Source organism: Callospermophilus lateralis, unplaced genomic scaffold (assembly GCF_048772815.1).
Source record: "Callospermophilus lateralis isolate mCalLat2 unplaced genomic scaffold, mCalLat2.hap1 Scaffold_525, whole genome shotgun sequence".
Classification (NCBI taxonomy): domain Eukaryota; kingdom Metazoa; phylum Chordata; class Mammalia; order Rodentia; family Sciuridae; genus Callospermophilus; species Callospermophilus lateralis.
Window position 1 is genome coordinate 598,758 of NW_027514457.1, and position 144,179 is coordinate 742,936.

The window sequence follows — 144,179 nt, forward strand, 5'->3', positions numbered from 1 at the left end:
GCTTATTTATATTCTATTACAATGGCATAACTTCTTTTCTATATGTAAAGGAAAATTTTAATCATTTTCCAAGTTGTACTTATGATTCTTGTGTTGAGTTTAATTCAGATTTATTTGTTTTCAGTTAATTTTTCTCCCTTAATTTTATCATTGATTTTTATGTTTGAGGTAAAAAAGCTTTTATGTGTTTCAAATAATTTTATTTATATTTTCATAAAATATGTAACCTGGACATACCCTATTGCAAAATTTGACCAGTGAGATTACATCAAACTAAAAAGTTTCTGTACAACAAAGGAAATAATCAACAGAGTGAAGATACAACATACTCAACCAACTTCATGAAAGCATTCTCACTGAAGGTTTCAGTAGGGAAATGCTATTTTTCACTACCATGACTTTGATTAGGACTTTGACTGGAGTAATGGCCAAAAAGTAGTGCATTATAAAACTTGGGAAAGGTACTCCTAGGATTAAGGTATAGTAATGAGATAATTAATAAACTGTTATATTACTGGGATGAGTAAATAGACATATAAAATCATGCTATGATATAATGTAGAAAATCTCTACTATTATAATACCATGGCTGACTTTGATCTGAAAATAATTAAGATATAGAAGGAATGTAGAAAACAGTAAGTAATGATGCCATGGACCATTTTGTTCTGCTTAGTGTCTTGAGGCTGAATGTATTTATTTGTATCTCTGCCTGTTTGTCAGCAGTGCTTGGCTGATGTTGAAACTCTGAGAGGGCTGTAGTCTGGGAAAGACTTTCACATTGGACAGGACTCTAGAGAGAACACGCTTCAATAAAAGATCAGTGTTTTTAAGATGGAGAGGGGAGTTGGGCACAGTTTTGTGCACCTATAATCACAGTTACTCAGAAGTTTCAGTTGGGAGGATTACTTGAGCCTAGGAATTAAAGTCCAGCCTGGAAACATAGCAAGTCACTACCTCTTGGGACACGGGGGTGTTCAAAAAAGTGTTAGACCTCATGAATGAATTCACTAAAGTCACAGGATTTAAATAGTAGTTTTTTTTAATATATACCAATAACAAAATTGCTGATAAAGAAATAAAGAAAGCAGTCCCATTCATAAGTGCTCACACATATGCACAGGAGTAAATTTTATCATGGACGTTAATGATCTCTATAATGAAAATTACAGAACACTTTAGAAAGAAATTTTGAGAACACCAAAAACTGGAAAAACATCCCATGTTCATATTATATACTTAATATTGTTAAAATGTCCATACTGTTCAAAGTGATGAACAGATTCAGTGTAATACCTAGTAAAATACCAAGGGCATTCTTCACAGAGCTAGGGAAAAAGAGTGGGGAGTCACAAAATTCATATGGAATCACAAAAGACCTTAAATACCCACAGCAACTACAAATAAAAAATAAATATTAAAAAAAAAGAACCTAGAAATTCACATACTTACTGATCAGCCAACTCATTTTTGACAAAGGTAGCAAGCATATATATTGGAAAAAAGAGTCTCTGCAATGCTGCTGGAAAAAACATAAATGGTACTGGGGAAACTGAATAGCCACTTACAGAAGAAAGAAATTAAATCCCTATTCCTTATCGTGTATGAAAATTAACTCAAATTGGATCAAAGACTTATATTTAAGACCTGAAACTTTAAAACTATTAGAAGAAAATATAGGGAAAACATTTCAGAACATTGGTGTGGACAAAGATTTTTTGGATATGACCCCCAAAAGCACAGTCAACAAAAGCAAAATTTGACCGGTGAGATTACATCAAACTAAAAAGTTTCTGTGCAACAAAGGAAATAATCAACAGAGTAAAGATACAACATATAGAATGGGAGAAAATATTTGCAAACTATCTGTCTAACAAGGGATTAATTTTCAGGATATATAAGGAGCTCCACAGCAAAGAAGGACAAATATTCCCTTTTTAAAATGGGCAAATCACCTAAACATACATTTTTCAAAAGAGGATATACAAATGGCCAACAAACGTCACCCTTTTCATAGGTGGGCTTCTAGAATGGTGGAGTGAGGACCTTGGGGTATGCATGTAGGGTTCGGTTGGCACATGTCTGTAATTCCAGCATCTTGGGAGGCTGAGGCAGGAGGATCATGAGTTCAAAGCCAGCAGCAAAAGCGAGGAACTAATAAGCAACTCAGTGACACCGTGTATCTAAATAAAATACAAAATAGGACTAGATATGTGACTCAGTGGTCCAGTGCCTCTGAGTTCAATCCCTGGTAACCCCCACCCCCTAGAAAAACAATATTGAATGTATTTGATAATTGATGCATCTGGGTGATAGGTATGTAGGAATTCATAATACTCTCCTGTCTACTTTTTAAAATTTTTAGTAATAACTTCATTGAGATATAATTCACATACCAAGCTGAATTATTCAGTGATTATTAAATAATTAGCTATATTACCTAAAACATCTTGAAGAAACAGTAGAAGAAATAATTCTTTCCTCTGGAGAAGTTAGGAGGAAATCTATACCATAGTCATCCTCATCCAACTAAATATGTGAGATTTCTCAAGTGAGTATTCAGTTTCTAAATTTTTCTTCTCACTACCATGGAAATTAAAACAGTTAATAAACATTGTTATTTATTTTTGGAAGTTGATACTAATGTATACATTTAAAGGGTACAGTGATATTTGGATAAATATATACAGTGTACAATGATCAAACAGAGTAATTATAATTAGCATGTCCATCACCTTGAACATTTATCATTTCTTCGTAAACATTGGTTATTTTAATAATTAATGAGTAAAATGAAATTTTTGTAAAACTTCATATTCCCATTAATGTCATCTAGTATTGTTTAATTCTTTTTCCTAAGATATATGGCATAAAAATAAAAGTAGATCTCTGGTAAAGATAGAGTGGGAAGAGCGAGGGTTTAACTCAATTTTAGAGTACTTGCCTAGGCCCTGGGGAAGGAAAGAAGTGAGGGAGGGAAAGAAAGAAGAGAAAAATAAGAGTGGGAAAAAGGGTTATAACTATCAGTTAAAATTAAAATGTCTTCCTATGCATAGATTACAACCCTTCCTTCCTTCCTCTCTTTCTTTCATCTGGGGTTTAAACCCTGGGTGCTTTACCACAGAGCCACATCTCTAGCCTTTTTAATTTTTTTTTTTACGAGAGAGTGAGAGAGGAGAGAGAGAGAGAGAGAGAGAGAGAGAATTTTTTTTAATATTTATTTTTTAGTTATTGGCGAACACAACATCTTTGTTTGTACATGGTGCTGAGAATCGAACCCGGGCCGCACGCATGCCAGGCAAGCACGATACCACTTGAGCCACATCCCCAGCCCCTAATTTTTTATTTTGAGACAGGGTCTCACTGAGTTGCTTAGGGCCTTGCTAAGTTGCTGAGGTTGGCCTCGACCTTGTGATCCTCCTGCCTCAGAGGGATATAGGTATGCACCAGAACACCCAGCTAGGTGCCTTGAGCTGTACATTATCTTGGGAAATAATAGCTCAGTACCACTACAGTTTGTTACACAAGAATGGAAATGTGCTTGTAGGAGTATTTTTTCAGGTTGAAACCAGATGATTATAAAGCAAGTATCTTGCTGGTAAACTCATTGGTGGTGGTGTTTTGATATCTAGTGTGCTTATTTTAGTGTGTATGGAGGAAAAGAGGGGAAAATAGGTCATTTTTTTTCAAGTTGATTAAAGATTATATATTTCAAGTGTCACCAAATGTAAATATCAAAACATTGTTGACCAAAAAAAAAAAGTCATTACTCTGGGTATAGGTGGAACAATGCCTTTTTGAATCAAGGCATTCCTCTTGATAAATATCATGATTAATGTAAAATTCCTAACTTCACTGACATTTTTTCCCCCTCACCATTTAGGATCATGGCTGCTGTCCCTCTAAATAATCTACAGGAGCAACTAGAGCGTCACTCAGCTAGAAAACTTAATAGTAAATTAAGTCTTTCAAAACCCAAGTCTTCATAAGTATTTTGGTTATTTTTCTGTCATAGGCACTAATTCATCATGTCTTTTTTTTTTTTTAATTGGTTACACATGACAGTACAATGATCTTGACAATTCATACATTTGAATCAAATGGGATATAATTTTTCATTTTTCTGATTGTACAGGTTGCAGAATCACATTGGTCGTACAGTCACCTATATACATACAGCAATAATAATATCTATTTTATTCTGCTGTCCTTCCTATCCCCCTTCACTCATCGAGTCTTACCAAGTAAGATCTCGTTTTTCAATTTTTTTTAAGAATTCTTTTTTTAGTTATAGATGGACACAATACCTTTATTTTGTTTATTTATTTATTTATTTTATATTTGGTGTTGAGGATCAAATCCAGTGCCTAACACATGCGAGGCTAGTGCTCTACCACTAAGCTACAACCCTAGCACTTCAATTTCTTTTTTCTTTCTTTTTGTTTTTAATATTTATTTTTTAGCTTTAGGTGGACAAAATATCTTTATTTAATACTTATGTGGTACTGAGAATCGAACCCAGTGCCTCGTGCATGTTAGGGGAGCACTTTACCACTGAGCCACAACCCCAGCCTCAATTTCTTAATTGTGCATATGAGGAAATTAAGCTGAGAGGTTCAATGATTTTTCCATTTTGCAAGTTCATGTTAGCATTTATTTACCAGCATCAAGTAATAATTGTGCAGCACCTTTACAGAGTTCCTGGCACATTATACTTTTTCAGTAAAGAAATAATGAATTTTTTATGTGAATTTGTGATAGGTATATATAATATTTTAACATAATTTCTTTTCCTTTCCAAAAGAATGTATAATGAAACTACATCTCTTCAGTTTTGTAAGCTATAATCTACACTCCTAATGATAACTAACAATAATTTGTATTATGTATATACTGTGCCTTTACCATTTTCAGACACTGTTCTGGGTGCTTGGCTTTAAAGCCAAGACTTTCATGCCATTAAACCTAGTAGATATTCAGGATTCCTGCCTCCTTTATTTCTTCTTCAGATCTCATCAGAGCTAGTAATTTATAATTCTTTTTCCCTCAAAATTTTTATCAGAGTAGCAAAAGGTAGCTACATTTGGTTCTCTTTACACAAATGTTATTCCTTCCTTTTGGAGGTGCTAGGGCTAGTAGCCCAAGAATAGAGTGTGGAAATGGCCTGGGGACTCTCAAAACCAAATAATTAGCCCCTGAATGAGAAGAATCAAAGCATACGAATTATAACTTGTTGTCTAATAAATTTTAAAATTACAGAGGGAAATAAATTTTTTGCCTACTTGTAATGCAATTAATATTACTTGTCATGAATTAGTAAAAAAAAAAAGACTATTGTTGTGTGAGTGGGGTTTGTTAAAATGAATTCATCTGGGGGTTGGGCGTGTAGCTTAGTTGTAGAAAGCCTGCTAGCATATAAGAAGCCCTGGTTCAGTCCCCAGCACCACCAACCAATGAATTTATCTAATCCGTTTTTTTTCCATTATTTTTCAGGGGTTTTACTTTTAAGAAGAAATTGTCTTCAGATAATGATGCATCTGTAGCTTCTGTAACTAGTGTGTCCGTAGCAAAAACACCTGTGTTAAGTCATAAAGACGTGAATGTGTCAGAGGCCTTTTCCTTTAATGAATCTCTGTCCCACAACCTAAATCAGCAGACCATGATCAATGACTTCTTTAAAAATGTTCCAGCAGGACAGCAAACCAAGGCTACTAATTCAAAATCATTATTGCCTAATATGTTGCAGATTCCACAGGAAGTTTTATATACTACCCAAAACACACCAGCAATAAAGACCCCCTGCAATGCTGTTTTCAAGAAATTAGAATTTAGTTCTTCACCAGATTCTTTCAGCGTTATGAATGATTGGGATGATATGGATGACTTTGATACTTCAAAAACATTTTCTACACCACCCAAAAATCACTTTGTTAGAGTAAGCACTGCTCAGAAATCAAAAAAGGCTAAGAGAAACTTTATAAAACCATAGCCTCATAAAACAAATACAGTAAAAACTGATTTGACTCCCTCATCCTCTGAAAGCCAGCAAATTGATTCGGCTAAGGACCAGAAGGATGACTCGGAATGGTTAAGTAGTGGTGTGATCTGCATCGATGATGACCCTGTTTCTGAAACGCTTATAAATGACAATACTCAGGAAAGTTACTCTTTGAAAACTCATTTGGGAGATGAAAGAGGTAAAAGTTATTTTATCAATTTATACTTACGTTGACTTTTTTTTTTTTAATTTAAAGCTAAGCATTGGGGAGGGATTGGGTTGTGGCCCAGCTGTAAAGTGCTCACCTAACACATGCAAGGCCCTGGGTTTGGTCCTCAGCACCATATAAAAATAAATAAATAAAATAAAAGTATTGTGTTCAACTACAACTAAAAAATAAACATTTTAAAAAAAAAGCTAAGCATTGGGAATAGTAGTAAGAATAGATAGAGCTTTTATCCTTAAGGACTTTAGGACCTAGTGAGATGCTTGTTGAATAATCTGTTGGCTACATTCTTGAGGTAGGACATACTGATGAATTGGAAAGTTTTATTCTGCTAATATGATTTTCATATTAATACTGTCGACAGGTCTGTGATTTTATATATGAAGAAAATAAGGTCCACCAAGGTTAAAATGGCTAGTTACTGATAGAACTGGAAAGTGAGATTAAGCCTTCCTACTATATAATTCCTTAAGGGCTTGTTACCATAAATTATACACCAAATATTGATGTATAATATGATCTAATCATGCTACTGAAGTATAGCCAGGCCCACTTAATGACAATATATTCTAAGAAATGTGATATTAGACCATTTCATTGTTATGCAAACACCACAGAGGATACTTCCATAAACCCAAGGTACAGCCTTATACACACCTAGGTGTAACCTGTGGCTCCTAGGCACAAATCTGTACAGCATGCTACTGGACTGACTACTATAGATAATTGTAACTACAGTGCTAAATATCTATGTATCTAAAAATTTATAAAATATAGAAAACGTTATAAAATATGATCTAGAAGATTTAAAGAAAAAAAAGCAGGTATTATATAGAACACTTAACATGAATGGAGCTTATAAGCCTGACAATGCTCTGGGTGAGTCACTAAGTGGCTAGTGATTATAAAGGCTTGGGACATTATAGTATCATTGACTTTATAAATTCTATACTCTTGGGTTTCACTAAATTTATTTAATTTTTTTTTCTTCAATAATAAGTTAATCTTAGCACACTAATATTTTACTTTATTAACTTAATTTCTTAACTTTTTGACTCTTGTAGTCACACTTAAAACATAAGCACATAGTATAGCTGTACATAAATGTTTTCTTTGCTTTATCCTTACTCTGTAAGCTTTCTTTTTACTTTTTAAACATTTGTTGATAACTGAGGTGCAAATACATAGTAACTTACGTCTTCTACTTGCGTTTCTTGTCTCACTGGAAGGTGTTCAGGGACAGTAACACAAATGGAATAAGTAGAGAGCATACACTCTAAAATAACAATACAAAGTATAGTATAGTAGGCTGGGCACAGTGATGCACACCTGAAATCCCAGCTACTGAGGAGACTAAGGCAGGAGGATTATAAGTTTGAGTCCAGTATTTAGTGAAAACTTGTCTCAAAAAAAAAAAAGTATAACATAGTAAACACATTAACCAGTAACAGATGTTTGTTTACTATCATTACATCAAATATACTGCATAGTATTCATCGTCATAAACATATGAGTAATAAGTTGCACCATTACACAATATATCCCATTTTAATCTTACAGGACCACTATCCTGTGTGTGGTCTGTTGTTGAACAAAACATCATGTGATATGTGGCTATATTATAAATTACGTTCAAAGTATTTTCTGGATAGGTCTTAGTTATTTGATGTCCAAAATGTCCTAAGATTAACCATGGAAGTAAGCCACCTTATGATATGGTTATAAATATTAGACTTTAAAAAATAACTTTTTAAAGAGAAAGGTCCTGCTATGTTGCCCAGACTGACCCCAAAACTCCTAGACTTAACTCTTCTGTCTTAACCTCCCTAGTAGCTAGAGCTACTGGTATACCATTCACCAAGAGTAAAATTTCTTTTATATCAATCTCATCAAGGTTGCTGTAGGGTAAGCGAGAACTGAAAAGTAATAATAAGTAAAACAAAAGAGAATAAGTATCTTTTAGATTCAAATGCATATCACATTAGTGCTCTCTAATTTACCTATCAGAAAGGATCCCTACCATTTGAGTCAAAGGGGGCTCATATTGTGGTCAGGACAAACATGACTTTCAGCCAACTTGCAATGTGCTTGATTTATCTCAAGCTAAGATCAAAAAAGTGGGCATAGGGCTGGGTAGGTCAGTGGTAGAGTGCTTGCCTACCACGTGAGTCACTGGTTTCGATCCTCAGCACCACATAAAAAATAAATGTATTGTGTCCATCTACAACTGAAAAATATTTAAAAAAGAGGAGGTTGGGCACATTCCTGACACTGATGGTACCAGCATCCTGTGGTAAAGCTATACATATCACTCTGGTGGTTTTGTTGATTTATACTGTGCTGGAAAAGTACATGGGGAGATAGATCAGGATTACTAAGCTACACATATCACTCTGGTGGTTTTGGTGATTTATAGTGTGCTGGAAAAGTACATGGGGAGATAGGGTTACTAAGGAGCACTCATGGACAACAGGACTCAGAAGGCTAAAGCCATGTCAAACTAAATCTACATCTTCCTTCCCTCCCCTCCAGCCAGAGACATATGCTATTATCTGGAGATATATTGGAGAGGTGGTGCTACTGCTATCTAGTGGGTAGAGACCAGGGTACCTAGCATTTTGTGACTCACTGGGTTCAGTTCTCAGAACCACATATAAATAAATAAAATAAAGGTCCATTGACATTAAAAAAATATTTTTTAAAAAAGGTAGGCACAGTGCCACACATCTGTAATCCCAGCAACTAAAGAGGCTGAGGCAGGAGGATCACAAGTTTGAGGCCAGACTCAGCAACTTAACAAGACCCTGTTTCCAAAAAAATAAATAAATAAATAAAGGGATATAACTCAGTGGTAAAGCACCACTGAATTTATTACTATACCTCAAGAAAATGAAAAAAAATAAAAAGTAGAGCTGAAAGGATTTGGGTTTGGACATGAAGAACAAGAGAAAGTAAGACCAAATGTGATTTTAAGAACTGGGTGCCTTGGCACATACTGGTAATCCCACCTACCCAGGAGGATCATAAATACAAGGCCAAAGCATCAGAAAATCTCCAGGTAAGTTATTAGTAGTCTTTTTCGGTGGGAAGTGGGTACTGAGGATTGAATCCAGAGGGCATGCTACCATTGAGCTGTATCCCCAGTCCTTTCTTTTTTTCAGAATTTTTCTTCAAAGCACCTTTATTCTATTTCTTTATTTTTATGTGGTGCTGAGAATTGAATCCAGAGCCTTACACGTGCTAGGCAAGTACTCTACCACTGAGCTACAACCCCAGCTTCCCAGTCCTTTTTATTTTTTTATTTTGAGGCAGGCTATCACTAAGTGGCCAGGGCAGGCCTTAATTTTTTTTTCTTTTTAAGGTGTAGGTGGACACAACACAATGCCTTTATTTTTATGTGGTGCTGAAGATTTAACCCAGGTCTCGGCCGTGCTTTACCGCTGAGCCACAATCCCAGCCCCCTGGCCTTAAATTTGTGATCCTCCTGTCTTAGCCTCATCACTGGGATTTTAGGTGTATAGCACCTTACCCAGCAATTAGTAGTGTTCTTAAATGTCAAGTCTCATTCTCACTAATTATATGGAACCTCCAAAAATATTTTATGTAGTTTGTTTGCTTTTAATTTTGTGTCAGGGCCTTGATAAATTGCTGAGGCTGGCCTGGAACTTGTAATCCTCCTGCCTCAGCCTCCTAAGAGGCTGGGATTACAGGTATATGTTTGTATGTATGTAATCTGGCTATGCAGTTGATTTTGACATGAGAACTATATTCAAAAAAAATATATTTATGAACTCTTGGACTGAAATGACACTAAGTTAATGCATTATTTGAGAATGAGTCAGCATATAATATATTACTTTCTTTATCCTATAAGAGAGAATTGACCATTGTATTTGTCATTCACTGAATTTTAACAAATTAGTGACACAATTGCTCAGTAGCATAAATTACTAATTAACATTATTACCAACTTGCTCCAATTGAAATCTCAGTCCATTTGAGTAGTGGAGTATATACCATATTATTTAATCAATATTTTGGTGAGAAACAGATCCCTGTAGTATATCATCTTAGTTAGGGAAGGAATGAGATGTTTTATGTATGACCTAGGTTAGTTCTCTTGGTTTGTCTTTAACAGATGTGTTGGGATGTTTGAAGAAGAGGGAGAAATTTGTATGGTTACCATTTGATGACAAAACTAAAGAATCCTAAGAACTTCCCTCCTCTTTTCCTTTCTGATAAAAATTCATACAGAAGTATAGAAAGTTACAAAACTGAGCAAAAGTTCACATCGTATTAAAACTCAATAAAGTCATTAAATGGACTAAAAATATGTAGCAATATGGAATATGCTTTAAAATAATCTTTTTACAACTTTTTAAAGTTTAAAAAACTTTTTTAAACTTTATTTTTAATTAAAATTAAAATTTTGATTATTTTATTTAATTTTAATTAAAAATTAAAATAAAATTTATAAAACAAAAGATTATTTTAAAAGCATATTCCATATTGCTACATATTTTAGTCCTTTTAATGACTTTGTAATTTATTGAATTGTAATGCTATAAATAGCTTCACCAAGACTTTTAACAATTGGAAAATGAGTATTTGCAAGGTTGATTGTCTCTACATTTTCCATTGTAACCTAGTATACATATTTGTATATTTTGTAAAACTGAAATAGAATTTCCTCAAATGATACTTTAGGTACAGTATACATTTAAATTTTATGTGCATTCTTTTTTTTCCCTCTTTTATTTTTTAATGCTGATTATAACCTGAATTTTGAGGTTGAAAGGACAGTGTGTAACAGTACAGAGGATCATGTATTATCTCCTCTATTTCAAAACCTGTTTAGCTGGCCCTCAAAATTCCTTATCTTCTGACCTCAAATTACCTTTTCTCAGCTATGTTTTTTTTGTTTGTTTGTTTTCTTTTTTAAAACAAAATTTTTTTAGTTATTTATATGTGGTACTGAGGATCAAACCCAGGGCCCCACACTTGCTAGTTGAACACTCTACCACTAAGCCACAACTCCAGTTCTGTTTGTTTTCTTTTAAAGAGATAAGGTCTTACTATGTTGCCCAGGCTGACCTTTAATTCCTGAACTCAAGTAATCCTCTTGCCCAGACTAATCTTAGAGTGTCTGGGACTGCAGGCATGAGACCACTCCCTTCAGTTTTATCTCCAATTATGCTGTTGTAATAACCCAGAGTTCCATTGAGACTAATGAGTCAGGCCAATAAGAAAGAACTGCTAAAAATACGACCTTTTTAATTATATATTGTTATTTGAAAAGCAATATAAAAAGTTATTCATCACTGTTTTGATTTCGTTAGAAAATTGCATTTTGAAATCCTGCTTTAGGAAAACACAGTTGATTCCTGGATATCAAGTGAACAGATACTCTTTTTTTTAATCTTTCCTTCATAGTCTGAAGTTTTGCTCAGATCCCATCTCCTCAACAAAAACTTCTCAAACTCCAAAAAATGTTAACTTTCCTTGGGTTTCCACAGTATCCTCTTCTTAACACTCAGTTCTAATTTATTTTGTTATTTTTCTATCCCATTAGACTGACCATGCTTATAGTTGATATATTTTTGGATATTCTATGTGAAATAATTATATATACAAAAACAGATACATACATACATATTGGCATTATATAAGAAGTCGAGATAAAGTGCTTTGGAATCTCAGAAGAAAGAAATGTTAGTAACCACTTGCTGGAGAAAACAGAAGTAACACTTGGGCTGGACCTATGAGAATAGATATTACTTGGTATAAAGAGTTCACTGGGCTGAGGTTGTGGCTCATTGGTAGCGCGCTTGCCTAGCATGCGTGAGGCACTGGGTTCAATTCTCAGCACCACATACAAACAAATAAAAAAAATAAAGGTCCATCAACAATTAAAAAATATTAAAAAGAAAAACTGTTTACCATGGCAGGTTTTTTTTTTTTTAAATTGAGAGAAGAACAGAGGCAAAAACCTTAAAATAGACAATGCAGCATTTGTAAGGAATATAAATGGTGCAGTGTGATTGGAGCCTGGTGGTGTTACTGAAAGGGCATAATTGGAGATAAAAGTTGAAAAGTATCCTGGAACCAGATAAGAAAGACTTTGAGGAACATCTAAAGAGGCTTTAGAATAGAGGAGATATAAAATAATTTTTCTTATCTGTTGTATACTGTCTAACCAGTTGTAGAAAAATGTTAGGATAGCTGGGTGTGGTGGTACACACCTGTAATCCCAGTGGCTTGGGAAGCTGAGGCAGAAGGATCACAAGTTCAAAGCCAGCCTCAGCAATTTAGCGAGACCTTTAGCAACTTAGCAAGACCTTGTCTCAAAATAAAAACTAAAAAGGTCTGGGGATGTGGTTCAGTGGTTAAATGCCCCTAGGTTCAATTTTCAGTATCAAAAAAGAAAAAGGAAAACTGTTAGGGAAAAAATAATACATTTATTTGGTCAAGTCTACAGTATGATTGGTTTAATTTTTTTTTTAAGTATGTTAAAGGATCTTGATGCCTCTGACAGAGAGAAGGATGTTCTCAGTACATCAAAAGATGTTTTATCAAAACCAGAGAAGATGCCTACTCAGGAGCCCAATCCAGAAACTAATAAAGACTGCAATGGTACAAAAAGCATTAGAGACATATCACATATTTCAGCTACTTACTTTTGTTTATAAAGTTAAGATTTATATTTTCATCCTGTATAGTTAAAATGGCAAATTTTTCTGTGCCTTTTGTTCTAATATCATAGAATTCTTCTTCTTCATTGGTTAACTAGCATTTTCTTGAACATGCATAAGGTCATAGTTTCACAAGATTCATCTCTACCTTGAAAATACTGCTTGTTAAAAAAATCATCTCACATTTCCAGAATTCACATTCCTATAACTTTAATCCTAGTGAGGTAAATACAGAGGGAATCTTAGAAGTCCCTCTCCCCAATCAAAATACTGTTGAATCTTTTTAACTCTTACACATATTGATTTCTAGACCTTTCATTCTCCTGGTTCTCCCTTGTTTGTATGTGCTCTGAGCCTGGTCTTGATGAAAATGTAGTACTTTTTGCGTGTTTGCTTCAATTATTTCTGAGGGGTTCTGTTTGTTTCTCTTTTTTGGGGAGCCATGTGGTAGGGTCTGAGGATTTTTTTAACCCAGAACCTTACATATACTAAGGAAATATTATACTACTGAGCTACATCCCCAACTTTTTAAAAATATTATTTTGTGACAGAGTCTGGCTAAATTGCTGAGAATGGCCTTGAACTTGGAATCCTCCTGCCTCAGCCTCCCAAATGCTGGGATTATAACTGTACACTTCCACATCTGCCTTACTTTTTAAAATTTTTCTATTAAATATCTAGTATAAATAATCCAGTTGTTCATAAGTTGAAAAACAGCAGTCCCCTTTTCCACCCTTAATTTCTTCCCAAAGGCACTTTCTTTTTCTTTTCTTTTATTATTTTTATATTTTAACTTTTTGGGGGGTGGGGGATGGGTACTGGGGATTGAACTCAGGGGCACTTGACCCCTGAGCCACATCCCCAGCCCTGTTTTGTATTTTATTTAGAGACAGGGTCTCACCAAGTTGCTTAGTGACTTGCTTTTGCTAAGATTGGCTTTGAACTCACAATCCTGTCTCAGCCTCCTGTTCCACTAACCCACCTATTTTTTAGCTTTTTATAGGATAAAAGATGGAGAAAAGATCTTTTTTTCTCCCCACATTTTTTTTATTGGTACATAATAGTTGTATATACTAATGGGGTATTTGATCATATACACCATACACAATACAACAATGTAATTTGGCCACTATCACTCCCCAGCACTTTCTCCTTCCCCACCTCCCATCCATCTGTTTTTTTTTTTTAATTTTGAGACAAGGTTTTGCTAAATTACTGGGTCTGACCTTGATCCTCCTGCCTCAGCCTTCTGAGTCTCTAGGATTATAAGTGTGTGCCACTGTCCCCAGCTGCCAGAGGCACTTCGTTCTAGAAATTTGTGTACTTCTATTCTGTAAGTTTTTCTGGTATTATTTATTTTTTATTGTCTTTTTCTTCTCTTTGAATCTTCCTAGAATTTCTATTATTTGTATGTTAGAAATCCATTAATTACCTTATCTTTCATCTCTTGCTTTTCTACTTTTTAGGAGATTTTCTCTGTTTTATCTAACTTTTCTATGAAATTTTTCATTTTTATCAGCTCAACTTCCCAGAGCTATTTTTATTCTCTGAATATTTCGATGAAGCGCAATACTCTTGTTTAACAGATGCTGAACTTTTTCTTATGGGGGCTGTGTATGTGCATGTTTGTACTGTTTTCTGTTCTGTCTGCTCGTGTCTTTTATTTTGGTCTCTGAATATATTGTTAGGGATGTTCCTGAAACATCTGATCTCCTCAGCACTAATTCAGTCCTTACACCAGCCCTTGGAGATAGTTCTCTTATCTTCATCATACATGTAAGGAATCTAAGGTACAGAAGAGTTAAATAATTATATATGTTCACAGAATTAGATAGCAGCAGAGCTGGAATTTGAACCCAGCAATCTTGAGGCTCTTGAGCTCACACTGATAACCACTGTACTGTGTTTGTCTCTGTATCATTAAGTTTCACTGATAAAATCATTCTTAGGATAGGGGCATGGACAGAGCCCTACGGAATGCTACTAGAGGCCTCTGTCTTATTTGACATTAGGCCATTCATCACCACTTCCTGTTCAACAAGTTACATATCTACCTTCCAATTATGTTTTTCTTTCTTTTCCATGGAATGCAGAAGACAAGGTCTTAATCCAAAAAGGTCAAGGTCTGTGGCAGCAAGAGGGAATGGATGGGCATCAGCTCTAGAGTAGGTAGATATGTAATTTTATTTGAACTTACGTTAAGATCACCAGCCTGTAACTTTTGACAATCACCTTCAACATTTTTTTTTAAATTAGAATAATGTCTGCCTTAATTTTTCATCAACTCTTATTCACTAGATGCCTCTTATATCAGCAACAGGGTCTCTGAGATCTTACTTATGGATTTCCTATGTAGTCTGAGGTGTAGTGTGTCCACCAGGCAGACCGAGCTCTTTCCCAACTGGGAAGGTATTTGTGTCTATCTTTGAGCCTATCTTGACTTTCACTATCTTCAGGCCAGTACACATTCTCCTCGCATAGAAAACAAAAGTTACATAGGAATTGAGCAGTTCTTCTTTTATCATCTCATACCTCACATCCCTACTTCCTCACAGTCACCAGTAGAAACCCAAATTTCCCACATCATTCTCATGCAGATGGTTGTCCCCACACTATTCTGTCCTCCCCTGTTCTTTTCTCTCTTCCTCTCCTCCTCTCCTTCCTGCCCTTTAAAGCCTTCGCCAACAGCTCCTGCTGTTGGTGGTAGCCTCTGTGGCCTCATTCTCTTTGAACATGTAATCTCTTTCTTTCCTCGTACCCAAAAATACCATTTCTATTAAAGCCCCCAAACTGATGTTTTTTTCCTCCTACATATCACAAGCTCTTGAGGTGGAGCAGACATCTTCTTTGCTTCTTATTGCTACCCTAGACTATTTGTTTTCTTCCATTAACTCCTTTGAAATTCTATCTCCTAGCTATATGGCTTAATAAAAAAAATTGAAATTTATTTTTTAAAAAACAAAGCGCATGGAGCTTGCTGGTTGAATTCCAAACATTATAATCATGTTTTCTCCCATACACTTACTTGCCTTTTCTCTCCACTCTTCTGTCACATCTCTCTATCTCAGCCATATCTCATCTCATTTCATCTTTATTTTCTGCTTTCCCTTATGCAGGTTTTATTCTCAAGCTGTCTGTCCTTCCTGGGTGGTAGCAAAGATGGCCACCATCAGCATTTCAGGCTTGTTGAAAAGAGGTCCTCTTTCTCAGTGAAAGTTGAAAGATTTCCAGAGCTCATTCTCCTTGGGCTACCTTATAGCAGATGCTCACTGAAGGAGTAGGACAGAGGAGGCCTCCAAAAAAGTCCAGGTATCATGCTGTGAGCATTCAAGGAAAGCCTGGACCAATCAGGCAGGCCAAAACAAGTGGGGCTCTTGCCTGCCAGCCCTTACCTACATATAATGACATTTATATGTGTAATTAATCAAAAAATCATAGTGAATTGATAAACATTTGTATCTTCCAATGACCTTGCTACCCTAAGAGAAATATTATCATGAAATTAAATGAAAACAGTTATGAGCTCTCATTAGAGATAATCTGATCTCAATTCACAGGCAGATATTAGAACACTATATAGCTGTTTATGGTTTCACATTTTACATGTGTGACTTAAAAGTTTAAGTCTTTATTGTTTTTAAGAAAAAATATTAATAACATAATTGTTTTATAGCTAGACAGATAAATTTAAAGCAGCACCTTATTCATGTGATGGACCACATCTGCAAATTAGTTGATATGATTCCTGTTGATGATCTGAAAGCCTTGAATTGTGGGAATGAGCTGCTTCAACAGCGGAATATAAGGTATCTTGATTTTTCTCATTCTGAAAAATACCAAATTCATTTCCACTACTCATCCAAAAAAAAAAAAAAAAGCCGGGTGCAGTGACACATGCCTGTAATCCAAGTGGCTTGGGAGGCTGAGACAAGAGAATTGCAGGTTCAAAGCCAGCCTCAGCAACAGTGAGGCACCAAGCAACTCAGTGAGACACTGTCTCTAATAAAAATACATAGGGCTGGAGATGTGATTGAGTGTCCCTGAGTTCAATCCCCAGTACCAAAAAAAAAAAAAAGGATAGGGCCAGGCCAGCCTTTCTGACCTGGGAATTACATAAGAATAATTGTCATATTTCTGTGTTTTAAATTTGTTTGCTTTTCAAACTATTCCTTTTGCATTTGTATTCAAATTTTTTGAGACTGGGAAAAATGAGATATTTGCCACAATTTCTGTTTGGGTTGAAAACTAAAAATTATTTTGTGACCTACCATAGTAAACTAGTTACATTGAATGGGTTGTTTTCTTTTCTCTCTTCAGAAGGAAACTCCTAGCTGAAGCAGATTTTAATGGAAATGATGTCAGTCTTTTTGGTTCAGTGTGGAGACACAGGCCTGCTTCAGTTGATAACCCAGTGGAGGGTGATTTCTGCCCAAGGGGGGATTCTGTTAAGGAGTTAAACTATCCACACCTTCCCTCAAATTCTCTTTCCACTGGGAAATGTTTACTGACCACTACCCCAGAGAAGATAGAATCCTCAGACACCTTGAAGAATCTCTTTGAAAGACCGTTATTCACTTCCCATTTACAGAAGTCCTTTGTAAGTGGCAACTGGGCTGAAACACCAAGGATAGAAAAAAGAAATGAAAGAAATGTTCTTACAAGCACGGCTATAAAAAATCAGAATAAAAACATTGCTTCAAAAAATGACTTAGAAGGAGAAATCCAGGCTTCCTATGATATTGATAATTTTGACATAGATGACTTTGATGATGATGAGGACTGGGAAAATATATGCATAATTTAACAGCCAGCAAATCCTCCACAGCTGCCTATCACCCTATCAAGGAAGGTAGACCAATTAAATCAGTAACAGAGAAGATTTCTTCAGCCAAGACAAACTGTCTTTCAGGGGCATCTACTGCTCAAAATAAAAGCTTTTCAGAATCAATTCAGAATCACACTGGTAAGTTTAAAATAAATTGAATGCTTAAATATTATAGGAAAACAAAACTGTCCAAAATAGGAATTGTATAAGAAAAAACATAGCAAAAGTCATCATTGCCTGAAAACTACATTGTTTCTATGCAAATTTCTACTGATAATATGCATTACAAATCGAAATTTCAAAAGCAAGATGCTCTTTTGTCTCTGTAGCAGCTGTAGTTTTATAAAATGTATAATTATAACCTATTGTAGTAAAGCCCCAAAATCATTTACAAATGTGCTTTGCCTTTAAATTAACATCTTTAGTCCCTAAAACAATAAAGCTCATCATGAAGGTCAAGTTTTATGGGCATAAAGAAAAAAATTATATGTTAAAATGTATGTGTATCTAAATTTTTTATTTGTTTTAATTAGTTACACATGACAGTATAATGACCTTGACATATCATACATTTGAATCAGATGGTATATAATTTCTCATTTTTCTGAGTGTACAGGTTGCAGAATCATATTGGTCATGCAGTCACATATATACACATAGTAATAATAATGTCTGTTTCATTCTACTATCCTTCCTATCCCCCCACAGAAATTTCTTAAAGCCATCAGATTACTTTCAGCCTAGAATCTTTTTCATTCATTCATTCAACAAATACGTGTTAAGTGCTCACAATGTGCCATGTACTGTGCTGGGTCTGGTAATACTCTAAAGATAGATAACAAATATTTCCTCCCCTCTTGGAGCTAATAGTTTAATGAGTTTTTGGAGGAGTGAATTTAGCCACTTTAAAGATCCAGAATGAAGCCAAAATTAATTTTAAAACTTTACATCAGCCCTGTAAAGTTATTACATAGTGCTTTTTAACTGAACCAAGTATACATGGGCAGAGTTTTATAAACTACAGCTTTTCTATTTTTGCCATTGATGACTTAATACTCGGAGGTTGTACTTGCAGTTACGCCATTGACCTTTAAAATAGTCATTAATGGATTTATTTTGGTATGTTAGAATGTGTCATACTTGGTGTTTGCAATCATCTTTGAGACAGTTGAGTGTTGGGGTGAGGGTAGCTGCCAGAGCTGGCATGAGTACCTTTGTTCACTACTGAGCCAGAGTTGCCACAGAGAGGATGAAGAGCCAGGACTGGATGTGAGAGACGTTGTGAAAGAAGAATCTGAGAAGTTCAGATGACTCTGAGGTTTCAGACCCTCAAGACTGAAGTGACTGAGAAAACTATGACACCATTCACAGAAATAGGGGAATCAAGAAGCAGAGTCAGGTTGGAGAAAAGCTGAGGAAGGCTATTTTTAAGATTGGTTGACCTTAAAGTGTTGTTAAGTCGTTCAGGTAGAAATGTCTTGCAGATGAGTGGAGATGTGTGCAGGATAGGAACTTAGTAAGGTATCAGAAGACATCCAGGCATTTTCTATGCATGTAGGTTATGTTTAAGATCACAGGACTAGGAAAATTCCAGGTACCTGGAAGCCTTCCAAATTTAAGAGATAAGAAGAGAAATTAGAGTCCGAAAAGGGAATGCAAATCCAGTAGAGGGGCTCAAGGTATATAACTCAATTGAAGAGAGTGGCCTAACATGCTGAAGGACTGGCAATGTAGCTCAGTGGTAGAGTGTTAGCCTAGTGTACATGACCCCTGGGTTTAAGCCCCAGGACCACAAAACATAAAAATGAAGCAAGAGGAAAACTCATGATTAACTTAAAGGTCAAGAAAGAAGAGAAAGAGAATAAATAGTAGGGATAGACACTGTAGAAGTCAATAAAATAATTGATTTGTTCCCTTAAGAATTTTCTGAAAGCCAGGTGTGGTAGCATATACCTGTAATCCCAAGGATTTGGGAGGCTCAGGCAAGAGGATCACAAGTTCAAAGCCAGCCTCAGCAACTTAGAGAGGCCCTAAGCAACTCAATGAGACCCTGTCTCAAAATAAAACATAACAGGGCTGGGGTTGTGGCTCAGTGGCAAAGCACTTGCCTAGCATGCATGAGGCACTGGGTTCAATCCTTTGCACCACATATAAATAAATAAAATAAAAAATAAAGATACATCAACAACTAAAAATTATTTTTAAAAAATAAAAATAAAACAAAAAAAGAGGGCTAGGGATGTGGCTCACTGGTAAAGCACCCCTCAGTTAAATCCTCAGTACCAAAAAAAAAAAAAAAAAGCACCAGGGAGGACCCGGGGGTGTCAGGGGATTTTCTCACACTCTTTGGAAAGGAAACCATGTGAACAGTTAAGGTGTGCTGGACAGAACTAGGTAAACAGTGATCCTGCAGGGGGAATGGTAAATGCTAAAACTGTGTTATTACCTGAATGCACTGATTTTTCTTAACATTGTTTTTCTAGACAACTTGGCGCAGAATTTAGCATCTACAAATCTGAAACACGAGCATTTCCAAGGTCTCAGTTTTTCTCATACAAAAGAAATGATGAAGATTTTTCATAAAAAATTTGGCCTGCATAATTTTAGAACTAATCAGCTAGAGGCGATCAATGCTACACTGCTTGGTGAAGACTGCTTTATCCTAATGCCCACTGGTATGTATTTTTAGATATAAATTGGCAGGAATCCATTGGCAGATGTTAAATGAAAGCCCTTTAATAGAAATAAAAAGAAGACCTACACAGTATTTCTATCGTTCAGGGACCTCTTAAACCTCCCATGCCATAGTAAGAAAGTGTTTCACCTCCTATCTATTCTAGTTGTTGACAGGATAAAGTTTATAGCTCTTTAAGATCTTTTTTCTTTCTGAGTAGGAGGATGGGTGCTGGAGATTGAACACAGGAGTGCTCTAACACTTAGCTACATCCCCAGCCCTTTTTATTTTTTTTTCTATTGACTGATTGATTAAGACAGGATCTCACTAAGTTGCCCAAGCTAGTCTTAAACTTGCAGTTCTCCTGCCTCAGCCTCCCAAATCACTGGGATTATACGCTTGTGTCACCATTTTTAACTTAAAATTTATTGTATTTGACTTGATCTAGAATTTTTCTTTTTTTCTAATCTAAATAAGACTTGAAAAGTGAACCAAAAAAAAAAAAATCACCATCAAATACCAGAACTAGGGCTGGGGTTGTGGCTCAGTTGTAGAGTGCTTGCCTGCCTAGCACGTGTGAGTCACTGGGTTCAATCCTGAGCACCACAAAAAATAAACAAAATAAAGATATTATGTTCATCTACAACTAAAAAAAAAAAATCAGAACCATTTGGGATTTTATTTCATCAGGTTTGGTATAGTAGCCTGGGATTAAAGTGTAGCTCTTGCTTATGAACAGCATGACCATGGGCAAGACACTTCACCCCCTTTACCCATTTCCTTTGTATCCATAGGGATAAATAATAAAGTTCTTGCTTCACAGTGTCATGAAGATTAAATGTAAAGCGTTGAATGCTGTTTTTTCTTGGCTCCAGTTTTGAAAAGTCCAAGACTTTTCGTTATGTTAGTAAAGCTATAACAGCTGTCCTATGATTTGTAGCCATATATATAAGAATATGAAATGAAGTGTTTGGTTAGGAAGTAGGGAGAATTTGGAGTTTCAGTCCCTACTTGTAGTCCTCTGTTTTCTGCTTGCCTTGTTTTATGAAATTTAAATGATATAAGCTTAGTAATCAGCATTTCAAATTTTATTAACATGTTGTCACTCTACCTTCTATTTACTCTTAATTTAGTACTTAAAAACTCTATTACTGGAGGGCTGGGGATGTGGCTCAAGCGGTAGCGTGCTCGCCTGGCATGCATGCGGCCCAGGTTCGATCCTCAGCACCACATACAAACAAAGATGTTGTGTCCGCTGAGAACTAAAAAATAAATATTAAAAAAAAAAAAAAACTCTATTACTGGAAAGTACCCTGGTATAACTCACTGATTCTCAGAGGATTTTATGGTCCTTTAAGGTTTTAAGGGGATGTTTTTTAAGACCTCTCAGTGGACTGAAGGTGTAGCTCAGTGGAGGAATGCTTGCCTAGCACATGCAAGGTCCTGGGTTGGCCCTTTAGCACTGCAAAAAAAAAAGTAAATTAAGGTCCTTCCTTAATTTCAACTTCTTCGCTTACATGTACATGTGCACACAAACGTGCACGTGCACACACACACACACACACACACATTTCAGATAAGGTTTCTTTTAGACAAAAATAGTTTAAGTACTGATCTAGTACATTTTACACTTGATAAAATTGAGGGAGGACAAGTAAGATTAAATAGCATTTCATAGTCCTACAACTATGAACACACATACAACTATGATTATTAATAAATAATAAGCAGGTCTCTTTATTCTCAGTATCCTTTTGTTTCCTTGACATTTCTACATATATACCAAAATGAAATTCATATGGAAAAGAAGAAATATAATATATAGTTTGAAAAAAGCTAAGGTCCTAAAACTGCCTAGCTCCAGCCTCTGCCATTAGTAGATAGGTAAAATTGAAAATTAATTGCTACGTAATCATTTTAGTCAGCTTGAAATGTGTACTTTGGGCTGGAATGCTTGCCTAGGGCAGGTGCCTTGTTATCATAATCTCCAGCACAGCAAGCAAAAAACAAACAAATAATTTGGTTTACTGTCCTGTTGATTTGAATGAGAGTTACATAGCAACAATTGTCTTGGTCTTTTGAAATTTCTTTTCATCTTCTGCTCATACCTACAAATGTAGTTTCTCCTTTTATTTTATTTCAAAGGGAGATTGGGACTATTCTTACTGATGAGAGTACTGGGAGTTCAAGCTATGACAGTGTCAAAAGGCCCATAATGATTTTAAAAAGCTGAGATCTTGAAAGTGACTTCTGGATCATAGAGACATACTGATCAATGTGTTTTTGATTTTCAGTTTTGTATATTTTATTATATTCTAGTTCTTAAAAAAATAAATTTTAGAGGTGGGGATTGTGGCTTAGTGGTAGAGCACTCGCCTAGCATATGTGGGGCTCTGGGTTCAATCCTCAGCACTACATAAAAATAAATAAATAAAATAAAGGTATCATATCGAACTACAACTAAATGTGTGTGTGTGTTAAAAATAAATAAATAAATTTTATGGGGGTGGGGTTGTGGCTCAGCCTGCCTAGCAAATGTGGGGCACTGAGTTCGATCCTCAGCATCACTATAGATAGATAGATAAATAAATAAATAAATAAATATGAAGTTTTTATATCCATCTGTAACTAAAAAATGTTTAACAAATAAATTAAGAAGAAATTATTTAATCCTAGGATCATAGTTTTTAGAGATCTCTTAGATTGTTAGAAATAAAAAAAACTTGCTATGTTTAAGTGTCCCAGGTAGACCTTTTAAGTAATTCCATTGTATTTAAGTATTTTTGCCCTGATTCATGCTTTTGCTGTTGCGTATAAAAAGTCCTAAAAGATATTTTTATGCTTTATTTAAATTGCTCATTCAAAGCCAGCCTCAGCAACTGAGTGAGGCCTTAAGCAACTTAATGAGACTCTGTCTCCAAATAGAAAAACAAAAAGGGATGAGGATGTGGCTCAGTGGTAAAGCATCCCTGGGTTCAGTCCCAGCACCAAAATTAATTAATTAATTAACTGCTTGAATAGTTTGGCTCAGGGGTATAGCACATTGGACCATGAACAATATCACTTGATATCCTATCAACTATTTTGATTATTATATGTGGTTTCCCTTATAACTTTTACCTTCATTCTCTCAAGATAAAAGCTGACAGATGTTTTTTTATATTAAAACACTTTATAAAACAATGTATATGTAGCATGATTGCATAGGATGTATTTTATTGGTACTGTACATGATCAGAAAAACTTCTCCAGTAACAAACTATAGAAATGACCCCTGAAAGTATGGTCTTGCTGACAAATTTTTTTTTTTTTCGTTTCTCTTTTAGGAGGTGGTAAAAGTTTGTGTTACCAGCTGCCTGCCTGTGTTTCTCCAGGAGTCACTATTGTCATTTCTCCCTTGAGATCACTAATAATAGATCAAGTCCAAAAGTTGACTTCCTTGGATGTAAGTTATAACATACGAATACTAATAAAAGTGTACCTTCTACTGAATTATGTTTCAGTGTAGTAGATAACTTTTTTATTAAATAATTCATGAATTGTAATAATAAAGCATAACAGTTAAGTTGTACAGTTAAACACAAGCATTTGAAAATTCTGATACAGATAATGGTGTGTAATTCAATCTTTTATTCTTTTATGAGAATTATTTTAGTAAGAGCTTTTAGTCTATATTTTACTAATATAAAGAGATTTCTCTTTTTATGGTAGCTGGATCAGCATGGTTCTCTTTCCAGTGTGTCTTGAAGTGCATGCATATGTGCATGCCCATATACATATATCCTTTTTCTTCAGGGCTCAGTTGACGGAAATATATGACTACATTCTACTATATTCTTCATATTAATATAGCCATACATAGGACTCAAATCTCTTGGACACTAAATTCATATTTATCTTATTTACAAAAATGAAAAGTAAATCAAAGAAAAGGTAATAAGCAGGGCTGGGGCTGAGGCTGGGGCTCAGCAGTAGAGCACTCAGTTAGCATTTGTGAGGCTCTGGGTTTGATCCTCAGCACCACATAAAAATAAATAAATAAATAATGGTATTATGTCCAACTACAACTATAAAATAAGTATTTAAAAAAGTGAATAAGCAATGGGAAGGCTGTTGTAAGTTATACTTAATAAGGGTTTTTATAAAATGTGTGTCCTCATTATTATTGTAGTGAGATACATTTCCTTTGATAGATCTGATATGACTTATAAAATATTTATAAAACCTAAAAGTAAATAAACTCTTGTCAGATTAATGTATAAAATTTAAATGTTTGTTACTTTTACACTTAGATTCCAGCTACATATCTGACAGGTGATACGACTGACTCAGAAGCTAAAAGTATTTATCTCCAATTATCAAAAAAAGACCCAATTATAAAACTTCTATATGTTACTCCAGAGAAGGTTTGTGTATTTATATCATTATTTTTAAATATAATATTTAAAGCCACTAGAATTATATATTTTTAAAACTTTGACATCATTTTTGATGTATAGTATATTGCAAAGAATTCCTGTAGGGCTGGGGATGTGGCTCAAGCGGTAGCGCGCTCACCTGGCATGCATACAGCCCGGGTTCGATCCCTAGCACCACATACAAACAAAGATGTTGTGTCCGCCAAAAATTAAAAAATAAAATATTAAAATTTTCTCTCTCTCTCTCTCTCTCTCTCTCTCTCTCTCTCTCTCTCTCTTTAAAAAAAAAAGAATTCCTGTAAACATTTCACCCAGAAACCCTAAAGGAAAACATTTCACTCTGATTACTTTATCATTCTTTCTATTTTTTTCCTCAAACATTTGATTTAGAGTAAGTTGCAGGGCTAGAGATATAGCTTAGTTGGTAGAGTGCTTCCCTTACGTGCACAAGACATTGGGCTCAAACCCCAGCACCACCCAAAAAAAAAAAAAAAAAAAAAGATAGTAAGTTGCAGCCGGGCACAGTTTTGCACACCTATAACCCCAGTGGTTTGGGAGGCTGAGGCAGAAGGATTGAGAGTTCAAAGCCAGCCTCAGCAACGTAGCAAGGCACTAAGCAACTCAGTGAGACCCTGTCTCTAAATAAAATATCAAAAAAGAGCTGGGATGTGGTTAGGTGCCCCTGAATTCAATCCCTGGTACCAAAAAAAAAAAGTAAATTGCAGAGGTGGGGAGGGAAAAATAGAAGTTCATTGGATTAGACAAAGGGTAATGAAGGGAAGGGAGAAAAGATGGGTATAGGAAAGACAGTAGAATGAATCAGACGTGACTTTCCTATGTTCATATATGAATACATGACCAGTGAAACTCCAAATAATGTATAACCACAACAGTGGGAAGTTATACTTGATGTATGTATGTATGTATGAATGTATGTATACATGTCAGAATACGTTCTACTATCAAGAATATCTAAAAAGAACAAATTAAAAAAAAGCTGCAGACATAATATTCTTTTAACCCTAAATATTTTACTATGTATTTCCTAAATATAAGGAATTTTCTTATAAAACCTTAGAACAGTTATCAAAATCAAGACATGCACATTAGACCGGGAATGTAGCCCATGTGCTTAATATGTGCAAGGCCTTCAAGAAAAAATGAGGAAATATACATTCATACAGTATTATCACTTTAGTTTTAAACCTTCTTCTAGTTTCACACATTCTCCCCAATATTGCTGTCCTTTCTAGCAAAAGAAAACCCAAGATTACTCTCCTTTAATCTAAAGAATTTCTCTCTTTTGTCTTTCATGAATTTGACATTTTGAAATCTAAAGATTAGTTGTGTTTTGAGAACTGCCCCTAGGTTGAGTTATCTTGTGTTTCCTCATGATTAAATTTATGCCATTCACTGAGGCAGGGATAGCACAGATGTGACAGATTTTATGTGCCTATTGGGAGAGCTTTGATGTTGATCCATTCTATTACTGATGTTAGGTGACTGTTCACTTGGTTAAGGTGGCACCAGCTGGACTTCTCCATCATAGTTACTCCTCCCAGCCCTGCCCACCTTTGTAATTAGCAGATATCCTGTTATGGGATAGTTTGAGATTATGTATGTACCCTGCTAGACATCAAAGTTTTACCCACAAATCTTAGCATCCACTGATGACTCTTTCCAGGTCAGTTATTACTGTAATGGATGCCAAATTTTGATTTATAGTAGGTACTGTATCACAAGGAAAAGCTTTCCCTTTAATTGAACGTGTTTATTTCTATCAGTATGAATTCATGGATTCTTAATTTATTCAGTGGGTTACAATCAATTATCATTCTGTATTTTGACATTCTCTTTGTTCTAGATTTGACCAGTGAGAGTGCTCCATCAAGCTGGCTTCTATGTCCTCTTCCTGTGTCCCTTTCAAGATGTGGGTGCTACATGTGCTTGTTGCTACTGGGATGTCATTTCTACTAGGCCTTGTCATGGACAAAGCTACAAAATACATACATACCTATATCTATATGTACAATATATACACACATGTGATTTTTTCCTCAAACAACATGCACAAACATAACACATATCTGTAACCCCATTAACAGTGTAAACATGTGTTGGACCATGTATTCAGGCAGAAAAATGTAACTTAATAAGTAAACTGTTGGCTAAACATGGGTGAATGTCTAAAATATCTGATTTGCTATTTTCTATTACTTCTGCTGTTCTCTTCATGAATTGAAATAACAGCCAATTTTATGTCAGGGTTTTAATACTGCTTAACTGTAATGGAACTTAGCAAAACTATTCAAGTGCTGTGTTTAAATGTCTCGTGTATTTCTGGGCCAGGTCTGTGCCAGTAACTGGCTGATTTCCACTCTGGAGAATCTGTATGAGAGGAAGCTCTTGGCACGTTTTGTTATTGATGAAGCCCATTGTGTGAGTCAGGTAAATACTGGGTTTTTTTTGTTTGTTTGTTTTTTGTATTTTGGGGGTTTTTTTGTTTTTTTTTTTTTTGCCAGTGGAGGGTGCCAGGTATTGAATTCCAGGCACACAATCACTGAGCCACTTCCCAAGAACTATTTTTTTTCTGCCTTTTATTTTTTTTTTTATAATATTTATTGTTGGTTGTTCAGAACATTACATAGTTCTTGATATATCATATTTCACATTTTGATTCAAGTGGCTTATGAACTCCCATTTTTACCCCGCATACAGATTGCAGAATCACATCGGTTACACATCTACTGATTTACATATTGCCATACTAGTGTCTGTTGTATTCTGCTGCCTTTCCTATCCTTTACTATCCCCCCTCCCCTCCCCTCTTCTCTCTCTACCCCATCTACTGTAATTCATTTCTCCCCCTTGTTTTTTTTTTCCCTTTCCCCTCACTTCCTCTTGTATGTAATTTTGTATAACCCTGAGTGTCTCCTTCCATTTCCATGCAATTTTCCTTCTCTCTCTCTTTCCCTCCCACCTCTCATCCCTGTTTAATGTTAATCTTCTTCTCATGCTCTTCGTCCCTACTCTGTTCTTAGTTACTCTCCTTATATCAAAGAAGACATTTGGCATTTGTTTTTTAGGGATTGGCTAGCTTCACTTAGCATAATCTGCTCTAATGCCATCCATTTCCCTGCAAATTCTATGATTTTGTCATTTTTTAATGCAGAGTAATACTCCATTGTGTATAATGCCACATTGTTTTTATCCATTCATCTGTTGAAGGGCATCTAGGTTTGTTCCACAGTCTTGCTATTGTGAATTGTGCTGCTATGAACATCGATGTAGCAGTGTCCCTGTAGTATGCTCTTTTTAGGTCTTTAGGGAATAGACCGAGAAGGCGAATAGCTGGGTCAAATGGTGGTTCCATTCCCAGCTTTCCAAAAAATCTCCATACTGCTTTCCAAATTGGCCGCACCAATTTGCAGTCCCTCCAGCAATGTACAAGTGTACTCTTTTCCCCACATCCTCGCCAGCACTTGTTGTTGTTTGCCTTCATAATGGCTGCCAATCTTACTGGAGTGAGATGGTATCTTAGGGTGGTTTTGATTTGCATTTCTCTGCTAGAGATGGTGAACATATTTTCATCCAGAACTATTTTTATAATTTATTTAGAGATAGGATCTCACTGATATGCTTAGCACCTTGTTTTTGCTGAGACTGACTTTGCACTCATGATCTTCCTGCCTCAGCCTCCTGAGCTGCTGGGATTACTGGCCTGCACCGCCGTGCCTGGCTTACATACTGTTTTTATGTTTTAGAAAATCATTAAATTTGTGCTACCAATAGTATATATTTGTATATCTTCAGAATTCGAGAAAACCCCACATTGAGTGAACTGTTGTACTATTTCATTGAAGAATAAAGTGATTCTTTATATTCACTAGTGTTCTTTTTATATAAAGAAAAGCTAAATAATCTGAAAAGCAGTATTTTTTTCAACTAGTGGGGACATGATTTTCGTCAAGATTACAAAAGAATGAATATGCTTCGTCAGAAGTTTCCTTCTGTTCCAGTAATGGCTCTTACTGCCACAGCAAATCCCAGAGTACAGAAAGATATCCTCACTCAGCTGAAGATTGTGAGGCCTCAGGTGTAAGTAACAACTTAAAGTCATATATTTTTAAAACCTTAGGGCAGTGGTTAGCAGAGTTTCTGCACATTAGAATCACCTGTGAAGCCCAAAGTCTCAGTACCCATGTTGTACCCAGACCAGCTAAATCAGAATATTTGGCTCTGGGATCCAAGGTGGGATTTGTTTTGTTTGTATTTTGGGTTTTTTGGTTCATTTGTTTAATCCTCAAGTGATTCCGATGTGCAACAGTTTGGCAACTAGGGCCTAAGGGCTTTTCTTCACTTACCAAAAGTAAAACTCTATCCCAACACCAACTCTGGAAATGGGGGTAATTTGCATGTTGCACCTATGGACCCTGGTGTATCCCAGTAATAAAGTACCTTTAACTTTGTCTTCATCTGAGCCACAACATACTTCTTGTTGCCATCAAATCCATAATTATTTAATAACCAAAGCCACTATAAAAATTATTCCAGCAAGGAGGAGTGGCGTATGCCTCTAATCCAAGCAATTTATGAGGCTGAGGCAGGAAGATTGCAAGTTTGAGGCCAGCCTCAGTGATGCCTAGACAACTTAGCAAGACTTGGTTTCAAAGTAAAAAGGTCTGGGGATGTGGCTCAGGAGTTAAATTATTCCTGTGTGTGGATTCAAGTTGTACTGGATTATTTTGTACTTCTACCTGAGTTTGATGAGTCATGCATTCTTCATTAGGTTCTTTCACTCAGCAAATATTTTATTTAAAATGTGTTTATGGTGCTGGGTTTAGTGTCGCCCTTCTGTAATCCCAGCAGCTCAGGAGGCTGAGGCAGAAGGATCGTAAGTTCAAAGCCAGACTGAGCAACTTAGCAAGGCTCTAAGCAACTTACTGAGACCCTATCTCAAAATAAAGGGTTGATGATGTGGCTCGGTGGTAAGTGACTCTGGGTTCAATCCCTGGTACCAAAAAGAAAAAAAAGTGTTAAATATTTTTTCCTTCTAATTTGATAACATTGCTTTCAGTAAGGTATAGACATTAATGTGGAATGCCAAAAGAGGTAATGACAAAACAGAAAACAGCTTTTGTTCATTTGAAAATAGACAAATTGGACATGGTGGCACACATCTGTAATTTAGCTCCTTAGGGAGCCAAGACAAAAGGATCACTTGGGGTCATGAGTTTGAGATTCACCTGGGCAACATAGCAAGACCCTGTTTTTCAAAAAAGAAGATGGGGCTTTGGTGTGGCTCAGTGATAGAGTGTTTGCCTAGCATATGTGAGGCACTGGGTTCAGTTCTTAGCACTACATATAAATAAGTGAATAAAATAAATGTCAATCAATGTCTAAAATGTGTGTGTGTGTGTGTGTGTGTGTGTGTGTGTGTGTGGGTGTGTGTGTGTGTGTGTGTTGTGAGTGTATAACATTTTGATATGATGACATACTGCTACTCAAGAGACTGAGGCAGGAGGATTGCTTAAGCCCAGGAATTCAGGGCCAACCTGAGCAACATAGCATGACCTTCTCTCTTTAAAAAAAAGAAAAGACAGACCAGTTGGCTCTATCAATAGTGTAAGAAATAAAAATAACAACAATATCTCTCACAGAGTTAAGAGCAGAACTGAAAGTTCCATGTGAAGGATATGAAGTGGTTCATGAGATTAATATACCTGCAAGAGCCTTTGCAGATTAAACTGGCAGCTTCTAAATTATCTGATCAAAAACAGGTACCAAAGCAATTTGGATTTCTTCCAGCCTTTAAGTTATTTGGTTCCAGCCTAAAACATTTTGTTTCTAATACCACTTTTATATAGTACATAATACTGAAGGGCAAGAATTTTAGAGTCCTCAGAATTGTGTGTATGTGATCACAAAATTTGGAATTCAGTATTTTAATTTACTCTCACTTGAAGAGAAGTGTTTGTATAAAATTTTGGGGGTATTTTGCTCCCATAATTTCTATGTATTATAGACTATATTTAAGATATAGTTGAGATTCTTTATTAGACCATATGCTAGAAATTTTTTATATGCTGATCAATAACATTTTTTCTTTTCTTTTCTTTTTTGTACCAGGATTGAACCAAGGGGCACTTAACCACTGAGCCACATCTCTAGTCTTTTTATATTTTGTTTGTTTGTTTTTTGAGACAGAGTCTCACTAAGTTGTTTAGGGCCTTGCTAAATTACTGAGGCTAGCTTTGAACTTGCAGTCCTCCTGCCTCAACCTCCTGAGTTGCTGGGATTACAGGTATATGCCACCATACCTGGCATTTTTTTCTTTTTCTAAGAGGCACTATTTTTAAGCTCTTTCTACCTGATTATGACAAATGCAGTCTCTGGGTTTTCTTTTTTGTGGGGGCCATGGGCATTTTAAGCAAGTACTGTGCCACTAAGCTACATCCCCAACCCTGTTTTGTTTTGTTCATTTTTAATCAGTTACATAAACCAAGTTTTCAGCGCTATATAGGACAAGGGGGAGAGAAGAAGAAATAGGGAAGAAAAAAAAGTTTGCTGTTTATTTGTCAGGTATTTTACACTTTTCTAATTTTTCTCTTTGAACTCATATTTTCCATTTATTTTCCCCCCACAGAATTTTTACTTACTCTATCATTCTTAACTGTAAAAAAAAATTATATATATATATATATATATATATATATATATATATATATAATTGTCTTCTAATTTTATGCCAGAATTTTCATCTGGTTTGAATTATTAAAATCATTAGTCATGCTGAACATAACGGATCACACCTGTAATCTCAGTGACTTGAGAGGCTGAGGCAGGAGGATTTTGCAAGTTCAAGGCCATCCTTGACAATTTACCCGACCCTGTCTCAAAATAAAAAGGACTGAGGATATAGCTCAGTTGTAATGCACCCCTAGGTTCAGTCCCTAGAGGTAAAATAAAATAAAATCATTCATCATACATAATTGATTGGATAACTTAAATATATTTTTAAGACAGTTCTTAAGGGCTGGGGTTGTGGCTCAGTAGTAGAGTGCTTGCTTGGCATGTGTGAGACACTGGGTTCGATTCTCAGCACCACATATAAATAAATAAAATACAGGTCCAATGACAACTAAAAAAAAATCTTAAGCATAAAGTTTGATTGAGAATATGTTTCCTAATGAGACAATATTTTTTTTTAATTTTCAGTTCACATATCTATGGATGAATTGAATAAGTTTTTATTTCTTATAAGGCTGAGAAATGTTGCTTACATAAACATGTGGATGGAAATGAAAGGCATTTTATGATAGCTCATCATGATGTCATCAAAAATTATTTCTAATGATCTTCCAGCTGACCACTCAGTTAGGTCTGTCAAACTTCGTGGGAGGCAAAAAGTTGGAAGCTATTGGGCAAAATAAGCAAAATCATTAGTTATTCACTTTACTTTTTCCAGTAAATATACCCTTTAAAAAGTCTTTACTAGGAACTATCTAATGGCTATTAAGTATTTTTGTCAATCTTTCAATAAAAACCCTCTACTTATATCTAATATATTTGAAAGAGGGAAATCAAAATCCTGTTGGTTTCAGTATACCTTATAAAATGTGGTTTGTTTTAATGCTTTTTTTTTAACTTCCCCTTCACTAGGAATTGAACCCAGGGATACTCTGCCACTGAACTGTATTCCCAGCCCTTTTGAAAAATTGAGACAGAGTGTCACTAAGTTGCTGAGGCTAGCCTCAAACTTGGAATCTTCCTCCCTGAGCCTCCCAAGTCACTGAGATTACATGATGTGCCACCATGCCTTGTGACACAATGGTTGATGTGCTGTTTTGTGTGTGTGTGTGTGCGCTTGCGCGCTCGCGCGCTAGGGGCTGAACCCAAGGCATTATATCTTCCAGGTAAATGCTGTACCACTGAACCACATCCCCAGCTGTGATATGCTTTTTATTTTTTGGTACTAGAGATTGAACCCAGGGGCACTTGGCGCTTAACCACTGAGTCACATCCCCATTCTTTTTTTTTTTTTTTTTTTCCCCAGGTAAGGTCTCTCTAAGTTGAGCACTTGCCTACCATGCATGAGGTACTGGGTTTATTCCCCCCAGCAACACATAAAAAAATAAAATAAAGGTATTGTGTTCCATCTACAACTAAAAAATATATTTTTAAAAATAAAAATAAACAACAAATACAGGCATTCTGACCATCTGCAACTATCCAAAAACATTTTTTAATTTAATTCACATAAACTCTAAACAGCCCTATGACAACTGTCTCAGTTTCAAAAGCAACAACAGCTGATCACAAGTTGACTGCATTTTCTCACACCTCACTTTCAAATGACACAAATTTGATACTCTGAACCTGATAATATTTAATTGCAACATTTAATACAATATAAACTTAGTCAAGATACAGTGGAATACAGATGGTTTTTAAAAAAATCTTTAATGTGATATAATTCACACATGATAAAATTCATCAATTTACAAGGTATAATTTAGTGGATTTTTTGTATGTTCACAAAATTTTGCACCCATCCCCACAATCTAAATTAACTTAATTGTATTTTCAATTATGTCACAAATGGAAAAAAAATTCAAATTATGTTCCAGATCTTTTTTTAATAATGGTTTTATTGAGATATAATGCACATATCTTACCATCCACATGTTTACAATCAATCTAGTAGCATGTGGTATATTTGGAATTGTGCAACATCACCACAGTTTTAAAACATTCTATCACCCCTCAAAAACACTGTTACCCACCAGGCACATTAGCACATGCCTGTAATCTCAGCTGCTCTGGAAGCTGAGACTTTTTTTGTAAATTCAAGGCCATCCCCAGCAACTAAGCGTGACAGTAAGCAACTTAGTGAGACCCTATCTGAAAAAAATTGAACTTGTAGGATTGCAAGTTCAAGGCCAGCCTCAGCAATTTAGCAAGGCCCTACACAACTGTTTTGAGACCTGTCCCAAAATAAAAAGGGGCTGGGTTAATCACCCTTGTGTTCAATCTCTGATACAAAAAAACCCATTACCCAAATGCAGTCCAATAACCTTGCCCCTCACATCTCCCTACCAGTCTTGGACAACCACTGATCTACCCTCTATGGGGAGATAGATGGTTTCTATAAACAGAATCACTCTATGTCATCTTTTGTGACTTTCTTCTTTTACTTAGCATAATATTTTCAAGGTTTGTTTCTAAATAATATTCTCTTGTATAGGTATATGACATTCTCTTCTGTCTATTTATCATTGATGGACATTAAGCTTATTTTTATGTTTTGACTATTATGAATAATGCTGTTATGAACATAAATGTACAAGTTCTTATGCAGACATGTGTTTTCATTTCTCTTGGGTATATTATATCCAGGAGTGGAATTGTTGGGTTCTATGATAACTCTGAGTTTTGCCTTTTTGTTTTGTTTGTTTGTTTGTTTGTTTGTTGCTAGGGATTAAAACCAGGGATCTTAAACCACTGAGATGCATCCCCAGTCTTTCATTTATTTTTTTTATTTTGAGATAGGATCTTGCAAAGCTGCTGAGTGTCTCACTAAATTGCTGACACTGGCCTTGAACTTGTGGTCCTCCTACCTCAGCCTTCCAAGTTACTGAGATTACAGGCATGCACCACTGTGCCTGGCTGTGTGTTTCACCTGTTAAAGAAACTGCCATGCTGTTTTCTAGAGCACCTGTACCATTTTACATTCCCATTAGCAGAGTATGAGAATTCTGATTCCACATCCTTCTGAATATGTCTTCTTTACTTTTATTTTTATTGATTTTATTTTTTAAATACATGACAACGGAATGCATTACAATTCTTATTACACAGATAGAGCACAATTTTTCTTATCTTTGTATATAAAGTATGTTCACACCAGTTCTTGTCTTTATACATGTACTTTGTTTTTGTTTTTTGCATTGTAATTCTTATTACACATATATCACAATTTTTCATATCTCTGTTTATATATAAAGTAGGTTGACACCCAATTCGTGTCTTCAGACATGTACTTTGGATAATGAGGTCCATCACATTCCACCATCCTTGCTAATCCCTGGCCTCCTCCCTTTCCTTCCCTCCCCTCTTCCCTATCTAGAATTCATTTTCCTCCCATGTTCCCCCTACCTACCCCACTATGAGTCAGCTTCTTTAAATCAGAAAACATTCAGCATTTGTTTTATTGGGATTGGCTAACTTCACTTAGCATTATCTTCTCCAGCGCCATTTATTTACCTGTAAATGCCATGATTTTATTCTCTTTTATTGCTGAGTAATTTTCCATTGTGTATATATACCACATTTTTTTTATCCATTTATCCACTGAAGGGCATCTAGGTTGGCTCCACAGTTTAGCTATTGTGAATTGTGCTGCTATAAACATTGATGTGGCTGTGTCCCTATAGTATGCTGTTTTTAAATCCTTTGGGTATGGTCTGAGGAAAGGGATAGCTGGGTCAAATGGAAGTTCCTTTTCCAGATTTCCAAGGAATCTTTACACTGCTTTCCATATTGGCTGCACCAATTTGCAGTCCCACCAACAATGTATGAGTGTGCCTTTTTACCCACATCCTTGCCAACTCTTATTGTTGTTTGTCTTCATAATGGCTGCCATTCTGACTAGAGTGAGATGAAATTAAGAGTAGTTTTGATTTGCATTTCTCTGATTGCTAAAAATAATGAGCATTTTTTCATATATTTGTTGATTGATTGTATGTATATCCTCTTCTGAGACGTGTCTGTTCAGGTCCTTGGCCCGTTTGTTGATTGGATTTTTTTTGTGTGTGTGTGTGCTTAGCTTTTTTATTTATTTATTTTTTTTAAAGAGAGAGAGAGAAAGAGAATTTTTAATATTTATTTTTTAGTTTTTGGCGGACACAGCTTCTTTGTTTGTATGTGGTGCTGAAGATCGAACCCAGGCTGCACGCATGCCAGGCGAGCGCGCTACTGCTTGAGCCACATCCCCAGCCCTGGTGCTTAGCTTTTTGAGTTCTTTATATACCCTAGAGATTAGTGCTCTATCTGATGTGTGCTAGGTAAAGATTTGCTCCCAGGATGTAGGCTCTCTTAAACATGTTTTCATCTCTCCTTTTGACCCAAACTATTTTTAATATTTTACTAAATAAAACACTTTTCTGAGATAAAACTATTTTTAAGTGCAGAGAAAGTCATCATCACTTCAATATTCATATGGACAGGAATACTTGTACACCATAGTCCAAATCAGCTCAAATAAATTTTAAGATTTTTCTTCATCATTTGTATTTGTTGTAAGGCAGGTCTTTTATGCCATAATTTTATCTGGACTGCAGTTTCCTTTGCTGTAATAGCAACTGTAAATAATTGCCTATGAATAATGAAAACAGTCCTAGAAAGAGCTGAGGGTGTATGTAGCTCAATGGTGGAACACATGCTTAGCATCCCTGAGGATCTGGGTTTAATCCCCAGAACAACAACAACAAAAAAAAATAGCCAATGAATGTATCATTCTTTTATCTATCATCTTTTTTTTGCCAGTCTGCTACATAATCCTCTATCATTTGAAACACTAAAAGAATTCCAGCTGTTCTGTACATATAAATAAAAGCTGGTTTTGAATTATTGTTTAACGGTTAGTTTCACAAGTCACAAAGTGACAGTGGTCAGGGATAAAACAGCATCCAAAGGTGGAGATCATCTTTACTTCACTACTTTACTCTCAGTCTATTTGAAATCAGAACTCCAATGAGGGCCAAAATGCTTCATTTCCAATGTTATTCTTTACCCTTAACAGAAATAGGTAAAACGTAAAGACAGAAGACTCACAAGATTTCTGGTTCTTTGATTAAAGAAAATTTCACCCACATCTGTACTATATTTCATTTTGCTTTGTTTGGTGTCCTGGAGGTTTTTAACCTCCTGAAACAAGTCATGGTGGTAAAATTTAAAATGAGTAAAAAAGTGGGGTTGGTTGGTTTGTATTTCAGAATTGGGAGGACAGTTATAAAAGGGAAGACTGGAAAAGGATGAGCCTGCAAGATGTCTGGTCTGGAAAAGCATTCTCAGATCAGTCTTAACTGCATGTAAAAACTGAGGCTCCAGGGCTGGGGATGTGGCTCAAGTGGTAGCGCGCTCGCCTGGCATGCGTGCGGCCCGGGTTCGATCCTCAGCACCACATACAAACAAAGATGTTGTGCCTGCCGAAAAACTAAAGAATAAATATTAAGAAAAAAAAATTCTCTCTCACTCTCTCTCTCTCTCTCCACTAAAAAAAAAAAAAAAAAAAAAAAAAAAAAAAAAAAAAAAAAAAAAAAAAACTGAGGCTCCAGGGCTGAGGCTGTAGCTCAGTGATAGAGAACTTGCCTCACACATGTGAGGCACCCTAGGGTTTAGTCCTCAGCACCACAGAGAGAGAGAGAGAGAGAGAGAGAGAGAGAGAGAGAGAGAGATTGTATCCATCTACAACTAAAAAATATTAAAACAAAACCTGAGGCTCCAGATGCTTTAAAATTATCTTTGCTCATTTACCCTTAGAAAGTCTTTGTGTACTCCTAGGAGAATGCATGCTTCAATTTTAGATCATGGATCTAAAATCATATTGGAATATGGTTCAGAACTCTGAAAGGAGGTCTAAGTTGAGGGCAAGAGTTGGGACTCATTGAAATAACATTTGGGTGCAGTTTAAAATAGACTGCTGGGCTGGGGATGTGTCTCAAGCGGTAGCGCGCTCATCTGGCATGCGTGCGGCCCGGGTTCGGTCCTCAGCACCACATACCAAAAAGATGTTGTATCTGCCGATAACTAAAAAAAATAAAGAAATATTAAAACAAAAAAAAGATTTAAAAAATAAATAAATAAAATAAAATAGACTGCTGAAGGAGATATTGCAAAAAAGAAGAGAGCCAGGCATTGCAGGGTGGGAGGTGATTCTCACTTCAGGAGTAAGCATAAGGAGAAGAAGATGGAGAAGTCAGAGACATAAGTGTTGAAATTCCCACAGAAGGTGAAGTCATGAGTGCTAATAGAGGGTTTTCTGTAAGGCTAGCCAACAAGGTGGAGTAGGGAGAGATCAGAGAGAATAAGGCCTAAAGCAACCCCTACAAATGCCAAAAGTATTGCTGGCCAGGCACAGTGGCATCCACCTAAAATCCCAGCAACTCAGGATGCTGAGGCAGGAGAATTGCAAGTTCCAAAGCCAGCCTCAGCAACTTAGCAAGGCCTGTCTCAAAATAAAATTAAAAAGAGCTAGGGATGTGGCTCAGTAGTTAAATGCCTCTGGGTTCAATCCCTGGTATCAAAAAAAGAAAGAAGGAAAAGTCAGCATGAAAGTGATGAGAATTGAAATTCAGTTTGTGGTTAGTTGGTTGGAGATATAAGTATCTTCTGAGAAATTTGCCTTAGGAAGAAAAGCAAAAGGAGAAATATAAGAGAGAAGGTAATGGAAAGAATGAGCTCCCTAAGGAAGCATGAGGGAGCAAATGCGGTGCCAAGAGTGGTAGGCCAGAAAAGAAGGAGCACTGGTGTCAGCCAGCCATGTTCCCTTTGGGATCCAGAGCTCCTTCTGTTGCCCTGCAATTAACATTTCATATAAGTGCATGAAGGTTATTTAGCATAAGTCAAAATTTAGGAACATTGGTAGCCTAAAAGTGTGTATTTCCTCTGTAATTTTCTTAATCACTTCAATATTTTTTTAATATTTATTTTTTAGGTGTAGATGGACATAACACAATACCTTTTATTTTTATGTGGTGCTGAGGATGGAACCTGGGTCCCACCCATGCTAGGCAAGTGCTCTACCACTGACCACAATCCCAGCCCCACTTCAATGTTTTTTTAATTATCATCTCCATTTTTTGTCAGCCTCACCTTGGAGACTGGGCTTCTGACTTATCTTATGTTTCTCCATGTGTCTGACTTTGTGCGTGTACACATGTTGGGGGATTGAACCGAGGGCTTTGAGCATACTAAGCCTTTGCTATACCACTGAGGTACACTCCCACACTCCCACTCAGGTACACTCCTCTTCTATAATCCTAATTTTTTATCATCTAATGCCATAGAGCTTCCTTCCTTATCACTATTCTTTCTCCCTACTCCTGGTACTGGAGATTAAATCCGGGGCACTTTACTACTGAGCTACATCCTTAACCCGTTTTATATTTGAGATGTGGTCTCACTAAGTTGCCCAGGCTGGCCTAGAATTTGAGACTCTCCTGCCTCACTCTCCTGAATTGCTGGGATTGCAAGTGTGTGCCACCACACTCACCAACCATTCTTTTCTTTAACCTTTAATCTAACCTCCATTTCAGTGTTCTGTTATATAAGCTTTCAGTGGTAGTATTCACCTTAAGACAAACTGATAATTAGGCTTGGAATGTGGAAAATCAATATTTAATTTTTGAAGATGTTGGCCTTTGTTCATGCTAACTGAACAGAATATCATAGGCTAGGTAGCAGAGATAAGAGAAATTTATTTCTCATTGCTCTGTAGGTTGGGGAGTCCAGGATCAGTGTACTAGCAGATCCCATCTGGTGTGGTCCCTCTTTCTGGTTTGCAGATGATACTTTTCTCATTATAGCCACACCTAAAACTAGTGAGGTCTCTACTTTTATAAGGGCTCTTGTCTCATTCATGGTTTCACCCTCATAACCTAATTCTCTCCCAAATGCCCCATCTTCTAATAACATCTCATCTGGGTTAATGATTTTGAGGTATACTTTCAGTTCATGCCAATGGCTAGATCTATATTTTTCATAACAACTAAATTTTGTGTTTGGCATTTCTTTTAGGTTCAGCATGAGCTTTAACAGACATAATCTGAAATACTATGTATTACCAAAAAAAACTAAAAAGGTAGCATTTGATTGCTTAGAATGGATCCGAAAACATCACCCATGTGAGTACAGTTATGTGATATCTAAAAGTAATAGGTGTCTCTTTAGTACCACAATAGAATACATAAAATAGCAAATTAAACATTTCTTTTTGTTTAATGATGATACTTAACTTGTTATTTATAGACCAGAATATTGTAACTCTTTCAATTCTAGAATTTATGAAATTTCATTTGGTTAGATAACAATAAACTTTAAAAAAAAAATATATTAAATATTTCCTCCTACACACTTATATTATCATTTTGGTTTCAGTGCTTTCTATGGCTTCTATCAGTGTATGAATATAATTCTTTATTGTAGTGCCTTCTCCCAAATGTGTTTGCCTTTGAGTTATATTAAATAAAATGAGATTCTGAAGTTCATAACAGTTTGCTCCATTTTTGTTTTTTAAGTTATAAAAGGCGGGGCTGGGGATGTGGCTCAAGTGGTAGCACGCTCGCCTGGCATACGTGTGACCCAGGTTCAATCCTCAGCACCACATACAAAGATGTTGTGCCCACCAAAAACTAAAAAATAAATGTTAAAAAATTTTCTCTCTCTCTCTCTCTCTCTCTCTCTCTCTCTCTCTCTCTCTCTTTGTCTCTCACTCTCTCTTTAAAAAAAAGAGTTTAAAAAAAGTTATAAAAGGCATTTTTGCATGCCTTTTATAACTCAGAAAACACTTTTTTTTAAGATGTTATAGGTCAATTTATCTTTTTTCTTAGAAAACACTTGATACAGGGAGTGGGGCTATAGCTCAATGGCAGAGCACTTGCCTCGCATGTGTGAAGCACTTTTTCGATCCTCAGCACCACATAAAAATTAAATTAATAAATAATGATATTGACATAAAAGGAAAAAAACACTTGATACAGTATATTTTATTTCACAACCTTATTCCCATAATGTTTCCCATTAAAATCTTTTTAATTTTTAAATTATAAACAAAACTTTTGGTGTGAGTCCATATATCACTTTATTTCCTAGGTTAGTTTCCTAGAAGGAAACTGGGTCAAAGGTATATATCTTTTTTTTTTTTTTAATTTGTTCTACATGACAGCAGAGTGCTTTTCAATTCACAGAATACAAATGGAGCACAGTTTTTATTTCTCTGGTTGTACACACAATAGAATCACATCATTTGTGTCTTCATGTACCAAGGGTAATAATGTCCATCTCATTCTACCATCTTTCCTACTCCCATTTCCCCTCCCTTTTCCACCCTCTCCTTTAGCCTATCCAAAGTTCCTCCATTCCTCCTCTCTCTTCCCACACCCCCATTATGGATCAGCATCCACTTATCAGAAAAAACATTCGGCCTTTGGATTTGGGGGATTGGCTTACTTCACTTAGCATAATATTCTCCAACTCTATCCATTTACCTGCAAATGCCTTAATTTTATTCTCTTTTATTGCTGAGTAATATTTAGTTGTGTATATATACCACAGTTTCTTTATCTATTTATCTATCTTTTTATATTTATTTTTTAGTTGTAATTGAATACAATAACTTTATTTTATTTATTTTTTATGTGGTGCTGAGAATCGAACCCAGGACCTCACACATGGTAGGTAAGCACTGTACCTCTGAGCCACAAACCCAGCCCTATCCATCTACTGAAGGTTGGTTCCACAATTTAGCTATTGTGAATTGTGCTGCTATGAACATTCATGTGGCTGCATCACTGTAGTTTGTTGGTCAGAGGTATTTTTAAGACTCTTTGATAAATATTGTCATGTGTTTTCTATAAGCTTGTATAAGGGAGCTTTCCCATTTTAGAGCCAGTGTGAAATAGAGCCTAGGATTAATCCAGGTTCATCTCATAAGGCATTAGCAGGGATAGAATTAAAAGTTGCATTTTGGGCTGGGGTTGTGGCTCAGTGGTAGAGCGCTCATGTAACATGTGTGAGGCACTGGATTCAATCCTCAGCACCACATAAAAAAATAAGAAAATAAAGGTATTGTGTCCATCTGCAACTAAAAAAAAAAAAAAAAATTAAGTCGCAACTTATTTCTTTGTATGAATTTTTTTCCTGAGTTATTCTGTGTGATCATCCTGTGTTCTAAGTGCACTACAGAAATCTGTTTATGTTTCTTAACATTTCTAAAAACATAGTGTAAATCGTATTGTTATTTATATTAAAAGTCCTCACTTCTCACAATCGGTTTGGTTTCTTGACAGATGACTCAGGGATAATCTACTGCCTCTCCAGGAGGGAATGTGCCACAATGGCTGACACTTTACAGAAGAATGGTCTTGCTGCTCTTGCTTATCATGCTGGCCTCAGTGATTCTGCCAGAGATGAAGTGCAACACAAGTGGATTAATCAGGATGGCTGCCAGGTAACATTTTTTTTTAATAAACAAACAAAAGGAATAATATTTTCTGGTATATTAGCAAACTTGTGCATGTAGAATGCAAATTGTTTTTATCTTAAAGATAGAAAACATCAAAATAAGACTGAGAAGGAGCCAGACATGTTGGCTCACACCTATAATCCCAGCGGCTCAAGAGGCTAAGGCAGGAGAATCACAAGTTTGAGGCCAGCCTCAGCAATTTAGCAAGGCTCTGAGCAACTTTGTATGACCCTATCTCAAAATAAAAATAAAAAGGATGCCAGGCGTGGTGACACATACCTCTAATCCCAGCAGCTCAGGAGGCTGAGACAGGGGAGTCGCAGGTTCAAAGCCAGCCTCAGCAACTTAGTGAAGTTGTAAACAACCTAATGAGACCCTGTCTCAAAATAAAAATTTTATAAAGAGCTAGGGAAGGGCTGGGGATGTGGCTCAAGCGGTAGCGCGCTTGCCTGGCATGCGTGAGGCCCGGGTTCGATCCTCAGCACCACATACAAACAAAGATGTTGTGTCCACCGAGAACTAAAAAATAAATTTAAAAAAAAAAAGATTTAAAAAAAGGGGGGGGGGCGGCTGGGGAAGTGGTTCAGTGGTTAAGCACCCTTGAGTTCAATCCCTGGTACCAATATATAAATAAATAAATAGGGCTGCAGATGTGGCCCAGTGATTAAGAATCTCTGGGTTAGATGTCTGGTACAAAAAAAAAAAAAAAAAAAAAAAACAAAAAACTGAGAAGCAATCAGGGATATAGTCAATAACTTTAACTTGAGAATGTTAGAGGGAATAAAAGACAAAAATTGAGGGAGAAAAAATTTTTAAATGTGATATATTAGCAACAAGGAATAGGGATCCAGCCTAAGAATATTAAATGTAGAGCCATACTGCTGCAGCCCTTCAGCACCATCAGAGTTCTGCATCCCAAATATAGGATCCACCCAGTGACAAACCTGACTGGCTAGAAATTGGGCTTATTTTGTCTACCATGGCTTCCTGTGATTCTATCTTACCAAACAACATAATGAAGATGATTTAGAGTATAAAGGTGACTCAGGAGACTGAGGCAGGAAGATCACAGGTTCAAGGTCAGCCTCAGCAACTTAGCAGGGCCCTAAGCAACACAGTGAGACCCTATCTCAAAATAAAAATAAAAGGGCTAGGGGATTTACCTCAGTGGTAAAGTATCTCTGGGTTCAAACCCCAGTACCACAAAAAAAGGTGGCAGGGGAGAAATAGAAATCAAAAATATCAAAAACAGGAGGACAGTCTTCAGAATCAGAAGAGGGAAGAGTAGCTGGGCATGGTGGCTCATGCCTTTAATCTCTTGGGAGGCTGAATCTGGAGGGTTGCAAACTCAGACCAGCATGGGCAACTTAGTGAGACCCTGTCAAAAATTAAAAATAGAATAAAAGTCTAGAGCGCTATTGGGCTCAGTCCCCAATACGGGGCGGGGGGGGGGGGGGCGGGGGAGACTTGGACAAAAGTATTTCATACCCAGCTCACTGTCATATATGTTGAAAACAATAAAGGCATTTTCAGATATGTAAAAAGTTTAGAAAAACTGGTTTGTCTTCACTGAAATAATTACACATTTCAGTTTTTTTCTTTGTATAAACTTTTTCTAAAGTTTGCATGGAAGACAGTCAAATGAAAAAAACTAAAAGAATTTGAAAAAAAAATAGCACATTACTGGTTTGTAGTACATTATATATAGATGAGTGGAACAGAAATCCAGAAATAGACTGAAAGATTTGAACAAACAATAAATGACAAGGGAGGAATTAAAAATTGGTGAGATCTATACTGGAGTGGTGACATGCTTCTATAATCCAGCAACTCAGGAAGCTGAGGCTGAAGGATTGCAAATTCAAGGGCAGACTGGGCAACTTAGACCCTGTCTAAAGCAGGGGATCAAATCCAGCACCTCACACATGCTAGGCAAACACTCTACCACTGAGCCACAACCTCAGCCCTAATTTTTAAAAATAAATAAAAATAGCTGAGGGGGACTAAGATTATGGCTCAGTGGTAGAGCACTCGCCTAGCACTCACAGTGCCCTGGGTTTGATCCTCAGCACCACACAAAAATAAATGAATGGAATAAAGGTATTGTCCAACTAAAAAAATAAACATAAAAAAATAGCTGAGAATATAGCTACGTGGTAGAGCACCACTGGGTTCATCCCCAATATAGGGGAAAAAAGAATAAAAATAAAATTTAGTGTTTTTCTTTGAAAAGAATGAATGTAGCCTGGGGCGGGGTTGTAGCTCAGTGGTAGAGAGCTTGCCTCGCATGAGTGAGGCAGTGTGTTCAATCCTCAGCACCACATAAAAATAAATAAATAAAATAAAGATATTGTGTCCATCTACAATTAAAAATTTTTTTAAAAAGAATGAATCTAGCCTGAAGTTTAAAAACAACACCAAAATAAGGAAGGAAGTGTAATATGTCAAAGCCAGTTTCCTAGTTAAAGAAATAAGAGCTTTCAGAAAGAGTCAGCATCACTGTGGCCTCACTCAGAGCCTTCAGGATGTGCTTCATAGCCATGTGCCCTCCTCGCAGTAGGAGAATCACCAGGCTTCGAGGTAAACGACATTTGCAGAGCTTTGGGCAGGCACATCTCACTGCGCAACTTCCCCGCCTGCTCTCCGTCACCAGAGGACACAATAGATTTTCACTTTTTGAGGAGATTTCCTTTTGATCAAAGTACCATAAGTTAGATGGATAACTAACCTAGAGTGCAGGCCACTGCCATTTCCAATGTTGATAAATGTGCCCATTTTCTGTCCACATACCCCATAGCTTACAGTTCCTTTCTGGTACCCACAGTTACTAAAATCATGTCATTAGCCTCAGTCTGGCTGCCAGATATTTTCATTGCTTTTGAAATACTGTTCTTGCAGTAGCAATTCATTTTTTTAAGTGCTAAAAAAAGACTTACAGCTTTATTTGTATAATGTAATTTTGCCTGGAGATATAGCATTTTGGTCTGGGTTAAATAGGTCCTAAATTTGCAACTGAAATGGATATTCTTGAAAACTGATTTGTCAACCTCCTAAAATTTAACCATCACCTTGCTTCCAGTAAGTGATTTGTATGGGCCAAGAGCCATAGACCCTGGCCTTTTTTTTTTCCTTTTTTCCCCTCCTGTATAAGCTGCTCCGACTTTTATCCATATGAGATTTAATTAAAATTTCACAACCTTGACTTTGAAATCAACTGATGAATAAAAAGAGTCAGCGTATGTTTCAGCTGGTGACACAGGTAAAACTGAAGGTGAGAGCACTATTGTCCTGAATAATCAAGGAGCTAGCAGCAATGACCTCTGAGAGCCAGAGCCCTGGGAACAGCCTGGAGCCCCTGATGATAGTATTACTTATGTACACAGGCCTGGATATCATGGCAATATGAACAGAACCCCCACACACCTCCATATCAGAAACAAAACAAACACTGACAAGACATTGAAGAGCTAATGAGTGCAATTAATCTCTCATGTAGTGAAACCAACTCACATAAGAAAGTGCCAACCACACTAAGCTTCTCTTACTCTTCATGGGCTTAATAAAATTGCAAGTTATCAATATGAAAATCTTGTCTTAGTCATGCTAAATCGTGGAACCAAGTTAAGACATAAGTTTGTCAAGTAGAGTGCATTTTAAAGTAAAATAAGGGATAGAGCTTTCAGAAACATCCATTATTAAAATGTTCCTTTAAATGCATTATGAATCTAATGGGCCTTTGCTTTACATCAGGTTATCTGTGCAACAATTGCATTTGGAATGGGGATTGACAAACCTGATGTGCGATTTGTGATTCATGCATCTTTTCCTAAATCTGTGGAAGGTTACTGCCAGGAATCCGGCAGAGCTGGACGAAATGGAGAAATATCTCACTGCCTGCTTTTCTATACCTATCATGATGTGACCAGACTGAAGAGGCTTATAATGAGTAAGCTGAGCTCTACTAGAGACATTCTGTCATGTTCTGTCATGTCATGAGATTAATCACTCCTACTATTGTGGTACTTTGGGTCCAGTTTTCCTTAAATAATCATGGAGAAATAGAGGTATTTATATAAATTGAAATTTTATTTTAGTTCACTTTTATTGTAAAAGTAATACATGCTTATTATGTAAAATGTCACAGACATGTGTAAGGCAGGAAATTGCTAAATCATGCCTGTGGTCTTGTCTCAAGAAACAACTTGAATTGTTGATTTCTTTTGTATCCTTCTAGACCCAATTTTTTCATTTAAACTTGCATGTAAACATATTTCAAAGAAAGATAAAAAGGAGAAAATAATAAACTCTCATGAACTACCATCCAGTTTAAGAAATAAAACAAAACCAAGTATTGTGGCACGTAACTATAGCCCTAGCTACCAAGAAAGCCAAGGCAGGAGGATCACTTGAGCTCAGGAGTTGAGGCCAGCCTACACCACATAGTGAGAGATTCTCTCAAAAAAGCGGGGGGGGGGTGAGTACAACCAATAGTCTCCTAGATATCCCTCTCCTCTCTCATCCCTCCTCCCCCATTAAAGGCAGGCAACATCTTGTATTTGTGTTTACCTTTCCCAGATGCTTGTATTTTAAAATATAAATGGAATTACATTATACATTCTCTCACGTGCGCGCGCACACACACACACACATATATGTATGTATGTATATGTATAAAGATATATATAAATATGTCCTTTTTTCAGTCAATACTAGATTGTAATTATCCCTAGAATTAATATGAATAAATTAGCTACATAGAATTCCATAGTCTGGTAATTTCATGTTTATTAAGCCAGTCTCCTCTTATTAGATATTTAGATTATTTCTTGTTTTTTACTGCTGTCAACAATGCAGTATTGAATACCCTCGTACTGATATCTTTAGGCATTTTTGCAGTTATTTATGTAGGAAATATTTCTAGACCAAGTCTTTCTTGGGTCAAAATAAATACATATTTTAGAATTTTATTATATCCTGGGCCTATCTTTATACTCAGATGTGATAATTGAATATATTTTGTAAATATCTATTTTTAAGATCACTTTCTCACTCTGGCAGAGATACTCAGCATGGTACATGCTATGCACTGTGTCAAAATCTATATCATCTTACCTTATTTACCCATAACAACTAGCTTTTTTTGGTATCAGGGATTAAACCCAGGGGTGCTTAACCACTGAGCTACATCCCCAGCCATTTTTATATTGTTTTGAGGCAGGATCTCTCTAAGGTGCTTAGGGCCTTGCTAAGTTGCTGAGACTGTCCTTGAATTTGTCATCCTCTTGCCTTGGCCTCCTGAACTGCTGGGATTATAAGCAACATCTAACTTTTTAGGTAGAGCTACTCATGAGAAAACCAAGCTTCAGAAAGATTTTTTGACTTGCCCCCAAGGTCTCTGAGGCAGTAGCCAAAATAGTAGGAGCAGTGGGAGTAGTGGCTGTGGTGCAGGGATGGTAATTGTTGTAGATAATATACTGTTAGCACTTGCCACATGCTATTTTAAATGCTTTACACATATCAATTCATTTTTTTTTCTCACAACAACCTTAAAAGATAAGACTATTTTCTCATTATACAGAGAAGAAAAATGAGATACAGAACTAATAAATGCAGAACCCTAACTAAGCACGTTTTCATCTGATGCCAAAGTTCAAGATTCTTACACTATACCAAAATGGGTATTAACCCAAAAAAATCCCTTGTTTACACTTGGTTTGCCCACTTGTATTTTTAGACAAAACCCGTACAGTCTCCTACTTGTGATAGATTAAATGATAATTTTTCGATTTTGCAATGGTATGAAAGCTATATAAATTATTTACAATGGGTTTATCAAGATGTGACCTCTTCATAAGTCAGGGAGCATCTATATTGTTAAATTCAAATAGTTTAGTATAAATATTTAAATTGTAATTATTTTGACTCATAATTAGGACTTAAATTATTTGAAATATTATTTAATATTAAATATTAAATTATTTGAAGAATAATACTAATAAACTGGAAGAAATCAGATTTATTTTTTAGTTCTAGTTGGACACAGTATCTTCACTTTTTTTTTTTTTTTATGTGTCATGTGGTGCTGAGAATCAAACCTAGTGCCTCATACCTGCTAGGCGAGCACACTACCACTTGAGCCACATCCCCAGCCCAAGAAATCTGATTTTTATTTTATTCTTAAGTAACTATATCACTTACTAATGGAAAGTATGTACTTGCTGTTTTTAAATTTTAGAATCAAATTGAGCACTACCACTCTCATTTTCTGTTTCACATTCATTTTCTTGAGTCAGGGATTTGACTTAGTGGCAGAACATTTGCCTAGCATGCATAAGGCCCTTGGTTCTGTCCTCAGCCCAGCATGGAGACAAAGAAAAACAAGATAACATTCATTTTTCTTGAGGTACTTGTTTTTATTAGAGCAACTGTCAAATTTTTAGCTTCACAAAGATAATGATGTTATTGGAAAAAGTAAAGCAGAATCTAATGTTAAAACCATGAAGTACCTCAAATTGTTTGTGTGGTATTCGACAATGTCAGTTGTTGTTGTTTGCCTTAAATTTAAAATAACCTACACCTAAGAGTTCACTACAGCACTCCAGGCTTCATTGCACAATGGTTTTGTTACATGTGGTGTTAGGAATTGAACCTGGGTCCTTGTGCACTCTGGACCAAAGCTCTGCCATTGAACTACACCTCTAGTCCTCGGCATATAGTTGTGGAGCCACTGGCTTAACTGCTTAGACCTCACAGACTCAAGAAGGTGTACAACCCACTGCCATAGTTCTATGCCATGCTTTCTTTGGATATTAACTTGAGTACATGCCTATCTGATAATATAGGAAATATAAGTCTAGCCTTCATCATTGGAAATAATGAAAATTTGAAAAAAAATCTTTCCATTTCAGGGTCTGAGGATATGGTTCAGTGGTAAGAACACGGACACCCTGTGTTCAGTCTCCACCACCAAAAAATTTTTTTAATTTGAAAACAAAAATCTAAAATGTAATTCTATAAAATTAAATTGAAATCTTGAGATAAACATAAATCTCAGTTAATTGTAATAAGAAACTGTTATACTAATAGAATGCCAATAATAACAATTTTCTTATTTAGTATTAAAGTTCTATAATTCTAAGTATTTCTGTGCTATTCTTTACATTTCTAATGTAATAAGTATGTTTTACTATGCTTTTCATCCCTTTTAGTGGAAAAAGATGGAAACCATCATACAAGAGAGACTCATTTCAATAATTTGTATAGCATGGTACATTACTGTGAAAATATAACAGAATGCAGGAGAATACAGCTTTTAGCTTACTTCGGAGAAAATGGATTTAACCCTGATTTTTGTAAGAAATACCCGGATGTTTCTTGTGATAACTGCTGTAAAACAAAGGTAAAATGAGTTATTGTTTAGTTTAGTTTTGTTTTTAATTCTTTAATAATTAAGGAAATTGCCAGCTTTTTTTTTTCTTTTTTTTCTCTTAAAACTTAAAAAAGGAAACACAAGTTAGATCCCAGAATATGGGCCACAAAAGACAAGAGAAAGGGCTTGTCCTCCATATCATAATTAGGAAAAGAAAAATTCTTTATATACACACACATATTATATTATATTATATTTATTTTTTAGTTGTAATTGGACACAATACCTTTATTTTATTTATTTATTTTTATGTGGTGCTAAGGATTGTACCCAGGGCCTCCCACATGCTAGGCAAGCACTCTACCACTGAGCCACAACCCTAGCCCTCTTAAAATATTTTATAGAATATCATTTTTTAGAATTAGAAGACTATTAAGAAAATATACTAGACATCCACCTGTTCAAAATATTGAGGTTACATATGTGCACTGATATTTACAGAATATTTTAGAAATATCATTAATTCATAAACATGCCAAATGATCTAACATGGGCAGGTAGAATATTTTAAATCAACAATAACCTATATTTAAAGATCTCAGTCAGTTGGAAGACACACACCTGTAATCCCAGCTACTTGGGAGGCTGAGGCAGGCAACTTAGTGAGACCCTGCCTCAAAATAAAATTTTAAAATGCACCCGGCTATAGCATAGTTGTAGAGCACTTGCCTAGCATGTGTGATGTCCTGGTTTCAACCTCCAGTCCACAAAAAATACAATTAAAAAAAAAATCTTGAAAGAGTAGCATTAGTAGGTACTGTGTTTATACTCTAGTACTTTAAATTACTCTTTTTTTTAACCCTCAAAGAATGGCACTGGCACAGTAGCACACACCTGTAATCCCAGAGAGGCTAAGACAAGAGAATCTTGAGTTCAAATCCAGTCTCAGCAATTTAATGAGACCCTATCTCAAAATAAAAAATGACTGGGGGCTGGAATTGTGGCCCAATGGTAGAGCACTTGCCTAGCATGCATGAGACACTGGGTTCCATCCCTGGTACCACATAAAAATAAAAACAAATAAAATAAAAGTATTATGTCCAGCTACAACTAAAAATATATATATATATTTTTTTTTTTTTAAAGGACTAAAGGTGTAACTCTGTGATAAAGCACCCCAGGTAATCCCCAGTACTAAAAACAATTATAATACTAATAATGGCAATGGCTTCTGAGTTCAGTATGATCTGTCCTCAAATAACCTTGGGAGGTTGTTAAATTTAATCATTAGGTACGTATTGTACCTATCATGGCAATTTTATGTTTTAATGTCTACAAGACTGGTGATAGAATATTTTCACATTTCATATCTTTTAAAATGTTTACAAAATGTTGGAGACTCCCAAATGAACACATTGTAGACCAGTTCATAGTCTGGAAGGGAGAGACATATGTGTTCATATAATTGTAATTGCTGCAATTGAGATTTGCAGCACTGACCAAAACAGGGGAGTTTACTCTCTCAGTGTAGAATTTGCAGATTCACAAGTCTCTTCCCACTCCACCCTATAAACAGCGCTAATCAGTTTACTCTATCAATAGATATCTGTTGAGGACCTGTTCTATAGCAGACACTTTTCTAAGAATTTAAGACACATTATTGAACAAAATAAATAAAAATACCTGCCCTGTAGAGCTTGCATTCTAATAGGGGAAGGCTGATAGCAAGTAATATACACAACAAGAATATGTTAAGGAAAAGAACTTTGGTGAAAAGTTCAGCAGAGTAAGAAGACAAAAACAATGGGTGGGGTCCAAAATGCAATATTAGACAAGTTGGCCCATTTGAGCAAAAACTTGAAATGAAAGTTAGCTGAACAGCTCTCTGAATATGAGCATATTGGCAGAAGCATTAGCCAGAGCCAAGGCCCTGAGGTGGAGAGTAGTCCTGGAGCACTAGAGGGACCACAGGAAGCCCCATGTCTGAGCAGGGTTGAGAGTCTGTGACAGGAAGAGGTATAATGGAGGGCCAGAAGAGCAAAATGAAGGCTAAAGGACTGGAGGAACTACAAGAATGGAGTTACCTTTAGTCAAAATACAGAAGGCTATTTGACAAGGAAGATCAAGAGTTCAGTTTTGGACATGAATGACATAGGTCTTTTTGATTCAGGAATTTTATTAAGAGGTTGGTGATACATGTAAAGTTGGGAGTGGTTGGCATTAATTAATAGATGATACTTAAAGCCACGAGACTAATATCTTCATGAGTATAAACTGAGGCAGAAGGGCCAGGCAAAATGACACACACCTGTAATCCCAGCTACTCGGTAAACTGAAGGAGGAGAATCACAAGTTTGAGGCCAATCTAGGCGACTTAGTGAGACCCTGTCTCAAAATAAAAAAGGGCTAGGAATGTAGCTCAGTGGTAGTAGAGTGCCCCTGGGTTCAATCCTCAGCACTTTAAAAAAAAAAAAAACAGGCAGAACATAAGAAAACCAAAGACTTACCATGGCTCCTAAGAGGTTGAGGAAAAGAGGAAGAACTATGAAAGGAAACCAAGAAAGAGCAGCAGTAAGAGGAAAGCCAAGGAAACCAAGTACAGGAAGTGTTTCAAGAAGAAGGAAGTGCTAATCATGTCAAGTGCTGCTGCTAAGTCAAGTACAGGAAGGACTGAGAATTCAGCATAGGATTTAGCATTGCAGAAATCTTAATGACCTTGACTTGACTGTTTTCAGTAAAATGAGGCAAAAATTGGAGACTGAATATAGACAACTCTCCAAGTGACCTCGTATCCCCTGTTCTGAGGATTGAACCCAGGTGTGCTCTACCACTGAGCTATATCCCCAGAACTTTAAAAAAAAATTTTTTGAGACAGGATCTCTGAGTAGCTGGGATTACAGGTGTGCACCACCATGGCCAATAGCAAACTTTATATTAAGGGACAGAAAGTAAAATACTTCAGACTTTATGACTACCTGATTTCTGCTAGAACTATTCAACTCTGCCATTGTAACCCAAAAGCATCCATAATAAATATATCAATTTTCCAGTCATGTTCTATTACTGTGCCAGTTAAATTTTATTTTTAAAAATGCATCCAGGGGTTGGGATGTGGCTCAGTGGCAGAGCACTTGTATGTGTGAGGCACTGGGTTCGATCCTTAGCACCACATAAAAATAAACAAATAAAATAAATGCATGCTATCCATCCACAACTACCAAAAAATTAAAAAAAAAAAACACAACACACCTAGATGATATGCCATAGTTTGTGGGTTTCTATGGTTTAAAAAAATGGAGGTCTGGGCTGGAGTTGTGGCTCAGTGATAGAGTACTTTCCTAGCATGCGTGAGGCACTGAGTCCGATCCCCAGCATCACATTAAAAATAAAACAAACGAAATACAGGTATTTAAAAAAGAGTATTAGGGGCTGGGGTTGTGGCTCATGGGTAGAGTGCTCACCTGTCAAGCATGAGGCACTGGGTTCAATCCTCAGCACCACATAAAAATAAAGATATTGTGACCATGTATAACAAAAAAATATTTAAAAAAAAAATGGAGCTCCAGGCATGGTGGTGCACAGGAGGATGAGATAGGAGGATCAAAAATTCAAAGCCAGCCTCAGCAACATAGTGAAACCCTATCCAACTCAGAGAGAGCTTGTCTCTAAATAAAATACAAAATAGGCCTGGGGATGTGGCTCGGTGGTTGAGTGCCCCTGGGGTCAATACCTAGTACCAAAGGAAAAAAAGAAAAGAAAAAAAAATGAGGAATAATACACTAGGGATATATAATAATTACCTACAACATTAAAGGTCCAATTGAGATTTGTGGTCATATATGAAAATAAAGATATTCTACATAATTTATGTGTTTGACCAGCTAAGTTCAGACACAGGTACAGGTGTGTTGGACCTAACGTGTATTGCCAAGTAATGCCATGAACTGACCAAAAAGCAGGTGGATGGACATGAGGTAATGATAATAAGAACTGTTGTGAAATTTAAGCTGAGTTTGGAGGACATCTGAGGTGGAGGATCATTGGCTAGGCTGCCCCAGTGGCTTGTTGGAGTCAGAGTGCTAGATGGCATGAGTTAAAAGATAGGATAGATAGTCTGAGAATGAAGAGTTGCCATTATTGGTGTGACATGAGAACAAGTGGCTGATGTAGTTGGAAGACAGAATCATTGGAGCAGAGGAAATCCAGATACCTACGGCCAGAAATTGGAGAGTCATCTCTACATACTGAAGTCACCAAGAATTAAGGCAGGGATGATATTAGAGTGAGGGGTTTCTCTGGACTTTTCTGGATGGGACCTCAGAAAGACTACTGATTGTTGATATAACACAAGAAACTTGTTCAACTTCAGGTTGTCAGGAAGTGGCAAGTGAACAAGGGTTAAAGGGAGTGAGAGGACTAGGGCCTACCTCAGTGGTACAGTGCTTGCCTAGAGCATGCATGAAGTCATGTATCCAAAGACAGTAGATTTTCAGAATTACAAGTGTGCTCAGTATTGCTAGTACAGAAAACTAGGATAAGTGGAAGTGAAAGATCATCAGTAATGGGGACTCAAAAAGTGGGCAAGGTTGGGGCACGTGAGGGAAATGAGACAGTGAACTGATGGGAAATAATAGAGCACTGTTTCAGGAGGTATGAAGGATTTTATATATTTATAATTTTTTTCTAACCCACAGAGTGCTGGCAGATAGTTGAAAGACAAGATATGTTTGTGAAACAGTAATAAAGTAGATAGAATACTAATTGTACTAGAACTTTGGCAAGAAGAAACATTTGAAACTTCCTTAATTTTTAGTCTTAGTTTTGGTCTAGAAATGAGTTATGAGTCTACTACAGTTAATATTAAACTGTCGTAATCTATCTGTCATTATATTAACTATAGCAGAAAGTAATCTTTTATTCATAGGATTATAAAACAAGAGATGTGACTGATGATGTAAAAAATATTGTAAGTTTTGTTCAAGAGTATAGTTCATCACAAGGAACAAGAAATATAAAACATGTAGGTCCTTCTGGAAGATTTACTATGAACATGCTGGTTGATATTTTCCTGGGTAAGTCATCTGTTCTTTTTTAGTTAATTGAAATTAAACATCTAAAAAATTCAGATGGGCCTAGTGGTGCACATCTGTAATACCAGTGATTTGGAGACTGAGGCAGGAGGATTGAAAGTTTGAGGCGAGTATTACTCTGCATTAAAAAATGACAAAATCATAGAATTTGGAGGGAAATGGATGGCATTAGAGCACATTATGCTAAGTGAAGCCAGCCAATCCCTGAAAAACAAATGCCAAATGTCTTCTTTGATATAAGGAGAGTAACTAAGAACAGAGTAGGGACGAAGAGCATGAGAAGAAGATTAACATTAAACAGGGATGAGAGGTGGGAGGGAAAGGGAGGGAGAAGGGAAATTGCATGGAAATGGAAGGAGACCCTCAGGGTTATACAAAATTACATACAAGAGGAAGCGAGGGAAAAGGGAAAAATAATACAAGGGGGAGATATGAACTGCAGTAGAAGGAGTAGAGAGAGAAGAGGGAAGGGGAGGGGAAGGGAGGGGAGGGGGGATAGTAAAGGATAGAAAAGGCAGCAGAATACAACAGACACTAGTATGGCAATATATAAATCAATGGAAGTGTAACTGATGTGATTCTGCAATCTGTATACGGGGTAAAAATGGGAGTTCATAACCCACTTGAATCAAAGTGTGAAATATGATATATCAAGAACTATGTAATGTTTTGAACAACCAACAATAAAAAATTTTTTTTAAATAATAATAATTTTAAAAAATTTAAAAAAAAAAAGAAAGAAAGAAAGTTTGAGGCGAGCCTCAGCAATTTAGTGATGCCTGTCAAAATTAAAAAGGCTGGGATGTATCTCAGAGATAGAATAGCCCTGGGTTCAATCCCCAGTACAGAAGAGAGAGAGAGAGAGAGAAGGAATAAAGGGAGAGAAGGAAGGAAGAGGGAAATAAATAAGAAAAATAGTTCTCCCTGGGAGACAGAGATAATTTAGAAAATAGGCAGTAATTTAAGGAGAGAGAAGGGAAGATTCCAAATTAATATTACCACAAAGATTTAAATAGCAATTTGATATTATGGAAAAGAAAGCATAAGAAAGAGCTGTTAAACACTTAACAGAATTGACAAAGTAAATTTAAAAGAACGGTTGGAAAATAAAGTAAAAAAAAATCTTCTAAGATCCAAGCAAAATGATTGGAAAATTGGGGGCTGAGGTTGTAGCTCAGTGGTAGAGCACTTGCCATACTAGTGTGAAGCACTGGGTTTGATTCTCAGCACCTCATATAAATAAAGAAATAAATATCAGCAACTAATAAAAAATGTAAAAAAATTAAAAAGGAGAGGTAAAAGGACCAGTGGCACACACCTTTAATCCCAGCAGCTCCATAGGCTGAGGCAGGAGGATATAGCAAGTTCAAAGCCAGCCTCAGCAACTTAGTGAAGCACCAAGGAACCTAGTGAGACCCTGTCCCAAAAAATAAAAAAGGCTGGGTATATGACTCAATGGTTAAGCACCCCTGGGTTCAGACCCTGGTACAAAGGAAAGAAGGTAGGTAAATGGGCCCTTCAGAGATTAGATGGGAGATAGGACATTTTTTGTGGCCATGTCTGTTTAAGTATGGTGTACAGACTTCTCATCTTTGCTTATAAGATCAACCTTCTCTGGTTTATCCCAGGGAGGGAATTGATGACAAGTGAGTTCTTTGGGGTTCTTTGGACAGACTCTTCTTTTTAGCAGATAAAAGATTTCAGGAACTCAAATGCCTTCTGCTCAAAATAATTTTTATGCCACGGTGGCATAATCTAAAACTCGTCAAAGACAATCTTAAGCTTTCAAAAGAAAAAACAGGAACTAAAACCAGACTAACATCAGATTAATATCAGCAATCATGGGAACTAAACAAAATGATCACACATCACAAGACATTAGATAGTGGCACGGACCTGTGAGTCCACTGAGAAAAAATCCCATCATAACGGCTATGCTATACGGCCAGTAGCAATCTGTACAAATTGTAACAGAAGGTCAAGAATAACGAGTCTCCATCAGTATATAGAAAGAATTAAAAAAAAAATTTTATTGTTTATAGTGATTAACACAAACATTACTTCTTTTTTTATAATAATAGTAGGAGAGTTCAATATCCCATTCTTATTTTTTTTTAATATTTATTTTTTGGTTTTACGGCGGACACAACATCTTTGTTTGTATGTGGTACTGAGGATTGAACCCGGGCCGCACGCATGCCAGGCAAGCACGCTACTGCTTGAGCCACATCCCCAGCCCCAAACATTACTTCTTGACCAACAAAAGAGAAGGGTCTGGAAACTCCAAGGGGGAGATTATATAAGAGCCAAGATCAGATATAAAACAAAAGAAATCATAACTTGATTTTGAATAATTGATAAAACTTATAAAAAATAATCCATTTTACATGGATGAAGTAAACATTTTCCTTTGGATTGCATAAGAGCCAGGACATTGTTCCAAATATGGAAGAAACTTGTCATAAAATAAGTAATTAGAATCCACATATAGACTTAACCATGGTTACAGACAGGCCAGCATGTAAATGCTAATCTCAACGTGTTAAAATAAAAGTAGGATAAAAGGAGTATGGAAGGGCTTCGTGTGCACATAACCTCTTATAGAGGGGAGGATGTTTGTGGGGAGTTCTTTCTAAAGGTACAGAAATAGTCAATCAATAGATGTCCAGGCATGCATGCCTCTAAACCCAGTGACTTGGGAGGTTGAGGCCGGAGAATCACAAGATCAAAGCCAGCCTCAGCAATTTAGTGCCCCTGGGTTCAAGCCCTGGTACCAAATAAAAAAGATGAACCAATAAATAGGATATAACTAACAAATTTTGGGGAAGGAGAAAGTGAAAGGAATAACATAAATGGTCTTTCATAGTGGGGATTCAGTAGATAAATTTCAAATGGTGACCCTGGCTGAAAATAAAAACATTTTAAGTGATAGCTGCCAAGCACAATGTCATATGCCTGTAATTCCAGTTCCTGGGTGGCTGAGGCAGGAAGATTGCAAGTTTGAGGTCAGCCTCTACCACTTAGCAAGTCCCTGTCTCAAAATAAAAAGAACTAGGGTGTAGTTCAGTAGCAGAGCACTTTCCTAGAATGTGCAAGGCCCTGGGTTCCATCCCTGGCACCAAAAATAAAAAGTACATGCAACCACAGAAATTTTAGAATTTCACTCAGATATTCTTATACAGAAATGAGTGTTGATTTGTACCACAGACTTTCCTATGAAATAGATGATCTATGACTTTTTAAGCTTCTTATAAGCATGTTGGTATATCTATATTTACTCATCTAACTTCTTCTGCCTTTAGGGAGTAAGAGTGCAAAAATTCAGTCAGGTATATTTGGAAAGGGATCTGCTTATTCACGTCACAATGCTGAAAGACTTTTTAAAAAGCTAATACTTGAGAAGATTTTGGATGAAGACTTATATATCAATGCCAATGACGAACCAATTGCCTATATAATGCTGGGAACTAAAGCCCAGAGTGTACTAAATGGGCATTTAAAGGTAAGCCATTTTAAATGTTTGTTTTATTTTATTATCTCACAGTGAGTGGACCAAAGTATATTACTGCAAAGTGCAGTGTCTGTCCCAAGGCTTACCAATACCACATTTCTAGATGCTGTCCTATAGGAACATATTCTGAACTTCTTAATTGGAAAGAGCTTAAAATTGAATTCAAGTTGTTTGACATCTGTCAAAATGAATTTAATGGGTTTTGGGGTCACTAAATCTTCCTATAATCATTTAATAAGCATTTTTTTAAGAAACTATGCTATACCAGATCCTGGAGACAGAAAAATGGAGAATCCATAGCCCCTATTCCAAAGGGGCTTATTGTCTACTTAGAAGAACAGTAATGCAAAAATAAATAAATAAATGCAGTTAATCATTGAATAAAGCCCCTATTTGGAAGCAAGTGTTCATTTATCTACTATGATTTCTTTCTCACAAAGGTAGATTTTATGGAAATGGAAAATTTCAGCAATTAGAAAAAACAAAAAGCTTTAGTGGCAAAAGTATCTGAGAGGGAAGAGATGGTTAAGAAATGTCTTGGAGAACTTACAGAAGTCTGCAAATCTCTGGGGAAAGTTTTTGGTGTCCATTACTTCAATATTTTTAATACTGCTACTCTCAAGAAGCTTGCAGGTAGGTGCATGTGTACCTTTCATTACATGGCACAGATTAATAAGGTAAAATTCACCTTACTAAGGAATTTCTTGAGTGATAAATATGTCCAGTCTATTTAATTATTTTATTTAATCTCTGTTTTGAAAGCTCTTTAACCATTTAAACTCATTCTTGAGATAAAATCATAATTCTTGAAGACATACACAGTTCCACCAGGTCTGTAGTGGTGCATATCTGTGATCCTAGGGACCCATGAGGCTGAGGCAGGAGGATAATAAGTTTGGGGACAGCCTCAGCAACTTAGCAAAACCTTGTCTCAAAAAATATAAAAAGGACTAAGGATGTAGCTTAGTGGTTTTTAAAAAAAAAAAAAAAAAAAAACACTGGATTCACACACACACACACACAAACACACACACACACAAAATAGAGTTTTAAGGACTAGGGGATAGCTTAGTGGTCAGATTCTACCCATGGCACTGCCAAAAAAAAAATGTGTGTTTGTGTGTGTGTTTTGATATAAATATCATATTGTGTGTGGTATGATTTTAAATTTATATTTTGCTCTAATGCTAGATGTTAAAAGATGAGGTTAATTGTATTATGTAAAGTCAGGTGTCGATTATTTGTGCTGATTATTTACCTGCCTTATAATGTTTAGCTTCATTTCCATGTGCAAAAGACAGTGTTGTGAAGAGCTAAGTTTTTTATAAAAAGAAATCATGATTTATGCTTCTTTGAATCTGGATCTAGCATACTGATGTGTCTTTAGTTAAGAAGTACTTACTGATTGTTTCCATGGATTGAAATAGATCAACTTAGAATTTCAGTAGTAAAGTCTCTGAAAAATAAGTTGTTCATATAATTGACTGGTGCACATTTCTTCCTGCTTTGAGTTTCTTAATCATCACCTCTCTCTTCCATTCTTACCCCTACTGCCAAATCACTCTTTCACTCAGGTGTCCAGGTCCTAATGTTTCTCATTCTGGTTTGTTTTGTTGTGTGCTATGGTACTGGGGGTTGTACCCAGGGTCTTGTCCATACTAAACACCTGCTCAACCACTGAGCTACACCCCAGCCCACCAAAAGGTATCAACAAAAGGTTGCACATCTTCTGGAAACAAAAATGTAATACTGCTTCGTCTGCTCTGGGCATTTTTTTTCTTTTTCTTTTTCTTTTTTTTTAACATTTATTTATAGTTGTAGGTGAACATAGTACATTTATTTTATTTTCATGTGGTGATGAGTGCCTCACACATGCTAGGCAAGCACTCTTCGTCTGAGCCACAACCCCAACCCCTAGGCATCTTTTTTTTTAGGTCACATAAAAAAAATTGAAAGAAACTGAAATTGTGGTCATTTCCTCAAAGACTCAGTAAATTAATGCCAAATTTATTCCCGATTACTGTGTCTCCAGCTTTTCTGCATTCATAGTTTTTTTTAATAGTTGCTTTTTTAATGCTAATCACAGTACAAACTTTTTGAAGATGTTATGTAGCAAAGTTATATATGTAAGATACCAATAATAGAGTGACTTTGTTAACCTGCCAACAGTATTAATAGCTGGGACCAAGTTACCTGGACCAGCAACAACCAAAAGATAGCTGCCAATGGCCATCAGCAATTGTAGGATGCATCTTGACTTCCGGAATGCTACTATGTGAAAAAATATGTGACTTAGAATCAATGAAGAACAGCATTTTTTCCCAAGATTATTAGTGTAGTTTCTCAACTGGTCTCCTTATGTCCAGATGTGAGCACTATGTACATCTTAATCTTTCCAAAAACCACTAAAACTACAACAGCTTTACAGATAAAATATAAATTCTATCAAGGGTCTACATTTTACTTGCCTTTCCCACTTCATCTTCCACTAGCCCCCTTCATAAACCTTCTGTTCTGTCCCACAGTCTATCGCTTTTCCTCTAAACATAGGAATGATGTGAAAATCACAGATTGGAAAGGATCTGAAATCCATCCTTTGCTCAAGTCAGATAAATAGGAATTATTACTCCCTTACTCCCCATAGCCACACAACAAATGCTACAGATTCAGCCTCCAAAACTTAACCAAGTCTCTCCTCTCTGACTCCACTCCTACATTCTAGATTGTTCTATCGTTACTTGTTCGTGCACTGGCTCCCACCAGGCTCCTAGTTTCCATCTTTCCCTCACAGTCTATATTCCATACAGCAGCCAGAGTGACCTTTAAAATGACAGACTTGTCCAGTTGCAAGATGGATGTGCTGTCTGTCTGTAGAGGATTTTGAACTGCCTGCTCATTGCTGCATTCCACATGGGAAAGACTGGATGAAGAACAAATTTGGGCTGGGGGCAATAGCATTTGGTTAGGTCTCTTGGGCAGGGTGTACAAGTCTGGAGTGCCAGAAAGAAGTCAGAGCTGGAAATAGAAATGTGGGTGTTCTCAGCAAATACAGGGGACATCAGTCTTGCAGCTGGGCAAATCTTGGCAGTGGGAATAGTGGCAAGAGCAGAGTCTGTTTAAAGTCTGAGTACATTGCCCAGATCCTACCTTCCAGCTTCCCCCAAGCCCATGGCCCTCTCCCACTCACTGCCCTGGTTTATGTGTCCTCCCTGCTGGAATTGGATGATGGCTTCTGCCCTTTGGGCCTGTCTGCTGCCTCTGTGATACTAACTTTGCCTAAAGCGGCCTGTGTGGGCTGGGGATATCACTCAGTTGGTAGAGTGCTTGCCTAGCATGCATAGGGCCTGAGTTCAATATCCAGCACCACAACAAGAAAACAGAAAATCGACCCATGTGCTTTTTGCCCAGTGCTCTGCAGTTAGCTGGCATTTAGCAGACATGAACTGAAAGAGTGAATGAGCATGAATTCAGTGGATTTTCTATGGGTGGTAATTTAAATTCCTAATTTTATACCCATGCACAGAATCTTTATCTTCTGATCCTGAGGTTTTACTTCAAATTGATGGTGTTGCTGAAGACAAGCTGGAAAAATATGGTGCAGAAGTGATTCCAATATTACAGAAATACTCTGAGTGGACATTGCCAGGTTCGGTATTCAGCAAATGTGTGTTTTATAAAACCTGTTTTAATGTTAAGCGATATATCTCTCTGGATTAGAATTATGTGGTTTCTGGGTTCTGTTAATGATTCTTACACCTTATTACACTGAAGTTCAAGTCCTCAGAACAGCCCCAGTGGTATAGAGGCACTTCTGAGAGGACACTAGTGTTTATTCAGTTATTAAACTTGCTAATAGGGCCCCAAAGGGAACATTAGGCCCAGTCATTGCTGGTTCTGGTAAAGTGAGTACCAAGAAATAGCAGCCCTGGGTGCCCATCTCATATCTGTCACTATCTTATTCTGTGATCTTTGGCAAACCACCAGCAACCTCTTTGTGCTTCAGTGTCCTTATCTGAGGAAGGAACATGTTATGTAACAAGTATATCTGGAGATAAAATGTAGAGGTTCAAATGCTTTGGAAAAAATGAACAAATCTTCAGAATGCTACTGTTATTAGTCATTGAAAGAACATGCCCTAGTGAGGGCATCATTAACAGATGCTCCCAAAAGTCGCTTTAGGCATGTGCTGTAGGGCCTCATCACTGGCTGTGGAATGTACTGACTAAAAAAAAAACAGAGAACAAGGAAATATTTTGTTGCAGGAAATAGAAAAAGGGCAGATGTCTGCCCTCCACTAACATATTGCCATTCAATAAGACCTCACAGACCAGCCAAGTTCAACGTTTTCCTTTTTCTGTAATAAGCAAAGGAAAATCTTCTCCAGGCTAATGAAATGGTGAGCAAAAAGAGAAATAAATGAACATGTACTTTAAGCTTTCATTTTACAATGTTTTTTATCCATTAAAAAGTAGGTTCCTCATAAATTCCTTTATATGATAATTATTTCATTAAAAGCCACACTCTGGGGCCAGGGATGTAGCTCATTGGTACAGCACCAGCCTAACATGTGTGAGACCCTGGATTCCATCCTCACAAAAAAATAAAATAAAAGCCATGCTCTAATTATATTTGGTGATCCTTGGTAGAAGCTTCACATTTGTTTCATGTCATAACTAGTTTGGAAGGGGCTTTTGTGCACACAGACAGGGCTGATTCAGGGAAACATCCCAACAGCGTGGTGACTATTACTCCCTCTTCTAAGCACTTTGTGACAAGAGCTTCACTGTCTTATACCATCTCATTCTTACAACCCCCATTTTACAGATGAGGAGAGTGAAACTTTTCATTTTTCCAGAGTCACACAACTAGTATGACAGTGCTTTTTCCCCTGTGCTGTATCTGTTTCCCATATGAACCAGGGTTGGAATCCCAAGCCCTCCATGCTACCCATCTGACTAGGCAGCAGGGTGGCCTGGAGGGCACACCAGAGCAGCTTCCTTTAAGGATGCCTTGCATTCAAATACAGATACCTATAGAAACTACCATAGGTATTCTTTGCAAATGTGTGCTTTCATACAGGCCCTTTTCCTGCAGAAGATGTGAAATATTCACAACAATAATGCAAAGAAGTAGCTTTTGTCTATGAAGAAATATGGTTTAGAATTTTCTGATACCCATTTATTAAGAAACTATTGTTCAAAGCCAAGGCAGAATATAATTTATGTTTCCCTTTTTTTGGGCTTATTTTTTCAGCATGTTTAAAATCATAGATAAAATTGTTTAACATTTATAGCAGGATTAACTGCCCAGTTCATCATAGGAGTGCAGGCTGCAAAAGGTAGAATATGAGCTAAACCTGATTGAACTGTTGAATCAATATGGCAGGAAGGTACCAGGAAAGCAGCTGGGGATCGACTGAACTGTGTATCTGTGTGTCTGAACTGTGAAGCTGTGTATCTTCATACAGACAGTAGAACACATGGGCCAGCTCCATATCACCTGTAAATGTCTGCATTTCCCGTTTGTAGCCAAGGACAGTTCTCCAGGGATAAGCCTTCCAGGAAACAGAGGCCCCAGAAAGAATGATCCTGAGGAACTCGATGAGGAAGAACCTGTGTCTTCTCACTACTTTACAAATAAAACCAGAAATGAAAGAAAGAGGAAGAAGATGCCAATCTCCCAAAAGTCTAAGAGGAGAAAAAGTAGTTACGGTGGTTTCAAGCCAAAAGGGTATGTTCTTTGATGTCTTTTACAACATAGAGTATAAGGGAGAAAAGGACAAGTATATATAAATGCTTTGAAGCATTTATTAAAATTAGCCATTGTTAAATGTTGCCTTTCCAGCTAATGAACTGAGGGTTAAGGTCTGATCCAAAACAAAAACATTAATCCAGACTTTTTTTTTTTTTTTTAAAGCTTGGTTCTTGTACCCAATGTTAATTCAAGCCAATTTAATAATGAGGACACCTTTTTTTTTTTTTTTTTAAGAAGGAGAGAGAAAATTCTTTAATGTTTATTTTTTAGTTTTCGGCAGACACAACATCTTTGTTTGTATGTGGTGCTGAGAACCGAACCTGGGCCGCACGCATGCCAGGCGAGCGCGCTACCGCTTGAGCCACATCCCCAGCCCTATTCCAGACTTTTTAAACCATCTACTCCTAAATTGATTATGACTAATGTTTTCTAATTTATTTTTAAATAAATGACAGTGGAATGCATTACAATTCTTATTACACATATACAGCACAATTTTTCATCTCTCTGTTTGTATATAAAGTATGTTGACACCCAATGCGTGTCTTCATACATGTACTTTGGATAATGATGTCCATCACATTCCACCATCCTTGCTAATCCCCTGCCCCCTCCTTTTCCCTCCCATCCAGCTCCTCCAATTTGTTTGTTTTGTTTGATTGAACCCAGGAACACTCTACCACTGAGCCACATCCTTAGCCCTTTTTTTTTTTAAATATTTTTTTAGTGGTAGATGAACACAATATTTTTATTTATTTTCATGTGATACTGAGGATCGAACCCAGGGCCTCACACATGGGTGGCAGGTGCCCTACCACTGAGCCACAACCCCAGCCCTCTAGCCCTTTTTATTTTTGAGACAGGGGCTTACTAAGTTGCCCAGACTGGCCTCCTGCCTCAGCCTCCCAAGCAGCTGGGGTTACAAGTATATACCACTGTGCCCAACAAAATTTCTCCAATTTTGACCTTGCCTTAGAAACCTTTTTTGTTTTTGGATAATTGTGCTTCTTAAGAGATTTTTCCACCAAAAGTACCATAAATCATGTTCCGGTTAAATAAATAGAAAAGGGTTTTGTGCCCTTCTGGCTTTTATGTTTCTGCCAGTACTTGTTACACTGCTTTTCATGGCAGCAGAACTCTATGAACCTCCACCTGGAGATATGCAGATGCTCCCTACTATTCTTAACTGCCATTCAATGAGCCACTGCAAGAGTTGCAGAGAAGAGACCACAGTGGGGAAACCAAAAGGTCAAGCAAGCCAGGCGTCTTGGGGGCGGTCCACATAAATGACTTCTATCTTCCCTTTCCCACTTTGCTCTGCTGGGATGTGTCTTCTCTGAGGGCTGTCTGTATGCCAAGCAAAGAACAAAAGCTAGTATGGTCATATCTTGACAGCATGCTTATAATGCATAGTTTTTAGTAGCATCTTTCCTGACTTCTGCCAGGGCACCTCCACTTTCTGCCTTGTAGGTAAGGTCTCGCAGGATGAACAATTCCAATCAGTCTGGCTGATTGTGGCTCCAAAATGACTGTATATTGTAACAGAATTGCTTGCAGAGAGAGAGGGCAACCAGTCTGCAGTCAAATTTTGCAATCTGTTGTGCTTGCTTTTGTGGTTTTTCTACCTCTTTTCCTTCTGGATAATAAAAAACAAAAGTGGAATGGGGGAAGAGAAAGGAAGGCAAATGTTACCCAATTGTCATTTCTTGTTAAGTTCATAAACAAACATCTTGTATGTGCTAATCCTTCTGCCAGAGTACAAAAATTGAAGGAATTTGTAAATGTTAGTTTAATTTTGTGGGTTTTAATGTGCAAGTGACCGGCAGATATCCTTTACTGAGGACATTTTCTTTTTTTCTTCATTTATTCCTCTGCCTTGGGAAATACTCATTTCCTCATTCACACAGAACAGAAGACCTTAAAAAGCCTCTGGTCCAACCCCAGCGGGTTTATGGTAGGGAAGCTGTTGCCTGGCTGACGTGGGGAGGGTTTGCCTGAGGCAGGTCCAGCCAGGTCTCAGTTTCAGAAGTAGGACCAGGCAAGCCTAGAGGACTTTCATTTCTGCACTTAGTCTATGGAAATTCCTCAAAAACATGCATGATCTCTTCTCTCAATTTTACTTATTGGAACAAAGCAAAACCCTGTTATATTATTCACCGCTGTTGACTCCCTTAATTAATTTTCACAAAGTTTGTTTCTTAGAGTGAAGAATTTTACTCTGTCACCTCAAACCTAACTTAAGAAGTAGTCAAACTCATACTTGTTCAAAAGCCAGTTCCAGTTTCCATGCCAGGTTCTAATTAGCCTGTGTGTTTAAGATGGGATTCTTTGTAATCCTCACTGGCTGACACCAGTGCGTTTTGTAACTCTCTTCCCCCTTGCCACAGCCTCATTGTATCTGCACTCCACTCTCCTGGTTTCTACTGGCTTCTCTGAGAGGTGGTTTCTGAGCTCCCAGTCTGCTCACCTGGTTGAGAGTCCCTCCCTGCACAGAGAGAGAATAAACTTGGCTCTTTGCCAGAGACCTTAACTCTCCATCCTGCCCTCCAAGTCTTACATCTCCAGGATAACACACAATGAGCCAGTTGTGTTCCTGGATGTCTGAGTGGGAGGAAAATGGATGGCCCCAGTGAAATGGAGGCTGCTGTTGGCAGATTCATTCTGTAAATCAACATAAACAGCAGGTTTTTCCTCCGGGCTTAATTTCTCAGCAGGAAATCAGCATAGGAAAACTTCAGGCTGCTCTCTGCTGCCTTAGCAGATCTTTGTCAGATCTGCCCTAGAGGAAGATTTAAAACGTTGAAAAATCACTTTTCATCCAGCCCCATGAGAATGTCATCTCTTAGAGCCTGTGGCCATGATTCTTGGCCCCCAAATCAGAGCTGGGAGCCCTACCGCCTGCCCTGGTGCCATGGAAGTAGTGGTGGGCCAAACTTGGCACTTGGGTGGGTTGCCGAGCAGCAGGAAGGGCTTCTCTAGATAATGCTGCTTGTGTTGCTCTGTTATTATGCAGGCCTCACCTCATAGTTGTTTGGTTTAGATTTTATTTGGGGGAAAGAAAGTTGTTATCAGCAAGAGAAGCAATGTGGTGGAAGGACTTTGTAATAGGCTATTTCAGGGGCTTCTTACCAGGTTTTAAGGGGCAGTGGAGTGGGAGGAGAGACTGGCAGATCTTTAGGTGTAAGCAAGGTGGCTTCTGGTTTATGTGGTCCTAGCAGACACCACTGGGTGAGGCGATGCTTGCCCCTCCCCAGGGAACCACATCTTCAGCCTTCCTCTGGGCTAAGTCTGGTGAGAAGAGGCTTATCCCTGCTTCTCCTGGCCAACCAAGGGGCTGTGGTAGCAGGACCATGAACAGGAGCCCAGCTCTGCTTCATCTCCACTCGCCCACAAAGCTGCCTTGGTCAAGACTGAACAAGTATGATAATTCCAGGATATCTCTTGGTCAGGGATTTTTAAAGTATTTTTATGTGCAAGGCATGGTGGCCCATACCTATAATCCCAGCTACTGTTGTGGAGGCTGAAGCAGGAGGATCAGAGATTCAAAGCTGGCCGGGTAACGTATTGAGACCCTGTCTCAAAAAATGAAAAGCAGGGCTGGGGATGTGGCTCAAGCGGTAGCGCGCTCGCCTGGCATGCGTGCGACCCGGGCTCAATCCTCAGCACCACATACAAACAACGATGTTGTGTCTGCCAAAAACTGAAAAATAAATATTAGTTTTAAAAAATAAATAAATAAATAAAAAGCACAGGCTGGGGTTGTAGCTCTGTGGTAGAGCACTTGCCTCGAATGTATGAGGCACTGGGTTCAATTCTCAGCACCACATATAAATAAGTGATTAGAATAAAGGTCCATCAACAACTAAAAATATATATATATATATATATATATTTAACATTTATTCTTTAGTTGTAACTGGACACAATATATTTTATTTACTTATTTTTACGTGGTGCTGAAGATCGAACCCAGGGCCTTGCAGGTGCTAGGTGAGCATTCAACCGCTGAGCCACAATCCCAGCCCCTAAAAAATTATTTTTTAAAAAAATAAATAAAAAGGGCTAGGGGATGTGGCTCAGTGATAGACCACCCCTGGGATCGGGTACCACCAAAAAAAAAAAAAAAAAAAAAAAAAAAGAAAGATTTCTTTTATTTGATCAGAATAGATCTGGGTGTATGGATCTCAACTCTGTTCTCTGCAGAGTGGCTCTGATTGTAGGCAGAAGAAGGAGTAGGGAGAGAGAGGGTCTGAGGCCTGGTCACAAATCACAGAATTAAAAAAGAATCCTTGATATTTAGAAGGACAAATTTAGGATAAATTTATATGGTGGGCAGTGGTCCTTTTTTCCTTCAAGAAATTGAGGATGTGTTTTTACTCCTAGCTACAGTAGTAGTAAAAACACATCCTCAATTTTTCTGTATATTTAATAAAGGAAATTTACCTTACCCAGGGTTACAGAAACATGAAGCCAAGGAAAATCATGGATCATGGCTCCAAGCAGGTTAAGAAAAAGACTGGTCACTTTTGTTTTTGTTTACCATTTTAATTTTCTTTTTTTTTTTTCCTTTGTCACATTTTTAGGGGGACTACCACGTGCAGAAAGATATCTTATAAAAGTAAATCCTCCAACATAATGGGATCCAGTTCAGCCTTGCATGTTTCTCAGGCAGCATCAGGGGCCAGAAGAAAATTGGGAATTATGGCGCCACCAAAGCCTATAAATAGACCATTTCTTAGGCCTTCATATGCATTCTCATAACAACCAAGTCTTGATGTACATAGATCTTGTTTGTCAGCATCTGACCATCTGTGAATATAGAGCTGTTAGTCTTATTATGCCATTTTGAAATTTTTACTTATATATTAATATTTAAATAAATGCTTAGGGGAGATCATTCTTATTTTTTGAATAATTTTTTTTTAATTGGAGAGTGAACTCAGGGGTGCTCAAACACTGAGCCACATCCCTGGCCCTAATTTGTATTTTATTTAGAGACAGGATCTCACCGAGTTGCTTAGCACCTCGCCATTGCTAAGGCTGGCTTTGAACTTATGATTCTGTCTCAGCCTCCCAAGCCACTGGGATTACAGGCGTGCTCCACTGAACCTGGCTTAAATAAATAATTTCTTTTGAATAGCATGTTTTTCTGCCACTGGAAGTGTTGTGGCCATTTTTTCTCAGAATGTCTAAGCAGCAGCTGAATCATCTCTCAGATAAATCCTAAGTATAACATGAAACACAGAAGTCAAAGGAAGAGACACCCATGGGACACTGTGAAATCATACAACAAAATTAAAAGACAAATGACAGAGAAAATACATTACAAAGGATTAATGTTCACAATATACAAAGAGTATCTATAAATCATTGAGAAAAGCTTAATACAGAAGACAACTAACAAAGAATGTGAAAGGCCTGGTTCCAGAAGAAGAAATACTAATGTCTCAGAAATATGTGAAAAATCCTACATTTTTCTAATTAAAAATATGAATTTAAACCATGAGATGCTATTCTTTTGCCTGTCAAATTTTCAACACTGGAGCTAGGTTCAGTAACGCATGCCTGTAATCTTAGCTATTGAGAGGCTGAGGCAGAAGGATTAAAAGTTCAAGGCCAGCCTGGGCAATTTTATTTATTTATGTGCAGTGCCAAGAATCTAACCCAGTGCCTCACACTTGCTAGGCAAGTGCTCTACCAATGAGCCACAACCCCAGCCCTAAGCCTGGGCAATTTAGTGAGATCTGGTCTCAAAAATAAAAAGGGTTGTAGGTATAGCTCAGTAGTAAAGTGTTTGCCTAGTATGCATGAAGCCCTGAGACCAATCCCCAGTACTAGAGGAAAAAAAATTGTTTTGTCAACATTGAATGGAGATGGCCAAATTCTATTAATAAGAATGTATTAAATATTGACTTGGCTATTGGTTTGCCCTTTGTTTGATGTCCCACCCCTTGACCTCATTCAGGAGAGGACTTCCATGCTACAGGTGTTGAAAGGGTTGGCTGGAAGCCTTCAGGGCCACAGCCTGTGGCCTCAGGACTGAGGTGGACCCTGCACCCACTGGGAGGAGCTGCTTATTTACTGCCTCCTTAACTGCCACCTGAGGATTTTGGCTCTGTATTGACGGCTAGGAACTGACCAAATGAGTTTGTGGAGGGCTGAGCTCCATACCCCAAAACGTCTTTCATAATTAACTGTTTCAGAGAAACCACTTTTCTGGCAAACCCTGACTTAAATTGCAGGTAGAAGCTTCTCTAGGGGTAAAGAGAAGGAATGGAGGACCAAGAAGCCAGTAGTTGAGGCCCTAGATAATGTCTCAGCACAAGGTCTCCCTGAGCCACAGCATCACTTTCCACTTGCTGCAGCATCGTGGGCCTTTGCCGAGCACACTGAGCAGAAGTGAAGCCACATCCTTTAGTTTCCTGCACACCTCTGTACTAGGCTCTGGAGATGCAGTTCAGCCTCTCGTGAGTGCACACTCTGCCTTCAGGGGCTTCCAGGGCTACAAGGGAACAGAAGCAGGCAACACTACATGGGAACCCAAATGGTAGAGAGCTGAGGCCATGTATGTGCAGGGCCAGCACTGCCCTCTGCCCTTGCCTTATACCTCTCAGCTGCAGCTTCAAGAATAGGGTGGCTCACCCCACCTCCCAGCAGGAGTCTGAGGCCTGGAGACCTTTGACTTAAAAAGTCTGACCATAAGTGGCAGAGCCTGGCCCCAGACCCAGTTCTGGAAAAGTTGTAGGTTGGAATGAGCTCCCTTCAGTTCATCTGGCCCCAGGAGGGGGCACAGTAAATGCAAGCTGCCTAACTCCAGCTTGGCCTCTAGCCTTCCCAGATACCCCCAGGAATGCAAGTGCTCCTCCCCTCACAGGGTAACCCCAAAAGAGCAGAAGCAGGCAAGCCAAGACAAGTGACAGCAAAGCTGCTCCAGGCTGGGCCGTAATGGGGACCTTCTGTGGACACCACCAAGGGGCAGGCAGGGTACAAGTCCACAAGGGTATTCCATCCCAGAACCATCACTGGCCCACCTTCCCCGGAGCATAGGAAGGCCATAAGGAACACCTGACTCCCACCTTCATCATCACCCCTCTGGAGGTCACAGGAAGAATTGGAATCTGTCTCTAGAGCTGTGTACACACCCTCCTGAGACCCTTTCACTTTAGTACAGTCAGGTGGGTCCTTGTTTACTTCCTCAGAGGAAGAAAATAAACATTGAGAGCCTGGTCTATGCCAAGGGCTGTTCCAGGAACTCCCACGTAATGTAGTCCACCACTTACATCCCCTAACATCCCTGGGAGGCAGGTACATCATAGTATCCTTTTTTATACAGAAAGCAGAATTCAGAGAGGTTATATAACTTGCCCAAACCCACACAGCTAGGAAGTGGTAATAAGTAGGGTAACATACATCTCAATTTGCCCTGAGTCCCAGTTTGTTGTCCTGGTGTCATAATTAACACAGCCCCTTTCATTCTCAAAAGTGTTCCACATAGGACAGTAAATTAGATGGAATCCAGGTCTGTGCTCTCAAGAATCTGCGTTCTTTCCCTGTAAGTCAACCTCCTCTCCCAACCCTTTTTTTCCAAAGTCTCGGGAGCCACCTGCTCTGACCTACTCTGCTCAGTACTGCAGGCTCCGGGGACAGAGGCTGCAGAACTGGCCCCCAGCACAGCTGAGCTGCCCTTTTCTCCAGAAGAGGAAGTGGAGGCTGTGATCCAGGCCCCCTTACTTTTCTTGAGAAATTGTTTCTCTTCCTCCCACCTCCCACAATGCCTGGAGCTGCTCTGAGCCCTGGAGGCCTTCTATATCCTTGGGGCTCCCAGAGGCTCAGCCCCAGCTCTTCCTTCAGCTCTGAGCAGCTGCCTGGGTGAGGTAACAGCCGCCAGCTCCACACAGTCCCCACACAGTCCAGAAATTCCACCCTGGCAGAGGGCTCTGGGCAGAGGGACATTGGCCTGTGGGTGCTCTGTGGTAGCCAGGGTAGAGTCCCCTCGGGTCCTGCAGTCTCTTCAGTGCAGCTGTCACAACCCCTCATGGCCTTGCAACCAGGGTTCAGAGAAGCAGGCTGGGCCCCAAGCTCTGCCCACACCCTGCGAGGTGCTGCAATCCTGGGTGCTCTGACGCAAGGGCTCAATTTCTGCAGAACTTAGCTGCAAGGACCCACACCCTTGGCCTTGCACATGCCCTCCTGCTCTTCCCCTGACTAAGGCTCTCAGCCAGACCGTGTTCACCGTTGGAAGGAGAGGGGGGAGGATGGAAGCAAGACACTGCAGTGGTTGAAGGGAGCTTCCAGCCTGTTCTGTTAGCCACTAGAAGACAGGACAGGACAAGAAGCCAGAACTTAATTCTGTGAGGGTGAGTCATCCCCAGAGCAGGGCCTGCGGCTGGGTCTTTGACCAGGTGTAGTGACTTCACTGCTCCACAGCATGGTTCCATGATCCCAAAGGTTTGGCCACCAAGCCAAAACAGTACTCTGATGGCCCCTAAGCTGAGATCTACTCAGGATGTGGGAGTTCACTCCAGAGGGCCTCTGACACCATGTGTCCCCCACTCAGAGCCTGCCATGCACAAAGTCTACTGGTATCACCCATTTCCTCAATCCCTGCCAATCGCCACTTAACCCCAGGAAAGATCAGGCAGGCCCTGACTCTGCCCAGACCTGGTTTGGAGTGGAATACAAAGGGAAGACTCCCTCCGCAGGGGATGACACAGGGCAATGACCCTCGGGTTGCAGAGGTGGTTTCCTGGGAACTCCTGATGGGGAGCTCCTCACCATCTTCAGGAAGGCCCTGCAGAGCCTCCATTAGCAGACTCTGGCCTCCCAGCCTGGACATCAGGCTCCAAGACTTGCGGGCAGAGTTCTGCTCAGACCAAGCACCCCTCGGGAAGGCCTTTGAAACTCCTGTGACAGGAGATGCAGAAACCCACTAATTACAAGGAGGAACAACTGTCTGCAGTGGCCCTGCTGAGCGGCTGGGGGAAATAGCACCAGACACATGCCCAAATGGAGCCTAGACACAGCCTGAACAACTGCATATGCATGGCACAGAATGGGCACTTGTACACCTAGCATTGCCACAGGTCCAGAGTTGGCAGACTTGTCCCTTCCTCAGCAGTCCATGACCTCTGCAAGCTCTAAGGTCTCAATTTTTTGTGCATGCACAATAAGAATAACACCTGATTCCAGTCTCCCAAGGCTGTTGTGGGCATCCATCCTTTTGGTCATATATTCCACAAACATTTTTTTTTCCTTTCTCCCCACTTCCTGCCCCAGAACTAGGGATTAAATCTGGGGATGCTCTACTACTGAACTATATTCCCAGCCCTTTTTATATTTTATTTTATATTGAAACAGGGTCTCACCAACTTGCCCAGGCTGGCCTCCAATTTTTGATCCTCCTGCCTCAGTCTCCCTAATAGCTGGGATTACAGGCATGCTCAACAATGCCCAGCTTTCCACAGACATTTTCAGGCCAAAACACACAGCTATGGGTACAGCCCTGCCACCTTTTAGTAAGGTCACAGGCAGTGAGGGAAACACCCCGGGAAAAGAATGAGAACCCATGTAGTATCGGAGCCTAAGGGACAGGGCACCACAGGGCCAGCCCCAGTCCAAGTAGATGTGGGAAAGAGTACACAGGATTCTGGAGCAGCCACGGGGTCTCCAGGCCAGGGATCCCAAGCCTGGCCATCCCCACTGGGAACACCCTGTGCTTTCTCCTGGCCCCCTCTCTTCACTTCCTAGAAGAAGCAGAAGGAACATTAAGCCTACCATCTTGGGACCCCTTCAGAGCAGAAAGTAACCCTTCCCAGCCTGACTTACCCCTCACTTTAAGGTGATGAACACCTGGCCAGGCCACCTGCCTGAGCAGCCACATGACATGACAGGAGCACAGCAAGAGCTCTGGTTCAGAGAGAGGACCCTAAGGTGGGGGACCCCAGCTCATCTGCAAGGACCCTTCTGTAGTCTGAACATGATTTGTCACCTCAGAAACTCCCATTGAATGTCATTACCATTGTGGTGGTGCTGGGAATTGGAGCCTTCAAGAGGTGAGGTCCTTACTATGGGACTAGATTCATTTGTGCAGGACTGCACTGGTTTCCTCAAGCATGGTCTATGCTGGGCACAGTGACACAGGCCTATAATCCCAGTAATTTAGGAGACTGAGGCAAGAGGATCACAAGTTCAAGGTCGGTCTAGGCAACTTAGTGAGACCCTGTCTCAAAATAAAAAATGAGTGGGGATGTTGTTCAATGGTAAAGCCCCCTGGGTTCAATCCCTAGCACCCAGAACTGTGAGCTAAATAAACTTTTTACCTTTATAAATTTCCCAGGCTCCAATATTCTGTTAGAGTAACAGAAAACAGACTGAGTTGGACCCCCACCCATAGGACCTGTCACACCCCCTATCTTCCAAAGCTTAGGCATCTTTGTTCCCAGATCTAAATTATGCCCCAAGGGGACTGATGCACAGAAAATGTCTGATAACCAGTTGTTTGATAGATGAATGGATGATGGGCAGATTGGTGGGTGATTGGGGGAGTAGATGGATGGGTGATGGATGGGTGAAGGGACAGTTATGAGGGCCACTTCCTAGACTGCCCTCCAGGGGAAGATTAGACAGAAGGCTGGGACAGGGGTCTGCAGTCTGTGGGGTGATGGCATAGGACACTGTCATCCTCCCTCACTGCTTCTGCTGGCTTCTCCAAGACAGGTGAAAGTTGCCTGCTGGTCGGCCTGAGCATTCACCTGGAATTTCGTTTTTTTGTGTGTATATTGATGTTTTGGGTTAGTGAGTGTCTTATTTGTTCTTAGATAGCTAGTCAGTTTCCCCCATTTATTGATTTAGAGCTGTATTGGTTATCACGGGCTAAGACTTTTAGCCCAGCTAAGCTTCCCCAGCATCTGCTTCCAGTCCCTTTTCTGTCCTGTGCACCTGCAGTTTACCTGATGTGGGAAGGCTTTTGTGAGAACCGCAAACTTTGTAATTGGATCCTTCCTGTGCAGAGTTCCGGATCCCAGCTGAGAAAGACAGGACCCAGGCCAGTGGTCCTCACACTTACCCACCATTGCACCAGGGGCCATGGTGGAAAGAGTCTGACTCAGCAAATCTGGGAGAGGCTTGATGGTCTGCTTTTCTTCATTCAATTTATTTTTCTTTCATTTTTTTTTTTAATTTATTTACTTCTTTCGCTACCCGGGATTGAACATAGGGCCTTGCATGTGCAGGCAAGCACAGCACCACTGATCTACAACCCTCCGAGGGGTCTGCACTTCTAACAAGCTTCCTGGTGCTACTGATGCCTCCTAGGCCCACATTTGGAGAACTACTGGCCTCCTGCATAGAAAAGGGCACCAGGGGGCAGCCCTCAGGGTGAACACAGATCACAGCACTTTTAGCTTCTTGCCAGCCTTCCTTCCTTCCTTCCTAAAATGGGGACTCCCTAGGCTGGGCAGGCTGGCTCAAGCAATCCTGCTCCAGCCTCCCTACAAGTTACAGACCCACATCACCATGCCCAGTTCTTACTTCTCTTCCATCCTTGGTTTCTAAACAATAAGAATTAAGGTATGTAGCGCAAACCACTAATCCCAGCTACTCAGAAGGCTCAAGAGTTAGAGGCCAGCCTGGGCAACTTAGCAAGACCCTATCTCAAAAGAAAAATAAAAGTGGCTGGGGATGTGGCACAGTGATAAACTACCTTGAATTCAACCCCCAATATAAAAAAAAATTAATAAAAAATAAAGTAGAGAAGAAGAAGGCGTACATGTGGTCCCCTGATGGCTAGGTTATCTCCATCCTCAATGTTGGAGTGGCCTGGCAAAGGAGGCTGGGGAGAGGAAGAGGAGTGTGGAAGTGGAACAGTGGAACCACCTTGCACAGAAGAGATGATTTTCAGCAGACTCATCTCCTGAGAAAGACAGGGCTGTAAGCCCCTTCCAGCTCCAAAGTGCATCTTCAAGAGTCTTTGCAACAAGAAGGAACAGCAACGCCATTCCCAGCAGGCACTTTTCAGGGTTTGCTAAAGGCAAAGGAAAAACAGACTGTGAGCAGACATTTCCCAGGGCTTGCCAGCCTCTGGGGTCAAATGAGGTCATCTTACAGCCTAAATATGCCTGAGAGCAGTGTTCTGTCTCCCTGCTGGGCCAGGCAAAGGACGCTTCATGATGATCCTGTTGAGGACTCCTAGACAGTGGCCTTAGGCACCAATATGTGACCTATACTTTCTAGAAAAACACAATTTAAATGTTTGCTTACAGCTTGCTCTTTTTGCCTAAGCCCCAACAGGATTCAACCAGCTGAAGTTAGGAACAGACTGAAGTCTCGGGACAGGAGGGGGTCCAGGCTCCCCGTCCACATTCATGAGAAGGAAGACTTATCAAATGGCTGTAGTGTCAGATTGTTTGGTGTCAAAGGCCAATTTTACCACTTACTGTGTGACTTTGAGTAAGTTACTTAACTTATCTGGGCCTCAGATAATATAACTGATAATATAACTCAGAATCTTAACTGCAAAATTCTATGATTCTGATTTTTAGGAAGACTGACAAGATAATGTGAACTCAGCATCAAGTAGTGTGGCACCTCGACCCTCCCTGAACATGAGCTATTGTTATTATAGCACAGTGGGACACATGCTGTGTATATAGTTATTTGTTGTATAGATTTGTACAGATGTTAATTAGCAAGTGAACTGGACATAGTTCTTGGTTGACTCAGCCATTCAGCCATTCTCAATTTAGTCCTTTTATGAAATTGCTGTTAAAAAAAAAAAAAGAAGAAGCAGCAGCAGCCTCAGGCTAGGAGTGTAACTCAGTTGTAGAATGTATGTTTCGCATGTGCAAGGCCCTGGGTTCAATCCCCAGCATCAGAAAGTAAGTTAATAAATAAAGCCTCCTTCAGGCATGGCCATATCTATCTACCCAGCCATAAAAAGCACCCAGATTCCAGAATTCTGGAGATGGGCAGAAGAAGCAGGCAGTACCCCATAACCCAAGAGTTCTCAATCAAGACTCTAGGAATCCCTGGAAGACCCAGGGAATGGACACCTCTAAAATCCTCAATTGAGTGACTATTTTTAGGCATTGCAAATTTGCACTGACCAGCACAGCCACTCCCAGGCCTCTCTGAAGAAGACCCGGGGAAAAAGATAGGGGCAATCCTTCCCTGAGAGCCAGGCATTCTCCAAAGTGAGGAGACAGTTCAGCAAAAGAAGGTGCCAGAGCAAACTAAAGAACATGAAACCCCCCGGGGTAAGGGGACATTATTTCCTGCTGCAGTCTCTGGCTGGGCACAAATCACGAGTCTCCACACAGCTTGTAGATTCAAACAGCAATTCTTTATTCCCGAACTCACACCGGCCGTCTACAAACACGCTCTGGGGGAATCCACGTTCTCTGCCCAAATCCACTCCGCATGGGCTTCTGTCTCCCAAAATATACTGTCTGACCCTAAGCACTCAAGAGGAACTCAGCAGCAGGATACGCCCTATTCTAAAGGGGGAACACCCTAATCTCCTATTATGCTAAACCACCCTATTCTAAAGGGGGAACACCCTAAACACGGATCCTGCCCTGGTCCTTGAGCAAGGTCACCTTTCAGAAGTCCTTCCACTAGACAGCATGGGAGTAAGCTGGCAAGGAATTTGTCATACCTACTTGGCTGATGGCTCCCAGCATCTCCCCCTTCTGATTAATTAAACAACAAGTAATGTGGCTTAAGGACCGTGCCTGGTAGGTTGTCCAGTTCAACATATGGCTCTTACCCGTCATTGGAAAACTGACCTTTAAGCGTCAGCCTCCTGTCTTAGGTTGATACCACTGCAACTGGATCATACCCATCACTGACTACCGTTCCAGCATACAGCCATACTTGTGGATAGGTCTATGCACCAGTGGGGGGGTGAGGTTCTTTGCCTCACCTCTGTTGGCCCCCAAATTTGGCTTTGGTGCCAGTGGGGGAGTGAGGTTAATGTGGCTTAAGGACCGTGCCTGGTAGGTTGTCCAATTCAACATATGGTTCTTACCTGTCATCGGAAAACTGACCTTTAGGCAACTGACCTTTAGGCGTCAGCCTCCTGTCTTAGGTTGATACCACTGCAATTGGATCATACCCGTCACTGACTACCGGTCCAGCATATAGCCATTGGCCCCCAAATTTTAGACCATCACTAGCAGAAAGGAGGAGGATACAGAAATGCCACGACACCAAGCCAATTGACAGTTCCTTTGGAAAAATTGCATCATTGGTGACACCATCAGCAAAGATCACTGGTGACACCATCAGCAAAGATATGCCAGCATTACCACAATTTGCTGCACTAAACGTAGTTACATAGTCCAGGCAAGTTCTGTAAGCAGTTCAAAGGGGAGGAATCTATCAATCTGTCCATCTCTTCCCAAAGTCCGTTTCCTCCCAAAGTAAGTTGACTCCTTGATTGAGCATACTTGTTGAGTTACATTCATTGGGATGAAGATAGGAATTCTGGCAATGATGCTAAAAAGACATTATCCTGAAAAGAATTATTAAATATAATGAAAAGGAAAGGTGAAAGTAAACAAACAGATCTGTTAACCTCCTTAAAAAACAATCCTTAACAACTGTTTACCTGATTTAAATTAGTAAACAAGCAGATCTGTTAACCACCTTTAAAAACAATCCTTAACAGCTGTTTACCTAATTTAAATTAAGCCATTTAAATCACGTGAATAATAAAAAAAAATAATTTGGATCCATTTTCTCATGAGCGCTCCTCATATATGAAATACGCACACACAGACATATAACACAAAACACAAACGTGCAAACAAATGTACAACACATAAGATAATAATAAAGGCCTTGTAGCTTTACCTAGGTGAAATCTCCATTGCAATGTTTAAAAACTCCATAGTCAAAAAATAAAACTGATCAGAAAAACATTAACCTAGGTTTGTATGAGCTCAAAAAATAAAAATAGAACCTTATGATGTGGAAAATGCAATAATAAAATAGATATTGAAAAAAGCATTCTGGTTAATCACAGTCGCAGATGTAAGAATGGCCAAGCTGGAGTTCTGGATATCAGCTGTTATGGATTTGAGTCAAATCATTTTATTTTCGATCTGTAGAAATCGTTTTGGTTAGTCTTTCTGGAATCCAAATCGGCTGCTGTTCTCCTGTGGAAAAACAAACAGAACCCTGACTCCAGAAAATCACTGGGTCAGGATCGTTCCATTGTCCTGTTAGAATATCTTTCCAAAGTACCTTAGGCTTATGAACATTTTTTGGATACATATGTCTTTCCGTAGCACTAAGTCCTGATGAATCCAAATTTTAAAAGTTTAGAGTAAAAAGGGTTATTTTAAGTTTATCTTTGGGAGATATATACCCCTTTCCAATTCCCTCTTTTTGCTTTAATAAGCACGTTTTAATTCTATCTTGAATGTCTGTATCTAATACTTGTCTTAGCTTTTTGTATTTTTTATCTGAAATACCTTTACTTGACATTTTTAACCATTTTCTAATTCTTGTCTTCCTACATCTTTTCTAACTTTTTTTAACTTTCTATACTTCTGTCTTTAAAGTTTTTCACTTCAAATTTTTAATTTTCTTTATCTAAATATCTTTTATCCTATTATCTTCCCATTATCCTGTTTTTTTTTTTTTCCGTCATGAAGGCATCTTAACCACCTTCAATTTAACCTTTTAAAGCCTTTTAATTATCATCTATACTGTACTTTTAAGTGTACTTTTTTCACCACCTATTGCTTCACTCTTTTAAACGAGGCTTAGATTCTGTTTAAATCGCTTAATGTTAGTTTACATGGCTGCCCTTAAACCAAAGGCCTTTTTTACTCCATTAAGAAGCTTTGTCTCAATCTGCCATGTACATATATCTTTTTCTTCTTTCTTCCTTTCTCAAGCTTTTAAAGTAAGTCTAGTTTCCTCAAAATCTTTTTAAATGGCATTTTACAACTTTTTACTTTACCACACAGAGATTATCTCATCTTGAAACATTTCTCTTTTTTTTTAACCTTTATATGAAAATATATTTTCACATCTTGAATTTTTTATATCTCTTTTTTAACCGTTAACCCTTTTTATAAATTCACATTCTGAAATAACCCTTATAAAATTTCTGATTTAGACAAATTACTCCACTTTAATAAGATGAAATACTTTCATGTTTTTTTTATGGTACTATAATGCTGTAATTGAAACCCAACTGAAACTTCCTATACTCTTTGTATATAAATTACACCTGATAGAATCTTAACTCTTAGTAACCTTGTTTTAGCAAAGACACAGACCAAAGCAATATTAAATTTTTTCCATTCACCAATTTCTGAAAACACACATAATGATTAAATATATTACCTTATGGAACTTAATAAGTAAAGAGTAATTGATTTCATATTTAGTGGTTGATATTTTAACACTCTAGTTTTGTAAATTAATCAGATGTCTATAAAAACCAAGATCTTAGACAAGCATAGTAAACAGAATTAGCCATCTCTTTCTTGTTGAAGAAAAATCCTTCTACAGGATACCATGATGGTATTTTATCAACATATGTCCTAATTGTTCTTGGTCTTACTGGGGTGCCTCCTTTCTCTAACAATTTCTCTTCCTTGGGGGTGAACAACTTCAAACTTTGAGTCAACCATTTTCCCCAGTTTGCCTGAGAAAGTTCTAGGAACAGGCAACTTGAAATAAAAACAAAATAAATCAAAAAAAGAACACATTGTTTTTTGAAATGGTCACCCATTATTTCACACTTCCTTAGGGTCCAACAATTTCACGTACCTTCTTTTCAGATGTTCCCGGTACGGACCGCCAAATGCTGCAGTCTCTGGCTGGGTACAAATCACTAGTCTCCACACAGCTTGTAGATTCAAACAGCAATTCTTTATTCCAGAACTCACACCGGCCGTCTACAAACACGCTCTGGGGGAATCCACGTTCTCTGCCCAAATCCACTCCGCATGGGCTTCTGTCTCCCAAAATATACTGTCTGACCCTAAGCACTCAAGAGGAACTCAGCAGCAGGATACGCCCTATTCTAAAGGGGGAACACCCTAATCTCCTATTATGCTAAACCGCCCTATTCTAAAGGGGGAACACCCTAAACACGGATCCTGCCCTGGTCCTTGAGCAAGGTCACCTTTCAGAAGTCCTTCCACTAGACAGCATGGGAGTAAGCTGGCAAGGAATTTGTCATACCTATCTTTTTAAGTTGTTGTTTTCTTCCTGAATTCTGGCCACTCTCCAGAATAGGCTCAAGGATTTGTGTCCAAAATATGTACCACCTCCAAGCTCTGTGACATGGCCATGTACTGGATAGCTGAAGAGAATGGCGATCATCTCAGAATACTCAGATATCAGTGTGACCAGGAAAGTCTCAGTGCAGAAACCCTGCTTTGGGCCTTTTGCTTCCTTATTGTTGTGTTGCACTGAATGTCAGGAAGGTCTTTGCCTCAGGCCACCCCTTTGTGAAGCCTGAAGAAAACAGTTTTCAAATGGAAATGAATGGGCCTCCCCTGTGGCTCTTTGCTTAATTGCTTTGGAAAGGGATGTGTCTTTATCAGCCTCTTGGACCTGTGTGTGGCTGTGACTTAGATTCTCAGCACCTGATGGATCTTAAGAATGATCCCATGTGAGCTTCCAAAACCAAAGTGGCAAAAAATATCATTCATTGTGGATGAAGTCTCTTGCCTTCCTCTGTTAGGTTCCTGCACTCCATCAAATGAGAATAGGGATTCTTTGGGTCAAATGAGTTCTTCAAAGCTCTGCAGAGGTGCTTGTGTTTTCACATGACTCTAAACCACCTAAAGAATCGATACCTAAAATCAGTAGGCCTCAAATTGGAGAAACACAGAAGAATTAACGGCAGGCTTATTTGTTCACTCCTGGTTCACAGAAACGGTGTCCAGGCTACCCTGACTTCAGGCAAATGAGGGGCAAACGAGGTGATTTTGAACACTGTCTTGGGCTGCGCCCCTCATGGAAACCTCCAGCCAGAGGTTAAGATGATTGACTATATGGAATAAGATGAGGGCCATGTGGGAGTGTTTTGGTTTTAATTTTGGTCATTTGTGTGGCATTGGAAAAAATGACTGGGTCCACGTGGGCTTGAACTCTGGTTTGATTCCCCTTAGAGACTGGGTTTTGGAACTGAACTCAGAGAAGCATTGCCATGAATTTTGTTGGGATTTTAAGAGGCCACGCATGAAAGTCGCTCTTGGAAACTGAGAACTAGGCCCCGGGTGGATTTCCACAGAGGCCTGGGAATCTCAGCAAGGATATCACATGATTTTATTCTTAAATAAATGGCAGCCATAGTTGAGAGTCAAAACACACATGGACCTCACATTGTAGACCTCAATGGGCCAGGCCTAATGTGACCTTTTGTCCACTCTTTGGGAAGCCTTGCCTGTGAGAGTTCTCCAGAGATTTCATTGAAATGAGCTTCCTCACCATTTAATGTTTGCTGAATGAATTGAAACCCACAGTGCCTCCAACTTCATGCTTGAAAAATGGCTAGATAAATACCATGAAATTTTTGAAATTCCTATGACCAGGTGGCACTGGAGAAACATTGGATGTCCTGTTGCTGATCATGAGTGTATACCAGACAGTGCCTTGCTTTACTGAGTTTCATGAAAATGGTGTAGAACAGAGATGCCAGTAAGTTGGAGCCTGCTGAGTTGTGGGTCTAGAGCAGTGGTGGGGAGGTGTTTGATAAAACATCCGTGGTAGGGCCATGTGGATCTACCATTGGATTCCAAATGGCTTGTAACTGACAGCGTGCAGACAGCAGACCCTTATATGTAAAGGCATCTTGTTATATGGAGAGTTTTCAGAGGAAAATTAAGAATCAGGTTGATATGGACAAGGGGGCAATGGGGCAAGCTGTGAGAGATAGAAGCCTAGTTGGTGCATTCTCTTGCAGACCCTGACCCACCACACGTGACAGAACTCCCTCCAGCACTGTGTCCCAGTTTAGCTCCTAGTATTTCGAGAAACAAATACCAAACTCACAGTGCAGAAGCAAAAACACCACAAAAAGTGGAGGAGGACCAAATGGCTTCACAGTCCACACGGGGAGACACTTAGTGCCCAGTGGCCTCAGTTTACCTACAAAGAGAGGATTCAGCACTGCTTCATCTTGTTCATTGGAAAATAAAAAACCATGTCCTCCAGGTCACATAGATGCAGACCCAACTTTGATGGTCTCACTGCAAAGGAACCCAAATCTCCTGAAAACAACATATATTTCAAGTGCGGAAGCTCAGAGGCAGTTTCTCAAAAGGTTTTTAGGCCACCAGAGCTCCACGTTTGTGCAGTGTTTACCCTGTCCCTTAGTTTTGGAAACTCCTCTACCACCTCCAAGGTTGTGAACTCCTGAGCATTTTCCATTCCAGATATGTATTCACTGAGTTTGTAAGTCTTATCCTCTAATTGTGTCTTAATTGGGGTGAAGGTAATGTCAAGGCATTGTTCTGGATGAGAGCAGGAGGATATTTGTGCAGCATATATTTACATACACATTGGATTCATTTTTCAATTTTCCATTCAAAGTCCTGAATCGCGGACACTAACCCATACCTAGTAGACTCAGACTATTCATCCTAATATAATTTGGAAAATTATCCCAACACAACAGAAATACAAGCACTTCAGAGGAGACATGTTGTATAGTTGGACTTGACATTTGCATTATATAAGGTAGGAGTTATTAATCTAGTCGAATTTTAATTGAAATATTCGCCATGTGTTTTTAAACTTAACAACTATGTGAATTTTTGTTTCCCTTTTCTGTAGCCTATTCACACATGTATATTTATATGCATATATAGAATCCTACCAGGTATGACACGTACATTTTTGTGAGGTGGCTGTCTTGGCAGATACAAATGGTGAGAAGAGTTCACTCCTCCTAAATGCTGTTGGAAATGAAAATTCAACCTATAGGAGAGCGTCCTAGTAGAACAACATTATACATAAACTCATGTTCAGTAAAATAAATCTTTTTGCATCTGTGGATGATATACATTTACTGATGAATTTCGATTGGCATTTATATAGGTACTTTTTAATGTCTGTGAGTGTTGTGTGTGTGTGTTTGTGTGTGTGTGTGTGTATAGATAAATATATATATATATATATAGATAAATAGATAGATAGATAGATATACTCTCCAAATATTTCAAAATATGAAATATATGTGTCTAATATACACTCTCTAAATTCACTCATGTTCATGTATGTGGATTTATAATCAACTTTTCACAAGATTATAATCAGAAATATTCATCCACCTGAAATACATATTTGTTTCCCAGTACTCAAAACTAACTTCAGTAAACGGGGCATACAAATCCTAATTATTCTACAGTAACTGACCCTGTCTAACATCAATGCAAGTAGACTCCTATGGGACATGATATTTAATTTGTCATTCATTTGTACTCCACACTGGTACATTACTGTTTCTTCATTTTTTGCACATCATTGGATATACATTTCATCCACAAGTTCACAAATTAATAGGCATTTGTTTCAACTTTAATCACTTCTTGCTTCAGAACACATGTATTGTCAGGGTTTCTTGACTGGTCTTTTCATGAGACTTCTTTCCAAACACATTATTTTGAATTTCCATAATCATTTGGAAGCAAAACTCACACACTCTTCATGATAAACCAAAACACTAATATTTCCATTAGATATATAACTGGTTGGAATGAATGATTGTATATCAATATATGATTTCCTTTAATTTTTCAGATATCAGTTCAATTCATTATTTAAAGTTCAAAAAACTTATATTATTTATTCACAATATGGTCTATTCATTCTTTTTCTCTAGGTTCATAGAAACAGGGTACACCTCTTTGTACCCCCGATTCTAATTTTACATCTTCAATATATAGCTCCCAGGAAAGGTGAAAGAAATACTCATGTCACCTCATTATCACAGTAATATTCTGGACAAAAAATGGAAAGGTCACACTTATGATTGTACCAAAGCCTAAATGGAAACTGAACATGGATTTCTAAAAACATCCATGTCCAGGTTGCCTAATGCTGTCAATTGTCAATCCTATTGGTGACTACATATTTGTTTTTTCCTAATTTATATATTCAAACTCGACCCTGTTGAAAATGTCTAATTCTATCCCTCACTTTATACTTTGCCTGATTTCGTAATGTTTCTATTGATATCTGATTTTCTACATATTTTCCCCAGTTCAACATAGTGACTGACTCTTCATATATGCTGACATTTACATTCACTCTATAACCAAAAGTCTATTGCTAAAGAAGTTTTGGTCCAAATCCTATACTCACTCTTCTTCTTAAACCTACCGACTGTCTTCCTAATCCTACTGAATATCCCTTTTTGACTGGATGTTCTCTTCTAAATTCAATCATCCAATGTACAAAGTCCTATGCCATTGTATATCGAATTATCTGAGACATCTTTGCAGAACATAATTCAAAGCTAAGTATCCCAATCAAGGGCAAAACCCTTCTGGGCTTCAAACCATACCTAGATTTCTGTTTTCATACTCATATTTCACCTCTATATTCTTGTAAATATTGCAGGTTCCCAATACCATTATTCATCCCACAGAATCATTCGTTACTCAAATCAAACCTGTTTTTAACCCCAAGTATACACTGTTCCCTCAATCATTTTACAGAAGAGCAGGGACAGAGTTGTTCTTACAATACAGGAAAGTTGGGGACCTTCCACCTCATGAGAACCTCAAATGTCCATGCACAAATGATACCTGGAGAAGTTGTAGGCAGGTATGAAGCACCTGAGAGAGCAAAAGTCATCTTCCATGGCAAACAACCTGGTCAGGATGAAGGGATGTGTCTGAATCTGCCTCTCTCTTCTTATTGTAGAGAAGGTGGACCAAACCAGGCCTGAGTGGAGAGCTGTTCCCGGGTGCCAATGGTTGATATACATTCTACCTTATGAAAGTGTCACAGGAAGTAGGGGCAACCTCCATCTTATGCTACCCTTGGAAGCAACTGTTAGGACAAAGTGGTTGCCAAGGCAGTGACCTCATTCAGTTCCAAAGAATGTGACATACCTCATTTCCTTGGTGATGGAACTCTCTGAACTTGGTATCCAAGAAGCCAGGCACCTAGAGGCAGTCCCAGTCCCAGTCCCAGTGGGCTCACTTGTTTGGATTTACCAAGGACAGAGTCAGGTTTCTTGGTACCTAATGATGTGAGGATGGCCAAATGCCAGGAGAGCTCTGAAGATGGACCTTTCCTGAGAAAACAGGTAGTGGCTAACCACTTTTTCCTGACATCTTCACAGAGTTGGAAAGATCTGAGAGAAGGCAGGCCATTTCGGGGGAACATAGTATGGCCCACCAGTCAGAGGACACTCCGGATAGTCACAGACCTACTTGGTGGAAGGAGGTGTTTTTGTGGGAGTGGTGTGGGTTTGTTGTTTTGTCTTATGTTCTGAGAATAGATAGGAAAGACGGTTTGTTTGATTTGGAGTGGACAGTTTCTAGTAAGTCTTCTGACACGGTGAGTGTTTCTGTTTCTGTGTATCCCACTGTGTCCGTTGTTGTAGACATTAGAAAAGAGAATGCATTAATGGATGTGCCCCGTCTAGTATAAATCTTCCCATAATTCATCCTGCCCAATATATGAATGGACTGCAGCTTGTCTTATCGATGTGCAACACCTGCTATCTTTCTAAGTTGTTGTTTTCTTCCTGAATTCTGGCCACTCTCCAGAATAGGCTCATGGATTTGTTTCCAAAATATGTACCACCTCCAAGCTCTGTGACATGGCCATGTACTGGATAGCTGAAGAGAATGGCGATCATCTCAGAAAACTCAGATATCAGTGTGACCAGGAAAGTCTCAGTGCAGAAACCCTGCTTTGGGTCTTTTGCTTACTTATTGTTGTGTTGCACTGAATGTCAGGAAGGTCTTTGCCTCAGGCCACCCCTTTGTGAAGCCTGAAGAAAACAGTTTTCAAATGGAAATGAATGGGCATCCCCTGTGGCTCTTTGCTTAATTGCTTTGGAAAGGGATGTGTCTTTATCAGCCTCTTGGACCTGTGTGTGGCTGTGACTTAGATTCTCAGCACCTGATGGATCTTAAGAATGATCCCATGTGAGCTACCAAAACCAAAATGGCAAAAAATATCATTCATTGTGGATGAAGTCTCTTGCCTTCCTCTGTTAGGTTCCTGCACTCCATCAAATGAGAATGGGGATTCTTTGGGTCAAATGAGTTCTTCAAAGCCCTGCAGAGGTGCTTGTGTTTTCGCATAACTCTAAACCACCTAAAGAATCGATACCTAAAATCAGTAGGCCTCAAATTGGAGAAACACAGAAGTATTAACGGCAGGCTTATTTGTTCACTCCTGGTTCACAGAAACGGTGTCCAGGCTACCCTGACTTTAGGCAAATGAGGGGCAAACGAGGTGATTTTGGACACTGTCTTGGGCTGCGCCCCTCATGGAAAAGTCCAGCCAGAGGTTAAGATGATTGACTATATGGAATAAGATGAGGGCCATGTGGGAGTGTTTTGGTTTTAATTTTGGTCATTTGTGTGGCATTGGAAAAAATGACTGGGTCCACGTGGGCTTGAACTCTGGTGTGATTCCCCTTAGAGACTGGGTTTTGGAACTGAACTCAGAGAAGCATTGCCATGAATTTTGTTGGGATTTTAAGAGGCCACGCATGAAAGTCGCTCTTGGAAACTGAGACCTAGGCCCTGGGTGGATTTCCACAGAGGCCTGGGAATCTCAGCAAGGATATCACATGATTTTATTCTTAAATAAATGGCAGCCATAGTTGAGAGTCAAAACACACATGGACCTCACATTGTAGACCTCAATGGGCCAGGCCTAATGTGACCTTTTGTCCACTCTTTGGGAAGCCTTGCCTGTGAGAGTTCTCCAGAGATTTCATTGAAATGAGCTTCCTCACCATTTAATGTTTGCTGAATGAATTGAAACCCACAGTGCCTCCAACTTCATGCTTGAAAAATGGCTAGATAAATACCATGAAATTTTTGAAATTCCTATGACCAGGTGGCACTGGAGAAACATTGGATGTCCTTTTGCTGATCATGAGTGTATACCAGACAGTGCCTTCATTTACTGAGTTTCATGAAAATGGTGTAGAACAGAGGTGCCAGTAAGTTGGAGCCTGCTGAGTAGTGGGTCTAGAGCAGTGGTGGGGAGGTGTTTGATAAAACATCCGTGGTAGGGCCATGTGGATCTACCATTGGATTCCAAATGGCTTGTAACTGACAGCGTGCAGCCAGCAGACCCTTATATGTAAAGGCATCTTGTTATATGGAGAGTTTTCAGAGGAAAATTAAGAATCAGGTTGATATGGACAAGGGGGCAATGGGGCAAGCTGTGAGAGATAGAAGCCTAGTTGGTGCATTCTCTTGCAGACCCTGACCCACCACACGTGACAGAACTCCCTCCAGCACTGTGTCCCAGTTTAGCTCCTAGTATTTCGTGAAATAAATACCAAACTCACAGTGCAGAAGCAAAAACACCACAAAAAGTGGAGGAGGACCAAATGGCTTCACAGTCCACACGGGGAGACACTTAGTCCCCAGTGGCCTCAGTTTACCTACAAAGAGAGGATTCAGCACTGCTTCATCTTGTTCATTGGAAAATAAAAAACCATGTCCTCCAGGTCACATAGATGCAGACCCAACTTTGATGGTCTCACTGCAAAGGAAACCAAATCTCCTGAAAACAACATATATTTCAAGTGCGGAAGCTCAGAGGCAGTTTCTCAAAAGGTTTTTAGGCCACCAGAGCTCCACGTTTGTGCAGTGTTTACCCTGTCCCTTAGTTTTGGAAACTCCTCTACCACCTCCAAGGTTGTGAACTCCTGAGCATTTTCCATTCCAGATATGTATTCACTGAGTTTGTAAGTCTTCTCCTCTAATTTTGTCTTAATTGGGGTGAAGGTAATGTCAAGGCATTGTTCTGGATGAGAGCAGGAGGATATTTGTGCAGCATATATTTACATACACATTGGATTCATTTTTCAATTTTCCATTCGAAGTCCTGAATCACGGACACTAACCCATACCTAGTAGACTCAGACTATTCATCCTAATATAATGGGGAAAATTATCCCAACACAACAGAAATACAAGCACTTCAGAGGAGACATGTTGTATAGTTGGACTTGACATTTGCATTATATAAGGTAGGAGTTATTAATCTAGTCGAATTTTAATTGAAATATTCGCCATGTGTTTTTAAACTTAACAACTATGTGAATTCTTGTTTCCCTTTTCTGTAGCCTATTCACACATGTATATTTATACGCATATATAGAATCCTACCAGGTATCACACGTACATTTTTGTGAGGTGGCTGTCTTGGCAGATACAAATTGTGAGAAGAGTTCACTCCTCCTAAATGCTGTTGGAAATGAAAATTCAACCTATCGGAGCGCATCCTAGTAGAACAACATTATACATAAACTCATGTTCAGTAAAATAAATCTTTTTGCATCTGTGGATGATATATATTTACTGATGAATTTCGATTGGCATTTATATTGGTACTTTTTAATGTCTGTGAGTGTTGTGTGTGTGTGTTTGTGTGTGTGTGTTTGTGTGTGTGTGTGTGTATATATATATATATATATATATATATATATATAGATATACTCTCCAAATTTTTCAAAATATGAAATATATGTGTCTAATATACACTCTCTAAATTCACTCATGTTTTTGTATGTGTATTTATAATCAACTTTTCACAAGATTATAATCAGAAATATTCATCCACCTGAAATACATATTTGTTTCCTAGTACTCAAAACTAACTTCAGTAAACGGGGCATACAAATCCTAATTATTCTACAGTAACTGACCCTGTCTAACATCAATGCAAGTAGACTCCTATAGGACATGATATTTAATTTGTCATTCTTTTGTATTCGACACTGGTACATTACTGTTTCTTCATTTTTTGCACATCATTGGATATACATTTCATCCACAAGTTCACAAATTAATAGGCATTTGTTTCAACTTTAATCACTTCTTGCTTCAGAACACATGTATTGTCAGGGTTTCTTGACTGGTCTTTTCATGAGACTTCTTTCCAAACACATTATTTTGAATTTCCATAATCATTTGGAAGCAAAACTCACACACTCTTCATGATAAACCAAAACACTAATATTTCCATTAGATATATAACTGGTTGGAATGAATGATTGTATATCAATATATGATTTCCTTTAATTTTTCAGATATCAGTTCAATTCATTATTTAAAGTTCAAAAAACTTATATTATTTATTCACAATATGGTCTATTCATTCTTTTTCTCTAGGTTCATAGAAACAGGGTACACCTCTTTGTACCCCCGATTCTAATTTTACATCTTCAATATATAGCTCCCAGGAAAGGTGAAAGAAATACTCATGTCACCTCATTATCACAGTAATATTCTGGACAAAAAATGGAAAGGTCACACTTATGATTGTACCAAAGCCTAAATGGAAAGTGAACATGGATTTCTAAAAACATCCATGTCCAGGTTGCCTAATGCTGTCAATTGTCAATCCTATTGGTGACTACATATTTGTTTTTTCCTAATTTATATATTCAAACTCAACCCTGTTGAAAATGTCTAATTCTATCCCTCACTTTATACTTTGCCTGATTTCGTAATGTTTCTATTGATATCTGATTTTCTACATATTTTCCCCAGTTCAACATAGTGACTGACTCTTCATATATGCTGACATTTACATTCACTCTATAACCAAAAGTCTATTGCTAAAGAAGTTTTGGTCCAAATCCTATACTCACTCTTCTTCTTAAACCTACCGACTGTCTTCCTAATCCTACTGAATATCAATTTTTGACTGGATGTTCTCTTCTAAATTCAATCATCCAATGTACAAAGTCCTATGCCATTGTATATCGAATTATCTGAGACATCTTTGCAGAACATAATTCAAAGCTAAGTATCCCAATCAAGGGCAAAACCCTTCTGGGCTTCAAACCATACCTAGATTTCTGTTTTCATACTCATATTTCACCTCTATATTCTTGTAAATATTGCAGGTTCCCAATACCATTATTCATCGCACAGAATCATTCGTTACTCAAATCAAACCTGTTTTTAACCCCAAGTATACACTGTTCCCTCAATCATTTTACAGAAGAGCAGGGACAGAGTTGTTCTTACAATACAGGAAAGTTGGGGACCTTCCACCTCATGAGAACCTCAAATGTCCATGCACAAATGATACCTGGAGAAGTTGTAGGCAGGTATGAAGCACCTGAGAGAGCAAAAGTCATCTTCCATGGCAAACAACCTGGTCAGGATGAAGGGATGTGTCTGAATCTGCCTCTCTCTTCTTATTGTAGAGAAGGTGGACCAAACCAGGCCTGAGTGGAGAGCTGTTCCTGGGTGCCAATGGTTGATATACATTCTACCTTATGAAAGTGTCACAGGAAGTAGGGGCAACCTCCATCTTATGCTACCCTTGGAAGCAACTGTTAGGACAAAGTGGTTGCCAAGGCAGTGACCTCATTCAGTTCCAAAGAATGTGACATACCTCATTTCCTTGGTGATGGAACTCTCTGAACTTGGTATCCAAGAAGCCAGGCACCTAGAGGCAGTCCCAGTCCCAGTCCCAGTGGGCTCACTTGTTTGGATTTACCAAGGACAGAGTCAGGTTTCTTGGTACCTAATGATGTGAGGATGGCCAAATGCCAGGAGAGCTCTGAATGGACCTTTCCTGAGAAAACAGGTAGTGGCTAACCACTTTTTCCTGACATCTTCACAGAGTTGGAAAGATCTGAGAGAAGACAGGCCATTTCGGGGGAACATAGTATGGCCCACCAGTCAGAGGACACTCCGGATAGTCACAGACCTACTTGGTGGAAGGAGGTGTTTTTGTGGGAGTGGGTGTGGGTTTGTTGTTTTGTCTTATGTTCTGAGAATAGATAGGAAAGGCGGTTTGTTTGGTTTGAAGTGGACAGTTTCTAGTAAGTCATCTGACTCGGTGAGTGTTTCTGTTTCTGTGTATCCCACTGTGTTTGTTGTTGTAGACATTAGAAAAGAGAATGCATTAATGGATGTGTCCCGTCTAGTATACATCTTCCCATAATTCATCCTGCCCAATATATGAATGGACTGCAGCTTGTCTTATCGATGTGCAACACCTGCTATCTTTCTAAGTTGTTGTTTTCTTCCTGAATTCTGGCCACTCTCCAGAATAGGCTCATGGATTTGTTTCCAAAATATGTACCACCTCCAAGCTCTGTGACATGGCCATGTACTGGATAGCTGAAGAGAATGGCGATCATCTCAGAAAACTCAGATATCAGTGTGACCAGGAAAGTCTCAGTGCAGAAACCCTGCTTTGGGCCTTTGCTTACTTATTGTTGTGTTGCACTGAATGTCAGGAAGGTCTTTGCCTCAGGCCACCCCTTTGTGAAGCCTGAAGAAAACAGTTTTCAAATGGAAATGAATGGGCCTCCCCTGTGGCTCTTTGCTTAATTGCTTTGGAAAGGGATGTGTCTTTATCAGCCTCTTGGACCTGTGTGTGGCTGTGACTTAGATTCTCAGCACCTGATGGATCTTAAGAATGATCCCATGTGAGCTACCAAAACCAAAATGGCAAAAAATATCATTCATTGTGGATGAAGTCTCTTGCCTTCCTCTGTTAGGTTCCTGCACTCCATCAAATGAGAATAGGGATTCTTTGGGTCAAATGAGTTCTTCAAAGCCCTGCAGAGGTGCTTGTGTTTTCACATAACTCTAAACCACCTAAAGAATCAATACCTAAAATCAGTAGGCCTCAAATTGAAGAAACACAGAAGTATTAACGGCAGGCTTATTTGTTCACTCCTGGTTCACAAAAACGGTGTCCAGGCTACCCTGACTTTAGGCAAATGAGGGGCAAACGAGCTGATTTTGGACACTGTCTTGGGCTGCGCCCCTCATGGAAACCTCCAGCCAGAGGTTAAGATGATTGACTATATGGAATAAGATGAGGGCCATGTGGGAGTGTTTTGGTTTTAATTTTGGAGATTTGTGTGGCATTGGAAAAAATGACTGGGTCCACGTGGGCTTGAACTCTGGTGTGATTCCCCTTAGAGACTGGGTTTTGGAACTGAACTCAGAGAAGCATTGCCATGAATTTTGTTGGGATTTTAAGAGGCCACGCATGAAAGTCGCTCTTGGAAACTGAGACCTAGGCCCCGGGTGGATTTCCACAGAGGCCTGGGAATCTCAGCAAGGATATCACATGATTTTATTCTTAAAGAAATGGCAGCCATAGTTGAGAGTCAAAACACACATGGACCTCACATTGTAGACCTCAATGGGCCAGGCCTAATGTGACCTTTTGTCCACTCTTTGGGAAGCCTTGCCTGTGAGAGTTCTCCAGAGATTTCATTGAAATGAGCTTCCTCACCATTTAACGTTTGCTGAATGAATTGAAACCCACAGTGCCTCCAACTTCATGCTTGAAAAATGGCTAGATAAATACCATGAAATTTTTGAAATTCCTATGACCAGGTGGCACTGGAGAAACATTGGATGTCCTGTTGCTGATCATGAGTGTATACCAGACAGTGCCTTGATTTACTGAGTTTCATGAAAATGGTGTAGAACAGAGGTGCCAGTAAGTTGGAGCCTGCTGAGTAGTGGGTCTAGAGCAGTGGTGGGGAGGTGTTTGATAAAACATCCGTGGTAGGGCCATGTGGATCTACCATTAGATTCCAAATGGCTTGTAACTGACAGCATGCAGACAGCAGACCCTTATATGTAAAGGCATCTTGTTATATGGAGAGTTTTCAGAGGAAAATTAAGAATCAGGTTGATATGGACAAGGGGGCAATGGGGCAAGCTGTGAGAGATAGAAGCCTAGTTGGTGCATTCTCTTGCAGACCCTGACCCACCACACGTGACAGAACTCCCTCCAGCACTGTGTCCCAGTTTAGCTCCTAGTATTTCGTGAAACAAATACCAAACTCACAGTGCAGAAGCAAAAACACCACAAAAAGTGCAGGAGGACCAAATGGCTTCACAGTCCACACGGGGAGACACTTAGTCCCCAGTGGCCTCAGTTTACCTACAAAGAGAGGATTCAGCACTGCTTCATCTTGTTCATTGGAAAATAAGAAACCATGTCCTCCAGGTCACATAGATGCAGACCCAGCTTTGATGGTCTCACTACAAAGGAAGCCAAATCTCCTGAACACAACATATATTTCAAGTGCGGAAGCTCAGAGGCAGTTTCTCAAAAGGTTTTTAGGCCAGCAGAGCTCCACGTTTGTGCAGTGTTTACCCTGTCCCTTAGTTTTGGAAACTCCTCTACCACCTCCAAGGTTGTGAACTCCTGAGCCTTTTCCATTCCAGATATGTATTCACTGATTTTGTAACTCTTCTCCTCTAATTGTGTCTTACTTGGGGTGAAGGTAATGTCAAGGCATTGTTCTGGATGAGAGCAGGAGGATATTTGTGCAGCATATATTTACATACACATTGGATTCATTTTCCAATTTTCCATTCGAAGTACTGAATCCCTGACACTAACCCATACCTAGTAGACTCAGACTATTCATCCTAATATAATGGGGAAAATTAACCCAACACAATAGAAATACAAGCACTTCAGAGGAGACATGTTGTATAGTTGGACTTGACATTTGCTTTATATAAGGTAGGAGTTACAAATCTAGTCAAATTTTAATTGAAATATTCTCCATGTGTTTTTAAACTTAACAAATATGTGAATTCTTGTTTCCCTTTTCTGTAGCCTATTCACACATGTATGTTTGTATGCATATATAGAATCATACCAGGTATCACATGTACATTTTTGTGAGGTGGCTGTCTTGGCAGATACAAATTGTGAGAAGAGTTCACTCCTCCTAAATGCTGTTGGAAATGAAAATTCAACCTATCGGAGAGCGTCCTAGTAGAACAACATTATACATAAACTCATGTTCAGTAAAATAAATATTTTTGCGTCTGTGGATGATATATATTTACTGATGAATTTCGATTGGCATTTATATTGGTACTTTTTAATGTCTGTGAGTGTTGTGTGTGTGTGTTTGTGTGTGTGTGTGTGTATAGATAAATATATATATATATATATATAGATAAATAGATAGATAGATAGATATACTCTCCAAATTTTTCAAAATATGAAATATATGTGTCTAATATACACTCTCTAAATTCATTCATGTTCATGTATGTGGATTTATAATCAACTTTTCACAAGATTATAATCAGAAATATTCATCCACCTGAAATACATATTTGTTTCCTAGTACTCAAAACTAACTTCAGTAAATGGGGCATACAAATCCTAATTATTCTACAGTAACTGACCCTGTCTAACATCAATGCAAGTAGAATCCTATGGGACATGATATTTAATTTGTCATTCATTTGTATTCGACACTGATACATTACTGTTTCTTCAGTTTTTGCACATCATAGGATATACATTTCATCCACAAGTTCACAAATTAATAGGCATTTGTTTCAAATTTAATCACTTCTTGCTTCAGAACACATGTATTGTCAGGGTTTCTTGACTGGTCTTTTCATGAGACTTCTTTCCAAACACATTATTTTGAATTTCCATAATCATTTTGAAGCAAAACTTACACACTCTTCATGATAAACCAAAACACTAATATTTCCATTAGATATATAACTGGTTGGAATGAATGATTGTATATCAATATATGATTTCCTTTAATTTTTCAGATATCAGTTCAATTCATTATTTAAAGTTCAAAAAAGTTATATTATTAATTCACAGTATGGTCTATTCATGCTCTTTCTCTAGGTTCATAGAAACAGGGTACACCTCTTTGTACCCCCGATTCTAATTTTACATCTTCAATATATAGCTCCCAGGAAAGGTGAAAGAAATACTCATGTCACCTCATTATCACAGTAATATTCTGGACAAAAAATGGAAAGGTCACACTTATGATTGTACCAAAGCCTAAATGGAAAGTGAACATGGATTTCTAAAAACATCCATGTCCAGGTTGCCTAATGCTGTCAATTGTCAATCCTATTGGTGACTACATATTTGTTTTTTCCTAATTTATATATTCAAACTCAACCCTGTTGAAAATGTCTAATTCTATCCCTCACTTTATACTTTGCCTGATTTCATAATGTTTCTATTGATATCTGATTTTCTACATATTTTCCCCAGTTCAACATAGTGACTGACTCTTCATATATGCTGACATTTACATTCACTCTATAACCAAAAGTCTATTGCTAAAGAAGTTTTGGTCCAAATCCTACACTCACTCTTCTTCTTAAACCTACCGACTGTCTTCCTAATCCTACTGAATATCCCTTTTTGACTGGATGTTCTCTTCTAAATTCAATCATCCAATGTACAAAGTCCTATGCCATTGTATATCGAATTATCTGAGACATCTTTGCAGAACATAATTCAAAGCTAAGTATCCCAATCAAGGGCAAAACCCTTCTGGGCTTCAAACCATACCTAGATTTCTGTTTTCATACTCATATTTCACCTCTATATTCTTGTAAATATTGCAGGTTCCCAATACCATTATTCATTGCACAGAATCATTCGTTACTCAAATCAAACCTGTTTTTAACCCCAAGTATACACTGTTCCCTCAATCATTTTACAGAAGAGCAGGGACAGAGTTGTTCTTACAATACAGGAAAGTTGGGGACCTTCCACCTCATGAGAACCTCAAATGTCCATGCACAAATGATACCTGGAGAAGTTGTAGGCAGGTATGAAGCACCTGAGAGAGCAAAAGTCATCTTCCATGGCAAACAACCTGGTCAGGATGAAGGGATGTGTCTGAATCTGCCTCTCTCTTCTTATTGTAGAGAAGGTGGACCAAACCAGGCCTGAGTGGAGAGCTGTTCCCGGGTGCCAATGGTTGATATACATTCTACCTTATGAAAGTGTCACAGGAAGTAGGGGCAACCTCCATCTTATGCTACCCTTGGAAGCAACTGTTAGGACAAAGTGGTTGCCAAGGCAGTGACCTCATTCAGTTCCAAAGAATGTGACATACCTCATTTCCTTGGTGATGGAACTCTCTGAACTTGGTATCCAAGAAGCCAGGCACCTAGAGGCAGTCCCAGTCCCAGTCCCAGTGGGCTCACTTGTTTGGATTTACCAAGGACAGAGTCAGGTTTCTTGGTACCTAATGATGTGAGGATGGCCAAATGCCAGGAGAGCTCTGAAGATGGACCTTTCCTGAGAAAACAGGTAGTGGCTAACCACTTTTTCCTGACATCTTCACAGAGTTGGAAAGATCTGAGAGAAGGCAGGCCATTTCGGGGGAACATAGTATGGCCCACCAGTCAGAGGACACTCCGGATAGTCACAGACCTACTTGGTGGAAGGAGGTGTTTTTGTGGGAGTGGGTGTGGGTTTGTTGCTTTGTCTTATGTTCTGAGAATAGATAGGAAAGGCGGTTTGTTTGGTTTGGAGTGGACAGTTTCTAGTAAGTCATCTGACACGGTGAGTGTTTCTGTTTCTGTGTATCCCACTGTTTCCGTTGTTGTAGACATTAGAAAAGAGAATGCATTAATGGATGTGTCCCGTCTAGTATAAATCTTCCCATAATTCATCCTGCCCAATATATGAATGGACTGCAGCTTGTCTTATCGATGTGCAACACCAGCTATCTTTCTAAGTTGTTGTTTTCTTCCTGAATTCTGGCCACTCTCCAGAATAGGCTCATGGATTTGTTTCCAAAATATGTACCACCTCCAAGCTCTGTGACATGGCCATGTACTGGATAGCTGAAGAGAATGGCGATCATCTCAGAAAACTCAGATATCAGTGTGACCAGGAAAGTCTCAGTGCAGAAACCCTGCTTTGGGCCTTTTGCTTACTTATTGTTGTGTTGCACTGAATGTCAGGAAGGTCTTTGCCTCAGGCCACCCCTTTGTGAAGCCTGAAGAAAACAGTTTTCAAATGGAAATGAATGGGCCTCCCCTGTGGCTCTTTGCTTAATTGCTTTGGAAAGGGATGTGTCTTTATCAGCCTCTTGGACCTGTGTGTGGCTGTGACTTAGATTCTCAGCAACTGATGGATCTTAAGAATGATCCCATGTGAGCTACCAAAACCAAAATGGCAAAAAATATCATTCATTGTGGATGAAGTCTCTTGCCTTCCTCTGTTAGGTTCCTGCACTCCATCAAATGAGAATAGGGATTCTTTGTGTCAAATGAGTTCTTCAAAGCCCTGCAGAGGTGCTTGTGTTTTTGCATAACTCTAAACCACCTAAAGAATCGATACCTAAAATCAGTAGGCCTCAAATTGGAGAAACACAGAAGTATTAACGGCAGGCTTATTTGTTCACTCCTGGTTCACAGAAACGGTGTCCAGGCTCTCCTGACTTTAGGCAAATGAGGGGCAAACGAGCTGATTTTGGACACTGTCTTGGGCTGCGCCCCTCATGGAAACCTCCAGCCAGAGGTTAAGATGATTGACTATATGGAATAAGATGAGGGCCATGTGGGAGTGTTTTGGTTTTAATTTTGGTCATTTGTGTGGCATTGGAAAAAATGACTGGGTCCACGTGGGCTTGAACTCTGGTGTGATTCCCCTTAGAGACTGGGTTTTGGAACTGAACTCAGAGAAGCATTGCCATGAATTTTGTTGGGATTTTAAGAGGCCACGCATGAAAGTCGCTCTTGGAAACTGAGACCTAGGCCCCGGGTGGATTTCCACAGAGGCCTGGGAATCTCAGCAAGGATATCACATGATTTTATTCTTAAAGAAATGGCAGCCATAGTTGAGAGTCAAAACACACATGGACCTCACATTGTAGACCTCAATGGGCCAGGCCTAATGTGACCTTTTGTCCACTCTTTGGGAAGCCTTGCCTGTGAGAGTTCTCCAGAGATTTTATTGAAATGAGCTTCCTCACCATTTAATGTTTGCTGAATGAATTGAAACCCACAGTGCCTCCAACTTCATGCTTGAAAATGGCTAGATAAATACCATGAAATTTTTGAAATTCCTATGACCAGGTGGCACTGGAGAAACATTGGATGTCCTGTTGCTGATCATGAGTGTATACCAGATAGTGCCTTGATTTACTGAGTTTCATGAAAGTGGTGTAGAACAGAGATGCCAGTAAGTTGGAGCCTGCTGAGTAGTGGGTCTAGAGCAGTGGTGGGGAGGTGTTTGATAAAACATCCGTGGTAGGGCCATGTGGATCTACCATTGGATTCCAAATGGCTTGTAACTGACAGCGTGCAGACAGCAGACCCTTATATGTAAAGGCATCTTGTTATATGGAGAGTTTTCAGAGGAAAATTAAGAATCAGGTTGATATGGACAAGGGGGCAATGGGGCAAGCTGTGAGAGATAGAAGCCTAGTTGGTGCATTCTCTTGCAGACCCTGACCCACCACACGTGACAGAACTCCCTCCAGCACTGTGTCCCAGTTTAGCTCCTAGTATTTCGTGAAACAAATACCAAACTCACAGTGCAGAAGCAAAAACACCACAAAAAGTGCAGGAGGACCAAATGGCTTCACAGTCCACAGGGGGAGACACTTAGTCCACAGTGGCCTCAGTTTACCTACAAAGAGAGGATTCAGCACTGCTTCATCTTGTTCATTGGAAAATAAGAAACCATGTCCTCCAGGTCACATAGATGCAGACACAGCTTTCATGGTCTCCCTGCAAAAGAAACCAAATCTCCTGAAAACAACATATATTTCATGTGCGGAAGCTCAGAGGCAGTTTCTCAAAAAGTGTTTAGGCCAGCAGAGCTTCATGTTTGTGGAGTGTTTACCCTGTCCCTTAGTTTTGGAAACTCCTCTACCACCTCCAAGGTTGTGAACTCCTGAGCGTTTTTTATTCCAGTTATGTATTCACTGATTTTGTAACTCTTCTCCTCTAATTGTGTCTTACTTGGGGTGAAGGTAATGTCAAGGCATTGTTCTGGATGAGAGCGGGAGGATATTTGTGCAGCATATATTTACATACACATTGGATTCATTTTCCAATTTTCCATTTGAAGTCCTGAATCCCTGACACTAACCCATACCTAGTAGACTCAGACTATTCATCCTAATATAATGGGGAAAATTAACCCAACACAATAGAAATACAAGCACTTCAGAAGAGACATGTTGTATAGTTGGACTTGACATTTGCATTATATAAGGTAGGAGTTATAAATCTAGTCAAATTTTAATTGAAATATTCTCCATGTGTTTTTAAACTTAACAAATATGTGAATTCTTGTTTACCTTTTCTGTAGCCTATTCACACATGTATATTTATATGCATATATAGAATCCTACCAGGTATCACACGTACATTTTTGTGAGGTGGCTGTACTGGCAGATACAAATTGTGAGAAGAGTTCACTCCTCCTAAATGCTGTTGGAAATGAAAATTCAACCTATAGGAGAGCGTCCTAGTAGAACAACATTATACATAAACTCATGTTCAGTAAAATAAATATTTTTGCATTTGTGGATGATATATATTTACTGATGAATTTCGATTGACATTTATATTGGTACTTTTTAATGTCTGTGAGTGTTTTGTGTGTGTGTGTGTGTGTGTGTGTGTGTGTATATAGATATAGATATAGATATAGATATACTCTCCAAATTTTTCAAAATATGAAATATATGTGTCTTATTTTGCTCTTTCTAAATTTTTCATATTCATGAATGTGGATTTATAATCATCTTTTCACAAGATTATTCTCAGAAACATTCATATACCCTACTTGACTCTGACTACTAATACTAATATAATGGAGAAAAATAACCCAAACAGAATAGAAATACAAGCATTTCAGAAGAGACATGGTGTATAGTTGGACTTGCCTTTTCCATGATATAAGGTAGGAGTTATAAATCTATTCAATTTATTGAAATAATTTTCCATGTGTTATTTTTTTGATGCAACACAAAATTTAATCTTCGAAAAATAAATAAAATTGACACATCCTTAACCAAGCTAATGAAGAAAAATAGAAACCTCAAATTACTTAAATTAAGGATCATAAAGGAACTTTTACAGAGTACACAACTAAAATACAGAGAATAATTGAAAACTAATTTGAAAATTTATACTCTAATAAATTAAAATACCATGATGACATCAATAAAATTTTAGAGATATACCCAAACTGAATTAGTAGGACATGAACAATTTAAACAAATCAGTTTAAAGCAATGAAATAAAAGTTGCTGTCAACAGCCTACCAATCAAGCAAAGCCCAGGAACAGACAGATTGTCAGCCATGTTCTACAAGACCTTCAAAGAAGCATTCATCACAATACTCTTCAAATTATTCCATAAAATTGAAAAGGATGGAACTCCTCCAAACTCATTCCATGAGGCTAGTATCCCTCACATACCAAAATCAGACAAAGACACATCAAGGAAAGAAAACTTCAGAGCAATATTCCTGACAAACATACATACAAAATTTCTCAATAAAATTCTTTTTTTTTTACGCCAAAGCTAATCAAAAGGGATAAAGAGGGACACTACACACTATTCCATGTGTTTTTTAAAGTTAAGAAATATATGAATTCCTGTCTCCCTTTCTCTGTAGCCTATTAAGCACATGCATTTTTTATGCACAAATAGAATCCTACCTGGTTTCACACGTACATTATTGTGAGATGGCTGACTTGGCAGATACTATTTGTGAGAAAAGATCACTCCTCCTAAATGCTGTTGGTACAGAAAATTCAACCCAAGGGTGAGCTTCCTAGATGAACAACATTATACATACATCCATGTTCAGTAAAATGAATATTTTGGGATATGCGGATGAGTTATTTTTCATGATGAATTTCGATTGACATATATATTGCAACATTATAATGTGTGTGTGTTTGTGTGTCTATATATATATATATATATATATATATATATATATATATATATATAGTCTCCAGATTTTCCAAAATATGAAATATATGTCTTCTTATTCACCGCCTGAATTCATTCATATTCATATATGTGGATTTATAATCAACTTTTAACAAGTTTATTCTCAGAAATATACATCCACTGAAATACATATTTGTTTAATAGTACTGAAAACTAACTTCAGGGAAGGGTTCTTACAAATCCTAATATTTCTAGAGTAACTGACCAAGTTTAACATCAATGCAAATACATTCCTATTGGATATGATGTGTTTGTTAAAGTTCATTTTTATTCAAACTTGGTACATTATTATTTATTCAGTTTATGGACATCATAAAATATATCCTTTCATTCACAAGTTCACAAATTTATAAATATTTAATTCACTTTCAATCACTTCCTCCTTCAGAACACATATATTCCTTCATGTTTCTGGACTGGTCTTTTCACTAGACTTCTTTCTAAACACATTATTTTCGATTCCATAATCATTTTTGAAGCAAAACTCGCACACTATTCATGATAAACGGTAACCCTAATAATACCATTAGATATATAACTGGTTGGAATGAATGTACGTATATCAATATATGATTTCCTCTATATTTTCAGATATTAAAACAATCCATTATTTAAATTTGGAACCAGTCATTTAATTTTTTCACAGTATGGTCTATTAATGCATCATCTCTATATTCATCAACACAGGGTTAACCTATTAGTATCCCCAGTACTAATTTATATGTTTTCAAAATATTGCTCCCAGAAAAGGTGGAAGAAATACTCATGTCACCTGATCTACATATACATATAATCAAAGTAATATTCTGGACATAAAATGCAAAGGTCACCATTATGATTGCAATAAAGCCTCAATGGAATGTGAACATGGATTACTAAAAACATCCATGTCCAGTTTGCCTAATGCTCTCAAATGTCAATCCAATTGGTGACTACATTTTTGTTTCTTTTTAAGATTATGTATTCAACCTCAACCCTGTTGAAAATGTCTAATCCTATCACTCACATTATACTTTGCCTGATTTCCTAATATCTCTATTGAGGTCTGCTTTCCTACATATTTTTCCCAGTTCATCATTGTGCCCGACTTTTCACATATGGTGCCATTTATATTCACTCTCTAACCGAAACCTATTGCTAAAGAACTTTTAGTCCAAATCCTAGACTCACTCTTCCTCCTAAACCTACCGACTATCTTTCTAATCCTACACACTATCCCTTTTTCACTGGATGTTCTCTTCTACATTCAATCATCTGAGGTACTTATGCCATTGTATATCGATTTAACTGAGACCTTGGTGCAAAACATTACTCAAGCTAAGGATCCCAATCAAGGGCCCAAATCCTTCTGGGCTTCAAATATTACCTAGATTTCTGTTTTCATACTTATATTTTACCTCTATATTCTTATAAATATCGCTGGTTCCCAATACCATTATTCATCCAGCAGAATGATTCCTAAGCCAAATGGAACATGCTATTAACCCTAACCATACAATGTTCCCTCAATCTCACTTTACAGAAGAGCAGGGATAAAGTTGATATTACAATACAGGAAGGTAGGAGATCTTCCACCTGCTGAGTACCTCAAAATCCATGCAGAAATAATCCCTGGAGAAGATGTAGGCAGCTATGAAAGACCTGAGAGAACAAAAGTCATATTCCATGGCAAACAACATGGTCAGGATGAAAGGATGTGTCTGCGTCAGCCTCTCTATTCTTAATGCAGGGAAGATGGACCAAAGCAGGCCTGTGTGGAGAGCTGTTCCCAGGTGACTATGGTTTCTATACCATTCTAACATGTGAAAGTATCTCAGGAAGTAGGGCAGCCTCCATGTCAGGAGACACTAGGACACAACTGTTAGGACAAAGTGGTGGCCAAGACAGGGACCTCATTTATTTCCTGAAGGTAGTGACCTCACCTCATTTCCTTGGTGATGGAACTCTCTGAATTTTGTGATCCAGGAAGCCAGGCACCCAGAGCCAGTCCCAGTCCCAGTCGCAGTGGGCTCACTTGTTTGGATTTACTAAGGACAGAGTCAGTCTTTCTTGGTACCTACTGATGTAAGGGTTGCCAAATACCAAGAAAGCTCTGAAGAGGGGTCTTTCCTGAGAGGACAGGAATTGGCTCACCACTGCCTCCTGACAACTTCACAGAGTTGACCAAGGAGACCAGATCTGAGACAGAAAGGCCATTTGTGGGGAACACCATATGGCCTACCAGTCAGAGGACACTCCAGATAGTGACAGACCTCCTTGGGGGAAGGAGTTGCATTTGTGGGTATTGGTTTGTGTTTGTGGTTTTTTTCTCATGTTCTGAGAATAGGTAAAAAAGGAGGTTTGTTTGGTTTTGAGTGGACTGTTTCCAGTAAGTCATTTGACAATGAGACTGTTACTATGTCTGTGTACCCCACTGTGTTTTTTTTTTGTAGATATTAGAAAAAATAGCTCATTGGGTGTGTCCTGTCTAGTAGAAAGCTTCCCAGCATGCATTCTTTCCAATTAATGAATGGACTGAGGCTTGCCTTATCCATGGGCAACACCTGCTATCTACCTAATTATCCATTTTTTCATGAATTCTGGCCACTCTCAAGATTAGTATCATGTATTTTTGTACAAGATATGTACCACCTCCAAGCTCTGTGACATGGCCATGTACTGGATAGCTGAAGGGAATGGCGAGCATCTCAGAAAACTCACATATCAGAGTAACCAGGAAAGTCTCCGGGGAGAAACCCTGCTTGGGGCCTTTTGATTACCTATTGTTCTGTTGCTCTGAATGTCAGAAAGGTCTTTGCCTCAGGCCACCCCTTTGTGAAGCCTGAAGAAAACAGTTTTCAAATGGAAATGAATGGGCATCACCTGTGGCTCTTTGCTTCATTGCTTTGGAAATGGATGTGTCTGAATCAGCCTCTTGGCCCTGTGTGAGCCTGTGGTTTAGATTTTCAGCACCTGATGAATCTAAAGAAAGATCCCATGTGGGCATCCAAAACCTAAATGTAAAAAAGATCAGTCATTGTGGATGAAGCCTCTCGCCTTCCTCTGTAAGATTCCTGACCTCCATCAAGTGAGAATAGGGATCATTTTTGTCAAATAAGTTCTTCAAAGGGCTGCAGAGGGGAGACAATAGGTGCTTGGGTTTTCTTATAACTCCAATTCACACTAAAAATCTATACTCCACAGTCAGTAGGCCTCAAATTTGAGAAGTGGAGTAGTATTAACGGCAGGCCTCTTTGATCACTTCTGGTTCACACTAAAGTTGTCCAGGCCACCCTGAATTTAGGCAAATGAGGGGCAAGGGAGATTATTTTTGACACTGTCTTGGTCTGTGCCCCTCATGGAAACCTCCAGCTAGAGGTTATGATTAGTGTCTATATAAAAGATGAAGAGGGCCGTGTGAGAGTGTTTTGGTTTTAATTGTCATCATTTGTGTGGCAATTGGAAGAGATGCCTGGGTCCACCTGGGCTTGAACTCTGTTGTGATTCCCCTTAGAGACTGAGTTGTGTAACTGACCTCAGAGAAGTATTGCCATGAATTGTGTTGGGATTTCAGGAGGCCACACATGAGATTCACCATTGGAATCTGAGATCTTGGCCCAGGGTGACTTTACACAGAGCACTGGGAATCTAAGCCAGGATATCACATGATTTTATTCTTAAAGATTCCAGCCATAGTTGAGAGTCAAAGCACACATGGAACTCACATTGTAGACCTCAATGTGCCTGGCTTCATGAGACCTTTTGCCCATTCTTTGGGAAGCCTTGCCTGTGAGAGTTCACCAGAGCTTTCATTGAAATGAGATTCCTCACCATTTATTGGTTCCTGTATAAATTGAATCCCACAGTGCCTCCAACTTCATTATTGAAAAATATCTAGATATATACCATGAATTTTTTGAAATTACCATGACCAGGTGTCACTGGAGAACATTTATTTGGATGTCTTGTTGCTAATCATGATTGTACCAGACAGTGCCTTAATTGACTGGGTTTCATGAAAATGCTGTAGAACATAGATGCCAGAAAGTTGGAGCCTGCAGACTAGTGGGCATAAAGCATGGAGTGTAGGTGTGTGAAAAAACATCTGTTGTGGGGCCACATGGATCTGCCATTGGCTTAGAAATGACTTGTCACTGACATGGTACAGCCAGCAGACCCTTCTATGTAAAGGCATCTTGTTACATGGAGAGGATTCCTGCCAATGATCAGAATAAGGTGGCTATTGTCGAGTTGAAAAGCTATGTGGGATTGAAGCCTCATTGTTGCATTTTACTGCAGACCCTCACCCACCACATATGAGAGTACATCCTCCAGCACTGTGTCCCAGTGGAACTCCTTGTATTTCATGAAGCCAATACCAAACTCACAGTGCAGCAGTAAGAAACACCACAAAAGTGGAGCATGACCAAATGGCTTTACAGAAAACACGGTTAGATACTTAGACCCCAGTGGCCAAAGTTTACCTACAAAGAGAGAATTCAGCACTGCTGCCTCATGTCCACTAGAAAATAAGGAACCATGTCATCCAGGTCACATAGATGGAGACCCAGCATTGGTGGTCTCACTACAAAGGAAGCAAAAGCTCCTGACAACAACATGTATTTCAACTGCCCAACCTCAGAGGCAGTTTCTCAAAAAGTCATTAGGCCAGCAGAGCTCCATGTTTGTGGAGTGTTTACCCTCTCCCTTTTTGTAAACTGTTCTGCCTCCTACAAGTTTGTGAACTTCTGAGCATTTTCCTTTCCACATATGTATTCACAGATTTTCTAACTCTTCTCCACTAATTGTGTCTTATTTGGGGCGAAGGTAATGTCAAAGCATTGTTCTGGATGAGAGTGGGAAGATTTTTGTGTAGCACATATTTGCATACATATTAGATTCATTTTCCTATTTTCCATTTGAAATACTGAATCCCTGACACTAACCCATACCCTACTAGACTCTGACTACTAAACCTAATATGATGGAGAAAAAGAAACCTAACAGAATAGAAATACAGGCCTTTCATAGGAGGCATGGTGTATACTTGGACTTGCCTTCTGCTTTATCAATGGTATGTGTTATAAATCTAGTCAACTTTTCATTTTAATACTTCTCCATGAGTTTTTAAAGTTAACACATATGTAAATTTCTGTCTCCCTTTCTCTGTAGCCTATTCATCACATGTATTTTTTTATGCATTTTTAGAATTCTACCTGGTATCATATGTACATTCTTGTGAGATCGCTTATTTTGGAAGATACAAATTGTGAGAAGAGATCGCTCCCTCTAAATACAGATGGAACTGGAATTTCAACCTATGGGTGAATTTCTTAGATGAACAATATTATGCATAAATAAATGTTCAGTAAAATGAATATTTTTGGATACGTGGATGATATATATTTCATGATGAATTTCGAATGGCATATATATTGCCACATTTTAATGTCTGTGTATGTGTGTATCTATCTATTTATCTATCTATCTATATAGATATAGATATCTACTCTTAAGATTTTCAAAATATGAAATATATGTGTCTTATTATACACTCCCTAAATTCACTCATGTGTGTATATGTAGATTTATAATCAACTTTTCACAAAATTATTCTTAGAAATATTCACCCGCCTTAAATACATATTTTTTCCTAGTACTGAAAAGTACTAGGAAAAAATATGTATTTAAGGCGGGTATACAATTCGTAATATTTCTACAGTGACTGAACCAGTTTCACATCAATGCAAGTAGACACCTATGGGACCATGATGTGTATTTTGAAATTCATTTTTATTCAGACACTGGTACATTACTATTTCTGCAGTTTATGGACATTATAGGATATATCCTTTCATCCACAATTTCACAAATTTATAGGCATTTGGTTCAATTTCAATCACTTCCTACTTCAGAACACATGTATTCCTCCATGTTTCTTGACTGTTCTTTTCATGAGATTCTTTCCAAACACAGTATTATTGATTTCCATAATCACTTTTGAAGCAAAACTCACACACTCTTCATGATAAACCGTAACGCTAATATTACCATTAGATGTATAACTGGTTGGAATGAATGTATGTAGATCAATATAAGATTTCCTATATATTTTCAGATATCAATTCAATCCATTATTTAAAGTTTGAACCAGTTATATTATTTATTCACAGTATGGTCTATTAAGGAATCATCTCTATATTCATAGACCCAGGGTATACCTATTTGTATCCCCAATACTAATTTTTAAGTCTTTAAAATATTGCTTTCAGAAATGGTGGAAGAAATACTGTAGTCACCTGATATACATATACATTTAATCACAGTAATATTCCTGACACAAAATGCAAGGGTCACACTTATGATTTTATCAAAGCCTATATTGAAAGTGAGCATGTATTACTAACAACATCCATGCCTTGATTAACTAATGATCTCAAATATCATTCCTATTCGTGACAACATATTTTTCTTCCTAAGATTATATATTGAAACTGAACCCTGTTAAAAATGTCTTATCCTATGACTCACTTTGTACTTTGCCTTATTTCCTAATGTCTCTATTGATATCTTCTTTCCTACACATTTTCCCCAGTTCATCACTGTGACTGACTGTTCACATATGCTGACATTTACACTCACTCTCTAATCAAAACTCTATATCTAAAGAACATTTGGTCCAACTCCTCAACTCACTCAAATGGATTCTTCAAAGCCTTGCAGAGGGTAGCCCATAGTTGCTTGAGTTTTCTCATGACCCCAATTCACATAAAGAATCTATACCCCACAGAGAGTAGGCCTCCAATTGGAGAAGTAGAGCAGTATTAATGGCAGGCCTATTTGATCACTCCTGGTTCACAGGAAGAGTTTCCATGCCACCCTGACTTTAGGCAAATGAGGGGCATGTGAGCTTATATTGGACACTGTCTTAAGCTGCGCCCTTCATGGAAACCTCCAGCCAGAGGTTATGATGAGTCTCTAAATTGAAGAAGATGAGGGCCATGTGGGAGTGTTTTGGTTTAATTGTGGTCATTTGTGTGGTGGTTGGAAGAGATGACTGGGTCCACCTGGGCTTGAACTCTGGAGTGATTCCCCTTAGAGACTGAGTTCTGGAACAGATCTCAGAGAAGTATTGGCATGAATTGTCTTGGGATTTTAGGAGACCACACATGAGAGTTGCCCATGGAGACTGAGATCTAGGCCCAGGATAGCTTTCAAAGAGCACTGGGAATCTCAGCCAGGATATCACATGACTTTATTCAGAAAGACTTGGCAGCCATAGTTGAGAGTCAAAACAAACATGGCCCTCAATTGTAGACCTCAATGGGCCTGGCTTAATGTGACCTTTTGGCCACTCTTTGGGAAGCCTTGCCTCTGAGAGTTCTCCCGAGCTTTAATTGAAATGAGCTTCCTCCCATTTCATGGTTCCTGAATGAATTGAACGTCACAGTGCCTCCAACTTTATCTTTGAAAATTGGCTAGATAAATACCATAAAATTTTTTAAATTCCTATGAACAGGTGGCACTGGAGAACCTTTGGATGTCTGTTGCTGATCACGAGTGTACCAGACATTGCATTGATTGACTGGGTTTCATAAAAACGGTGAGAACAGAGATGCCAGAATGTTGGAGCCTGCTGACTAGTTGGCCTAGAGCAGTGGTGGGCAGGTGTATGATAAAACATCTGTTGTGGGGCCATGTGGATCTGCCATTGGCTTCCAAATGCCTTGTGACTGACATGGTGCAGCCAGCAGACCCATACAAGTAAAGGGACCTTATTATATGGAGAGGTTTCAGGGCAATATTAAGAATCAGGTTGATATGGACATGAGTGAAAGCTTTTTGGGATAGAAGCCTGGTTGGTGCATTCTCCTGCAGACCTTCACCCACTACAATGAGAGTACTCTCTCTAGCACTGTGTCCCAGTTTTTCTTTTTGTATTTTGTGAACCCAATACCAAACTCCCAGTGCAGCAGTAAGAAACACCACGAAAAGTGAAGTATGACCAAATGGCTTCACAGATCACATGGTTAGACACTTAGACCCCAGTGGCCTCAGTTTACCTACGAAGAGAGAATTCAGAACTGCTGCCTCATGTTCTATCGCAAATAAGGAACCATGTCATCCAGGTCACATAGATGCTGACACAGCTTTGATGGTCTCACTACAAAGGAAGCGAAAGCTCCTGACAACAACAAATATTTCAATGGCCCAAACTCAGAGGCAGTTTCTCAGAAATTCAATAGGCCACCAGAGCTCCATGTTTGTGGAGTGTTTACCCTTTACCTTACTTTTGGAAATTCCTCTACCACCTCCAAGGTTGTGAACTCCTGAGCATTTTCCTTTCCAGATATATATTCACAGATTTTCAAACTCTTCTCCACTAATTGTGTATTACTTGTGGCAAAGGAACTATCAAGGCATTTTTCTGGATGACAGTAGGAAGATTTTTGTCTAACAAATATTCGCATACATATTAGATTCATTTTCCTATTTTCCATTTGAAATACTGAATCCCTGAAACTAACCCATACCCTACTAGACTCTGACTACTAATCCTAATATGATGGAGAAAAAGAAACCTAACAGAATAGAAATACAGGCCATTCATAGAAGGCATGGTGTATACTAGGACTTGCCTTCTGCTTTATCAAGTGTATGTGTTATAAATCTAGTCAACTTTTCATTGTAGTACTTCTCCATGAGTTTTTAAAGTTAACACATATGTAAATTTCTGTCTCCCTTTCTCTGTAGCCTATTCATCTCATGTATTTTATTATGCATATTTAGAATCCTACCTGGTATCACACATACATTCTTGTGAGCTCGCTGTTTTTGGATGATACAAATTGTGAGAAGAGATCACTCCCCCTAAATACTGATGGAATTAAAAATTCAACAAATTGGTGAATTTCCTAGATGAAAAACAATATACATAAATCCATGCTCAGTAAAAAGAATATTTTTGGATATGAGGATGATATATATTTCATAATGAATTTTGATTGGCATATATATTGCTACATTTTAATGTCTGTGTTTTTATTTTATATATAAATAAATATATATATATATATATATATATATATATATATATATATATATACTCTCCAGATTTTTCACAATATTAAATATATGTGTCTTATTATTCACTCCCTAAATACATTCATATTCATGTATGTGGATTTGTAATCAAATTTGCACAAGATTATTATCAGAAAAATTCATCCACATAAAATACATATTTATTTCCCAGTACTGAAAACAAACTTCGGTGAATGGTGCTTACAAATCCTAATATTTGCACAGTAACTGACCCAGTTTACCATTAATGCAAGTACAATCCTATGGGACATGATGTATATTTTGAAGTTTATTTTTATTTAACACTGGTACATTACTATTTCTTCAGTTGATGGATATCATAGGATATAACTTTTCATCCACAAGTTCACAAATCTCTAGGCATTTGGTTCACTTTCAATTACTTCCTGCTTCAGAACATATGTATTCCTCCATGTTTCTTGACTGTTCTTTTCATGAGATTCTTTCCAAACACATTATTTTCGATTTCCATAATCATTTTTGAAGGAAAGAGGCGCCTTACTTACCCCCAGAAAGGTTTGTTGAGGTCTCCTTGTCCTGAGCTGCGTGATTCCCGGCAAATGCACCAAATGTAAGATTCCGGCGAACGTTGGAGGAAGAGACCACCAAGAGACTGCGGCTCATGCAACAGTAAAAGGCGTTTATTGAGGATCCAATCCAGCATGCTGGGGCTACGTGCTCACTCAAGAAGGGAGAGCATCCCAGAGCCCTGAGCAGGGGTTGAGCAGTGCTTGAGTACACTTTTTGGGCAGGGCGGGACTTTACATATATTACATTCTCCTTTAAGAAATCATCATACACAACGGGAAAATCAAACAACAATTCCTAAACATGATTAGTTCATTTATTGGTGGGAACATGTAAGGCGGGAGTGATAGGTCAGTTCTAAAGCGGGGTACACATTCAAAATGATTGGTTTAGGCCCTGCAATGCCTATGTGCAAGGCCTCACAGGGTCCTAGGTTATTAAACAACCAGGCGGTCAGGGGGAATATTTACTGGGTAGTCTGGGAATTGCCCTACAAGCTACAGGAATTTCAGGTTTTGCGTGTAGCATAGGAACTTAACAATACCTGGTCCTTTACACTTTAACTCAAGCCTTGCTGCTTAGAAACTTTACAACACCCGGTCTTTTACACTTTAACTTTTACACTTTAATTTCAATTTCTTTTACCCTTACAGATCACTCCTGGTGCACAAGAAGGGTGTCCAAGCCACGCTGACTTTAGGCAAATGAGGGCCAAGGGAGCTTATTTTGGACACTGTCTTGAGCTGTGTCCCTCATGGAAACCTCCAGCCAGATGTTATGATGAGTGCCTTTATGGAAGAAGAGGAGGGCAATGTGGGATTGTTTTGGTATTAATTGTGGTCATTTGTGTGACGGTTGGAAGAGATGACTGGGTCCACCTGGGCTTGAAGTCTGGTGTGAATCCCCTTAAAGACTGAGTTCTGGAACTGACCTCAGAGAAGTATTGCATGAATTGTGTTGAAATTTTAGGAGGCTACGCATGAGAGTCGCTCTTATAAACTGAGATCAAGGCCCAGGGTGGCTTTCCACAGAGCACTGGGAATATCAGCCAAGATATCCCATGATTTTATTCTTAAAGACTTGGTAGCCATAGTTGAGAGTCAAAACACACATGGAACTCACAACGTATACCTCAATGGGCCTGGCTATATCTGACCTTTTGGCCACTCTTTGGGAAGCCTTGCCTATGAGAGTTCTCCAGAGTTTCATTGAAATGAGCTTCCTCAACATTTAGTGGTTCTTGAAACCCACAGTGCCTCCAACTTCATCCTTGAAAAATGGCTAGATAAATACCATGAAATTTTTGAAAATCCCATGACCAGGTGGAACTGGAGAATCTTTGGGTGTCCTGTTGCTGATCATGAGTATACTAGAGGGTGCCTTGATTGACTGGGTTTCATAAAAATAATGTAGAACAAAGATGCCAGTAAGTTGGAGCCTGCTGAGTAGTGGGCCTAGAGCAGTGGTGGGCAGGTGTGTGATAAAACATCTGTGGTAGGTCCATGTGGTTTGGCCATTGACTACCATATGGCTTGTGAAGGACATGGTGCAGCCAGCAGACCCTTATTTGTAAAGGCATTTTGATATATGGAGAGGTTTCAGGGCAATGTTCAGAATCAGGTTGATATGGTCAATGGTGCAAGCTATGTGGGAAAGTAGCCTGGTTGGTGCATTCTCCTGCAGACCGTGACCCACCACAAGTGACAGAACTCTCTCCAGCACTGTGTCCCAGTTGAAATTGTTGTATTTCATGAGGAAATACCAAAGTCCCAGTGTAGCAGCAAGAACCACAACAGAAAGTGGAAGAGGACCAAATGGCTTCACAGTCCACACGAGGTGACACTTAGCCCCGAGTGGCCACAGTTTACCTACAAAGAGAGAATTCAGCACTGCTGCCTCAGGTTCATTGGAAAATAAGAAACCATGTCCTCCAGGTCACATAGATGCAGACCAAGCTTTGATGGGCTCACTATAAAGGAAGCTAAAGCTCCTGACAACAACATATATTTCAAGTGCCCAACCTCAGAGGCAGTTTCTCAAGAAGTCTTTAGGCCAGCAGAGCTCCATGTTTGTGGAGTGTTTACCATGTCCCTTACTTTTGGAAACTGCTCTATCACCTCCAAGGTTGGGAACTCCTGAGCGTATTCCATTCCAGATATGCATTCACGTATTTTCTAACTCTTCTCCTCTAATTGTGTCTTACTTGTGGCAAAGGTAATGTCAAGGCATTGTTGTGGATGAAAGTGGGAAGATTTTTGTGTAGCACATATTTGCATACACATTGGATTCATTTTCCAATTTTCCATTTTAAAATAGTGAATCCCTGACACGAACCTATACCCTACTAGACTCTGACTACTATTCCTAATATGATGGAGAAAAATAACTCAAACAGAATAGAAATACAAGTAGTTCAGAAGAGGCATGGTGTATAGTTGGACTTGCCATTTGCATAATGTAGGTTAGGTGTTATAAATCTAGTTAATTTTTAATTGAAATAGTTCTCCATGTGTTTTTAAAGTTAATGAATATGTGAATTCCTGTATCCCTTTCTCTGTAGCCTATTCAGCACATGTATTTTTATATGCACATATAGAATCCTACCTGGTACCACATATACATTCTTGTGAGGTGGCTGACTTGGCAGATACAAATTATGAGAAGAGATCACTCCTGCTAAACGCTCTTGGATCTTAAAATTCAACCTATGGATGACCTTCCTAGTTGAACAACATTATTCATAAATCCATGTTCAGTAAAATTAATATTTCGGGATCTATGGACGATATATATTTCACCATGAATTTCGACTGGCATATATATTACCACTTTATAATGTCTGTGTGTGTTTTGTATATATATATATATATATATATATATATATATATATATATATATATATATACTGTCCAGATTTTTCACAATATGAAATATATGTGTCTTATTATTCACTCCCTAAATACATTCATATTCATGTATGTGGATTTGTAATCAACTTTGCACAAGATTATTCTCAGAAATATTCATTCACCTGAAATACTTATTTGTTTCCTAGTACTGAAAACAAACTTCAGTGAAAGGTGCATACAAATCCTAATATTTCTACAGTGAGTTACCCAGTTTAACATCAACGCAAGTAGATTCCTATGGGACATGATGTGTATTTTGACGTTCATTTTTATTTAAAACTGGTACAGTACTATTTCTTCTGTTTATGCACATCTATGGATAAATTCTTCACCCAAAATTTCAAAATTAAAGACATTTGTTTCACTTTCAATCACTTCCTGCTTCCGAACACATGTAGTCCTCCAGGTTTTTTGACTGGTCGTTTCATGAGATTTTTTAACAAACACATTATTTTCGATTTCCATAATCACTTTTGAAGGAAAACTCACACACCCTCTTCATGATAAACCGTAATCCTAATATTACCATTAGACTTATAACTGGTTGTAATGAATGTATGTATACCAATATCAATATAAGATTTCCTGTATATTTTCAGATATCAATTTATTCTAATTCCAATTTCTAAAGTTGGATCCAGTTATATTATTTATTCACAGTACGGTCTATTCATGCATCATCTCTATATTCATCGACACAGGGTACACCTATTTGTATACCCAATACTAATTTATGGGTTTTAAAAATATTGCTTCCCATAATGGTGGAAGAAATACTTATGTCACCTGATCTACATATACATTTTATCACAGTAATATTCTGGACAAAAATGCAAAGGTCACACTTATGATTGTACCAAAGCCTAAATTAAAATGAGTATATATTACTAAAAACATCCATGTCCAGGATGCCTAATTCTCCCAAGTGTCAATATTGTTGGGGACTAAATATTTGTTTCTTCCTATGATTATATATTCAACCTCAACCCTGTTGAAAATGTCTAATCCTATCACACATTTTATAATTTGTCTGATTTCCTAATGTCTCTATTGATACCTCCTTTCCTACATATTTTCCCCAGTTCATCATTGTTACTGACTCTTCACATGTGCTGACATTTACATTCACTCTCTAAACGAAACCCTATTGCTAAAGAACTATTGGCCCAACTCGAAGACTCACTCTTCTTCCTAAACCTACTATCTTCCAAATCCTACCGACTATCCATTTTTGACTGGATGTTCTCTTCGACATTCAGGCATCTGAGGTGCAAGGTTTTATTCCATTGTGTAAAGATTTATCTGAGACTACAATGCAGAATGTAATTCAAAGCTAAATATCCCAAAGAAGGGCCCAATGCCCTTCCTGGCTTCAAATCTTAACTAGATTTATGTTTTCATACTTATATTTCAAATATATATTCTTATAAATATTGCAGGTTCCCAATACCATTATTCATCCAGCAGAATGATTCCTAACACAAGTCAAATATGTTATTAACCCTAACCATACACTGTTCCCTCATTCTAAATTTACAGAGAGGAGGGACAGAGTTGGTCTTACAATACAGGAAAGTAGGGGATCTTCCACCTGCTGAGAACCTCAAAGTTCCATGCAGAAATGTTCACTGAAGAAGATGTAGGCAGCTATGAAGGACCTGAGAGAGCAAAAGTCATGTTAAATGGCAAACAACCTGGTCAGGATGAAGGGTTCTGTCTGAATCAGCCTCTCACATCTTAATGTAGAGAAGATGGACCAAACCCGGCCTGTGTGGGTAGCTGTTTCTGGGTGCCTATGGTTGTATACCATTCTAACTTGTGAAAGTGTCACAGGAAGTAGGGGCAGCCTCCTTCTCATGTGACACTTGGAAGCCACTGGTAGGACAAAGTGGTTGCCAAGGCAGTGACCTCATTCAGTTCCTAAAAGAAGTGACCTCACCTCACTTCCTTGGTGATGGAAATCTCTGAACTTGGGATTCATGAAGCCAGGCACCCAGAGCCAGTCCCAGTCCCAGTCCCAGTGGTCTCACTTGTTTGGATTTACCAAGGACAGTGTCAGTCTTTCTTGGTACCTACTAATGTGAGGATGGCCAAATGCCAGGAAAGCTCTGAAGAGGGGTCTTTCCTGAGAAAGCAGGTAGTTGCTCACCTCTGGGTCCTGACACCTGCACAGAGTTGGCCAAGGAGACCAGATCTGAGACAGATCAGGCCATTCCGTGGGAATATAGTACGGCTCACCAGTCAGAGGACACTCCGGATAGTCACAGAACTTCTTGGGGGAAGGAGGTGCCTTTGTGGTTTGGGGGTGGGTTTATGGTTTTGTCTCATGTTCGGAGAATAGGTAGGCAAGGCGCTTTTTTTGGTGTGGAATGAACTGTTCCTAGTAAGTCATTTGACAAGGCGAGTGTTTCTATGTCTGTTTATCACACTGTGTCCGTGGTTGCAGATATTAGAAAAGAAAATGCATCAATGGATGTGTCCTGTCTAGTAGAAAGCTTCCCAGCATTCATCCTGTCCAATTTATGAATGGATTTCAGATTGCCTTTTCGATGGGTAACACCTGCAATCTTCCTAAGTTTCAGTTTTCTTCTGGACTTCTGGCCCCTCTCCAGAATAGGCTCATGGTTTTATGTCTAAGGTATGTACCACTTCCAAGCTCTGTGCCATGACCATGTACTGGATAGCTCAAAGGAATGGCGAGCATCTCTGAAAAATCAGATATCAGTGTGACCATTAAATCTCAGTGGAGAAACCTGCTTTGGGCCTTTTGCTCACCTATTGTTCTTTTGCCCTTAATGTCAGGAAGTTCTTTGCCTCAGGCCGCCCCTTTGTGAAGCCTGAAGAAAACAGTTTTCAAATGGAAATGAATGGGCAACACCCGTGGCTCTTTGCTTAATTACTTTGGAAAGGGATGTGTCTGAATCAGCCTCTTGGCCCTGTGTGAGGCTGTAGCTTAGATTCTCAGCACCTGATGGATCTAAAGAAAGATCCCATGGGTGCATTCAAAACCAAAATGGCCAAAAGAGCAGTCATTGTTTATGAAGACTCTCGCCTTCCTCTCTAAGGTTCCTGACATCCATCAAGTGAGAATAGGGATCCTTTGTTTCAAAAGAGTTCTTCAAAGCCCTGCGGAGGCTATCCCATAGGTGCTTGGGTTTTCTCATGACCCCAATTTACATGAAGAATCTAAACCCTACAGTCAGTAGGCCTCAAATTGGAGAAGCCATGCAGTATTAACGGCAGGCTGATTTGATCACTCCTGTTTCACAGTCAGGATTTCCAGGCCACACTGACTTTAGGCAAATGAGGGGCAAGGGAGGTTATTTTGGACACTGTCCTGTCCTGCGCCCCTCATGGAAACCTCCATCCAGAGGTTATGATGAATGTCTATATGGAAAAAGAAAAGGGCCATGTGGGAGCGTTTTGTTTGGAATTGTGGTAATTTGTGTGGCACTTAGAAGAGAAGACTGGGTCCACCTGGGCTTGAACTCTGGTGTGATTCCTCTTAGAGAATGAATTCTGGAACTGACCTCAGAGAAGTATTTTCATGAATTGTGTTTGGTTTTTACTAGGCCATGCATGAGAGTCGCCCTTGGAACCTGAGATCTAGGCGCAGGGTGGCTTTCCCCAGAGCACTGGGAATCTCAGCCAGGATATCACATGATTTTATTCTGAAAGACTTTGCAGCCACAGTTGAGAGTCAAATCACACATGGACCTCACATTGTAGACCTCAATGGGCCTGGCTTCATGTGACCTTTTGGCCACACTTTGGGAAGTCTTGCCTGTGAGTGTTCTCTAGAGCTTTCATTGAAATGAGCTTCCTCAACATTTAATGGTTCCTGAATAAATTAAAACCCAAAGAGCCTCCAACTTCATCCTCAACAAATGGATTATAAATACCATGAAATTTTTGAAATTCCCATGACCAGGTGGCACTGGAGAACTTTTGGATATCCTGTTGCTGACCATCAGTGTGCTAGACAGTGCCTTGACTGACTTTGTTTCATGAAAATTGTGTAGAACAGTGATGCCAGTAAGTTGGAGCCTGCTCATTAGTGGGCCTAGAGCAGTGGTGTGAAGGTGTGTGATAAAACATGTGTGGTGGGGCCATGTGGATCTGCCATTGGCTTCCAAATGCCTTGTGACTGACAGGGTACAGCAAGCAGACCCTTATATGTAAAGGCATCTTGTTATATGGATAGGTTTATGGGCAATGTTCAGAATCAGGTTGCCCTACCTGGTACCACACGTACATTCTTGTGAGGTGGCTGACTTGGCAGATACAAATTGTGAGAAAAGATCACTCCTACTAAACCCCGTTGAAACTGAATATTCAACATATGGGTGAGCTTTCTAGTTGAACAACATTATACATAAATCCATGTTCAGTAAAATGAATATTTTTAGATCTGTGGATAATATATATTATATGATGAATTTTGATTGACATATATATTGCTACTTTTTTGTATGTGTGTGTTTTTTTTTTGTATATATATATATATATATATATATATATATATATATATATATATACACACACTCTCTCCAGATATTTCAAAAAATGAAATATATGTGTCTCATATACACTCCCTAAATTCATTCATGTTCATGTATCTGGATTTATAATCAACTATTCACAAGATTATTCTCAGAAATATTCATGCACCTGAAATTTGCCTAACGCTCTCAAATATCAATCCTATTGGTGTCTACATATTTGTTTCTTCCTAAGATTATATATTCAAACTCAATCCTTTTCAAAATGTCTAGTCCTGTCACTCACTTTATAATTTCCCTGATTTCATAATGTCTCTATTGATATCTGCTTTCCTACATATTTTCCCCAGTTCATCATTGTGACTGACTCTTCACCTGTGCTCACATTTACATTCACTCTCTAACTGAAACCCTATTGCTAAAGAACTTTTGTTCTAAATTCTATACTCACAATTCTTCCTAAACCTACTGACTATCTTCCTAATCCTACCAACTATACCTTTTTGACTGGATGTTCTCTTCTACATTCAATCATCCAAGTAAATGTCGGGCAAGCTTCGGAGAAGGAGACGACCAACAGTGTACTCATGAAACAGCAAAAGGTTTATTGGGTTTCCAGCACGCTGGGGCTCAGAGCTCACTTTAATAGAGCAGATAGCCCTGAGAATAGCTTAAGTAGAGTTTATATACTTTCCCTGGAGAAGGCAGGGTGGGAAGTTTATTGATGGGTCACGACGAGTGGGCAGTTTGCATGCAAATGGGTGAGGGAGTACATTCTGCAGTTTGGCAGTTGGGGAACAGCACATTTTGGGAACAAGATTTGCAAGCATTTCTCAGGATTTCAACAGTGTTTTGTTAAGCATAGAGAAATACATTAAGTGACAAGTACTTATTTTATTAACCTTTCATTCCCCACTTCTTTTTCTGGCTACTTTTAATCATAAAAATTATCATTGGGGGGTTTCACATTCTATGTCTGCTAGTGGGGTATTACCATAAGTTTAACTCGTCCAATTTGAGCCTGGAGAAAAGAAATTACATGGTTGAGCAAGCAGGGTTTTATTGTTAGCAATAATATGAGGATTATTATTGGACCTGCCAGGGTTGATAAAAACGTAGTTAACCAGGGGGACTGTTTGAACCAAAACTCAAACCACCCTTTTTGGGTCTCTCTCTCTCTCTTGTTGATGCTCTTTAAGGTGTATTTTTAATTTACTCATAGATTTTATTACAACTCCAGTATGGTCGGCATAAAAACAACATTCTTCCCTCAATGCAGCACAAAGGCCCCCTTCTTTAATGATAGGAGGTCCAAACCTCGACTGTTCTGTAAAACAACTTCAGAGAGAGAGGTTAAAGTTTCATGCAAAGCACTGATGGTGGTTTCTAATATCTTAGTTTTGGTCTATTGCTGCTTCTAATTGGGTCATTTATTGTGTCACATGGACAAGGGCAGTGGTTCCTGGGCCCACCCGTGCAGCAAATCCTATTCCTAATATGATGGCTAAAGTGAGGGATATATGCTCCCAGTGGAACCTGGTTGTATGTCCCCCTATTTGATCTTCAAATGAACCTGCTTCATGATAGAGCACTCTGGGAAACATCTGCACCATTACACGATTAATCACATCTGTTGACCATTTCATGAAAACACAAACAAGGTTTAAGTGTATAGAATTATTCTGTTGTAGAGACGGTCAAGGCAAGGCACCTAAGATAGCACTAAAGACAGGGAAACAGTCCTATTTGGTTGAAACCGGATTCAGAGGGCATTGCTTCTGTTGTAATCAATTAATCCCCTGAAACTCAAGTTTAGGTAGTTTCAGAATTTTGTACCCAACATGTAAGGGAAGGTGCTCAGAAGCTCACAGTCTGCAGAAGTTCAAAAATGCAGTGTTTGTTTCTGTTTTTCCCCTGTTCTGGGCAAGTTAACTTTTAAAGGACACCTGGGAGGGGGAGAGCATTTTCTTCCCTTTCTTATTTCACCCCTGCCAGCTGTTATCATGGAGACCAGTTGGTAACTTCTTTATCTTAGAAATGTAGCCATCTCTGTGAATCCCCAGCTCAAGGACAGAGGCCTTGTTCACATATTTTGTGAAAAACTAGTAAGAGGGTGTCTACCTGAGAAGTGCTGATTTTTTTAGCCAGTGGCCAAGTAGAACAGGGCAACACGAAAAGAGGAAGTTTATCTACATTGAACTCTTTTATAGGAACTCTTTTGCTGAAAGTCCTAAAGTCAGCCATGGTGAAGACTTCTGGAGAAGGTCAGTTAAGACTTTTCTGTGGGCCTAGTACAGAGGGGGAAGACGGGGAAGGCGGGCTGAGAGCAGCTCCGTGGATCTGAGAATGAGGAAGGAGAGATGTAAAAGAATAATGGAAAACGGGTTTGAGATCTTCCTAGCAACAAAAACTTGAGCAGTAGAACAGGTAGAGCAGAGAGGATGATGGGAGTGAGTATCTCAAAACGCATATGAGGGACGTTTAATTATTAGTAAACTGTTTTCAGTGATGACAAACCAACTTTAAAGGCCATTTTTATTACATCTTGGATAGGGGACTGAGAGCTCTCCTCAGCTGGTTTGAGCTTTGGTTTAGCTGGTAAGAAGACCTGGTGGGACCCGGTGCGGGCACTGACAGGACAAGAGAGGAGTGAGTGGGTGGAGGGGTACTTCAGTACCTGCTGCCTCAGCAAGGAGGCAATGGTCTGAGAACCAGAAGAGGTTTGGGTTTTTGATCTAGTAATTGGAGGGGAGAAATCAGGTTGCTGAGGTGGGAGTGACAGCAGAGTGTCTGGAGCAGAAGGCTGAGGGTGAGGATCTATTGGAGAAGCATAGTTCAGGATGTGAGTGAAGGAGGGAAAAGGTCACGCAGAATTTGAGGATCTAGAGACCCCTCTGGGGGCCATCGGTTCTTCTTATCTAATTGGTAATATGGCCAATGATGTGTACTGAATTTGATGAGGAGTTTGGGTTCCATCAGGCAGCCCCTGTATGCTCACATCCCCATGACTTACAGAAGAAGTCGGCTTTCCCCCCACACAGCCGTGACTGTGGCTTTGAGAGTCTGCCCGGCAAACATAGTAATCTAGGCTAGCCAACCTGCATCTGGCTTGCGTGTCCCTACATCCATAATGTTTGTTTCCATTATCTATGGTACGGAAGTAATTTAATGGAATTTTAGTGGTATCCTCTTCATCAGGGATATCCCAATATGTAAGACCTATAGCCAGCTGACAAATGTCTGAGAGGAGTGATGGCCACCAGGTCCCTCAGGGGGCTGTATGCGAGATAGATTATACTTCTTTTCCAGTAGGATTTGTGATCAGCCATCACTGCTGAATTGGCTGATGTGGCTTAGGACCACTTGTGGCCAAGGAGAGAGTCCATAGACTTATCCACATGGCAAATATGCAATTTGAAGGTTTTACCAGTCTTTTCCAGTTTCCAGCCAGAGTCTGGACAGGGCACAGGCTTGAGATGAGAGGCATGGATCCAGAAATTGATTCTGTCTACCTTTACCACTGTAGGTGTTATAAGTAGCACCGGCTATGGTCCTTTCAGCAGGGTTCCAAGGATGATACTTGATTTCATCTTATGTAGATGAAGTCTCTTACTTGATATCGATGTGGAGTCCCTTTGTCCCCAGTTTGGTAGGCAGTGGCCAGCTGTTTACACAGGTATCACTGAGTTCTTTTTAGAGCTTTAAGTCTGTCAAGCAAGGGGGTGTGAATGGAATGGTTAGGTCTTTGAGTTGGGCTTAGGTCCCTTACTGCAGGAGGGCTACAATAGAGAATTTCATAGGGGCTAAGGTTACTCAAAGAAACAGAGGGAGTATTTCTTGCATGAAACATTGCATAAGGCAGGAGCATAGTCCAATCTTTTATGCTGGTCTCTAAGTTTAATTTTCTTAAGGTCTCTTTAATGGTTCAATTTATTCTATCTACCTGTCCTGAACTCGGCTGTCTATAAGCACAATATAACTTCCAATTAATTCCCTGGTTCCTGGCTAACCCCTGACTTACCTGGGTCATGAACACTGGTCCATTATCAGACCCTATCACCGGCTGAGCTTCCTCCAATGGTAGAGAGGCTGAGTCAGGAGCAGGGAAATCCATTTGAGGGTGTTGTGTGTTAGGGGACGAGGGCAGGGGATTAGTAGGGGAAGAAGAGTCCAGTAGAGTCAAATCTGTGACTCAGGGAGAACAAAGGGTGGAGGAGGAGGAGGTTGAGAGGGTTTGAGAGATCATGGGGGAAGGAGTAGGAGCAGAGGCAGGGGCAAGGAAAGGCTTCACCCATGGAGGAGGAGATTTGCAGATGTTCTGCCAAGTTAAGATATATGGCTGTTGATCCAGATGGCTATGTGTCCCCGGCTGAGATAATATCTCTGACTTTTTAAATTAGTGTGAAGTAGAAAGATCCTTCTAGGGGCCATCCAAATTCAAAGGTGGGCCATTCTGAGGCACAGAGATTCTGCCAGGTCCAGCATTTTACTAAAAAAAGAAAGATCCTGAGCTCTTAAGCGGACTTTGTTCCAGTGATCAAGGGTCATGGACAGAGGCATTGAACTGCTCTGTCCCATAATGAAAGGTACACAAACAGCAAAAGCAAGGACACACGACACAGATAAGACAAGACCATAAAGACAGGCAATGGACGTCAAACACTGAGACCAGGAATGAGTAGCCGGCAAAACCCGATGGGATGACAATACCGAATCTGAAACAAAATATCACTGAGTCGAGGAGACTATTTTTCCTTGATTTCCCGAGTTTTCTGCGGCGTCTCCCAGGGAGGTGCCCTGTGTCTCTGTGACACGTCTCTCAGCCACCTTCGGAGGGAGCTCAGGCTCTTCATCGCCAGAGATTTTGCCAAGCCCTAAAATGAAACCTGAAACCAGAAAGAGGCGCCTTACTTGCTCCGAGAGGAGCCCATTGGGGTCTCTCGTCCGCCACTGCCGGAACTCGGTGGAACCTCAATATGTAAAGGTCAGGCGAGTGTCGAAGGAAGAGACCACCAAGAGTCTGTCTCATGCAACAGCAATGGGTTTATTTGGGGTTCAGCATGCTGAGGCTCAGAGCTCACTTAAATAGAGCAGAGAGCCCTAAGAACAGCTTAAGCAGAGCTTATATAATTTCCTTGGAGAGGGAAGAGAGGGAAGTTTACAAATGGGTGAGGGCAAGTGGGCGGTTTGCGTGACACCGAGTGAGGGAGTACATTCTGCAGTTTGGCAGTTGGCAACAGTACATTCTGGAAACAAGATTAGCAAACATTTCTCAAGATTTCAACATTGTTTTGTTAAGCATACAGAAAAACAGGAAGTGACTAGTACCTATTTTATTAACCTTTCACTATGGACTATCCCTTTTCGACTAGATGTTCATTCTACATTAATTCATCCAAGGTACAAGGTCCTATGGCATTGTATATTGATTTAATTGAGACACCTCTGCAGAACGTAATTCAATGCTGCATATCCCAATCAAGAGCCCAATGTCCTTCTGGACTTCAAATCATACTTAGATTTCTGTTTTCATACATATATTTCACCTATATATTCTTATACACATAGCAAGGTCCCAATACCATTATTCATCCAGCAGAATGATTTCTAACCCAAACGGAACATGTTATTAACCATAACCATACACTGTTCCCTCAATCTAACTTTACAGAAGAGCAGGGAAAGAGTTGATCTTACAATACTGAAATGTAGGGAACCTTCCACCTGCTGAGAACCTCAAAGGTCCATTCAGAAATGATCCCTGGATAAGAGGTAGGCAGCAATGAAGGACCTGAGAGACCAAAAGTCATCTTCCATGGCAAACAACCTGGTCAGGATAAAAGGTTGTGTATGAATCAGCTTCACTTCTTAACATAGAGAAGGTGGACCAAACTAGGCCTGTGTGGAGATCTATTCCTGGGTGCCTATTGTTGATATACCATTCTAACTTGTGAAAGTGTCACAGAAAGTAGGGGCAGCCTCCGTGTCATGGGACCCTTGAAAGCAACAGTTAGGACAAAGTGGTTGCCAAGACAGTGACCTCATTCAATTTCTGAAGGAAGGGACCTCACTTAACTTCCTTGGTGATGGAACTCTCTGAACTTGGGATCCAGGAAGCCAGGCACCCAGAGCCAGTCCCTGTCCCAGTCCCATTGGTCTCACTTGTTTGGATTTAGCAAGGACAGAGTCAGTCTTTGTTGGTACCTACAGATGTGAGAAAGGCCAAATGACAGGAAATCTCTGAAGCGGGGCTTTTCCTGAGAAAGCAGGTAGTGGCTCTCTTCTGGCTACTGAGAACTTCACAGAGTTGGCCAAGGAGACCAGATCTGAGACAGGACAGGCCAATTTGGGGGAACATATTATGGCCCACAAGTCAGAGGACACTCTGGATAGTCACAGACCTACTTGGGGGAAGGAGGTGCCTTTGTGGGTGTGGTTGTGGGTTTGTGGTTTTGTCTCATTTTCCTAGAATAGGTAGGAAAGTCGGTTTGTTTGGATTGAAGTTTAGTGTTTCTAGTAAGACTTTTGACATGGCGAGTGTTTCTATGTCTGAGTATTTCACTGTGTCCGTGGTTGTATGCATTAGAAAAGAGAATGCATCAATGGATGTGTCCTGTCTAGTAGAAAGCTTCTCAGCATTCAAATTGCCCAATTTATGAATGGACTGTAGCTTGCCCTATTGATGTGCAACACCTGCTATCTTCCTACGTTCCTGTTTTCTTTCTGAATTCTGGCCACTCTACAGAATAGGACCATGGTTTTTTGTTCATGATATGTACCACCTTCAATCTCTGTGACTGGCCATGTACTGGATAGCTGAAAGGAATGGCGAGCATCTCGAAAACTCAAGTATCAGTGTGACCAGGAAATTCTCAGTGGAGCAACTCTGCTTTGGGCCATTTGCTTACCTATTGTTCTGTTTTCCTGAATTTCAGGAAGGTCTTTGACTCAGGCCACCCTTTTGTGAAGCCTGAAGAAAACAGTTTTCAAATGGAAATGATTGGGCATACATGTGGCTCTTTCCTTAACTGCTTTGAAAAGGGATGTGTCTGAATCAGCCCCTTGGCTCTGTATGAGGCAGTGGCTTAGATTCTCAGCACCTGATGGATCTAAAGAAATTTCCCATGCGTGCATCCAAAACCAAAATGGCCAAAGAGCAGTCATTGGCATGAAGTCTCTCGCCTTCCTCTGTAAGGTTCCTGACCTCCATCAAGTGAGAATAGGGATCCTTTGGGTCAAATGAGTTCTTCAAAACCTGCAGAGGCTAGCCCATAGGTGCTTGGGTTTTCTCGTGACTCCAATTCACATAAAGAATCAATATCTGACAGTCAGTAGGCCTCAAATTGGACAAGCAGAACAGTATTAACACCAGGCCTATTTGATCACTCCTGGTTAACAGGAAGCGTGTCCAGGCCACCCTGACTTTAGGCAAATGAGGGGCAAGGTAGTTTATTGTGGATACTGTCTTGGTCTGAGCCCCTCATGGAAACCTCCAGCCAGAGGTTATGATGAGTGTCTATATGGAAGAAGATGAGGGCCATATGGGAGTGTTTTGGTTTTAATTGTGGTCAATTGTGTGGCAGTTGGAAGAGATGACTGTGTCCACCGGAGCTTGAACTCTGGTGTGATTCCCCTTAGAGACTGAGTTCTGGAACTGATCTCAGAGAAGTATTGCAAAAAATAGTGTTGGGATTTTAGGAGGTCACGCATGAGAATCACCCTTGTAATCTGAGATCTAAGCCCAGGATGGCTTTCCACAGTGCTCGGGGATTCTGAGCCAGGATATCACATGATTTAATTCTTAAAGACTTGGGACGCTTAGTTGAGAATACAAACACACATGGATCTCACTTTGTATACCTCAATGGGCCTGGATTCATGTGACCTTTTGGCCACTCTTTGGGAAGGCTTTCCTGTGAGTGATCTCCAGAGTTTTCATTGAAATGAGCTTCCTCACCATTTAATGGTTCCTGAATTAATTGAAACCCACAGTGCCTCCAACTTTATCCTTGAAAAAGGGCTAGATAAATACCATGAAATTTTTGAAATTTCCATGACCAGGTGGCACTGGATAAACTTTGAATGTCCTGTTGCTGATCATGAGTGTACCAAACAGTGCCTTGATTGACTGGGTTTCGTGAAAATGTTGTAGAACAGAGATGCCAGTAAGTTGGAGCCTGCTGAATAGTGGGCATAGAGCAGTGGACTGTAGGTGTGTAAATAAATATTTTTGGTAGGATCACCTGGATCTTCCATTGGCTTCCAAAAGACTTGCGACTGACATGGTGCAGGCAGCCGACCCTTATATGTAAAGGCATCTTTTTATATGGAGAGGTTTCAGGGCAATGTTCAGAATCAGGTTGCTATAGTCAAGTGGGAAAGCTATGTGGGATTAAAGCCTGGTTCGTACATTCTCTTGTCGACCATAACAAACCACACGTGACAGAACTCCCTCTAGCATTGTGTCCCAGTTGAACTCCTTGTATTTCTTGAAGCCAATTCCAAATTCCCAGTTCAGGAGTAAGAAACACCCTGAAAATTGGAGCATGACCAAATGGCTTCACAGACCACACGGGAAGACACTTAGCTCCCAGTGGCCACAGTTTACCTACAAAGAGAGAATTCAGAACTGCTGCCTCATGTTCATTAGAAAATAAGAAACCATGTCCTCCAGGTCACATAGATGCAGACCCAGATTTCATGGTGTCACTACAAATGAAACTAAATTTCCTGACAATTACAAATATTTCATGTGCCCAACCACAGAGGAAGTTTCTCAAGAAGTCTTTAGGCCAGCAGAGCTCCATGTTTGTAAAGTGTTTACCCTTTCCCTTACTTTTGGAAACTGTTCTTCTACTTCCAGTGTTGTGAACTCCTGAGCATTTTACATTTCTCATATGTATTCACAGATTTTCTAAATCCTCTCCTCTAATTGTGTCTTACTTGGAACGATGGTTATGTCAAGCCATTGTTCTGGAAGAGAGTGGGAAGTTGTTCCTGTAGTACATGTTTGCATACACATTAGATTCATTTTTCTATTTTCCATTTGAAACACTGAATCCCTGACACCAACCCATACCCTACTAGAATCTGACTACTAATCCTAATATGATGGAGAAAAAGAAACCTAACTGAATAGAAATACAGTCCTTTCATAGGAAGCATGGTGTATACTTGTATTTGCCTTCTGCTTTATCAAGAGTATGTGTTTTAAATCTAGTCAACTTTTTATAATAATATTTCTTCATGAGTTTTTAAAGTTATCACATATGTAAATTCCTGTCTCCCTTTATCTGTATCCTATTCAGCACATGTATTTTTTATGCACATATAGTATCCTACCTGGTATCACACGTACATTCTTGTGAGCTCACTGACTTTGGAATATAAAAATTGTGAGAAGAGATGACTCCCCTTAAATACTGATTGAACTGAAAATTCAACCTATGGGTGAGCTTCCTAGTAAAAAACATTATACATAAATCCATGTTTAGTAAAATGAATATTTTTGAATATGTGGATGAATTATATTTTATGATGAATTTCAATTGGCATATATATTTCTACATATTAATGTGTGTGTGTATTTTTATGTATGTGTATATATATATATATATATATATATATATATATATATATATATATATATATATATATATTCTCCAGAATTTCCAAAATATGAAATATATGTATCTTATTATACACTCCCTAAATTCATTCGTATTCATGTATGTGGATGTATAATCAACTTTTCACAAGATTATTCTAAGAAATACTCAACCACCTGAAATACATATTGGTTTCCTACTACTGAAAACTAAGGTCAGTGAATGGTGCTTACAAATCCTAATATTTCTACTGTAACTGACCCAGTTTAACATCAATGCAAGTAGATTTCTATGGGACATGATGTATATTTTGAAGTTCATTTTTATTAAACACTGGTACATTAAAATTTCTTCAGTTTATGTACATCATAGGATATATTTTTTTCATTCACAAGTTCACAAATTTATAGGCATTTGGTTCACTTTCAATTAATTACTATTTCAGAACACATGTATTCCTCCATATTTCTCTACTGGTCCTTTCACTTGACTTCATTCTAAACACATTATTTTCGATTCCATTATCATTGTTCAAGCAAAACTCACTCTTCATGATAAACTGTAACCCTAATAATACCATTAGATATATAACAGGTTGGAATGAATGTATGTATATCAATATAAGATTTCATATATTTTTTTCAGATGCAAATTCAATCCATTATTTAAAGTTGGAACCAGTTATATACTTTATTCACAATATGGTCTATTCATGCATCATCTGAATAATCATCAACACAGGGTACACCTTTTTGTATCCCCAGTACTAATTTATAAGTTTTCAGGATATTGTTCCCCATAATGGTGGAAGAAAGACTCATGTCACCTGATCTACATATACATTTACCACAGTAGTATTCTGGACACAAAATGCAAAGGTCACACTTATGATTGTACCAAAGCCTAAATGGAAAGTGAGCATGGATTATTAAAAACATCTGTCCAGGTTGAATAATGCTCTCAAATGTCAATCCTATTGGTTACTACATATTTGTTTTTTCCTAAGATTATATATTCAACCTCAAGCCTTTTGAAAATATCTAATCTTATCACTCACTTTATACTATGCCTGATTTCTTAATGTCCCTATTGATATCTGCTTTTCTACATATTGTCCCCAGTTCATCATTGTGACTGTAACTTCAAATGTGCTGACATTTACATTCACTCTGTATCTGAAACCCTAATGCTAAAGAACTTTTAGTCCAACTCCTATACTCACTATTCTTCCTAAACCTACTGACTATCTTCCTAATCCTACAGACTATCCCTTTTTGACTGCATGTTCTCTTCTACATTCAAAAATCCGAGGTACAAGGTCCTATGCCATTGTATATTGATTTATCTGAGACCTCGGTGCAGAACATAATTCAAGCTAAGTATACGAATTGTGGCTTCAATTTTTATCTGGGCTTCAAATCTTTCCTAGATCTCTGTTCTCATACATATATTTCACATCTATATTCTTATAAATATCACAGGTTCCCAATACCATTATTCATCCAGCAGAATGATTCCTAACCCAAATCGAACATGCTATTAACCCTAACCATACACTGTTCCCTCAATCTCATTTACAGAAGAGCAGGAACAGAGTTCGTCTTACAATACAGGAAAGTAGGGGATCTTCCACCAGCTGACAACCTCAAAAGTCCATGCAGAAATAATCCCTGGAGAAGATGTAGGCAGCTATGAGGGACCTGAGAGAGCAAAAGTCATCTTACATGGAAAACATCCTGGTCATGATGAAAGGATGTGTATGAATCAGCCTCTCTTTTCTTAATGTAGTGAAAATGGACCAAACCAGGCCTGTGTGGAGAGTTGGTCCCGGGTGCCTATGGTTGATATACCATTCTAACTTGTGAAAATGTCAGAGCAAGTAGGTGCAGCCTCCATCTCATGGGACCCTCGGAAGGAACTGTTAGGAAAATGTGGTTGCCAGGGTAGTGTTCTCATTCAGTTCCTGAAGGAAATGAACTCAACTTACTTCCTTGGTGATGAAACTCTCTGAACATGGGATCCAGGAAGCCAGGCACCCAAAGCCAGTCCCAGTGCAAGTCCCAGTGGTCAAACTTGTTTGGATTTACCAAGGACATAGTCAGTCTTTCTTGGTACATACTGATGTGAGGTTGGCAAATGCCAGGAAGGTCTGAAGAGGGGCCTTTCCTGAGAAAGCAGGTAGTGGCTCATCGCTGGCTTCTGACAGCATCACAGAGTTGGCCACAGAGACCAGATCAGAGACAGGACACCCCAATATGGGGGAATATATTATGGCCCACCAGTCAGAGGACACTCTGGATAGTCAGAGACCTACTGGGGGAAGGAGGTGCCTTTGTGGGTGTGGTTGTGGGTTTGTTGTTTTGTCTCCTGTTCTCAGAATAGGTAGGAAAGGTGGTTTGTTAGTTTTGGAGTGGACTGTTTCTAGTAAGTCATTTGACAAGGCGAGTGTTTCTGTGTCTATATATCCTATTGTGTCCATTGTTGTAGACATTAGAAAAGAAAATGCATCAAGGGATTTGTCCAATCTACTAGAAAGCTTCCCAGCATTCATCCTGTGCAATTTATGAATGAACTGCAGCTTGCCTTATAAATGGGCAACACTCGCCATCTTCCTAAGTTCCTGTTTTCTTCCTGAATTCTGGCCACTCTCTAGAATACGCTCATGGTTTTGTGTCCAAGGTATGTACCACCTCCAAGCTCTGTGACATGGCCATGTACTGGATAGCTGAAGGGAATGGCGAGTATCTCAGAAAACTCAGATATCAGTGTGACCAAGAAAGTCTCAGTGGAGAAACCCTGCTTTGGACCTCTTGCTTCCCTATTCGTCTGTTGCCCTGAATGTCAGGAAGGTCTTTGCCTCAGGCAACCCCTTTGTGAAGACTGAAGAAAACAGTTTTCAAATGGAAATAAATGGGCATCACCTGTGGCTCTTTGCTTAATTGCTTTGGAAAGGGATGTTTCTGAATCTGCATCTTGGCCCTGTGTGAGCCTGTGGCTTAGATTCTCAGCACCTGATGGATCTAAAGAAAGATCCCATGTGTGCATCCAAAACTAAAATGGCAAAAAGGGCAGTCGTTGTGGATGAAGTCTCTTGCCTTCCTCCAGACAAAAGCTGAATAAAGATACCATAGAACTCAATAGCACAATCAATAACCTAGACGTAACCAACATATATAAAATATATCAACCATCATCAAGTGGATACACGTTCTTCTCAGCAGCACATTGATCCTACTCCAATATAGACCATATATTATGCCATAGGGAAACTCTTAGTAAATATAAAGGTATGGAGATAATACCATGCACCATATCTGATCATAATGGATTGAAACTTTAAATCAATGAAAAAAGAAGGAAGGAAAAATTCTACATCACATGGAAAATGCACAATATGTTACTGAATGATCAGTGGGTTACAGAAGACATAAAGGAGGAGATAAAAAAATTCTTAGAGACAAATGACAAGAGAGACACAACATACCGGATTGTATGGGACACAATGAAAGCCGTTTTAAGAGGGAAATTCATTTCTTGTAATTCTTTCCTCAAAAAAAAAAAAAAAAAAAACTACAAATAAATGAACTCACACTACACCTCAAAAACCTAGAAAAGGAATAGCAAAACAACATCAAATGTAGTAGAAGACAAGAAATAATTAAAATTAGAGGAGAAATCAACAAAATTGAAACAAAAAAAACTACATTGTAAAAATTGAAATAAATAAAAGTTGGTTCTTTGAAAAAATAAATAAGTTCGACAGGCCCTTAGCCATGCCAATGAAGAGAAGAAGAGAGAGAACTCAAATTACTAACATATGGAATAAAAATGGTAATATCACAACACACACTACAGAAACACAGAAGATAATTAGAAAGTATTTTGAAACCCTTTATTCCAATAAAATAGAAGATAAATAAGGTATCGATAAATTTCTTAAGTCATATGATCTGCCCAGATTGAGTCAGGAAGACACCCACAATTTAAATAGACCAATAACAAAGGAAGAAAAATAAGAAACCATCAAAAGACAACCAACCAAAAAGAGCCCTGGACTGGATAGGTATACAGTGGAGTTCTACAAAACCGTCAAAGAAGAATTAATACCAATCCTTTTCAAGCTATTTCAAAAAAATAGAAAAAGAAGGAGTTCCTCCAAATTCATTCTATGAGGCCAACATCACCCTGATTCCAAAACCAGACAAAGACACTTCAAAGAAAGAAAACTACAGACCAATACCTCTAATAAACTTGGATGCAAAAATTCTCAATAAAATCCTGGCGAATTGAATACAAAAGCATATCAAAATAATTGTGCTTCATGATCAAGTAGGATTCATCCCTGGGATGCAAGCCTGGTTCAATATATGGAAATCAATAAATGTAATCCACCACATCAATAGACTTAAAGACAAAAACCATATGATCATCTCGATAGATGTAGATAAAGCATTTGACAAAGTTCAGCATTCCTTTATGTTCAAAACACTATAAAAATTAGGGATAACAAGAACTTACCTCAACATGGTAAAAGCTATATATGCTAAACCTCAGGCTAGCATCATCCTAAATGGAGAAAAACTGAAGGCATTCCCTCTAAAATCTGGAACAAGACAGAGATGCCCTCTATCACCACTTCTATTCAATTTAGTTCTTGAAATACTAGCCAGAGCAATTAGACAAACAAAAGAAATTAAAGGCATAAAAATAGAAAAAGAAGAACTTAAATATTCGCTATTTGAGGATGACATGATAATATATTTAACAAACCCAAAAGGGTATGCAAAGAAACTGCTAGAGTTAATAAATGAATTCAGCAAAGTTGCAGGATATAAAATCAACAAGAAAAAAAAGGCATTCCTGTATATCAGCAACAAAACTTCTGAAATTGAAATGAGGAAAACCACTCCATTCACAATATCCTCAAAGAAAATAAGATACTTGGGAATCAACCTAAAAAAAGAGGTGAAAGATTTATACAATGAAAGTTACATAACTCTAAAGAAAGAGATAGAAGAAGATGTTAGAGGATGGAAAAATGTACCCTGTTCATGTATAGGCAGAACTAACATCATCAAAATTGCGATATTACCCAAAGTTCTCTACAGGTTTAATGCAATGCCAATCAAAATCCCAATGGCATTTCTTGTAAAAATATATAAAGCAATCATGAATTTCATATGGAAAAACAATAGACACAGAAAAGCAATAGCAATTCTAAGCAGAAAGTGTGAATCTGGATGTATAGTGATAACAGAGTTCAAACTGTACTACAAAGCAATAGTAACAAAAACAACGTGGTACTGGTATCACAAAAGGCAGCTGGACCAATGGTACAGAATAGAGGACACAGAAACTAATCCACAAAAGTACAACTTTCTTATATTTGAAAAAGGGCCTAAAAGCATGCAATGGAGGAAGGATAGCATCTTCAACAAATGGTCCAGGGAAAATTGGAAATCCATATGCAACAAAATGAAAATGAATCCCTTTCTCTCGCCATGCACAAAAGTTAACTCTAAATGGATCAAGGAGCAAGATATAAAATCAGAGACACTGCATCTGATAGAAGAAAAATTTGGCTACGATGTACATACTGTGGGGTTGGGCTCCAAATTCCTTAATAGGACACCCATAGCACAAGAGTTAATAACAAGAATCAACAAATGGGACTTACTTAAACTAAAAAGTTTTTTCGAAACAAGAGAAACAATAAGAGAGGTAAATAGAGAGCCTACATCTTGGGAACAAATTTTTACCGCTCACACTTCAGATAGAGCCCTAATATCTAGAATATACAAAGAACTCAAAAAATTAAACAATAAGATAACAAATAAACCAATCCACAAATGGGCCAAGGACCTGAACAGACACTTCACAGAGGGGACATACAATCCATCAACAAGAACATGAAAAAATGCCCACCATCTCTAGCAGTTAGGGAAATTCAAGTCAAAACCAACCTAAGATACCATCTCACTCCAGTAAGATTGGCAGCCATTATGAAATCAAACAACAATAAGTGTTGGCGAGGATGTGGGGAAAAGGGTACACTTGTACACTGCTGGTGGGACTGCAAATTGTTGATGCCAATTTGGAAAGCAGTATGGAGATACCTGGGAAAGCAGGGAAAGGATCCACCATTTGACCCAGCTATATCACTTCTCGGACTATTCCCTGAGGATCTTAAAAGAGCGCACTATACGGATACTGCCACATCACTGATCATAGCGGCACAATTCATAATAGCTAGACTGTGGAACCAAACTTGATGACCTTCAATAGGCGAATGGATAGAAAAAGGGGCATCTATACACAATGGAGTATTATGCAGCATTTAAAAATGACAAAAATCATAGAATTTGAAGGGAAATGGATGGCATTAGAACATATTATGCTAAGCGAAGCTAGCCAATCCTTAAAAAACAAATGTCAAATATTTCTTTGATATAAAGAGAGCAAATAAGAACAGAACAGGGAAGAAGAGCATGAGGAAAATATTAACACTAAATGGAGATGAGTTGGGGGAGAGAAAGGGAGAGAGAATGGAAAGCATATGGAAATTGTAGGAGACACTAAATGTTACACAAAATTCCATATAAGAGGTTGTGAGGGGAAAGGGGGGGAAACAAGGGAGAGAATTGAACAATAGCAGATGAGGTATAGAGGGTAGATGGTTGGGGAGGGGAGGGGGATAGTAGGGGATAGGAAAGGTAGCAGAATACAACAATCACTAATATGCCATTATGTAAAAACGTGAGTGTGTAACTGATGTGATTCTGCGATTTGTATTGGGGTTAAAATGGGAGTTCATAACCCAAATGAGTCAAATTTATGAAAGATGATATAGCATGAGCTTTATAATGTTTCGAACAATCAAAAGAAAAAGAAAAAAATGAATTTAATTTCCAATATTTGAGACATTTTACAACTTTATTTTTTAATAAAATTGGCTTTTATTTGTTATCTTACTTGCTGTTATCTGCCTTTCAGTTTGAAAAAACGATGTGCTGTAGCCATTCATCCATGAAGTATGTAACAGAAAATTTTCAGTGTCTCCATATAACCAGATTGGCAAGGCATCAAGGTTTCCCTCACAAACTAGATAAAGGCTTTTGCATAAGAAATTTAATATTCTGCAATACAATTTTTTTTTAACTTTCCAATTAAATTTCAAATTTTTTTAAAAAAAGAAGAAACTAAACCCCACAGTAAGAAGGCCTCAAAGTGGAGAAGTGGAGCAGTATTAATGGCAGGCCTATTTAATCACTCCTGGTTCACAGGAAGGGTGTCCAGGCCACCCTGACTTTAGGCAAATGAGGGGCAAGAAAGCTTATTTGGGGCACTGTCTTGGGCTGCGCCCCTCATGAAAAACTCCAGCCAGAGGTTATGAGGAGTGTCTATGTGGAAGAAGATGAGGACAATGTGGGAGTGTTTTGGTTTTAATTGTGGTCATTTGTGTGGCAGATGGAAGAGATGACTGGGTCCAACTGGGCTTGAACACTGATGTGATTCCCCTTAGAGAATGAGTTCTGGAACTGACCTCAGATAAGTATTGCCATGAATTGTGTTGCGATTTCAGGAGGCCACACATGAGAGTCGCCCTTTGAAACTGAGATCTAGGCCCAGGGTGGCTTTCCCAAGAGTACTGGGAATCTCAGCCAGGATATCACATGATTTTATTCTGAAAGAATCGGCAGCCATAGTTGAGAGTCAAAACACACATGGACCTCACATTGTAGACCTCAATGGGCCTGGCTTCATGTGACCTTTTGGCCACTCTTTGGAAAGCCTTGCCTGTGAGTGTTCTCCAGATCTTTCATTGAAATGAGCTTCCTCAACATTTAATGGTTCCTGAATGAATTGAAACCCACAGTGCCTCCACCTTCATCCTTGAAATTTGGCTAGATCAATACCATGAATGTTTAGAAATTTTCATGACCAGATGGCACTGGAGAACCTTTTGATGTACTTTTGCTGATCATGAGTATACCAGACAGTGCCTTGTTTGACTGGGTTTCATGAAAATGTTTAGAACAGAGATGCCAGAAAGTTGGAGACTGCAGAGTATTGGGCCTAGAGCAGTGGTGGGAAGGTGTGTGATAAAACATCTGTGGTGGGGCCACGTGGATCTGCCATTGACTTTCAATTGTCTTGAGACAGACATGGTGCAGCCAGCAGACTATTGTATATAAAGGCATCTTGTTATATGGAGAAGTTTCAGAGTAATGTTTAGAATCAGGTTGCTATGATCAAGGGGGCAAGCTATGTGGGATAGAAGCCTGGTTGGTGCATTCTACTGTAGACCCTGACCTACTACACGTGACAGAACTCCCTCCAGCACTGTGTTCCAGTTGAACTCCTTGTATTTCGTGATGCCAATACCAAACTACCAGTGTAGCAGCAAGAAACACCACGAAAAGTGGAAGATGACCAAATGGCTTCACAGTCCACACGGGGAGACACTTAGCCCCCAGTGGCAACAGTTTACCTACAAAGAGAGAATTCAGCACTGCTGCCTCATGTTCATTGGAAAATAAGATGCCATGTCCTCCAGGTCACACAGATGCAGACCCAGCTTAGATGGTCTCACAATAAAGGAAGTGAAAGCTCCTGAAAACAACATATATTTCAAGTGCCCAACCTCAAAGGCAGTTTCTCAAGAAGTGTTTAGCCCAGCAGATCTTCATGTCTGTGGAGTATTTCCCATGTCACTTACTTTTGGAAACTCCTCTACCACCTCCAAGGTTGTGCACTCCTGAGCATTTTTCATTGCAGATATGTATTTACAGATTTTCTAACTCTTCTCCTCTAATTGTGACTTACTTGGGGCAATGGTAATGTCAAGTCATTGTTCTATATGAGAGAAGGAAGATTTTTTTGTAGCACATATTTGCATACACATTGGATTCATTTTTCAATTTTTCATTCGAAATATTGAATCCTTGACACTAGCCCATACCCTTATAGACTCTGACTACTAATACTAATATGATGAGAAAAATAACCGAAACAGAATAGAAATACAAGCAGTTCAGAAGAGGCATGGTGTGTAGTTGTACTTGCCTTTTGCATGATATAAGGTAGGAGTTATAAATCTAGTCAATTATTTGTTGAAATAATTCTCCATGTGTTTTTAAAGTTAAGAAATATGTGAATTCCTGTCTCTCTTTCTCTGTAGCCTATTAAGCACATGTATTTTTATATGCACAAATAGAATCCTACATGGTTTCACACGTACATTCTTGTGAGGTGGCTGACTTGGCAGATACAAATTGTGGGAAGAGATCACTTCTCCTAAAGGCTGTTGGAACTAAAAATTCAACCCATGGGTGACCTTCCTAGATGAACAACATTATACATAATCCATGTTCAGTATAATGAATATTTTTTGATATGCAGATGAGTTATTTTTCATGATGAATTTCAATTGGCATATATATTGCTACATTATAATGTGTGTGTTTGTGTCTATATATATATAGTCTCCAGATTTTCAAAATATGAAATCTATGTGTCTTACTATACACTGCCTAAATTCATTCATGTTCCTGTATGGGGATATATAATCAATTTTTCACAAGATTATTCTTAGAAATATACATCCACTGAAATACATATTTGTTTCCTAGTACTGAAAACTAACTTCAGGGAATGGTGCTAAGAAATCCTAATATTTCTACAGTGACTCACCCAGTTTAACATCAATGCAAGTAGACACCTATGGGACATGATGTGTATTTTGAAGTTCATTTTTATTCAACACTGGTACATTACTATTTCTGCAGTTTATGGACATTATAGGATATATCATTTCATCCACAATTTTACAAATTTATAGGCATTTGGTTCACTTTCAATCACTTCCTACTTCAGAACACATGTATTCCTCCATGTTTCTTGACTGTTCTTTTCATGAGATTCTTTCCAAACACAATATTTTCTATTTCCATAACCACTTTTGAAACAAAACTCACACACTCTTCATAATAAACCGTAACACTAATATTATCATTAGATGTATAACTGGTTGGAATGAATGTATGTATATCAATGTAAGATTTCTTGTATATTTTCAGATATCAATTCAATCCATTATTTAAAGTTTGAACCAGTTATATTATTTATTCACAGTTTGGTCTATTAAGGAATCATCTCTATATTCATAGACCAAGGGTATTCCTATTTGTATCCCCAATACTAATTTATAAGCCTTTAAAATATTGCTTTCAAAAATGGTGGAAGAAATATTCTAGTCACCTGATATACATATGCATTTCATCACAGTAATATTTCTGACAAAAATTCAAGTGTCACACTTATGATTGTACCAAAGCCTATATTGAAAGTGAGCATGTATTACTAACAACATCCATGTCCTGATTCACTAATGATCTCGAATATCATTCCTATTGGTGACTACATATTTGTTTCTTCCTAAGATTGTATATTCAAACTCAACCCTGTTAAAAATGTCTTATCCTATCATTCACTTTGTACTTTGCCTGATTTCCTAATGTCTCTATTGATATCTGCTTTCCTACACATTTTCCCCAGTTCATCACTGTGGCTGACTCTTCACATATGCTGAAATTTACATTCACTCTCTAACCAAAACCCTATATCTAAAGTCTTTTGATCCAACTCCTTGATTCACTCAAATGGGTTCTTCAAATCCCTTCAGAGGGTACCCATAGGTGCTTGGGTTTTCTCATGACCCCAATTCACATAAAGAATCTATACCCCACAGAGAGTAGGCCTCAAATTGGAGAAGTAGAGCAGTATTAATGGCAGGCCTATTTGATCACCCCTCGTTCACAGGAAGGGTTTCCATGCCACCCTGACTTTAGGCAAATGAGTGGCAAGTGAGCTTATTTTGAACACTGTCTTGGGCTGCGCCCCTCATGGAAACCTCCAGCCAGAGTTTATTATGACTGTCTATATGGAAGAAGATGAGGGCCATGTTGGAGTGTTTTGGTTTAATTGTGGTCATTTGTGTTACGGTTGAAAAAGATTCCAGGGTCAACCTGGGCTTGAACTCTTGTGTGATTCCCCTTAGAGACTGAGTTCTGGAACAGATCTCAGAGACGTATTGGCATGAATTGTGTTTGGAATTTAGGAGGCCATACATGAGAGTTGCCCTTGGAGACTGAGATCTAGGCCCAGGTTGGCTTTCCAAAGAGCACTGGGAATCTCAGCCAGGATATCACATGACTTTATTCAGAAAGACTTGGCAGCCATAGTTGAGAGTCAAAACACACATGGACCTCAATTGTAGACCTCAATGGGCCTCGCTTCATGTGACCTTTTGGCCACTCTTTGGGAAGCCTTGCCTGTGAGAGTTGTCCCGAGCTTTCACTGAAATTAGCTTCCTCACTATTTCATGGTTCCTGAATGAGTTGAAACCCACAGTGCCTCCAACTTCATCCTTGAAAATTGGCTAGATAAATACCCTAAAATTTTTGATATTCCTATGAACAGGTGGCACTAGAGAATCTTTGGATGTCTGTTGCTGATCACGAGTATACCAGACAGTGCCCTGATTGACTGGGTTTCATGAAAATGTTGTAGAACAGAGATGCCAGAAAGTTGGAGCCTGCTGAGTAGTGGGCCTAGAGCAGTGGTTGGCAGGTGTATGATAAAACATCTGTCGTGGGGCCACATGGATCTTCCCTTGGCTTCCAAATGGCTTGTGACTGACATGGTGCAGCCAGCAGACCCTTACAAATAAAGGGATCTTGTTATATGGAGAGGTTTCAGGGCAATGTTCAGAATCAGGTTGCTATGGTGCAAGCTTTTTGGGATAGAAGCCTGGTTGGTGCATTCTCCTGCAGACCTTCACCCACCACACATGAGAGTACTCCCTCTAGGACTGTGTCCCAGTTTATCTCCTTGTACTTCGTGAAGCCAATACCAAACTCAGAGTACTGCAGTAAATAACACCACAAAAATTCGAGTATGACCAAATGGCTTCACAGACCACACGGTTAGACACTTAGACCCCAGTGGCCTCAGTTTACCTGCAAAGAGAGAATTCAGAACTGCTGCCTCATGTTCAATCGAAAATAAGGAACCATGTCATCCAGGTCACATAGATGCTGACCCAGATTTGATGGTCTCACTACAAAGGAAGCTAAAGCTCCTGAAAACAACAAATATTTCAAGGGCCCAAACTCAGAGGCAGTTTCTCAAAAATTTATTAGGCCACCAGAGCTCCATGTTTGTGGAGTGTTTATCCTTTCTTTTACATTTGGAAATTCCTCTACCACCTCCAAGGTTGTGAACTCCATTCATTCTCCTTTCCAGATACATATTCACAGATTTTCAAACTCTTCTCCACTAATTGTGTCTTACTTGTGGCGAAGGAAATATCAAGGCATTGTTCTGGAGGACAGTGGGAAGATTTTTGTCTAGCAAATATTTGTATACACATTAGATTCATTTTCCTATTTTCTATTTGAAATACTGAATTCCTGACACTAACCCATACCCTACTAGACTCTGACTGTTCCCGGGTGCCTATGGTTGGTATACCATTCTAACTTGTGAATGTGACACAGGAAGTAGGGGCAGCCTCCATGTCATGGAGCCATTGGAAGCAAATGTTAGGACAAAGTGGTTTCCAAGGCAGTGACCTCATTCAGTTCCTAAAGGAAGTGACCTACCTCACTTCCTTGGTGATGGAACCCTCTGAACTTTGGATCCAGGAAGCCAGGCACCCAGAGCCAGTCCCAGTCCCTTTCCCAGTGGGTTCACTTTTTAGGATTTACCAAAAACAGAGTCAGTCTTTCTTGTGGATCACTAAATGCCAGGAAAGCTCTGAAGAAGGGCCTTTCCTGAGAAAGCAGGTAGTGACTCACCAATGGCTCCTGAAAACTTTACAGAGTTGGTAAAGGAGACCAGATCTGAGACAGGACAGGCCATTTCGGGGGAACATAGTATGGCCTATCAGTCTGAGGACACTCTGGTTACTCACAGACCTACGTGGGTAAAAGATATGCCTTTGTGGGTGTAGATGTGAGTTTATGGTTTTGTCTCATGTTCTGAGAATAGGTAGGAAAGGCAGTTTGTTTGGTTTGGAGTGGACTGTTTTTAATAAGTCATTTGACATGGTGAGTGATTCTATGTCTGTGTATTCCACTTTGTCCGTGGTTGTAGATATGAGAAAAGTGAATGCGTCAATGCATGTGTCCTGACAAGTAGAAAGCATCTCAGCACACATCCTGCCCAATTTATGAATGGACTGTGGCTTGCCTTATCGATGGGCAACACCTACTATTTTCCTTAGTTCCTGTTTTCTTCCTGAATTCTGGCCATTCTTCAGAATAGGCTCATTTTTTTTTGTCCAAGATATGTACCACCTCCGAGCTCTGTGACATGGCCATTTACTGGATACCTGAAATGAATGGGAGGATCTCAGAAAACTCAGATATCAGTGTGACCAGTAAAGTCTCAGTAGAGAAACCCTGCTTTGTGCCTTTTGCTTACCTACTGTTCTGTTGACCTGAATGTCAGGTAGGTCTTTGCCTCAGACCACCAGTTTGTGAAGCCTGAAGAAAACTGCTTTCAAATGGAAATGAATGAGCATCACCCGTGGCTCTTAGATTAATTGCTTTAGAAAAGGATGTGTCTAAATCATCCTCTGGGCTCTGTGTGAGGCTGTGGCTTAGATTTTCAGCACCTGATGGATCTAAAGAAAGATCCCATGTGTGCATCCAAAACCAAAATGGCAAAAAGATCAGTCATCGTGGATGAAGTCTCTTTCTTCCTCTGTTACGTTCCTCACCTCCATCAAGAAAGAATAGGGATTCTTTGGGTCTAATGAGTTCTTCAAAGACCAGAAAATGTGCTTGGGTTTCACATGACTCCAAATCACATAAAGAATCTATACCTCACGTTCAGTAGGCCTCAAAAAGGATAAAAAGAGCATTATTAATGGCAGGCCTATTTGATCAATCCTGGTTCACAGGAAGGGTGTCCAGGAAACCCAGACTTTAGGCAAATGAGGGGCAAGGGAACTTATTTTGGACACTGTCTTGGGCTTCACCCCTTATGAAAACCTCCAGCCAGAGGTAATGCTGAGTGTGTATATGGAAGAATATGAGGGCCATGTGGTAGTGTTTTGGTTTTAATTGAACATGTTAATAACACTAACCATACATTGTTCCATCAATTTAAGTATTCAGAAGAGCAGGGACAGATTTGTTCTTACAATACAGGAATGTAGGGGATCTTCAACCTGCTGAAAACCTCAAAAGTCAATGCAGAAATTATCCCTGGAGAAGATGTAGGCAGCTATAAAGGACCGGAGAGAGCAAAAGTAATCTTCCATGGCAAACAACCTGGTCAGGATGAAGGGTTGAGTCTGAATCAGACTCTCTGTCCTTAACGTAGAGGAGATGGAGCAAACCGGGCCTTTGTGGAGAGCTGTTCCTGGGTACCTATGGTTGGTATACCCTTCTAACTTTTGAAAGTGTCTCAGGAATTAGGGGCAGCCTCCATCTCATGGAACCCTTGGAAGCAAGTGTTAGGACAAAGTGGTTGCCACGGCAGTGACCTCATTCAGTTCCTGAAGAAATGACCTTCCTAACTTCCTTGGTGATGAAACTCTCTGAACTTGTGATCCAAGAAGCCAGGCACCCAGAGCCAGTCCCAGTCACAGTTCCAGTGGGCTCACTTGTTGGATTTAACAAGGACAGAGTCAGTCATTCTTGGTACCTACTGATGTGAGGATGGCCAAATGCCAGGAGTGCTCTGAAGAGGGGCCTTTCCTGAGAAAGCAGGTAGTGGCTTAACACTGGCTCCTGACAACTTCACAGAGTTGGCCAAGGTGACCAGATCTGAGGCAGGACAGGCCATTTTAGGAGAACACAGTATGGCCCACAAGTCAGAGGACACTCCGGATAGTCACAGACCTACTTGGGGGAAGAAGTTGAATTTGTGGGTTTGGGTGGGGTTTGTGGTTTTTGTCTCATGTTCTCAGAATAGGTATTAAAGGAGGTTTGTTTGTTTGGAATTAACTGATTCTTCTAAGTCCTTTGACAATGCGAGTGTTTCTATGTCTGTGTATCCCACTGTGTTAGTGGTTGTAGACATTAGAAAAGAGAATGCATCAATGGATGTGTCCTGTCTAGTAGAAAGCTTCCCAGCATTCATCCTGCCCAATTTATGAATGGACTGTGGCTTGCCTTATGGATGGGAAACACCTGCAATCTTCCTAAGTTCCTGATTTCTTCCTCAATTCTGGTCACTCTCAAGAATAGGCTCATGGTTGTGTGTCCAAGATATGTACCACCTCCAAGGTCTGTGACATGGCCATGGATAGCTGAAGGAAATGGCGAGCATCTCAGAAAACTCAGATAGCAGTGTGACTAGGAATATCTCAGTGGAGAAACCCTGCATTGGGCCTTATGCATACATATTTTTCTGTTGCCCTGAATGTCAGGAAGGTGTTTGCCTCAGGCCAACACTTTTGGAAGCCTTAACAAAAGACTTTTCAATTGGAAATAAATGTGCATCTCCTGTGGCTCTTTGCTTAATTGCTTTGGAAAGGGATGTGTCTGAATCAGCCTCTTGGCCCTGTGTGAGGCTGTGGCTTAGATTCTATGCACCTGATGGATCTAAAGAAAGATTCCATATGTGCATCCAAAACCAAAATGGCTAAAAGTGCAGTCATTGTGGATGAAGTCTCTTGCCTTCCTCTGGTAGAGTACTTACTTCCATCAAGGAAGAATAGGGATCCTTTCAGTCAAATGGGTTCTTCAAAGCTCTGCAGTGTC

At 38.9% G+C, this 144,179-nt stretch overlaps 3 pseudogenes; 2 read left to right on the plus strand and 1 right to left on the minus strand.

Moving 5' to 3' along the window:
* Positions 1–3,887: 3,887 nt before the first annotated feature.
* On the plus strand, positions 3,888–6,232 carry LOC143390169 (recQ-like DNA helicase BLM; annotated as a pseudogene).
* Positions 6,233–12,796: 6,564 nt separating this feature from the next.
* On the plus strand, positions 12,797–68,563 carry LOC143387415 (recQ-like DNA helicase BLM; annotated as a pseudogene).
* LOC143390170 (small nucleolar RNA U3) lies at positions 23,628–23,705 on the minus strand (annotated as a pseudogene).
* Positions 68,564–144,179: the final 75,616 nt, after the last annotated feature.